The sequence below is a fragment of the Cyprinodon tularosa genome, unplaced genomic scaffold, assembly GCF_016077235.1.
Source record: "Cyprinodon tularosa strain WSP-4 unplaced genomic scaffold, ASM1607723v1 ctg316, whole genome shotgun sequence".
NCBI classification, from domain to species: Eukaryota; Metazoa; Chordata; class Actinopteri; order Cyprinodontiformes; family Cyprinodontidae; genus Cyprinodon; species Cyprinodon tularosa.
Genome location: NW_024039026.1, coordinates 1,501,225 through 1,645,403, shown reverse-complemented (window position 1 = coordinate 1,645,403; position 144,179 = coordinate 1,501,225). Strand labels below are relative to the sequence as shown.

At 38.0% G+C, this 144,179-nt stretch overlaps 2 protein-coding genes across 3 annotated transcripts; one reads left to right on the top strand and one right to left on the bottom strand.

Annotated features, from left to right (window-relative positions):
* Window positions 1-46,385: 46,385 nt before the first annotated feature.
* On the top strand, window positions 46,386-51,666 carry LOC119788396 (S100P-binding protein-like). The gene is made up of 4 exons (XM_038292711.1): window positions 46,386-46,482; window positions 46,575-46,831; window positions 48,378-48,468; window positions 51,213-51,666. The coding sequence occupies exons 2-4, from the start codon at window positions 46,804-46,806 to the stop codon at window positions 51,337-51,339; spliced, it is 246 nt and encodes an 81-aa protein (XP_038148639.1). The 5' UTR covers window positions 46,386-46,482; window positions 46,575-46,803; the 3' UTR covers window positions 51,340-51,666.
* Window positions 51,667-55,288: 3,622 nt separating this feature from the next.
* fndc5a (fibronectin type III domain containing 5a) lies at window positions 55,289-100,503 on the bottom strand. 2 transcript variants are annotated; one of them, XR_005281468.1, is made up of 6 exons: window positions 99,972-100,484; window positions 74,197-74,312; window positions 71,625-71,817; window positions 60,769-60,858; window positions 60,484-60,692; window positions 55,289-56,380 (listed from the first exon to the last, which is right to left on the bottom strand). XR_005281468.1 is itself a non-coding variant. In XM_038292761.1 (6 exons), the coding sequence occupies exons 1-6, from the start codon at window positions 100,030-100,032 to the stop codon at window positions 56,321-56,323; spliced, it is 654 nt and encodes a 217-aa protein (XP_038148689.1). In that variant the 5' UTR covers window positions 100,033-100,503; the 3' UTR covers window positions 55,289-56,320. The 2 variants fall into 2 exon arrangements, 1 of the variants encoding a protein (XP_038148689.1); XM_038292761.1 differs by having other exon boundaries at window positions 60,559-60,692; window positions 99,972-100,503.
* Window positions 100,504-144,179: the final 43,676 nt, after the last annotated feature.

Genomic DNA, 144,179 nt, shown 5'->3' with positions numbered 1-144,179 from the left:
AAGGAAACCTCCAGCAGATCCAGGCTTGATGTTAGCAGCCATCTGACGAGGCCGACTGGGGTTCAAGGAGACAGAAGCAGAGATAGAAAAAGCAGCTGTAAAAGGCGGCCCTGTCCAGGAAACACACAGCCAGGGAGACGAGCTCTGATCCAGCTCCCATGTCAGAGGATGAAGAAAGCACATCCAACCAGTCACAGTTAGAGAAACAGGACTACACTGGGAAAACAGGCTCATCTCCAACATCTATAAACAAAGGTGTTGATGGCAGCAGCACAGATGATATTTCTCTCCAGGATGGAGTCGCAGCCAAACAGGAACAGACCAGATGAAGCTACTATGAAAACAAGCAGAGAGGGCATAATGTTAGAGATTGAACCAACAGATTCTGCAGAGTGGGAGAATAGAGATAGAATGAAGCAGAATAATGAAATAGAGGTCTCTGTGTCCTCCAGCAGTCTAAGCCTATAGAAGCATAACTATAGAGATAGCTCAGGATAACCTGAGCCACTTTAACTATAAGCTTTATCAAAAAGGAAAGTTTTAAGCCTATCCCTATTTTTTATTTTTGCTTCAAGGGACAAATGACTACTGTAAAACAGCTAGTTATTGATGTGTGACATAACTGCATTTTTTTGTAAGATGTACTGGACTTACCATGGATTCTTTCACTACTTTCTCAGGGTTTTTATTCCGGAAGACCACCAGTGCCTTGAGGATGCACTCTCTTTTCCCATCAATGTTGTCAGCCGGAGTATGCGAGCCACACAAAGTATGTCAGGAAACCAAAGCATGAAGAAAACTATTTTAACAAACAGTGAAATAAAGAGTTATATGACCTTCACGTGCAGTGATTTATTTTTTTGAGGCGATGGATGGTAAATTATTTAACTTACCTTCCCCAAATTGTCGGTTTACCGTTTGTTGCTCTCCCTTCGTCTGCACATTCTGGAAGTAAAGTTTGTTAATGCACTCCCTGCTTGCACACTACTGCCACCTTGTGGTTTTTTCACAGTGTGCATTTTTGCAATGTCATTTAACACATTTGCTTAGTTGGAATTCAGGGGCTGCATCCTCCGAACACTGATCTCTGTCTATTCACTGGATTGCTGTAACCTCGAGAAAAGTGAAAACGTTTCACGGGTAATTATACAGTCAGTTGATCTACTAACCAAGAAGATCCATGTAAACGTGATGTATCCTATAGTATGTAGCGTAAAGTCGGGGTGCCGGAGGTGCTGCAGCACCCCCTTGTGGCAAGAGGGAGATTTAATTTTTTTATTACAAATATTATGTACAATGTATACATTTCTTAGGAATATTTTGGGAAATTATTTTCATTTCTTTCATTTTACTATTGCGTGTATTCGGATTTTAATTTCATTATTTTGATGCCTAATCAACTAAAGTTCATGGAAACGGCGTTGTCATGGCAATGTCAAGATAGCTAGTGGTCACCATAGAGGTATATGGCAGCAGGCTAGTAAATGTACATAGCCTAATGACGGAAAGGAGGAAATATAGCACAAAAACACATTTCAGATTCGTCCACTTATGAGAGACTTTACAACCCCAGAGCACACCTCAATATTTGGAAACCTGTAACCAGGGCACCCTGCCTGTAGCTCAAAGTAAGAGCATGGTGCTGCCATGCACTTTGATATCTATTTGTACAGTTTAACATAACTATATTTTAGAGTGTTTTACTTTGATCTTGTGCTCTTTATGTATTGGAAAACTGTTCAATAACATTTAAATAGTATGATAATATAATTATTTCCTTTTGTTTGCTTAAAAGGATTTTGGGGCTAATAGTGTGAGGTGTGACATAAACACAGTGGGCGTTTCTCAATTCACGAGAACGCGAGTACGTACTCGCGTTCTGCGGTTACCCTCGGAGGTCTGCTGGTCACTCTGGTCCGCTCAACGTCTGACTTTTTAAAAAAAAATTTGCACTAACTCTGTAAACAGGCCACACAGGGAGGCTTCAATGTATAATGTTATTGCCTCAAACAATTTCAAAACGTACTTTTGAAGAACAAGAGCAGCAGAAAAGGGAATGTTTAACTTACCACTGTGAGCGCTGTCTCGAATCAAGCTGAGGCCGCGGGGCATTCTGGGGAAGCGGTCAGTCTGAAGAACGCATAAGTCTGCTCTGATGCATGCTCGATAAAGAGGGCGGGGCGAGAACAACATCCGGGGATTTGATGCGTTCTGGATCTGGCGTTCTCGAGAATTGGAACGGTACTCGGGCTGAGGCTGATGACGTGTCACGAGTACACGAGCACACGAGAATGCTCAAGAACGCATATTGAGAAACGCCCAGTTACTCAGGTTCATGCCCGCTGACCAAATCTATGTTAGTGTTATTACCATAGTGTTATTGTGAAGTTTAATAGCGCATGTATTCACCTGAGAACTGATCATGTCTGTGTGTTACAGACCCTGGTTGCGTGCACTGAAGTGTATATAATAAAGTAGTGAATCTCAATCTATTATTTATTTTTATTTCTACAGGCTCATAAAAAAAAAAAAAAAAAATCACAACAACCCCTGTTAAAATATACAAAATGTAATATATGGCTTGATATTAACAAACTGTGATAACATTTGGATAAAACCAAGTTTATGTTGCCTGGAAACTGCGAAAGTAATACAAATTTACATATCCTGATAAACCTGAATGCAAAACAATTATTAATTAGAATAAAGAGGTAACTTAAAATCAATTTTTAGAAGTTCTACTTAAATAAAAATGTTAAGTGCCAATAGCTTGTTCCCTCTTTCTAAGTTATTTAAACTTGTAATTCTTGATGAACTTTTTGCAGGTTGATTAACTGCTACTTAAAATAATTAACACATAATTCCTTAAAACTATGTGGATTAAACATTAACTTATGGCTTTTTTACATGGCTTACCAACAGAAGCAGCTCTGCGGCTATGTGTCAGAAGCATAAATTGGTCTTAATTATGCTAAACGGTCGTCACGCACCTCAAAAAAAATCCTCACTACGCGTCAGACGGTCGCAAACCCGTGCAGACCTCAAGCGGAGACAAAAAGCAGCTGTGATTGGTCCTCGGTATGCCTTTCCGACTGTATGTGTGGTGGTCCTTCTCGAGTCGGTGCCAGAGCGCGCCAGTTTTAAAACCAAGGAACAACTACAATGGACAACCTATGCGTCCTCCTTTGTCTTTTTGCCAACTCCATTGACAGAACCTGTTCCTCTTTGATGTCTAGCAACCCTAGATCTGAAAGCTTCCAGAACTGGAAAGACTGCAGATGCTTTGGCTTACATTTTCAAAGACCGTGATGCACAGGTGATTATGCATTTCACAGGTCTACTGTTGGTAGTTTATTGATTCAGATAAGATTTTTCAATTCCATAATTGCATCAAATAAGTCAGAAGGCCATCATAGTTTTTTATTATGTGCAGATATTGGTAATTAATTAATTGGTAGTTAGTTGGGGAAGTTTGGTATTGGCTTTGATCCTTGAACTGTATTTTCTCAGGAAATACATGATGTCCTCACGAGATGGACCACTGTTCTCCATGCCCTTCCTGTTTATCTAAGTAAGGAAGGCTCTGAATATTTCAGATCATGTGTGGTAAGTCTAAGAAGAGAGATATCAGACCTGCCAAGTGGGGCGTTAGAAAAGACTGCTAAGAAAATCAAGTAGCCATCACTTGTCTAACATTGGTACACATAAAAGTCATCTCTCTTTCTCAGCAAATAGGAGCACAACGCAGCAGAATGAACAGGGGTCCATTTTACGAAGCAGGTTTAACAAACTCAGATTCAAATCCGCAACTCTAAATTGATCTAGCCTAAAGTCGGGGACTCTAGTTTTTGGTTTCACAACAGTTGCTGTGAACTAGTTCAATCAAATCCAAGTAGAACCACTCAGAATTTAGCACGTGCGCAACAAGTATGAAAAGCCATTTTTAATGGAGCAAAGTTTCGAAAAAGTCACCATGACAACAGGCAACAGGAAGTGCCTTTCACCCCACTGGAACTAGAGATTTGAATGCAGAAATGAAAAAAAAAAAGGAGGATGTGTTTAAAAGCTAGAGAAACAGCGCCACAGCTGTAAAGGAGAGGAAAGTGGAGTAAGAGAAGATTGCTGCACGAGTTAATGCGTAGGTTTATATGAATTGGACTTCCTGCTATCATGTGGCAGGCTGTTTTTACATTTATTAAAAGCACTCTCCTCTCTGTTGTTCCATTTGAAGATCACTAAAATAAGATTCTTCCTGATAAAAATCACACTCCTAGACTGAACTGTAATAATATATTTTCTAAATTACATTTTTGTAGCAGAAACTGAATTTTAGAAAGTAAAAAAAAAATAATTATTCTAGTAAGAATTAAGTTTAATACATCTAGAAATGTTTACACATTTTAAGTGTTCATTCAGACATTTATCAGCTTGACTATGTAAGTATTTATTTCTGTCATAGTTAAAGTAATGCAAATGCTGACCAGTAATATTAGGAATATGGAGATCTGAAATTCATGTTTTAAATGGTCATTTAGACAAAGAAGCAATGTTTTCAAAAAATGTTTCAATATCAGGAATACATTCATTAAAAGTAGTACATATCGAAATTGCTTGCCATAGTGTGTTGTGAACCCGATAATATTATTTCTTGAATGTTAGTAGATCAGTGTATCTATTTAGGTGAAATATTCTGGCACCAGGTAAATCCCTCCCAGGTTTCCTGCGGGTCCTTAAAAGGTCTTAAAAGGCACTGAATTCTTCAAAATAAAACTAAGGCCTTAATTGGTATTAAAATGTCTTAAATCAGTCTTTCGTAGGTCTTAATTTTTAAAACATCATAAATAGGATAATTTTTAGTATGATTTATTTTTGTAATCTAAATAAAACATTAAAATTGACCCTTTTTTTAAATAAATAAAAAAATAACGGCTCGCCATTATTGGTTCCGTCCCGATAGCGGAACCAATAAAAGCATTGTTGCGGCCGGGACATTTGGGAGATGCGCCATTTACTTTTTGTCTGGAAAATATGAGCAAGTGTAAATGTAACCAAAATTGGCTATCCAGCCAAGAGTTTTCTCCATGGCTAAAACCAGGGAACATACATGAGGCACAGTGTATTTTGTGCAAGAAGTCATTCAAGTTGGAACGATGGGAATTAAGGCAGTGGAGTCGCACATGTGAAGCGCGAAACACAAAGCTTCAAAATCGAGTTACCGAGAAACAGCTGGTATTTCTCAGTTTTGTTCCACCCTTGTGTCTGCAACGCCTCGACTTTTCACCAGATCAAACATACTAAGAAAACGATACAAAGAAAAATAGATGCAAAAAAGACTTTGCAGTGGTTTTGTTGTGGCTTTAAATCTGATTTGTTTTGTTCCCTTCTAAAACAAAGTTTGTGAATTCAGTTAAATGGTTGTTAAAATATATCTGTCATTTGTGTGTTTTTAGCTTTCTTCATGTATGGGAAGCTTTTCAAAATTTGAAACATTAGTACAATGGTTTATGTTATAATAAACCTTTGGGTTAAGTTGTCACAAGCAGGTTTTTCTTGTGTTTCTTGTGAATTTGGTCCTAAATTTATATTTCAAGTGGCATTAAAAAGTCTTAAAAAGTCTTGAATTTAACTTGCCTTATGCTGTAGGAACCCTCTCCTCCTCATGTTGATTAAGTCTTCTTTTCCACAGTAAATACTAAGTGGCTGTTTGCAGCCGAGCTTCAGATGTTATCAACCCAATAAATGGCCATTGTAAGCGGCTATCAGGTCATTAGAATTGCTTCAGATTGCGCCAGTAGTCTCATTAGGTTATCATTGAGTGAATCCTAATCCTAACCCTAAAGTAATTCCTTTTTTCTTTTTATTCCTGCAGAATTAATGAATCTATTAATGTGCAATCTGAAAATAATTTCAGCAGTTCTTCATGTACTGTAAATATAACTAAATAAAAACAAAATTATCTGTATCTCCCTCATTTAAAACAAACCAAAAACAAGTAATTGCATGCCCTGTCAACTGAGTTGTAGAATCATCTCCCTATAAATATTTAATTCTCTGTGAAAAACTGCAGATCATTCTTTAATAAGCTCCTCATCAAACGACATGCATTGTTTATTTTTAAAACTTAATGTGTGTAACGGACCTAGTGAGTGATATATATATATATTTTTTTATGCACAAAACTATAACAAAAATCAGACTAAATCAGGAAATAGAACAGCGTGATTGGCTTTAAGGAGAGCGGAGTCAGAGGACTCCGAGTTTACTGAGGAAAACCTGCTACTGACCAGGGTAGCTCTGTGGAGAATGTTACTACGGCAACTGACACAGAGGTTAAGGAAACTCTCTTTGTGAAATGGTAAAGTCAGAGTTTCCCTGTTTTTAGGTTTAGAAAACTACGAATTTTCGGTAAACCTGCTTCATGAAACGGACCCCAGGAGTCTTTTAGACTGGTGTATTTATTTTTAATCATAGGATAATCAACTGTTATCAAAACTGACTTAACCTTTTTCTTGAATTAAAGAGGTAAGTGAGACACTTTGCCAATGGAACAAGACAATTTACATTCAATATAAGAAATAACAATTATATTATCTTATTACAAGTGCATATTATCTAATTATCTTATTATCTTATTTTAAGATATAAAAAAAGACTAATTCCATTGGCAAATCCTCTTATTTACCTGCTGAAATTAAGGGTAAATACACTTAATTTATAACATTTTTACTCATTTTTAGATCCTTTTTGCAGTGTACAACTGTCAGTGACGATGACGCAAGTCCAGTTCACTACCACCCAGTGAGAGTCTCTTTCATCCTAGAGGGAGATGTGGTTTTCAACCTTCCCAGGCTTGCTGATGCCTTCTTGGTAATGTTTGGACTGATCTATGCTCTACTACTCAACTATGGACTCACCAACACTTTTTAGTTCACACAGATAATCTTGCTTGGTCTTGATGACTCTAAACTGTCACCCAAGCTGCAGACTCCTAAAAATCACCTGATGCTATATGTAGAACAGAATAGAATAGAAAATCCCTTTATTGTCCCACACTGGGGAAATTCTGGTGTCACAGCAGCAAAAAGATAAAAAAACCAAAACAATATAAAATACTATACTGTAAAGTGTTTTAACAATATAAATACAGTATAATGTTTAATTCAGTATCCAGAAAGCATTGGTGGATTCTGATAGCTCACTTTGTTAGAGCGAAACCCACATTCGCCAGGTCCATGTTGACTACTGTTCAATGTTAGTGTTAAAGTTGCTGTTCTACTCAACTAAACAATGTATGTCCTTCCATAACAGCTAGAAATCCAGCCAAAGAATATGTTTTTTATGTCAGAATATGTGACTGAATTATATTTTTAACAAACATTAAAATGTGCTCTTAAACGTGCTCTTCATATCATCTTTTCTTCTTTTTCAAGCTCTCTATATTCTCTCTCTCTCTCTCTCTCTCTCTCTCTCTCTCTCTCTCTCTCTCTCTCTCTCTCTCTCTCTCTCTCTCAAGTGTTGCTCTAAGGGTGAGTGTGGATGAGCATGTTGCAGCACACAGATTAAAATTACATTAAGGTTGTAGAGAAATCAAATTTAAATGTCAAATCATTCGGGCTTAAACATGTATATAAATGTACTTTTTATCAGACGATATTGTCCCAAAATGTAGAAAATCTGTATTTTTGAAAAAAAAATCCTGCCTTTCTCATTATCTTATAAAGACCAGTTATTTATAATATGTCAGCCTGTACTCCTAAATTCAGCCAATCATATATCAATCGGTCATCTGTCAATCAAATTTTTTTCGGTCATAGCATCTTGATTCATATTTCGCAGCTAATAAACGCAACGGTTGAAATAAGAATCATTTACTTTCCCATTGAGTTCCGTCCCAGTGTTCACGGGGACGCCTGTGCCAGTTCTGTAGAGCTAACAGAACTGGCAGCGTTGCGAGGCAAGGGCTCCAACATGTACGGCTGTAAGCCTTCTACACCAAACCAAGCTTCTGCCGCCCTGGCGTCCTCTTCCACAACAACTTCGTCCCCATTTTCCTCCTCTAAATAAAAAATGTATAATGGAGGAGAGTCATCCACGACCTTCGACACAAAACTCTCCTCCTCTTGCATGTTTCCACTGTTCATAGCGTTCCCAATGAAATTTCCCATTGGGAACCTACTAGCACTAACTTGCTAACTGGTTAGCAAGATGCTTCCGACAAACTGGCCACAACCAAACTTGCTTGGAAACCTTCCACCACAAAAATCCCGACCCCTTGATAAGCGACCAATCACATTCACTTTATTCACCCGTGTAAGGTCGGGCAACACTCGGGAGAATTCGGAAATACGACAGTTGGAACAGCCACCTCCCTACGACTTTAATAATTGAGGTATTAAAGGGCTCCCAGACCAAAAAATACTCAATTGCTATTTAGTAAGAACAGAGATAACCTCAGGGTTTAAAGAAAATCATTAAAAGTCATTCAATTATTAGTTTTAAAATTAAGGCCTTCATTAGCATTAAAATTCATTAAATGTGATTATCTGTGGCATTTAAAATACCTTTTCCAAAAATCGTAAAGAAGTGTGTTCAGAGAAGAAGCATGAGGCGGAGACAAAAGTTGAGATTGGGAAAGTGCAAATTTCAGCAAAATTGCCGGAAAATGATGAATTCAGGACAGCTGAATTAATCAGGATTTTGCCGTGATTTAAAACGGAAAAATTAAGCTTTGCACAATGGGTGTCAGTGCTTTATAATTTCTCATGAAGTTGAACAGCCACAGATCAGCTGGCAGTGGTAAACATCAGCTAACAATGTCTAGTTACTTCTCTGTAACCAACGCCGTCACGTCCGCAGTAACCGCAACCAGCACAAACTGTGAAGCAGAAGCTGGAGCAAGCTCTACCAAGCTCTGGTGTCTGAACACACCCATGCAACACCACACATGCGCTTCTAATGAAGCTGTATCCAATTTTGTTCCAGGCAATGTTTCTAGATTTGGAATTAGCCAAATCTTTCGCCTGTGGAAAGGACAAAACTGGCTACATTAAAGTTTGGACTCGCCCCACACTTAAAAAATTAACTGATTTCAGCTGTAAACAATGCAGGACCATTTGTGCTGATGTTTGATGAAAGCTTCAGCCAATCGACAAAAAATAAACAACTAGACGTGCATGTTCAATTTTGGGAGGCAGGTTTTGTTCATTCGATTTTTTTGGATCACAGTTCATGGGGCATTCAAAGGCACAAGATATACTGCATCCACAGGCGTAACTTTCTGAAGGCCTGGTGTGGACATGTCCCCACCAGCTTTGGCCTTGTGTGGACATGTCCCCGCCAGCTTTGACCTGGTGGGGACATGTCCACACCAATAGTTTTCCGCTTTTTTTCCCCTTTTCCGCTTATTTACTTTAGCCAAAGGTAGCAGAGTTGGGTGCAACTATCTGAGTCCGTGTATTTTTTTCCTCTCTCGAGCTGCTCCCGTCTCCCACCTCTCGGTGTAACATCATCAGATCTGTAACTGAGACATCTTGTCTTCGGTCGCAATTCAATGCATATAAAGTAGCTACATGGTTGGAGGAGAGACACACAGCAGCACTCAGTGAATATTAACCGGCAGCTACTTCGATGTTTAAGTTAAAGTTAAGAGATGGGTTGGTTAAAAAATTAGAGATCATACCACGTAAAAATCTGTTTGTTTGACAGACAGAGCTTTTTCAGCCAAAAATGGCAACAGATTGTAAGTTTAAAGTTGGTATTATAATGCAAGAAGCTTGAGAAAACAGTTTGTTCTTCTTTACTAGTTAAAAAAGCTTGGCTTCTCAGAGGACCATGACTCCCAGTTACAGGCTAAAATCAACATTATTTTTTATTGTATAGACAGAATCAGAGCTTCTACATATCTTGAAATTTTGTTTCTGGCATCATTATACTAGTAAAGAAGTGAATAAATCTTTTAAGCAGAGAAAGAAGTAGGGAGAGCTGCAGATTTAATGGGGAAACAGATTTACCAAGTTTACCAGAAAGTTTACAAGAAAAAATATGCTATGCTATATTAAAAATGAAGCATATCCATATTTTTCTGGATGGATGGAGTTGAAATTGTACTTATAGGAATGTATGATATATCGATTTTGGCTTTGGAATTGGCTGTTAGGCTATTTGTTATTTTTTTTTTATACATTCATGTTTTTGGGCCTTATATACGTAATGCACTAAAAGGCATCTCTCTAAGTATCGATAAATATAAATATTAGCTTATTATAGTTCTCAACAACAGGAAAGCATTCAATAAATATATGTTTGAGCAAATTTTTGGAAAATACAAAAACCTAACAGGACCCCAAGATACTTGAACTCCTCCAGTTGAGGCAGGGACTCTCCTTCACGCTCCCCATGACCGAAAGAACAAGATCCCGGATACAAGCGGCTGAAATGAGCTTTCTCCGCAGGGTGGCTGGGCTCTCCCTTAGAGATAGGGTGAGGAGCTCTGTCATTCGGGAGAGGCTCAGTGTTGAGCCGGTTCTCTTCCACATCGAGAGGAGTTAGTTGAGGTGGCTCGGACATCTTCTTCGGATGCCCCCTGGACGCCTCCCTCGGGAGGTGCTCCAGGCAAGTCCCACCGGGACGAGGCCCAGGGGACGACCCAGGACACGCTGGAGAGACTATGTCTCTCGGCTGGCCTGGGAGCGCCTAGGGCTTCCCCCAACAGAGCTGGAGGAGGTGTCTGTGGAGAGGGAAGTCTGGGAGTCTCTGCTTAGTCTGCTGCCCCCGCGACCCGGTTCCGGATACGAGACAAAAACCTAATAAAAGCTTTCGGATGGAGTAATAGTGGGTCCATCAGCCCCCACCTGAGTGTCCTCTCTAATTTTCATCACAAAGTTACACCCTTGACTGCACCACAGAGGTGTCAAGTAACGCAGTACAAACACTGTTACTTTTTAGGTATCTATACTTTACTACATTACTTATTTTTCCTCCTACTTCTGACTTCTACTCATTACATTTTTACACAAGTATCTCTACTTTCTATTCCTTACATTTTTAAAACAGACGTTACTCGTTACTTTTGGCTTCAGTTTAATGCAGAGGGCACGGATTAGTGGACTGCGGTCCGGTGTTATGCCGAAAAGTTCATGCCTGCCGAGAAATGCATCCCCAGTCGCGGGAACGCGCCTCGCCCTGTACAACTGCGATTATCAACGAGAAAAAACGGATTAAAATATGACCAATGGAGCTAGTTATTGTTATATAAATGATATAAAAACATTTAAATATACCTCTCGTGAGGGAAAAAATTTGGTTATTTGACAGATCCATTTACAAAAGTACGGGGGTTATGAACAAGATTAAATCCAAAGATTTTGTCCGAGGTACGGCTGATTTATTTTTTGTAGTCTCTTGTTATTCACACACAACAATAAACAGTGATAGCCGACGGGAGTTTGGAAACTGCAAAGCTTTGTCTTAAGCGGAAAATCAAACGCGCATCTACACAGCACAGCGTTCACAGACCAGTGTGATCCATTCACAAGCGTCAGGTAGCTATGGTGCATTCAGGAGCTTGGGACATTTCACACTTCCAAGGAAAGAGACAGAAACGGAACAGAACTTGGCCGTTTCTCAATTGACGAGAACGCGAGTACGTACTCGCATTCTCGTCAAGTCCGTTCTTGGCGAGAACGCAGGAAGATCGGACTTGACGAGAACGCGAGCATGCAAGCACATATGTGTATTGGAACAGAAGCGCACTCGTGACGTCATCACATGCAACGTTCTTTAGCATTTCTTTAACAGTCAAAACTATTTATTCCCTACACAAAACATTTTGAAAACAATATTTTTAATTTCTAAAGCTTAAAAAACATTTTAAAAAATTACCGAACCGTGGGTATAAAACCAGCAATGGCGGGAATTTCTTTGTTGGGAGTTGTACTGGTCGTAGTGGTTGAGCTGATTACATCTTTGAGAAAAATCATACGAGCAATATTGCTATTGCTCTGGTAGTTGGTGAGCTTTACCAGCAGGCTGAACAGGAGGTGGCGCAGTTGAGGAGGCAAATCAGAAAAAGGAGAAGGTTGATGCGGCAGAGGAGGTTAAGAAGGCAGGCTCTGCTCGCCCATCTTTGCCAACTGGTAGGATTTTAAGATTGAAAGCCTATTTCCTACTTTTATCTTTAAGAAAACCCATTGAGGATGCCATTAAACACATAATCACGTTAAAATTGTGACTATTCATCTATAATTAATTAGAACTAAAACACAATACTAACATTAGTAACAGTATGGCAGTAGGGTTGACCTTCAAAGCATTGAATATTAAGAAAGGACGAGTCATTTCTATGTCTGGCCACCTTTACAGTGATTATAAATTCTGTGCAGTAAATTCAGAGAAGATTAAATTGTAAAAATACAAGTGAAGGGGAGCCAGTTGTTAAATTTACGACTTCGACTAGTTCTACAACACTATTTTACTTTTTCTTTCTTGAGAATTATATGAATCTGAATGTTAACCAAGTATAGTTTTATGCTGTGAAAAGGTAAGAATATAAAAAACAATTATGGTAACATTTCGCATGTTTTATTTACAGGAACAAACGGCAACAAAATATGTGACGATTAACTCCTCGGTGCCAATCCTCCAAACATTTTTTAATGAAGGGGACCTGAAACCAGCCTTCAGGGCCACCATCGTCCTCCTCCTTCAGCTGCTGCCCATCCAGAAGGCCGATGGATGACCGCATGAGATAGAGGTGCTGGTGAGCCTCTACTGGCTGGCCTGCGGTGCATCATATGAGGCAACAGCTGACATCTTTGGGATGCTCCAGTCCACTGTGTGCCAGGTGGTGCACAGAATTGTCAATGCCCTAATGGGCATCATTCAAAAAATCATTGTTCTGCCCAAAGAACAAGATTTGGAGGAAGTGGGGGCTGGTTTTGCCCACCTTGCCGGGAACAAGGCCTTTAAGGCAGCAGTTGGTGCGATTGATGGGTGCCATGTGCGCATTGTTCCACCTGCAGAGCCACAAAAAAGGTGTTACATAAACAGAAAACTCTTCCCCTCAATAATACTGCAGGGTGTGTGTGACGCACAGGGAAAGTTTTTGGACGTTTACATCGGCAATGTCGGCTCTGTCCATGACTCACGGGTACTGCGGCGCTCGCCGTTGTATAAAAACGCTTTATACCCACCTGAGGGCTTTTTTCTACTCGGTGATGGTGGATACCCATGCCTCCGGTACCCGATCACCCTCCTGACGCCCTATCGCCAGCCAGTTGCCAGTAAGATCTCTTACCTTCTTGTCCATAAATAGAGCCAACAATGATACAAAATTAATACCAAGATTATGTTAATTGGATAAAACATTAAGACATATTAGCATATTACCTTAATTAAAAGTTAATTTTAAATTTGGTACAGGTCAAGTGGAGGCACGCTACAACAGGCACCAAGCCAAGGCAAGAAACATCATTGAGCGTGCCTTTGGTGGTCTGAAGACACGGTGGCATTCCATTTTCTTTAGGGCGCTGGAGGTCCGCAAGACGTTTGCCCCAAAGGTTATCGCCGCCTGCTGCATCCTCCACAATATTGGTATTGAGGCAGATGACCAGGTTGACATGGAGGAGGAGGAGGACCCAGAAGAGGAGGGCCATCCAGCGGCTGAAGACAGGGAGCTGTCTGGAAGCTGCCTCCGAGCCAGACTGGCAGCCCAGATTTCTGCTCCAGCACAGCTGGCTGCATGTTTAAGTGAACATGACTACATCTGACCTAACCTAGGTCAGATGTAGTCATGTTCACATGCTGGTTCATTTCTTTTTTTTTTTTACTACCTGTAGAAATATGTTAAATAATCAGAACAATTCCATTCCAACTATTTTTAATTGTATGTTTGTAGGTGTTGTCTAGTTGTGTAAGATGTTAATAGAAGTTATTTCTTTGTTGTAAACCATATCTTAGTAACTGTTAATAAATTGTTGAATATGTTAAACCTTGAATCTGTTCCAAAGTTGAATAAATGTCTTTTTTTAATATACTGTTACTAGTTTTCTTTCCCTCTCTTTCTCCTCTCAATTATTTGTGTCCTCACTCAGAAGAAACTCACTTAGAAAGGAAAAACATTTATATATTTTATTTATAACTTTTCAACAAGTTTTTTTCAAAAAGGGCCAAATATTTATTGGCCCTTTCAGAAGCCTCTCTGTCCCTGGCTTCCTCCCTAGCCAAGGCTGCCCTCTCTCTCTCCTCATCCCTCTCAGCCTGCTCCTTCAAGAAGTCAAGCAGGACCTCACTGCTTCTCTTCCTGGCCTGCCTCTCTGTCCTTTCTGGTGTTGAGGAAGGGGTAGAGGCTGAGGTCATGACCCCCCCCCCCCCCCCCCCCCCCCCCCCCCCCCCCCCCCCCCCCCCCCCCCCCCCCCACCGGCAGAGTCAGACGAGCTGCTGGCCACAACCAGGGGTGGACTGATATTGTGCTGCCTCTGGAGTGCAGCATCAAGCAGCTCATACCACTGCCAGGTGGCAGCAGTCACACCACCAGCCTCAACCCCCTGCCCAGTAGGTGGGTCTCGGAGCTCCTGAAAAATGGTTTATCATTTTTAGTCAATCTGTACAATTGTACAATCCCTCAACACTGGGTTTTCTGTGGTAATACCAGAAATGTGGTGTGAATAATACATAACGTGAGCTAATATTATGCAGGTAGTTTTGTTATTTTACCTTGCATTTTTGCACCAAATTGTGCCACTTCTTCTTGGCCTGCTTTGCTGGGACCTGCAGGCCAGAGGCTCTCACAAAATCACTAGTTGAATAACAAAAACAAGTTTAGCGTCACAAGAGCGGAAGATGGACATTTAGGCAGACATAAATTAAAATTACTCACTCCCATCCGGTTTTGGAGGAGTTCCTTTTGCCAGTAAATAAGCTTTCATTTGCAATGCGCCAATTTATAAGGGTCTGGATTTCTTCTGTGGTCCCTGTTTAAAATATAAATGTAAATTATGAATTACTTTACACAGACCAAACATATTTTGCAACCTATATAATAGCTGATAACTAACTGCTTCTTCTGCTTACAGTTATGCGTTTTTTCCACAAGTTCAGCCAGGAGACATTTACAATTTATTCCAGCAAGTATTGAGTTAATAAAGCAGCACAAGGCTGTCAGATAAACACAAAACAAATGGACGTTTGGCCGAATTAAAGCAAAAAACCGCCATCAGAACGAGCGGTAGTTCACACATAACTACACTCACCGGCCACTTTATTAGGTACCCCATGCTAGTAACAGGTTGGACCCCCTTTTGCCTTCAGAACTGCCTCAATTCTTCGTGGCATAGATTCAACAAGGTGCTGGAAGCATTCCTCAGGGAGTTTGGTCCATATTGACATGATGGCATCATACAGTTGCCGCAGATTTGTCGGCTGCACATCCATGATGCGAATCTCCCGTTCCACCACATCCCAAAGATGTTCTATTGGATTGAGATCTGGTGACTGTGGAGGCTATTTGAGTACAATGAACTCATTGTCATGTTCAAGAAACCAGTCTGAGATGATTCCAGCTTTATGACATGGCGCATTATCCTGCTGAAAGCAGCCATCAGAAGTTGGGTACATTGTGGTCATAAAGGGATGGACATGGTCAGCAACAATACTCAGGTAGCCTGTGGGATTGCAACGATGCTCAATTGGTACCAAGGGGCCCAAAGAGTGCCAAGAAAATATTCCCCACACCATGACACCACCACCACCAGCCTGAACCGTTGATACAAGGCAGGATGGATCCATGCTTTCATGTTGTAGACCCTACCATCCGAATGTCGCAGCAGAAATCGAGACTCATCAGACCAGGCAACGTTTTTCCAATCTTCTATTGTCCAATTTCGATGAGCTTGTGCAAATTGTAGCCTCTGCTGCTGTAGCCCATCTGCCTCAAAGTTCGACGTACTGTGCGTTCAGAGATTCTCTTCTGCCCACCTTGGTTATAACGGGTGGTTATTTGAGTCACTGTTGCCCTTCGATCAGCTCGAACCAGTCTGGCCATTCTCCTCTGACCTCGGGCATCAACAAGGCATTTCCGCCCACAGAACTGCGGCTCACTGGATGTTTTTTCTTTTTCGGACCATTCTCTGTAAACCCTAGAGATGGTTGTGCGTGAAAATCCCAGTAGATCAGCAGTTTCTGAAATACTCAGACCAGCTCTTCTGGCACCAACAATCATGCCACGTTCAAAGTCACTCAAATCACCTTTCTTCCCCATACTGATGCTCGGTTTGAACTGCAGGAGATTGTCTTGACCATGTCTACATGCCTAAATGCATGGAGTTGCCGCCATGTGATTGGCTGCTTAGAAATTAAGTGTTAACGAGCAGTTGGACAGGTGTACCTAATAAAGTGGCCGGTGAGTGTAGACCGAGAGAAGTGCATTACAGACGGGGTAACATTAGCCCTGGCTGCGGTTACCCTCGGAGGTCTGCTGGTCACTCTGGTCCGCTCAACGTCGGACTTTTTTTTTTTTTTTTTTCGCACTAACTCTGTTAACAGGCCACACAGGGAGGCTTAAATGTATAATGTTATCGCCTCAAACGAATGTGCATTTTAAGTCCAAGTAAGGTACAAGTATTAGATCGACAGCATTTGCAATAAAACAGGAAAATAAATATTTGAACAACCCACTATTTTGCAAGTTCCTCCAATTAGAAATCATGGAGGGGACTGAAATTGTCATAATAGCTGTATGTCCACTGTGAGAAAAAAATTTCAAAAATCCCAATATATGATTTTTAAAAACTATTTATTTGTTATGATACAGCTGTAAATAACTTTTTAAGCACCTGTCTATCAGCTAGGATTCTGACCCAGTACTTTTTGAACTGTGGGAGGAAGCCGGGCGCACCCGGAGAGAACCCACGCATGCACACAGAGAATATTCAAACTCCATGCGAAAAGACCGCGCAAAACATTCTTGCTGCAAGGCAGCAGTGCTAACCACTGCACTATTGGCAAACTAATCAATGAAGGATGATGGTAGGGGGGGCGGTGCCCACCTTTAGATAGATGTCCACCAAGTCCTTTGCAGAAACAGACAAAAACCGAAACAAACAATATGTACCACGCTTGTACAAGGACTTTTATTGGATAGCCGGAGAACCCGGAGGGAACCACAAAAGGAAACAATTTAAAGTGCTGTACAAAAATAAAAGAAAAGAAATAGAATAGGAAAAGTGCAAAATAATGTCGAGGGTAATAATTAAAGAAAATAATTAAAGAAAATAAAAAAGAAATGATTAAAATAATAATAAAAACAATTACACTAAGAGTTACTAATCCACACACATTTCATAACATTCTCTAAGTAGTGTGAATAAACTATCAGCATCAACAATCTTTCCATCCAGTACCTCCATCCAGCCACTGTCTAACACGCATATTCAAAGCCCGGTCACAATAGGGGTTGGTGCCTATTTCAAAATTGGTTTTTCCCAATATCCTTTTACGACGGGGTCTATGTGTCACATGTTTTTCCTCTAGTCTCTCAACTTCAAGTTGCCTTCTATTGAAATGTTGCTGCTCTTTCAAACCCCAATTTTTAGGTTTCTCTGTTTCCTGCTGCTTTGATTGTTTCATGTAATCCTGGGCTTTGGTTTCCGAAACGTCAGCTGCAGGAGCTTTCTCGTTTTTGTGCTTTCCAAATTTTCCCAGGGCATATCCTTGATGTTGCAATTTTTCAGGAACAGGTCGTTTAGTCGGTACTCTAAGCGGTGGTAATTGAAGAGGTTTACCTTTCAGCACAAAACTGGAATCCAGTGGTCTGTTGTCCCTAAGCTGCCCATCCAGTACATATTTCTGTGATTTAGAAGGATCAGGTTCAGGTAATGGGTCAACATTATCATCAGCCTTGCGCCCTTTAGTCGGTACTCTAAGCGGTGGTAATTGAAGAGGTTTACCTTTCAGCACAAAACTGGAATCCAGTGGTCTGTTGTCCCTAAGCTGCCCATCCAGTACATATTTCTGTGATTTAGAAGGATCAGGTTCAGGTAATGGGTCAACATTATCATCAGCCTTGCGCCCTTTAGTCGGTACTCTAAGCGGTGGTAATTGAAGAGGTTTACCTTTCAGCACAAAACTGGAATCCAGTGGTCTGTTGTCCCTACGCTGCCCATCCAGTACATATTTCTGTGATTCAGAAGGATCAGGTTCAGGTAATGGGTCAACATTCTCATTAGCTTTGCGGTTTTTCTTTGGTAGTCTAGGCGGTGGCAAGGGAATAGATTTAATGGGCAAGCAACTAATTGAATTATCCTTCTTCGTTTGTGCTGTAGCAGCTTCAAGAGTGGCCATGACTTCCTTATACTTTCCCTTTATCCGTTCATGATAGAGTCTATTGCTCTGAATTTTTTCATCTAGTATCTCCATTTCCCTTTGCTCCCTATAGAAGTGTCGCTGCTCTTTCAAACTCCTATTTTCAGGTTTCTCTGTCTCCTGCTGTTTGGATTGTTTCATGTAATCCCGGGCTTTGGTTTCCGTAACATCATCTGCAGGAGCTTTCTCATTTTTGTGCTTTCCAGATTTTCCTGGGGCATATCCTTGAATTTCAATTTTTTTAGAAATAGGTTGTTTTTCCTCCAGACGAGTCTCTGCAGCTCCTCCCGTCTTTGTAATCAGCCCTTTGGCTTGCCCCTTTATGTAAGATTTCTGGTGACGTTTGACCTGTTCAGGGGTGTCCGGCTGTAGAAAAGCTGCTTCAGTGTCAACACATCCACCAGGTCTAATTTTAAACTTCCTATGTTTCCTTTCATCCAATTCCCTCTCCAGCTGCTTTTTAGGTGGTATTTGACTTTCCACTGAATCACTATAAAGCGTTTCTGCTACAGATTCTTCCCGACACTTCTGTCTGGTACAGATGTCGTTAGGTAACTCCTGTGCTGCGATGTCTTTTTGTAGGTCTTTTTCTATTAGACTCTCATCAAGGGCTTCTTTCATCCACGCAGCATGCAGTTGGTCATACACAGTTTTTTTGCATTCCTCACGAAAGTTGATCCTTTCCAACTTGACTTCCTGCAGATAACTCTTCTTTTTAGCTCCTTCCTCCTTTGTAATTGACTTTCCCGTCGCAGTTTCTACCTTCTGCTGTTTGATATCCATTTCTACTAATCCCCGTTCTAAAGCCATGTCTATGGCTAGCAAATCCTCTTCCACTACTTTTCCTGTCTTTCTGTTCATTTCGATCATATCGGAGTGTTCTTTATTCCTTATATCTGCCAATTGTTTAAAGACAATTTCTTTACATTTCTGTTGATGTTTGGCCTTTTCAGCTCGCATCTCCCTCCACTTCAATATAGAACCACCACCATTTTGCTTACCATCACATGTTTCCCACTGCATGTTTATTGGAACATGCGGTTCTTCTAAGACACATTTCTGTACATCAGAACTCGGATCAGATCGTTTGTCCTGCTCCATCCTGGAAGGCCTTCCAACGCGATGCATCTCTGTCCTGTGTTTGGCTATACTGTTAGTTCTCTATGAAACTGGCCTATATTTATACTGTCTGGGAATGGGAGGGGCTTCATTCTTTGTGACATCATCACACAATGAATGAAAGCCCTCCCTGAAAGGTGTGGTCTATGACATCATTAGCTGGACTGAACCATTTAAATTTAAAATTCCAAAATACTTAATTAATTTCAAAAGGAAAAGAGTATAATGAATCACAATAAATGGTTCAATGCACAATGAATGGTTCAATCAGCAATGAATGGTTCAATCCACAATGAATGGTTCAATCCAGAAAGGATGGTTCAGTCCAGAATGAATGGTTCAGTCCATGGAGTTCCAACATATTTAGCTACTTCTGACCAAACCGTTGGGGGTTTTTCTGTCCCCTCGGGTCTCCCTCCTCTCTACTCCTGCTAATGTTGTGTTGTTAATGATTTTTTTAAACAAACTCATCATTTGTTTCACACCAATAAACTGAATCGACTCACTATTATGAAATGGTTTGTTCCTCCTTTAGCTCAGTGAAAGTGTTGGTGTGGAGCTGATCCTGGCATTCTTCCTGGCCAGGCTAAAACTTGATCATCAGGGAAACGTGTAGAGGCTCATATACAGTACCGTCACATTCCATTCATTGAAATTGAATTAATTATCATACACAGTGTGTCTGATTTTTGTTATGTTTTCGCCGTCCTGTGTGGCAAAAAACCAATTTTCTCTTACTCTTGTTAATGGTAATATGACCTAAATTACATGCCTCTCCTAATAATTTATTGCTTCTTTTTAAATTGTATTCATGACAAAATTAGCTTGGACCTTACTTGGACATTGACTCCAGTAGAATGCACATTTTCTGTTCTTTCTGTTTGTACTTACAGGTGCTGGTCATAAAATTAGAATATCATGAAAAAGTAGATTGATTTCAGTAATTCCATTTAAAAAGTGAAACTTGTATATTATATTCATACATTACATACAAACTCATATATTTCAGATGTTTATTTTGTTTAATTTTGATGATTACAAATGACAACAAATGAAAATCTCAAATTCATCATATCAGAAAATTAGAATATTGTGAAAAGGTTCAAAATTGATGGCCCCTGGTGCCACACTCTAATCAGCTAATTAACTCAAACCACCTGCAAAAGCCTTTAAATGGTCTTTCAGTCTAGTTCTATAGGCTACACAATCATGGGGAAGACTGCTGACTTGACAGTTGTCCAAAAGACGACCATCGACACCTTGCACAAGGAGGGCAAGACACAAAAGGTCATCGCTAAAGAGGCTGGCTGTTCACAGAGCTCAGTGTCCAAGCACATTAATAGAGAGGCGAAGGGAAGGAAAAGATGTGGTCGAAAAAAGTGTACAAGCAAGAGAGATAACCGCACCCTGGAGAGGATTGTGAAACAAAACCCATTCAAAAATGTGGGGGAGATTCACAAAGAGTGGACTGCAGCTGGAGTGAGTGCTTCAAGAACCACCACACACAGACGTATGAAAGACATGGGTTTCTGCTGTCGCATTCCTTGTGTCAAGCCACTCTTGAACCACAGACAGCGTCAGAAGCGTCTTGCCTGGGCTAAAGAGAAACAGGACTGGACTGCTGGTGAGTGGTCCAAAGTCATGTTCTCTGATGAAAGTAAATTTTGCATTTCCTTTGGAAATCAAGGTCCCAGAGTCTGGAGGAAAAGAAGAGAGGCACTTCATCCACGTTGCTTGAAGTCCAGTGTAAAGTTTCCACAGTCAGTGATGGTTTGGGGTGCCATGTCATCTGCTGGTGTTGGTCCATTGTGTTTTCTGAGGTCCAGGGTCAACGCAGCCACATACCAGGAAGTTTTAGAGCACTTCATGCTTCCTGCAGCTGACCAACTTTTTGGAGATGCAGATTTCATTTTCCAACAGGACTTGGCACCTGCACACAGTGCCAAAGCTACCAGTACCTGGTTGAAGGACCATGGTATCCCTGTTCTTAATTGGCCAGCAAGCTCTCCTGACCTTAACCCCATAGAAAATCTATGGGGTATTGTGAAGAAGAAGATGCAATACACCAGACCCAACAATTCAGAAGAGCTAAAAGCCACTATTAGAGCAACCTGGGCTATCATAACACCTGAGCAGTGCCACAGACTGATCGACTCCATGCCACGCCGCATTGCTGCAGTAATACAGGCCAAAGGAGGCCCAACTAAATACTGAGTGCTGTACATGCTCATACTTTTCATGTTCATACTTTTCAGTTGGCCAACATTTCTATAAATCCTTTGTTTTTATTGGTCTTCAGTAATATTCTAATTTTCTGATATGATGAATTTGAGATTTTCATTTGTTGTCATTTGTAATCATCAAAATTAAACAAAATAAACATCTGAAATATATGAGTTTGTATGTAATGTATGAATATAATATACAAGTTTCACTTTTTAAATGGAATTACTGAAATCAATCTACTTTTTCATGATATTCTAATTTTATGACCAGCACCTGTATCCTTCAGACAGTGATTGCAAACAGTGTTGATAAGAACAAAAGCAGAGAGGTGGGAAGACACGGTTTTGACTCTTTGGAGACATCTAAATGCCTGGCTAATATTTCTTGGAACTTTGAGTGCTGCTCTGAGGTATTTCCTTTATGATGTTGTGGTGGGGAAAAAAACAATCTCCCATTAAATCCCATTTACATATATTGATTTATGAGCGCTGATTTTACATTTACTTATAAAATAATTGATTCAGGCCTTAGAGCTGCAAAGCTACAATTTGTCTAAGGGAGTGGAGTTTTTTTTTTTATCCTATTAAGGACTGTTTGGGATAAAAAGTCCTTATTCATAACATTTTACTGTTTTTACCAACTGTCTGTAATTGTTTTGACTGACTGTGCTCCAACAACCTTTACAGCCTTTCTGCAGGGTTTAAGTTGGTTACAGGAAATTTTGTCTAACCAGAACAGGGAAGAACATTGACCTGGAAGGGCTGCTATGATTGTCTTGTTCTCTCTTCAAAGAAGGATAATAAAATGCCAACTGAGCGAATTACCATCAGCTTCCTTTAGTTAAATGATTGCATTTAATTGTCCACAAAAGATGTGGAGAATAAAATGTCAGTGCAGTCGACCTGTAAATCACTAAACTTTGACCTCTATCTCCAGTTCATCTTAATCTCCCTTTTTTTAAGACATCTCAGTCATCAAACTGTGTCAGAAAGTATCATTCGCCACCAGATGTTGCAAGTTTCTATTGCAAATGTCTACCAAGTGTTTTTTCTTCTTTCAGTGGTTCATTTCCTTTGATTGAATTGAGACAAATGTTTTAATTTTTTAGCAAAATGTCAACAAGAACCTCCTTCATGGAGACAACCCAGCCCCTGAGGACAATGGCAAATTTATTGCTCATCAGATGCTTGATGTTAGAACAATTTTTAAAATAAAAAACCTTTATAAGAAACTTTTTGAGATCCGGTTTAAAATAATTTAATCTTCATAATAATGTAAAACTATCTGTTGTTAGATGGGCAGTCGAACAAAAGCATTGATGTCTGGTCTGCTAGAATCCTGGTGGCACTGCTGGTATTGATCACGGTCCTGTACTGTGAAACGGGCTCCTCTTCTGTGGAACCAACTACCAGTTTTAGTCGGTGAGGCAGACACCCTGTCTACTTTTAAGGCTAGGCTTAAAACTTTCCTTTTTGATAAAGCTTATAGTTAGAGTGGCTCAGGTTATCCTGAACTATCTCTATAGTTCTGCTGCTATAGGCTTAGACTGCTGGAGGACATAGGGACCCCTATTTCATCTTTCTGCTTCATTCTATCTCTATTCTCCCACTCTGCAGAATCTGTTAGTTCAATCTCTAACGTTCTGCTCTCTCTGCTTTTGCTCATAGTAGCTTTGCCTCGTCTGTTCCTGTTTGGCTGTGACGTCATCCTGGAAAGAAACATCAGCTGTGCTGCTTCCATCAACACCCTTGTTTATAGATGTTGGAGATTGGCCTGTTTTTCAGTGTAGTCCTGTTTCTCTGACTGTAACTGGCTGGATGTGCTCTCTTCAGCCTCTGGCATGGGAGATGGCTCAGAGCTTGTCTGCCTGGCTATGTGTTCCCTGGACGTGGCCGCCTTTTACAGTTCACTGTCAGTCAAGAAAAAAAATTAAGTCAGTGTTGTAAAAATATGTGATATTGAATGCTTTGTCTTTACTTCAACTCATTTCAGTTTATATATATAGCGCCAATTCAAAACACATGTCATCCCAATGCACTTTACAATTCACCAGATCATACAGTCAAATTGATTCAGAGTTTTTTATCCAAGGAAAACCAATTGATTGCATCGACTCATTGACTCCAAGGCAATCCCTCACACCAAGCATGCTTGTAGCAACAGTGGAGAAGAAAAATACCCTTTTAACAGGAAGAAACCTCCAGCAGAACCAGGCTCAGTGTGAGCGGCCATCTGCCGAGGCCGACTGGGGTTCAAGGAGACAGAAGTCGAAATACAGAAATAAGCAGAGATACAAAAGGAAACTGTCAACCAGCTCCATAGGCGCTGGTTGACATAAACATTTAACAGAAAGGCTTAAAAACATCCATTTAAAATATCCATGTTTAATAAGGTGAATTAAGTTGCTGAAATAAAGTGTTCAATAATATTCTAATTCATTCTTTCCTTTCTACACGGAGACTAGTATATTCATACACTCATTAATACTGCACTTGGTTCACTCCTAGTTGGTAGCAGCGACAGTAAGTTAGATGTTCTTAGTTAACTGAAATCTTTGGCTGATACTGCTACATTTACCATAAATGGATAGAAGAAAAGAAATAACATGGGAGGTTATTTCTTTTCTTAATACAGACACAAAAAGGAAAACAAGCACTAAAGCAGGTAAAGCAGTGTGCTTTGCTTTAGATGCAAAATGTGATTTCAGTCATTATCAAAAACACTTTGTAGAATAGTAAGATATATGCTCTAAAAACTGCTTATTATTTTACCCACAGGGTGGTCAAATAGATCCTGTGAGGAAAACTAGACCACCCTGTTTGTTTTCATCGTGATCAGTGTAAGGTCTGGTACAAATAAAGCTACTATTGTTTTGTTAAAAGAACTCAGGAGTTTTTAGAGCTTACTATTCTACAGAGTTTTCTTGATAATGGGTGAAATTACTTGCATTTTAACATCAAAAGCAAAGGCGAACTGCTAGAACCTGTTCTAGCGCATGTTTTCCTTATTTGTCTGTATTAAATACATACCCAGATGAGTTAGTACTTTACTGCCAAACCATTGTTTTTGGTGACAAAGGTTGTCTATTTTTTTCCATGACCATACACACATGTACTGTTTATATTTAATCACTGTCTGAGTATAAGGGGCCATTTTCCTTTTACGATAAATATGGCAATGTATAAACTTGACCTGATCTCTTTGGAAAAAGGAAATACTTTGAATTCAGATGTTAGTAGTGTGCTTTGTTTGTTCAGGTTTCAGTAGCCACCCTTTTTGCCTCCGGGGGTTTTCACAGGTCCTCCTTAATTAAGTGGTTTTATCCACAGCATCAAGCTCCGACTATGTTTGAAACACATTTGTCCTTCATGCATTTCGTCTTTCACTTAATTACTTTTACAGTTAATTCTGTTTTTTTTCTCCTGTTATGTAGTTAAACAAACACTAGATGGCAGCAGTAGTACTGTTGCCATCTGGTGTAAAGTAAATTAAAAATGTATGTGATGTTTGAACATACCTTTGTATTTTCTTATGTTAGATCATATAAAAGAATAATAGTTTTTTTCTCAATTTTTCTGGTTTCTTTAGCTAAACTGTGCAGATTTTATACAGCTGCAACATCAATTCACAAAAGTAGCATCAGATATGTATTTTACTGAAACCAAACTGTTAACAAAAGGAGATCTATGATCAAAATCTATATCTGGAAGACCCTCAAACTGTGCATCAGTAAATTGAAGAATGATAAATCTCCAGGCATTGACTTTCTTTTTGGAGAATTATAAAGTACCACATCCCTGACTGTAGTTGAATGTCTTTAAGGAGGCCCTGGGAACATTGGAAAGCTCCCACCTACAATGTGTTTAAACCGAAAGTCATTCTCATGATTGCTCATTCAACATTTGAACAGTACGGTACAGTATGTGTTTCAAATTAATGTCATCGTTTTCTTGAATATGTTGTGTTTCTGAACATGTTGTTGTGATTTTTAATCAGTAGTTGTGTTTAAAGATTTGTAGATGTGGTTTGCACTTCATGGCCATCGTATAGGACTGACTTTCGTGGTCCAAAAGTACAAAGAAATTCTTTGCAGGTCTGTTTGTTTTTCTCTATAACCGCCATATACTATTTTTTACTGCGCAAAAACAATTTTCTGTTTTCATTGACCGGATGCAGAGATTTGCAATGCAGGTGTACACATGTGCATCAAAGGAAAAAGATTGCTTTTCTGTCATTTGAAATTATACTCTTATTGACAGATATGAACATTTGTAGTCACGTGGTTGAGGATGTATTGTTACAAGCTGCCCCCCCTTTCATCATATGAAGAGGGAGGTCTTTCATACATGCATACGCAGTCACATTTACATTTCTCTCCCACACAACTCTGTTGATGCGGTTTTGCTAAAACGACTTCTGCTGCTTTTGTTAATGCATTTTAAACATTTATCATTTTAAGCTGAATGTAGTTTCCAGAAAACTTTCGTGGCCTACTGATAGTCCTCCTTCATGGCTTCTCCAAACTCCTCCTAGACCTGAGTTTTTGCATCTGCTACCCTACGAGCAGCGTTACGTTTGGCCTGCCTGTACCTCTCAGCTGAGTCTGGAGTCCAACTAGCTAACAACGCCATATAGGCCTACTTCCTCTGCTTGACGGTATCCCTTACTTCTGGGCGCCACCACCGGGTTTCGGGATCGCCGCCGCAACAGGCAACAGACACCTTATGGTCACAGCTAAGAACGGCCACATCTACAATGGAGAAGGAGAACATGGACAACTCTTACTCCATGTCTCCAACCTCCTTTGGGATGAACTCATCCGGAGGAGGGAGTTAAAGATTGCACTGACAGAGGGATCACCCATACGTTCCCAACAGACCCTCAAAATGCGCTTAGGCCTTCCAGGTCTAACTGGCTTCCTTACCTGCCAGCGGATCAATCTCACCAACAGGTGGGGATCGGTTGACAGCTCAGCCCCTCTCTTCACCCGAGTGTCCAGGCATGCTACCGGAGATCAGATGACACAACTACAAAGTCGATCATCAACCTCCAGCCTAGGGTGTCCTGGTGCCACATGCACTTATGGACACCCTTGTGCTTGAACATGGTGTTCGTCATGGACAAACTGTGATTAGCACAGAAGTCCAATAACAGAACACCACTCAGGTTCAGATCGGGGAGGCCGTTATTCCCAATCAACCCTGTGCAGGTCTTACTGTCGATGCCCACGTGGGCGTTGAAAAGGGCAAACAGTAGTCAGAAAAATGCTACAAAGAAAATAACCTCAGTAATCAGCCAGATACATCTGGATTAATTGCTTTTCCAGTAATGAAACACAAGAAACAAAGGAGATGCTGAAGTTCAGGAAGTAGTGGACCTTTGCACGGAAAAAATAATGTGCCTCTTCGAGATGCACAGGCCCCTGATTCAGTCAGTCGTCAGAATGAGATTTTTAAACATATATCATCATTTACCTGCAGGCTTGAAGGCTATTGTTTTTTGTTCCATGTTTCCACAAGAAAAAACTGATTCTAGATGTGAACAGAATGAGTATTTGTCTTTCACACAGGCATAGGATAAATGGTAGAGAAATCTTTGCATATGCGTTTCTGTTTTTCCTTTTTCTCATGTCACTTCCCCCTCAGGGGTGGCAAAGTTTCGCATGCTGCGTTCACACCGGGGGCAGCTGGCGCGACAGAAGCAGCGAGTTTACATGCAAAGTCAATGGTTGACGCGCGTCAAGGCGCAGCAAAATGTCCCGCGGCGCGTTTCGAGCAGCAGGCGCAGCGCGTCTGAGCAGCCGAAGCAGCGCGTCGGGCGCGTTTTGGCATCTGACGCGCGCGACGCGCCGCAAACGCGTTGCTGCTCGAGATGGAAAAATTGAATTTTTGCTGCTCGACGCGCCGCGTCAACCAATCAGAGAAGCTGATCTGGGAGCTGGCTGGGAGAGAGACAGCGCTGATGACACAGACCGCTCTGATTACTCCTCTTAAACAGTTTATTAACGCATAATTAACTTAAAATATATACATCTGCCGGCAGAATATGTTCGCTTTTATTATTCTGGTGCCTGCAGATCGCATTATTTAGATGAAAAACACCTACCAGCCACCGCGGTAAACCGCGAGGAGGCAACCCGGCCAGAGGCTGCTGATGAATGGATTCCTTCTGTCGGCGCATTGCTGGTATGTGGGGGTCTGAGCGCCTCCGACAGAAATAACATTGGGAGGCAGGATTGTAATCTGGATGAACTGACTGCACTGATGAAGTTTTCAGGTGTATTTTCTCACTTAAAAACATATTAAAACTACTTTATTCCCACTGATCACAGCAAATATAGCTGCAAGGCAGAGAAAGGATAGTGAAGCTCCGCCCAACGCGCGTCAGACACACTTTTGGACCGCGCAGCGAGAGCAGCAAAGCTGCTTCAGACGCGCGTCAGAATTCACTGGTACAAGCAGCAAAAATGAAGCAGCAGACGCGATTTTGCTGCTTTTGCTGCCCCCGGTCTGAACGTAGCATTAGGCCCCACAACCTTGGAAAGTCCTGGTAACCACCCTTGACCGCTGCACTTCCACCCCCAACCCAGGGACACGGTTGTAGTTTTCCATTACTAACACAAATGATTTCTTTTATTCATCTTAGGATATACTAATAGTGTGGAGAGCCATCCGTTGTTTTTTTTTTGTTGCTAAAATATTAATAAATATGTAAAAGTAAATGAAACCATTACTGTCCCAGTTTCCTCATTTAATTTTGACAAAATGTATTTCTTTTTTATCTACAAGCTGGAAATGTCCCCAGATTTGACACAGTTCATCAGGATTATGATCTTACTTAAATATGCAGTGCTTGTTCAGAAAGCTAGACCTCCTGCCAGCCAGCAGCTCTGGTAATCCCCACTGAAAGCTACTAAGACCAGCCTGTGGGGGATTTCCTGCTGCCTTGGCTGGAATAACATTTGTGGTAAAAACTCAGTAAAGTTTGGGCTGTAAATGCTAACAATTCAAAGGTTTTGGTTATCTATAGATATCTTTAATATTTGAAATCTACCCTCTGGATCTATATATGTGTCTAATATGGTACTGTGAAATGTATATTTCTTTAATTATTAAGATAGTTACTGCTCCTTGCTTAGTGCTACAGCAGGCAGAGAACACATAAAGCGATTCGGGTGATTTGAGATCAGGCAGCTGCAGCTGATTGATCAGTAACTTGTAATAGCACAACGTCAACCTGTAATCTTGAAAGCTGGATACATATTTTTGATCCTTTTCTCTCTGGCGCCAACTCCATGCAGATTCAACCTGATGAACCTTAGTTTACCCATATTGAAGAGTAAGGGGATCATTATTGGCAGTTTTCCCCATATCGTATCGTTGTTACAACAGGTTATGGCAGGCCGTTTTAATATTAATTAGTTTGACTAAATATGTATTTTACATATATGCAAAAAACTGTCCCTGTCAAAATGACCATTTCCACCAAAATTACATTCTTCACTTCACATCAGACATTCTGGATGTCTAGAAATGAATTTCAGATCTTTTATTCCCATTGTTACTGGTTCAAAATGGCCACTTAAAATGTGCAAATATTTCTAGATATATAAGACTTCATTCTTATTGGTACAATTTTGTTTTTTTTCTTACCTTCGGAAATTCAGTTTTTGCTGTCAAAAATGTAATTTAGAAAATCTATCATTACTTTTCCAACTAGGACTGATTTTGACCAGGAAGAATCCTATTTTAGTGAACAATTGTAACAACATAAAAGAGCAGGCTTTTAATAAATATAAAAAAGGCCTGCCATACAGGACTACATAGTATAATTTTTCGCATTAACTTGAGCAGTAATCTTCTCCTTCGCCATCTTCCTCCCCTGTCCAGCTGTAGTGCTGGTTCTCTGTTGTTTAAAAACATTCTCCATTTATTTATTTCATTTCTGTATTAAAATCTCTAGTTTAAGTGGGGCGAAATTGGCTTTTCGCATTGCCTCTTGTCATGGTGACTCGTCGAATGTGGGCTCCACTGATATTTTGCTTTTCATAGTTGTTATGCATGTGCACAACTCTGAGTGAACCTACTCAGAGTTGATTTAGATCAATTCAGAGTTGGAATTTGAGGCTGAGTTGTCAAAACAGACCATTGAATCAGACCGTTTTGTTTACTACCACTCTAATCCCTTTTTACTCATGCACAAATCTCGCGAGATTTGTCAGCCCCTCATCCGGTTCTGTGCAGTCCCTTTGTGTCTTCATTACTTCAAGGACCAAGTGGATCAAAGATGAGGGAGTGGCAGCCTAGTGGTTAGGGCATCGTGCTTGGAAACCAGAGTTTCTGAGTTCCAGCCCCACTCCCACGGTCTGAGACTCTGGGTCTCTAAGCAAAGACCCTTAAAGTCGTAGGGAATTCATATTTAAATTTTAAATAATTCATGCATAAACATGTATATCAATGTACTCTTTGTCATACGATATTGTCCCAAAAGTTAGAAAATTTCTATTTAAAAAAAAATCTTTTCTAAAATCTTTCAGTTTTTTGTTATCTTATGCAGGCCAGTTAGTTATACATCATCTTGTACACCTAAATTCGGCCAATCATATAGCAACGGTGACCTGTCAATCTATTTTTTTCAGTCAGAGCATCTTGATTCATATGTTGCAGCTAACGCAACGGTTGAAATAAGAATAATTTACTTTACCATTGAGTTCCGTCCCAGTGTTCAAAGGGATGGACGTCTGTGTCTTCAGCAGGTGTAGAGCTAACAGAACTGGCAAGGGCTCAAACATGTACGGCTGTAAGCCTTCTACACCAAACCAAGCTTCTGCTGCCCTGCCGTCCTCTTCCACAATAACTTCGTTCCCGCTTTCCTCATCTAAATAAAACATGTATGACAGAGACTCATCCACGACCTCTCTACACAAAACTCTCCTCCTCTTGCATGTTTCCGCTGTCCTTAGCGTTCCTTGACAGTGTCGTTTCTAAGTCATCAATTTAGTGCTAGTTGATCCCAATGTAATTTCCCATTGGGAACCTACTAGCACTAAGTTGCTAACTGGTTAGCAAGATGCTTCCAATAAACCGGCTACAACCAAACTTGCTTACGAACCTTCCGCCACAACAACAACACCCCTTAAAAAAAACGACCAATCACATTCACTTTATTCACTCGTGTAAAGTCCGGCATCACTCGGGAGAATTCGGAAATGCAAATGTTGGAACAGCTCCTTCCCTACGACTTTCACCACTGATTGCTCCCTTGGTACCCCACGATGGGACCCCACTGCTCCCCAAGGGGATGGGTTAAACGCAGAGGTACATTTTTCCAATGTAAGATCAATAAAGTTCAATTAAAAGACATTCTCTTTTACCGATTTATCACTGTTTGGTTGTACATTGTTGTCTGAAGCAGAGTCTATTAATGCTTTTCATTACATTTTCAATGAAGTTGTCCATTTCAATTTCACTATGAAAAATAAAACTCATTTGCAAAACACAATTAGTAAAAGTTTATGAAAACAGGTTTTTATGGCTTCAGATTTTTTGCCAATTCTAGCAGCATTCAGAGTCACATCCCTAAATACTTTTTTTAGTGAGGCTGGAGAGTCAGAGTTTTACTCAATCATGATTGTGGTGGACTGGATTGGATCGGAACCATATGCTGCTTCCCGCTCCTCCCATCCAGAGTCAACAAACAGTAAAACCTCCTTCCATTTATTCCCATCTGATTAAGATGCTTAACTTGTGTAAGCGTAGTTAGTTAGGTTTTGCATGCCTTTTATTGAGATTCTTGATTTCTAAAGCTGATGATTCATATAAAAGATTTCTAAATGAATATTGGTTTCATGAAGTGTTGGTGTGTGAATGAAGGTCTGGCTGGCTGTGATTGGGTTTTCTTTAATTTGTCTTCTCTTTTTCCTTTAGTTAATGTGATTGAAGTGAACTGATAACATTGTGAGCCTTTTTGATACCTCATTGTGGTCGCGTAGTGTAGGGGTGGCCATTTAATGAATTTTGCAACCCATGAGGTGTGTTTGATTTCAGAGGCTGCATTCTCCAAGGACCCAGTCTACCTGGAAAAGTACCTTTAAAGTTTTTAATATACCTTTAAAATTGGGAGGTTTTACCACCAAATCTTCTGTGGTGGTAAAATGATTCCCTTCGATCTTGCAGAAACATCTGTTTGGGTGCAGTTTAGGTTGTGTTCTCTCTCTCTCTGATAGGTGTGGCTTGGGAGAAGCTGGCTGCACACACCTGAGACTGATCTTCATCTGGAGCAGTATTTAAAGCCTGGCCTCCTGTGTGCTCACTGCCTGATGGTCACCTTTATTTGATATATCTGCCAACTTCTTTCCCTTGTGGAAATAATCACTTCAGCTTTTGGGATTGTTTATATAGATCTTACCAGTGCTCTCTCAACCCAGGATCCAGCTCCAAACCAGTCTCCAACTACCAACCTCCATCATCTCCACCTGCTGCAAAGAGCTTGCCTTCCACCTCAAACTCTCCCTGCTTCCAGAGATGCCTTCCTTCCATGTCTGCCTGTGAACCAAAATAAACTGTCATTGCTCCTATCTCTTAGCTTCGCTGTCTGCATTTTGGACCAGCACCTAGCTCATCACAATCACTAGAAAATGGTTAAAGCCTGAAGCCCCTACAGTAGAGGACAGGGTCAATATTGTACAGGACATCTACATTCTGCAGAAGCTATCTTTTTCTGTTCAAGGTCGAAGGGAATCATTCTTCAGGATCTATCTAATTGGACAAACCATGTAAAATCAGTAATCCCTTACAACTAAATATGTTGTAGCCTCGAAAGATGGTCAGCACTTGACTGATGGTTTTCTTGTTTATTGGAATCTTGGCGTTGTTAACAATAATCCTTTAAACCAACCATTGAGGAGCTAAGCAGAGCACAGGAGATAAAATGTATTATGGTACTAGCCAATACTTCACAAAATTAGCACCTTATACGTAAGTTACGAATAATGAACAGAAAAAGTTCTTCATACGCATTTCAAAACACATGAACACACATTAAACATGTCTTATCACATAAGCACTAACCTTGTGCCACTTCAGAGGGTGCAAGTCCTTAAAATACAGCTTAAAATTTTAAACGATCTGTCCTTCTTTTACTTTGTTTCAATCTCAGCCTCTTCTTCTCTGTATCTCGCGGCAGCCACTCACTAAAACTCGGTCACATAGTTTCAAAATAAAGTCCCTTAAAACGAGTTAAAAAAAGTAAAGCAATATTAATTCACAAAAATAATAGCGTATAATAATTTCACATTGCAATACTGTATTTCTTGTAGCAAAATTAGAAATTGGGTCATTTACAGATGTCTTTCTCATGAAAATACTGTTGAGCTGTGCTATTGTGATTTTGCTTTTCCCCTTACATAAGAAAAATCAGACCTCATCCACCCACTAACCCCCCACTCATTATTTTGTTATTGATGTTCGGTTATTATACAAAAATCCTGGATTGACTTATGTTATTCCTGCTCATACTTCCATTGTGACGGAGGCTGGTCTGTACGAAGTAATTTTAACTTGCCTTTCCAAATGAAATAGTAGATAAAAAATAAAACATTTGGACGTTTTTTTTTTAACAAAAAGGCGTTATATTTTGAGAAGCTAGTTTTCACACATGATTTTTCTCAACACATTTTTATGTTAACAAGACACATCTGTTTAAATATGACTGATATGATATCAGTATTTTTTTTAAGATTTGGTACACTGGGATGAAATGCTGTGATCATATGAACCAGTAAAGAAATACAAAATAAAGGTTTGATGTACTAGTTATAACTCTATAAAGTCGTTGTCTAACTTTACTTAAACTCTTATAAAAAACTACAATTTTCTTCACATTCTTTCTATTATTGACTATTGATAATGTCTAACTATAGGACAGAAACTGCACTAACACACTGCTCTTATAGTTTTTTAGACCCAGGTTTACAATTTCAATACTTTTTTATTTAATTTCTATGTGTTTCATTTCCCACATCCTGTGGGAGACTTTTTGATTTAAGTTTTATTCTGGTCCATGGATCTTGTTCCTCTGAAATAGATACTTTTATTCTACAGTTCTCAGCATGTTTATATTTCCCGGTGTGGTACTTGCCTTCTCAAGATAATGCCATAACCAACTCGTTATCACGGTTAAACCATAAATTTTGATAATTATCTCGTTATCTCGAGAAAAAAGCAATTGATTTTGCCCTGAGTTCCCAGTCCGTCCATGCCTGCTGTGCCCATAGTTGTGCAGTCATAGTATCACATGTGCGCAAATAAATCAGTTTTTTTAGATTCCTATTTCTTTTCACTCATGAATTGAAAGTTCAATTTTTCAACTATTTCGTAAAATTCTTTGAGATAGGACCAAGGATGAGGGAGGTCTTGTTGGTCTCCGTCTCCCGATACGCTCTCGCCTGTGTCCGACCTTTCAGACATTTCAACATCTTTTTCGGAATCCTACATTGTAGCATGGCATAGACAATTCACGTTTGCAGTTTGAAGAACACCTGCTTGCTTCTGATGATTTCCTTTCGCTAACCAATGAGTGTTTGCGTTATATGACTCATCCAATGACACTAGTTTTCACTAGATGTGGATGGCACCAGTGATCTGCATTGGATGGCGCACATGACGTAAAATAAATATTTATAGACATTAAACCAGGGGTAACCAATAAAAAATCATCAGGGGTCTGAATAAAGAAAATCATCAACCAGTAAAGGTCCGGAGACATTTTTAATGATTTGTTACTTTAAACAGAATTTAACGCTGAAATAAAATGAGGTATTTATGCATCCATTTTATAAATTAAATTTATATTGAAAAAAATCTACAGAAAAAATAGAAATTTTTTCCATTTTTAAAATCTAAAGATTTTTTTATGTAGAGAACAACAATCGTTCAGTATATAGACAATTTCCTGATTCCCATATTTTATTAAACACCTGAACTCACCGTTTGTTATTTTCCTTTTTCTGTCTTAATGTTGGCAGTGGGCTTTAGGCTGCCCTGCAAGGCTTTAAACCTGGGTTTGAATGGAGACAAAGCCATTCTAAAGCACACATGAAGGTGCTCATTTTGAGCCTGGATCCATATTTGTATTTTTTATTCTGTTCATGGTGGAGAATCCTGCTTCACAGCAGCAAGTTGAGCCAAACATCCTCTAAATGTTCAGGCTCTGTTTCGGTCCGGCCAGGTCAAGAGCCGCTATTGCAATCGCACCAAACAGAAAAAAGAATGGCGAGAAGATCCGGGTTGTCAAATTAAAATATAGTAACAACAGATCGGTAACTTCAAATTACAGCTTAATTCTTATATATTTCAAAAAACTAACACAGTTTATTTAAAAGATTGGATGCAAACTGTTGGTACTTCAACAGACCAGGAAACAGATTTATCATCTCCATCAGAAACTGCACATCTGCTGGATTTTTTTCATCTGTCATATTAAATTAAGCGTTCATTTGTACATGTTTTGCTCCTACGAAATTAATGATAATATCGCGCATGCTCTCCTCGAGCCTCTGAGGATAAGTCGTAGTGCAGCAATACTGGAGGAACAGCGGAGGCTGTAGGCTTTGCTTTGCACAGGAGTTCTGGAGCGCTGCGGGGCGGAGGATGTGGCATTTTGGGGTAACAGGAGAAGCGGTGGGTCCGGATCCGGACCACAGTCCACTAATCCGTGACCTCTGCAGAAGCCAAGAGTAACGAGTAACGTTTGTTTTAAAAATGTAAGGAATACAAATTACAGATACTTGTGTGAAAATTTTACTTCGTTACTTGACACCTCTGGACACAGGTGAGAGCGTATCGGCAGATGGAGATGGAGACCAACCTCCCTCATCCTTGGCCCTATCTCAAAGAATGTTTTGAAATAGTCGTAAAATTAAGCTTTCAATTCATATCTGGCTGTTTTTTTAAAGATTACTTTATACTTTAAGTAGTTTTTGGAGCACATACTTTTTCACTTTTACTTAAGTAAAGAGGTCAAGTTTATACTTCAACTTTAACCAGAGTGTTTTTAAACTGCAGTATCTATTCTTTTACTTAAGTAACAAATGTATATACTTTTGACACCAGTGATAAAAACGCTGTGGAAAAAAAAGAAAGAAAAAAGTATCAAATAACGTCTCCAGTAAACCTTCCTTTACACTCTAAGCATTTTCTTTATTTAATCGACAATTCTGGACTCAAATATTTAGATATTATTCACTTTGAAATGTTTTTATAAGAGCCTCCCTCTGTACGAGTAAATGAAAAATTACCACTGAACTATTTATTATTTTCTGTTTAATATTATAAGTCAATGCATCTGTAATATAAATAAGAAAACTGCCATAATTTACCAAAACATTGATAAATCCTTGCTGTTTTTTTTATTTTCTCTCTCTCTCTTCTATGTTGACTCCTACCTGCAACTGAAATCTGACACCCATGTCACTTTTCTTAGAGAGAGCAGAAGGGGGCGAGGAGAGCAAACAATAAACTTCCTCTATTTCTTCAGTCTGAATGCGCCATGGATAGGTATCAGACTGCAGCGCTCATTTTCTGTGAGTAGATCTATTATCTTAAACTGTTAAAATAGAAATTATAGAATTATTCCTGATAAAGGGTCGATAATACATCTGAATCCCAAAGTGTTTCTGCAAGAGGTTGTGATGTTTTTATGACTCATTGCTGCTGCTGAGCTTTGGGAGCCTCTAAGCTTATGCGGTTAGACAGCGTTAATAACTTTCGCTCAGATTTGCAGCTTTTATCTCCTTTTATCTCCTCAGATTTCTAAACCATAGCGGGGAGCTTTAGCGATTAGCTTGACACGCGACCCGGCACGTTTAACCATAACAAACTGTTGTTTCCGCATGACGTGAACATTACGTCACGAAGTTTATTATTGCTGTCTTTCAGTTTGAAAATTCTGTAAAAATTCCGAAAAAACGCGTAACGGATGAGTTTAAAGTTACGGACAGATAAAAGAAAAACTTTCGCTCAGTTTTGGGGCTTTTTATTTCCTCGTGGATTACATCAGCCGTGGGGAATTCCGCTCTTGCATCACCACGTGCTTTCAGTTCATCAAAAGCAGACACAGGACACACCCTACCTACTCTGCACAGTTTATAGGGAACGCCCTGTCGTAACTTGTAACCTGACACATCTAAGGTTTGTCATGAAAGTCTTTCTGATGTTTTTTTTTTTAAAACAAAATATGCATCAATACAAACTCAAACAAGCAATCTGGGCCAGATTTATACCAAGTATTTGTTTATAATAGGTGTACCAGGCTTCATTTGTTGTGATGATTGTAACACATGGATGTTTCATAAATAACATGCAAAACAATCCAAAATTACTGCATATCAGCAATATTAGTTTATGTTCGGCCTTATTAATAGGCTAATAGCTCATTGTGGGCATAACAATGAATACATCAGATATGCTAAATTATTATTATTAATTATTTATCTCACATTGGAGCAATTTATATAGTTATATAAAATAAAGCCACTACACTAAAACAGCCAGTTAATACCAACCCGATACGATGTCACTGTAAATCAAACATACTTTTATAACTCATTTTTAGAGTGTGGGGTGTTAGAAAACGGCTTGATCAAGTGAGATTCTTCAAACAGGGGATAATAGTCATCAACAAGAACTGATCCTTTTATTCCAGCTTTTTTTTATAATTTTTTTTACTGTCATTACGCTGTCACAATGAAATTAACTCTCTGCATTTAACCCATCCCCTTGGGGAGCAGTGGGCTGCCATTGTGCAGCGCCTGGGGAGCAGTGTGGGGTTAAGGGTGGCAGTCTGTGGGAGTGGGGCTCAAACTCAGAACCTCAGGATTCCAAGCTCTATGCCCTAACCACTAGGCCGCCACTCTTTTATATTACCCAATGGGTTAAACTTGAAATTTAAACATAACGTGTTTTTAATCTGCATGCTAATATCAGAGACCTGAAATCCAACTTGATAAATGCCGATTGATTTCTGATACTTGCAACTTTCACAGAGCACAAGCGCACAGCTCTAATCACTAGGCCAGCACTCCCCAATAGGTTATTATATTTATCTATTTATAGAAATGCGAATTAAATATTTTATCTGCCTCAGCATGCATCCATTTCATTCAGTTGTAGAGGCTCTGTTCAGCTTCACAACATCGACATGCAGCCGTACCCATTTAATAGATCAGTCATAATAGATTATAAGATTAGGATTAGTCAGAAACGTGATGCCTTTAAACTTTAGTGGAGGTTTCTGCTGATTAATCCATGACTGAAACCTGAAGCCTTTGGTTTGTATGTGTGGAATCTGAAATCATTAGTAATTTAATCCATCAGTGTCAAGTTATAAGAGTTAGAGTAATGTTGCGTTGGTTGTCTGTTTTTAGAACAAGAGTTCCTTAATGGAGAATCCCTGCTTTCCATTGCTAATATTAGCACCTACTACTTTAAAAATAGTTAAACCATGAACTTTGAAGCCTCTTAAATACTGACTAATCATAAAGGAACAAAGTTTTAACAGATGTTTCCTTTACTTAATGTATTTCTTCCTAGGTGTGTTTTTCGCGGGAGGAAACGCCAACGCCGAGACGTTCAAATGCAAATTAACCCAGAATGGTGACGAAATGACTTACAGCATCTCTGATGACTCCCGTGCGTCAGAGATAAACAAGTCTGAATGTGACTATGCTTGGATTAATGGAAGTGTAAGTTTTTATCTGTTTTATTATTGTTCACATGACATGAATTTATTCCCTTTTTATGTTGCAGTATAAAGTAAATAAAAGCTCACATAAATATTACTGTATTATTATTATTATAAAAAAGTTGCAGTTTTTGCAAAAGCTTTGCAGTGAAAACCACCTCTTTAATTTTACTATCTGATGGTCTAATATCTTTTTTTTCACATTTTTTTTTTTAGGACATCACTATTGCTAACAATGAGAATCACATGTCACCAGTGAAATCAAAGAGCATCAACTCCCTGACCACGTCACAATGCGTACAAGGTCTTATCAGCAGACAGGAGTGCTTTTCAAAGGTAATCAATATTAATAAAGTTTAAATATATTGCTGCACACTTCATGCAAGAACTATAGTTTACGTTCAGATGAAGCAGAAATAAAAAAAAAAATTTACTGATCATGTTTATCTCTGTTGTGAATCTCCCTTAGACAACTGGATCACAGATTAATTACTTCGCCAACTGTACGGGTAGGTATTATTCTTCTCTCTGGAAAAAAAAGTAATTGTTTCCATTAATTGAGTAATTCTAATGAAAAAGATGCCTTATTTTCACAGAAGCCTGCACTGGAAAGGACTCCAGTCCTCAGAAAGAAGGTCAGGGCAAACATACAACAGAAAGCTGTGTTTGTGCTATTTAATGTAAAACATTTAGATCAATGCTGGAGAAATAAGGATAGACTTTTTTACAGATTAGAAATGTCACACTCCAGTATTGATACCAGATTAATCTAATATCGGCCAAAATACAAATATCTGAATTTATCAAGTTGGATGTTAAGTTTCTGATATTAGCATGCAGATAGAAACACTCCATTTTATGTTTAAAGTTGAAGTTTAACCCATTGGGTAATATGAAAGAGTGGCGGCCTAGTGGTTAGGGCATAGATCTTGGAATCATGAGGTTCTGAGTTTAATCCCCACTCCCACAGACTGCCACTCCGGGTCCCTGAGCAAAGACCCTGAACCCCACACTGCTCCCTGGGCGCCTCACAATGGCAGCCCACTGTTTAACCAAGGGCATGGGTTAAATGCAAATAGGTAATTTCTTTGTCTGTACTTGTGACAGCGTAATGACATTTAAAAAAACAACTTAAACATGAGTTATAAAAGTATGTATGATTTGCACTGACATTCTCCAGAGTCAGAATACCACCAACATTAGCATTGACTTTGTTTTTGTTTTTTTATGTATTTATTTATTTATTTTTTGTCCTGCATTTTCTTTTATTTCTAACTTTATAATGATATTTGTTGATAGATGGATTTTTAAACAACTGGATCGCAACCATCATAGCCATATGTGTCGTTGCTGTTGTTGTTGTCGTTGTTGTGGCAGTGTGTCTGTGCTACAGGTTCAAGGACAAAATCTGGAGGTATGCTCTTCTTTCTGTTTTTCATTATTTAACACATAAAAACAACTTTAACTCCCCTCATTTGAAGAGACTGAAAAAAGTATGTTTTTATCCTCAGATCTGGTGGCTTCAACCAGTGTGGAGGCCGCTACATAACCGTGAAAATGGCGAATGATGTCTAGATGGAGAAGAGGCAAACAAACAAGAATCATCTAAATGATCATCCATGCATTAATCTATTTCCTGGAACTGCTTGCCTGTGCTTGGGGCTGTGGGGTGCCTTATTATTGCTTTTAGGGGATTGCTTTTACAATATCAGAGGCTGCATCCTTCTGTTAAGTGAAGTTTCACTGTTATTTTATAGAATCTGTATGTGGTCGGCATTTGAGAATGGAAAGTTGTGGCATTTTAACTTTCATGTCTTCATGTTGGAAACACAAAATCCCAAGTTTTAACTTTGGTGATTTGTGTAGGTGCGCATGTGAATCTTTATGGAGGCTGTGGAAGCCTCTTTGCTGCACCAGAGCGTGCACTCTGAGACCCACACATACATACCCAATGCTAAAAATAATACATAAGGCTGTGGAAGCTACGTTATACGTTATATTTATCTGGAATAACATCAGTATCTCGATATACCAGATTAGCATCTATTATTATATATATCTGTTCATGTAATAACATAAATATATTATCATTAATATAAACTATTATAGTATAAACTATTATAAATACAGAGAGGTGGATGTATAAGCTGTACAGCAGCATTAGGGTTTAGTCTTAAACTATGTCTTTTATTCTAACATCAACTTCTCTGTTTATATTTTTGTGCCTAATGTAATTATGCTTATAAGCTCCTCTGTAGCTGCATGTGTACTTTGTGGGGAAAAAAAAATACAATAAAAACCTTCTTTAAAAAAAAAAAGGTGTTTAAATGTAAGAGTAACGGATGGGGGAGGGTTTAAATATCGGATGATCATTATAAGCCAGTGAGGGTGAGGGAGTTTGGGTGGCATGTCGCAAGTGCAGAAGGGAAATACCTTTCTTTTTTTTTCTTTTGTATTAAAGCTGCACACATCACTCTGCAAGCTGACACTCAGATTGCTACGGTTCTCCTGCTGACCATATTTGGCATATATCCTGACAGCCTAAATACCCTGATAAACTAGTATCTACACAATAAATGAAAGCAATAATTGAAGCTGGCTTAGGTTTATAACAGATAGATTCTGCTGCAGCATACCGTATAGTTCAAACTAAATATGCAGATGCGATTAAAAAGCTACAGTGACAGTGGGGTGATTTGTTTGGACCAATGACGAATAAGAATCAGATCGGAGGGGGTGGCGGTTCTGTCAGTGAAGCAAAGAAGAAAAATACAAGCAGGTTGTAACTCCTGCAAAAGGAAGCTGTTTTTGTTTTGTTTATATATTACACCATAGCAACAACATTCTAGGAAGATAATGGTAATGATTTATGGGAAATGGACCTGATTACTGGAAGAGAGGCATTTTGTTAAGGAAAACTCTGATCTTACTCGGTTTGGGAAGTTGCTTAGGGTTACAGAAAGTAGCACTTACATATGCCCCCAGTCACAGTTAAAGAAGCATTTTCTATAACTCCAGTCTGCCACATCATGGCATTATTACATCAATCACATTTGCAGATGAGGAGACATCCATGGCTCCAGCCTTATCAAAATATAGAATAGAATAAGATATCCCTTTATTGTCCCACAATGGGTAAATTCTGGTGTTTACAGCAGCAAAGAGATTATAGAAAAAAATGGTCACACAAATGTGGACGTTGGAAAAGTGTATCAGAATAACATAATAGGGAAGAGTTAAAAAATAAATAAGCAGATGAGGAGACACCCATAGCTCCAGGCTTATCAAAATATGACACTTTGTTCTTAGCTGAAGGACACCGCTCTCATTTCATTCCCAAATCTTTGCCACGTACAGAATGAAGATTATAACTGCTTGTATTCGAACAGGAACTGTCCTAATTAGATAATCTACACAGACTCAAACAGACTCAAACATCATCAATTATAATTATCATAATAGTATTATTTTTTAGTCATGTAAGCTTTTCTTTTTTTTATTTTACAGTAATTATTTTTTTAATCAGGCTGGTGGCACTAACAGCTGCTATATAGTGCCTATAAAATGTTCTAGATCACAACATGTACAAAACGGCTTCATATTTTATTCTTTCTATTGTAGCTTCTCACTACCAGAACTCCTGGCTTCAAGATAGCCCCGCACAGGAAATCAAGGCTGTCTGGACTGTTGCTTTGTGCACTAAAAATAAATAAAAAAAACATTGAAATTGTTACACACACAAACATAACCTAGAGATTACTATGTTTACATAACCTCTATATTACTCATAGCCCAGACTGGCATAGAGATGGAGGTATTTCAACTTGCCATTAAGCCATGTTGTTTTCACTCAGCTTTGTTTTGCCCTCAGACATAATTTCCTTATTTTTATGACAGTCAGGCTGAGAGATGTCTCTGAACAAGATGAACTTCAATGCAATTTTAGCCAAGTATAATCAGAACCTAAAATATATATATATATATATATATATATATATATATATATATATATATATATATATATATATATATATATATATATATATATATATATATATATATATATATATATATATACATATACACATATATACATATGTATATATACATATGTATATATGTATATATACATATGTATATATGTATATATATATATACATATACACATATATACATATGTATATATACATATGTATATATGTATATATACATATGTATATATGTATATATATATATACATATACACATATATACATATGTATATATACATATGTATATATGTATATATATATATATATATATATATATATATATATATATATATACATATACACATATATACATATGTATATATACATATGTATATATGTATATATATATATATACGTATATATATATATATATGTGTGTGTATATATATATATATATATATATATATATATATATATATATATATATATATATTTATGTATAATTAAATAAAAAAATATACAATATATTTCTAACTGTATATATTTTTTATGTATTATATTTATATTTGAATTTTTTTATTTTATATTCATATTAAAAATAATTTTAATTTTTATATATATGAATTAAAAAGAATTACAGACACAATATATATCTATAAATCTATATATTTTTTATGTATTTTATATATATATATGAATTAAAAAGAATTGAATATATAATACATTTATAAAAAAAATATATATATATATATGATATATATTATATATAATATATTATAAACATATTATATAAATATATCATATATATATATCATATATATATCTATGTATTTTTATATATAGATATTTATGTAATTTTTTCTGTCTATATATGTATATTTTTTATATGTATTATATATATATAAAAATTAAAAAGAAATTATATATATACTTCTATAAAACGTAAAAAAAAAAAAAATATATATATATATAAAATAAAGGAATACAAATAAAAGCATTAACCGACCCTTGACCGCTAAACTCTGCGTGCTCGTTCGCCCCTAAAGACCTGCGCGCGTGCCCGAGAGCTAACTGAAAGAATCAGAGTTGAGCAGATTACAGGTTACCATTGTGTTTAGCGCTTTTCTTCAAAGAAAATACAAAAAGGTACGTCTATTTTTTTTTTTAATGGTAGTCTTTTAGCTCAGTTTTTGGCGTTATTAAATCAGACGAAACCGTCCCTTTGCCATTGTAGGTTTTAACCCTTTTTAAAATATATTTAGAAGCTGGCTGCTGTGGATGTTTGATGCTAACACTGTTGCTAGCTTAGAGTACCCGCCAAGCAGCTTCTGGCGCCTGGGCGAGAGGAGCGGTTGAAAACGGTTACTTTTATTTGCATGAAATAAACCATTGAGGCGACTTTAAATGTTTGTATTTTTTCTAAATATGACTCTACAGCCTTTATTTCTGATTTTTTAAATTAAATTTTAAGCTAACGCTAGCCAAAAACTGTGTAACCTAAATTTTAGATGCCACATAAGACATTTTTTATTAAAAAAATTATTTTGCCTGTTGAGGTTTAAAGCATTCGGTTGGTTAAAATATCTTTGCGATTAGTGAAACTTTTAACTCTTTTTGTTTTGTTTAAATCCGTGGAGACAGTGACCCAAACCGTGACAGTAAGTTAGTGCTTCCATCTTTATTTTATTGTAAATCTTAAAATGTAAAATTTTCAACTACTAGGTTTTTAGTGTTTGTCGTTTTAGAGAAGTTTGTGAATAAAAAAACAAAGGAGAAAGTCAGCTACAATTGAAATGAAAGAAAATGTGATTCAGAATTAGCATAACAAGAATACATTTAAAGTTGCTTCAGGAGTTTAATGCTTTGATTAAATGCAGGCCATATTAGGTTTAAAACAGACTAGTAAGCCTGGCAACAGCGGATCATATTTATTGCTCTAAAATTTTATTGTACATCCTAATTTTTGTTGTCCTTTCCTTCTAAATTGCCAAATGTTATCATACATCAGGTTATTTTAATAGATTTCCAAGCTTTCTTCTTAGGCCTTTTTAAAAATCTGTTAACAAAATTCCTCTCCAGTTCCCAGTTATTCTAACTCAACATGGGGTGATGTCTGTTATGTGTTTTTAAACTATGGGAGAAGTGGAGAACAAAAATACTGTCAGTTTTGAAAAATTTTAATTGATGAATGGAGTAAAAAAGAATCATTACACTATCAATGATGCTGCATTGATACTGTCTTACAGAATACTGACACCTGCTGGACCTTTAAAGACACTACAGGCAGCTTATTTGACATAGTATGAATTGATTTGATAACCCAGTACAATGATATCATTTAAGTTATTGTAGGTTATATCATATTATTTCATATCTATGTTTAAACTGAAAATATAATTTTTATTTTTTGATGCAGAGTCTAAATAATGTAAATACATTATGTGGAATTTTAGGGGAAAATGTGAACGAGGACACTTGTGGACTAAATCATATTTTTAAAACAAAGAGCAGAGGAAAAACAGTAAATAAACTAAGAGTCAATTTGAAATGAACTTTTATTCAGATAAGTTGAGTGATAAGTGAGAGGAAAAGGATGACACAACGAGAAAATAAAATAAAAACGCAACGGCTGAAACGTTCCTATTCCTTTTAAGCAGCTACAAAATAATTGATAATTTTAATGATAAACCACAAAAAAACATATTTTTTTAGCAGGTGCATCATGCTGACAGATATGTTTTTAAACACAGTTTAGTGAGTCAGTCAGTTAGAAACTCCTGTATCGGTCACATGACTTTCTTGAAACGACACGCGCACCGAAAGTGTTTTGCTCTATAGGCTCCATACATGCACCGACGCATCGCTGTTGCTGGACCGACCACTGATATACAGTAACTTGATGTATTGTAAGGCAAGTTGTATTGCCTACAACATAATTAAGTTTAAACTATCTTTGAAAGATACAGTCTATAATAAAAATGTGTCATAATTTCATCAAAAAGTTTTCAAGGTGCGATGTTGCTTAGTGTTAAATTGTGTTTTTATCTGCTTTTCAAACCTCTCTGGACACAGTTTGTTACTCAGATACCAGGATTTAATGTGTTTTCCTTTTTTAACAGAGATGGATGAGAAAGGAAACTCAACCAAAATATTTAATCCTCCAACAAGGGAACACCTGGCGCCTCTGTCCGCCTACTCACGGATGGTCATGTGTGACCAAATAAGGGGTCCTCAATCCCAAAAAGAGTCTGCCGATCCTTTCGTAAACTTCAAAGTTGAGCTAATTAATGACAACTGGGGGAAAAAGAGACCGATTGATTGCGATGTGGATGATGACTTCAGCAGTCCATGTAAAAAGCAGTGCATTCCCAATGTTGTGTCCCCAGATCTTGGCTGTGTCATGGATTACTCCAGTTCTCTTACGAGAAACAATTCAATGTCTCCTTTTGTTCCCCCGTTTCCCAAGCCTAATCAAAAAACTGAAACTGATAGGAGCGAAATGAAAGAAACTGTGAGCTCTCGGCTGGAGTTGGAGCGTGTTGAACGTGGCTGCACCAAAAAGAAGGCAAAAACGGAAAATATACTTATAAATTCATCATCTGACTTTGACCAAGACGTTGAAGACATCTTATGCCTTAATCTGCTGAAGGAGGAGGAGGTTCAAGGACCGGCAGATGAGGAAAAACCTGCTACCAGAGCTGTAGAGGATGACAAGGTGTCTGTTTCTTCATTTCACCTCCATGAGAAGGAAGAATGCAAGACAGAAGGTCCACCAGTGCAACAGGGGAACGATGAAGCTCCAGCACTTTGTCAGCACTTCTCTTTTTTAACCAAAGACAGCAGAGAGAACATGAGCGGGTCACTGCTAGCACCTGGGAAATGGGATTTTTTAGAGGGAGATGATGAGGTTTTGAACATCGAGCAGCCAATGTTTGAATCCTCAATATGTCAGCCAGCTGCTGCGACTGAGCCCAACACTGAGAGGTCAGAAGCACCCAGAGAGACGTACAACTCAGAGGATTGTACAGGGGACAGTCTGAATGAAACCACATTGCCTATAAATGTTCAGGTAGGTTACCTCAGTTGCTTCTAGCATTCTAAGGAGGCCTAGTTCATCTCATTCTGCAGTAGTTACAGCAGTGATCTGTGCTCTTCTTTCAGGTGAGATCAAAAGTGGTAGCAGTGGGTCACACAGAGAGGATCAGCCAACCAGCATCCTCTACCCATTCACAACAGGCAGTTTGCAGGTACTGTAATAACTTATTTTACCTCTAGATGGAGCTGTAACCTTTCATATGCAGGTCTTTCTGTTTATAGACCCCAGATTTTGGACAGAACCATTGAATGGGAGCGTCAAAAAGAACATTATATCTTCTTCGTCAAAAGCCACATGAATGAGAATCCAAGTCGAGCTTCAGGTATGGAACTATTTCACATAGAAGAGGAGTGATTCCTTTAGAGATGTGTTTATTTTTTTACTCACTTTAGATCTTGTTGGATTTATTGGTGAATGACATATTGCTTTCTTTTATATTCATTGTAAAAGTAAGAAAAGTAATGATGAGAAGTATTTTAAAAAAAATTCTTTCTTTTTTTTTTCATGTTACTCAAGTCTTTTCAAGTGACAGAGACTCGTTTAAACTAAATTTACACATCAACCCATCAGAGCATGTGAACGGAGCGGAGCAGCATGCAGTTCCTGCTCAGAAGAATGTTAGCTTATTCGCTCCGCCACTTAAAGTTGCGCCAGGACGCTCCGCTCAAAATCCGCTCAGAGCTTAACTTTATAGAAGGCATTTTTGGACATTTTTCCTTCATGTAATCATGCCAGGGCCCTGGGACAGACGGCGTTTGATTTAGTGATGTCACCGATACATGTGAATTGTCTTATTTAACTGGCAAAATGGTGAAATAATGGCACTGTTTCCCAGCAGTGAACGTAACGCCTGGCTCCTTTCATGTTGCCCTGCGTTTCCTATTTAATTATTAATTTATTTTACCAGACTTGAATCAAATGAATGTTATTTTACAAATTTTATCATCCTACATTTTTAATTGACGTGTGAGGGCATCGTAGCGAAAGCCTCACTCCAGCCTCACTCCAGCCTTTGAATTAAGAAAAGCGCTCTGCTCTCCGCCATATTTCTTCCGCTCTGCTCCACCGTTGGCTCCACGCTCCGTTCACATGCTCTGCAACCCGTTCACACCATGATAGCGGCTTCACAACTTGCAGAAAAAACTCCTGAATCGTGCACCACTGTCGCTCAGTTTTCTATACATTAGAACTTTAATTCCAGCTAATACATTAACCCCACCAATAAAAAAAACAACATAAACTGATGTTTATATCGTTATATTTAAAGTTAAGGCTTTTCAGTTATTAATAGATTAGTTACTTATGCCATTTAGTGCAGATCACTTCTTTTGAAGGATTCTACACAGTCAAAGCCTTGAATCCAGGTTTTGTTGTCCTTTCCAGCCTGAAAAAAAATGTATGACTTTGTTTATTATATGTTTGAGAATTTCTTTACATCATGGTATGATGCCTCATATGTTTATCCTATAGCTCTGTCGGTAATCAGACCTGGTTATTGATTAGTCATAATAATCTACACTTTCCAAAAATGTTGGTTGATAAATATTAATTTATGACCACAGGAAGTGGATGTATTCTCACTTAAGGCCATACTAGACTAGATCTTTTTAATATTCTTATTTGAGTGATTAATATATAAAAGTCAGCTGTAACATCGGCTCTAGTAAACAACAGGACATGCATCAAAGAAGTCCCCTTGCCAACCTGTATTTTGTATTTACTCTATTTATCTTTATATGAAATAGGAATTTGTTTGATCTGCGAACATTTAGATGTGGCAAACAGGAAATGGAAGAAATCTGTATTAAGGAAGATATTGATTTAAAATCCTTAAATCGGGATTCACAAAAAGCATTTATGTTCTACAGGAGCAGTGAATGAACTTCAGGAATTGATGACTCATGTGGCTGGTCAATCTAGAGACTCTCAGTGGCAGCACCCGTCAGACCTCACCTGCAGGTATGCATGTCGTCAGCGTCAGTACTACTTTTATATAAAGAAATCAAGTCTTTTGATCTTTTTATAGACAGGGTTTCTGCGGGTCATTAAAAGTCATTCAATTATTATTTTTTAAATCAAGGTTAATTGGCATTAAAATTCCTTCAATGTGATTAGTGTTTATAGTGGCATTTAAAAAAAAAAAATTATAAAAACAATTTTGTCAGAAACTGGTTGCACGAAACTGGTTGCAGTTGATCGTAATGTATGTTTGGAAAAGACGCTCGAGGCGGGGAAACAAAAGTGGCTGAAAAATGAGGAATTTGGGACATGACAGCAGCCTGTCGACAGTAAAGATAAAGGATTTTGCCGTGTTTTTTATATATATATTTATATATATATATACACACACACAAGTGTCATGGTTACTTGTTGATAGCTTTAAAATTATTTCTAAGAGCATTAAAAAGCATTAAATTAGAGTTACTCGTTCCTGTATAAACCCTGTTGTAAGTTCTGCCACATTAGAAAATCATGGCCGATAGTTTCCACTGCAACGGTGGCTATGACAAGATCTGGGTTTGGGTAAATCTGTGAGGAAGCCAAAGTGGAAGTTGCCATGATAAGTGCTGTCTGAATACTCCTGGCAGCCAGGAGCTAGGTTGGAAAAGGCTTCCTATTGAGAGTTCATTTAACATGGTGTCCTCCCACTGGGCCTCAGGAGCTATATGGATTAAACAAAAATACATTATTTCTTTGTGTACATTGTGTGACACATGGAAATGTACCAAATTATATAATAAAATCCTTCATATAATTTGGTACATAGTGAGCTCAGTCCTTTGATAGATTTCTGCACATCTTGTTGTTTGTAGCTCTTTTTCAGAAGGCTATAGTCCTGGTTTCAACTTGCATCCAAAGGGCCTAAGGCTGTCCAGATTTGGCACAGCAGATCAGAGTTCCTACCCAGTGATATAGTGTTCTTATTGCTGTTCCCACAGATGCAGTAGGAGCTACAATTTACAAAATTCAAACAGGGAATTGTGGGATTCCCTAAAGCTCCTTTACATTAGGAGGTCTATGCTAAAGAAAACGGGAACCGGAGGCATGCAGGCTCCTCTTGCTACCTCCTTCCTTACAACCAACACTATTCAGACGGCGCTTATGTCTGACACATTTTAACATTGCCTAAAGGGTCCTTATCAATTTCTGTGATTGAGCCAGTGGTTTGTTTAACCTAATCAGGGGAAGGGTGTAGGGTTTCAGTTGTGTATTGTACATATGCTTTGAAAAAGGTCATTAAATTATTACTTTTTAAATTAAGGCCTTAATTGGCATTAAGAATGTACAGTTTGTAAGCATTTGTTTTAGCAGTTCAAGGATAAAATCTCTGCCTTAAAAAAGTGAAATTCAAACAGTTCCTGAACAAAACCAATGTGTTTATAGCTGATATTTCCAGGACAACATAGATTACAGCCACAGGCCACCTTCGCGTCTTCTTGGAAAGCTTTCTAATCATCTGATCTGACACATCCAGCCGACCTGTATGTGGTTATAGTCGACCAGGGGCTCTGGTTTGGCTTTTAGGCCTCTGAGTGTACTGGCTGATGTGTGGGCAGGGCTTGAACAAAAGTTTTACTATTGTCTGAGGGGTCACTGATACGTCTGTGTTTTCCCGGTGTTGGAGCTATTTATTCTTTATTTCTTTATTTTCATTTCCAAAATGTTCTTCAAGAAGATATTTGGAAATGAAAATAAAGAAATAAAGAATAAATAGCTCCAACACCCGGGTTTGAGTGATCATCCTCGGACTCGCTGTCAGAATCTGAGCCGCTTCCTACCCAGTCCTCCTCATCGGTCTCTCCCCCTCTGCCCGAATCTCTATCATCAATATTTTAAAGGATTTCTAAAGCCCGTTTCGCTGTTAGATTTCTTCTGAAAGCCATTTTTCCGTACTAGCCAAAGAGTTCAACGTAGAATGTTGGTTGCTAGGCAACGGTGCTAAATATCAATCAGCCCCGGGAAGAATTTACAATGCAATTAATAGAGCCGTCAAAATGATGGCTGTAGGAGATCGAGGTACAAATACCATATTTATGTTTTACCTTTTACATTTATTAAAGGGAAACGCCATTTTTTTTTTTTTTGTACTTTTGGACCTTGATTTGTGTCATTTGGAGCTGTTCTGCTATGGGCAACGACTTGAAGGCACAAACTAAACTGTTCATAATTTATTCTTTATGGTACGCCACACAATGGTTATAGTTTATATATATATATATATATATATATCTACATATTTTTTTTTTTTAAACAAGGCAGTGTGTATGACGTCATCCATGTGCCGGACTTGAGTTGTGACAGGCAGCCTGGGCCACAGGCGGCTACGCTCTAACCCTTCTATTCATTCTAGCTAATCTGAATCATTCAATTCCATTTAGAGAGTGAGATCATCTGTGGTTGTAGCACTAGACATCTTCCAGGCATTTGAGTAAAACTAGCAGCAGTTCAGCGAACAGGATGAATGAACGGTAGCCGGCGGGCGCGAATGATTTCATACACAATCCGCTTTAGGAGTAAGGCAGGAACTGTTGAAACTGGCAAAATGAGGAGCCAAATGGTCAGATTTGTAAGGTCCCTCCTTGCCCAACATGACTTCATAAAATCAGAACTCTTTCCCGGATATGATATCAAAGGGGTGTTTTTTTTTTTTTTTTTAACAATTCATCACTATGGGAAAACTATAAAATGTTTGTGTTTTTCAGGAATTATCAAAAGCGGTTTGGGAACAGAAGACGCACTATGACCCTCAGCGAGTGGCAGGACCTGAATAAACCCCACTACAAACGATTTCTCAACGTCCCCAGAATCTTCCACAGAAGTCACTTCTGAACGTGCATGTGTTGATAAATAATCAGGCTGCATTTGCCCGACCCCTGTTAAATCTTTTTTGTGACGTGTTTTATTTATATATACATATATATATATAGAGAGAGAGAGATGTAGAGATAGATATAGATATATATAGTGTGTGTGTTTGTACTTTTTGTCCTTTTTCTTTGTTTTGTTGCATGTATTCGTGTGTTTTGACTTAAAAAGTTGCATGTTTTTGTTTTTTTTTCTTACCATTTTGCATGTAAACTTTTATATAAAAAAATACATATTTAAAATGTTTAATAACAGCCAGTTAGGTGTTTCCAGAGATGTTCCTGTTTCTTTTTAAACACGCTAAACAAACGTCATTTTAATATTCTTCTCATCTGTTCCTGTTCATTTACATGATCCCAGCATTCTGGGGGGCTTTGGCTGTTTTGAAGGGCAGTATTAGTGTTCAGCGTTCGGCTGGGAACACAAGTAGAAAAAAAAAAAATATATATTTAATATTTTTCAAATGTTTTTTTTTTCTTCCATATTTTTCAGGTTGCTGACTTTCCTGCATGTCAAAAATCAGCTTTCTAGATGTTCTCAGAGATTTATCTGATCTTTGACAGTTGAATCAAAGTTTTAGATTTCTTGTTTGTTAACCTTTTTCCTTAAAAGAAATTTACAGCACTGACTTTGTAAACTAGAGAGCATTTGTGCACCCAATTAAAGACTGGCAAAACCTTGTTGATTGGAAAATATTTAATTTTTATTTCTTTTAAGCATTTACAAGTAAGCATACAGCATTGTCTGAAGTGTAAAGATTGTGCATAATAGTTCAACCATGCTAGCCCTCATGACCGCTGTACATGATCATTGATAGCACTAATAAAGCAGCTCAATCTTTTTCTAAAACATGCTTAAAATTCTCATTCCTGCATTTAAATAAAAACAATAGTGGGCCTGTGGGACAAAATCCAGTCATCTTTGACAAGATTTCTCATCACAGTCTTCATTTTTCAGCTGAGATTTTACATAAATGATACCAATAAAACTTTAAAGCAAAATCCTCTGTTGATAAAAGTGGTTTGATCCGATACCAAAGGGCTTAACTGGAATGTTTTCTTACATTCGTCTGCATCAAGTTTTTGAGGAACAAAACTGAAAGTTGACTACGAAAAATAGTTTAAAACAAAGTCGGCGCTTAATCTGCTTGATGGTTTAATCCACTGAAATTCATCTATTTGAATTAAAATGCATAAAAATCAAAATAAACTTATGAGTTGACTCTCTTTGGCTTTAAATCAGCCAGGTTAGTAAGATCAGTTGGTCAGGCCTGACATCCAAGTTTAGTTTCAGGTCAGAAGCCTGTCGATACACTATCAGGTTTTTAAATCGGCATGCCTGCAATGGTGAAAACTTATGGGAAAAGACCCATAAACCCTCATTGCTAAATTTATTATAAACCTGCAGACCTGGCAGTAGTTTGGATGATTCACTATGTTTTTATTCAGTTTCCTACTCGATCTGGAAAACTAAAATAATGGTTATTTTATTTTTTTAAGGTTTAAATGATAAAAGTGCTTATTTCCAAATTTTATTCCCTGTCAACTAATTTGAAAGTATAGTCTATATTCATCCATCTTGTATCTCAGATCATCTGTTATTCTTATTTAATTTTAGTTTTCCCCTGTTTTAGAGTTAAACCTTCCGCTCTATGAAAACGTCTTAAATATTTGTATATATACTTTGAAATTAGGATAAAAGTACAAAGATTTAAAAATGTTAACCTGTATTTTCCAGGCATTGAAAATAAAAGGAGGGAAATTATATAATAATATAAATTATAATTTGGTTTTGCATAAATTCATAGATAACAATTGTGATTCTTTACAAATTCACTTCATTTGAATTTTATTTGTAAAAGCTTACTTGATATAGGTAAAAAAAAAGGAAAGCATTTGTAATTTAAGACTTTATCCACTTAAAAATTGTATTTTTAGCTGTAATTTCCTTTTTATTTGCAGGTCCAGAATATATAGCCTGATGACTATAAATATTTCTAACTTTTGGTTTAAAATGGCAAATAATTCTGAAGTCTGGAATAAAACAAGATCTCAACAGTAACAGTATTGCAATCCTGCTTACTGATAATTACTTTTAACTTATTCCAAATACCTTTATATTTTTGGGATTTTTTAAATATTTTTTTTAGCTACACTCTGATTTGAGTTGTTACCCATAATTCACCCATCATACCGAGTCATGTTTGGTCTAAGATCTATTTAAAATCTATGTTTTTGGTGAAAAATCTGTCTTAAAAGAAAAACAACCCCAGAACGCTGAAAGGAAAGAAGTGCTACTAGTAGATGTCCTTAATATATTCATAAATCTATATATTAAATATGATCAATATTGGCAGGAAAGATTAAATATCTAAGTTTGTTTCAAGATGCTCTTAAAAAAAAGTCCTGTAGTAACTTATTTAAAAACTTAAAACCCAGGATTTTCCATAACAGTTATATCAGCAGATAAAAGGAGAGTATTTACAGTGGCAACAAGGATTAAGATATAAGATAAGACTGTATGAAGGTGACTAAAGGAAAAAAAGGGCTGTTAAAAAAAAAGGGGTTCCTTTAACACCTAAAGAGGACTCTGTGGATACAAGTGGTAAATTGGTCTATGCACTGCAAAAATGATCTAGAAATAAGTCAACTTTTCTTAAATTAAGTTTAATTACCCTTAATTTGAGCTGGTAAATAAGATGATTTGCCAATTGAATGAGTATTTCCACTCTTAAAATTAGACTTAGATAATATGCACTTGAAATAATGCAATTATTTTTTCTTATTTTAAATGTTAATTGTCTTTTTCCATTGGCTAAGTTTAAAACTTACCTCCTCAATTCAAGAAAAAACACACTTATTTTAAGAAAAAATAGCTTGTTGAGATTTCAAAATTTTTCCAGTGTGTAAATAATACAGGGAAACGTTCAAAAAAACGGCCTTAACCTTGAGTCATGTTAAGTTTTCTGTGAAGTGATTCACTGCTGAACATAGATAAGTTTACACACTATATTAATTATTTGGAAGGGCTTTCAATGTATTAAGTGTATTTACCCTTAATTTGAGCAGGTAAATAAGATGATTTGCCAATAAAATGAGTATTTTTACTTTTAAAATAAGACAATATAATTGTTTTTTCATATATTAAATGTAAATTGTCCAGGTGTCTCACTTACCTCAATTCAAGAAAAAATGCACTCATTTTAATAAAAATATCACTTGAGATTTAAATTTTTTGCAGTGCAGACTTCAAAATCAGTCTCTGGTCACTAGAGGGGCACAGTTTCAAACTTTTTGTACTTTTATTCAGAGCTCTGGTAAAGATGTAAGAGCTGCTCATAAAAGCCTGTCAATAAATTAGGGAACAAAGTCATAAAAATGCATTTAAAATAAAAAGCATTTCATAAAACGATATTTATATCCTAGCTTTCCTACATTTGGAGATAATTTCCCCAATAGCCTTATCCCACAAATTATCTCTAGAGAAACTTTACATGATAAATAATACAATTAAAGTGTATTTACATATCTGATACTTGCCTTTTCCTCTATTCCACAGACTCCTTTTAGTCGCCACAAACATTTAAATATTGAATGAAAGGTAAATATAATGCCACAGAAATGAGATACAGAGCCATACATTTTAGTCATGGAATACAATTATTGTTAAGGCAGTACTACTGAGTTTAAATCAGCCCTCAGATAAATCATGTATACACTTATCACGATACTTATCCTCATTAACATGGAATTCCAACATATGGTTATTTTAATAATTGAAAAAGTCTTGAAAGAAGCCCTTCTGGCTCGGCACCTGTTTAGAATGCCGTAAAGAAAACTCACAGTTCCCACCTTTGGGCCTGTTAAAAAATAGTTTTTCATGCTTGCCAAGAGAAATATATTTTTTTAACAGCGCTGAAAAAGGCTTTTTTTTTTTAAGGGGATCACTGAAAAATGATCCGCAAGCTTTACTCCAGCAAACCGAACGTCCAGTTAGTTCATCTTTTACTCGCTGACAGTCCTTTTTCCAGAGAAACCGACTTATTTAGCTTCTACTGAGAGACTGTTATTGCTGATTGAAGGAATCTCTCCTCAGACGTCCGTAGAGTCCAGCCCCATGTGTAGTTAATTAATTAGATGAATGAACTCCATAAGGAGGGGGGGGGGCTTCTGCTCCTCATGAGAACGATGTACAATCCATCACACCCAGAAAGAAAGACACCAGTAGGTAATAAAGGGCTCGTTCAGGGAGAGGAATGTTACGTTTCTGAAGTCTATAATAAAAAAAGATGAGGAGAATCACAGGCTAGTCCTAAACCAACTATGCTGTAAATATAAGTTAATGACTTCGAGTGATTTAGGTGACCGATCCCTCTAAAGCCGGCAGGCTGGACTGGAAATGGGTCTTTTTTTTAAACCCAGGTTGAGTCTGGATTCCCTGAGGGGGGGAAACAAACGTACCGCAGCAAAGAGTCTCTGCATGTTGGTTTACTAAAAAGGCCCAAACTGATACCAAAACATCAAAAGTAGTAGTTAATCCCATGAAGGAAATAAGGGGTTAAAGAAGCTCATAATACCACCCAGGAAAGTTAAATACTCATTTATCTGGTAATGGATCCTGGCTCTTTTGTGGATCAGCTTTGGTCCCTTGGGTTGGTTCTTCTGCAGGCTCCCCATAACCCTGACGATCAGGGGCCCATGTTCTATCAGCGAGCACAGACTCAGAGCTGAGCTCTTCCTGCAGTCTCTCTGCTCTCATAGAAAGCTTAGCTCAGCCTCTTTCCTCCACCTCCTCTGGAGTCCCTGCAGCTTCACCTCCTCACCAGAAGCGGTGTTGAAGAAGAACAGAGTCCCTCGGTCCCAGCGTCATTCTGACTACAGAAAGACTCATTAGGGGCTCGTTGTCTGCATGAAGTCTTTTGAGCAAAGAGAAGAGCTATTGGCAGTCACACCTCAATGATGTTAACAGATGGCAACCTGTTGTTGTTGTTGTTGTTTTTGGGGAACTGTGGGAGAAAAGAAGAAATGTGAAAACAGACAAGTAAACCACCACAAACTTTAATGAGCATGAGGATGCCTTTGAGAATTAGCTGTTTGCATCAGTTATTTTCTGCACAGATGGATATGATATGGAGCTCTGCATTGTTAAATGAACATACAAGTTTAATGCCACACCTAATATCAATATGCAGACCTGCTTAAAAAAAACTCTCTTCCAATCTTTGTACACTGGAAAAAATCGAAATCTAGATAAGTAATTTTTTCTTAAAGTTGTCATAGAATGATTCTATAGGGTATTTGGTGCTGGTCTTTAAGGTCGCTGAATAGGGTGTGTAACATTGGTTGGGCTGAAAATGGCATATTTGCTGTTTAATGAGCCCTAATGCAAGCCTGGTTAAAAGCCCTAGAATGAAATGACATTGTGCAGCTACAGTGCAGCATGTGAATTAGCTCCGGAGCTGGTCCGGGAACCCCGGCAAACTCTGACAGAGCAACTGAACCAGACCCAATGAGGGTAGCCTGGACACTGACAGCCCCATGCTTCTCCCCGCCTGCCGTACCAGCACCCAGCCCCCCTTCTCTGGCTTAGGATGGGCAACTCATGGCTCTCTGCTGAGGCCCGGTTTAGTTGGGGGCCCTGCAGTCGGCACGTGATACCCCCCTCCCTATGGCCAGTGAACCAGTGGGCTGGTCTGTATGTCAATTTCGGGGTGTGACAAAAGTACAGACCAGAACTAAATAAGGCAACATCCCCAAGTTTACGTCAACTTGGTGCTTCGTTTGGATTTGTCTGTTTTATGGTGGAAGTTTAGAATTGTGAGATTTGCAGAGAAAGGAGCTGTCGATGGGGTTCAACTTCTCTGTACGTTAATTTCACCCACTGAACTATCGTTATTTATCTATGACAATGGAAACTCTGTTTTGCATTCTATGACTGATTTAAAACAAGCGCGTTTGCTCTTGGATTAAGGAGGTAAAAGAGAATTTGTCAATTGAACAAGACAATTTACTCTTAAAATAAGAAAACACAATTATATTGTCTTATTTCAAGTGCATGTTATCTAATTATCCTAATTTAAGAGTAAAAGTACTTATTCCATTGGCAAACTATCTCATTTACCCACTCAAATTAAGGTTAAATACACTTAATTTAAGGAATTTTTACTTATTTCTAGATCGTTTTTCCAGTGTAGTAATAAGCAGGAGATCTGACCTTTTATGTAAATTTCCTGTCTTCTTCAAGTACCTTCCAAATATCCTTGACTGACCTGTTAGATTAGTCATAAAACCATCATATTGCACACCGTTTGTGTACTGAATCTTAAAACATGTTCTGCCCCAGGGATCTCAATTGAAATTCTTACAGTGTCTCAAAGTTGCTCTTGTTTGAATGATCTTATTTGCCAATTTAGAAATAATGAACATCTAAAATGGAAATTGTTAACTTATGTTAACTCTCATGATAAAATTATCTTTCTTTGAAGAATGTAATGAAAAAAACTAAACAGTTGAGTAAATTTTTCTTAGCTGTGTAGCACACAATGACTGGCTTCTGATTGGTTGAGCAGCACCTCATGATGACTCCGTCAGCCCAGAGGAAGCTGAGGTCTTAGACTCCATCAGGAAACACAACATATTCTTATCTTCAGGTTACACAGAGTACATGTCAGAGTAAATAATACTAGTTATACTTCAGCAAAAGTATCTAGGTGTTACTTTATTGTATGTCTCGTACCATGTCTGTTGGTTGTGCTTTTCTTTTTACATCTCTTTGCAGGTGATGAAGCAGACTGAAAATGTTTTATCATTATCTCCCTTTTATCTCCTCTTTCTTTCATCTTTTCTCCTTTTTTTCTGTTTTTCCTTTCCTGTTCTACTTAAATTGCAGTGTCCATATAATCTATAAAACTCACTGCATAAATATAATAAAGCAATTTATATGCATGAAACAAGCGGAACAATATGGAGATAGCCGTACTGCTCCACTTGTGAAAGTAAAATCTGTTGGGCTCTTTTTGGGATCAAGACAATTATTCTTATTGCCACATTGCCAGACAGGACACTGTAAAAAAAAAAGGAAACACAACATGAACTAAACCCAGAAAAAACAGTCTTGTGTAATTGAACCAGAAGTAGTCACCCTGCTCTGATATGCTCTATATTTTTTTGTGCTGCAGACTTTGCTACATTCCTCTTATGGTGGTCCATAATTTCGTTTTTTCTAATCATCTGATTCTAAATCAGTCAGTATAATTGAAATTGTGTATTTATTTTTACCTAATAAATCCTTGTTCTACCTCAGTGTGATAAATAAGATTGTTTCTTTATTTTATACCGTATTTTCTGGACAAATAGAGCACACTTCACTATACAGTAGCAGCCATTCCAAATGGTCCTTCCCAGTCAAACATGAGCCGAATGGCAGCCGACTCCCCTGCAACTACCAGAAAAAACCCTCCATGAGGCCGACATATTTTTTTACTCCGACTCCACCATTGCTTCTCTTTAGATCTTAATGTCTACAAATCCTGACAGAAAGAATATTTTAGTACAAAGATTGATGTTTAAAAAAGGAATTGTAGGGGACCAACCAGGGCTTGTAAGGGGCACCCAAAAATAAAAATAAATCTAATATCTACTGAACTGTCTCCAACAAAACCTGCAGGGAGTGCTCTATGTCACCCCCTAGAGGAGGGACAAAGAAGAATGCTAGCTCCCGTTACCTTGTTGGCCCACATCAGTTGGAACTAATGTCTCTTCATTGGTTCAACAGTTTTTATGCAGCAAATAAATAACAAAATGTGTTAAAATCGGGACGTTTGTTCTCCATCGTGCCTGCTGCTAGCATGTGCAAAATGAAAGTTCCCCCCTTCTTATTTGATTTCCAACTTAGACTTCTATCTGTGGTGCTAAATCCACAGAAAAGCTGCATCTTTGTATAAGCTGCATGTTTGAAAGCGTGGGGACAAAAGTTGCTTTTTAGTCCGGAATATACGGTACTTTTTAAAAAATGGTTTTATTTATATTTAAAGGGGTCATAGAATGATTCTATAGGCTATTTGGTGCTGGTCCTGAAGGTCTCTGAATAGGGTGTGCAACATTGGTTGGGCTGAAAATGACATATTTGCTGTTCTATGAGCCTTAATTCAAGCCTGGTAATAGCCCTAGAATGAAACGACAGGTTTTCTTCCTTTTAGGGGATGCTCATGAATATTTAGATGAGCTGTGCGCTGGTTGGTGCTGCTGAGTGCAGACAGATCATAGCAACAAGCACTCACTCACTGAAACATCAAATTGTTGATATGGTAGGGTGACCAGACGTCCTCTTTTTCCCGGACGTGTCCTACTTTTCATCCCTAAAAATATCGGCTGGGATTTCGGTCGACCACAGTGCAGTAGTTGAAACACAACGGGCATTTTAAACGAGCCGTCAGCTCCCGGCTGGTCCGGGAACCCCGGCAGAGCGGGGCTGGGAGCCAGCGGGGAATGGAGCATCCGAACCCGACCCGGTGACGGTAGCCTGGACACCGGCGGCCCCGTGCTTCTCCCTGCCTGCCCAGTTGTGTTCGGTTGCTCCGTCTCCTGCTGCCTCCCTGCTCCCGTCCGACGTTCGAATGCCCGGTTAAATCAGCAGAAGTTTAGAATTGTGAGATTTGCAGAGAAAGGAGGTGTCGATGGGGTTTAAACTTCTCTATACGTCAATTTCACCCACTGAACTATCGTTATTCATCTATGAAAATGGAAACTCGGTTCTTGCATTATGACCCCGATTTATACAGCATTTTTTTACTTAACTAAATAAAGAAAAGATTGTAAAAAAATTATTCCCCAAAAAGATTTTGTAAATCATGAAAAGTATTTACATTCATGATTACATTGAATGTTAATGACTAACAGTTCCCAATCCATCTTTAAAGATTTTAGTTTCCCTTTGGTATGTTTAATGCTAAATAAAGTTAAGAAAAAAATCTGACTTTGGAGAAAATGTTAAAGTATGAGAAATCATGACTTGATTCGTGTCAATGCAGAATGCTGCAGTCATGCACATAATATCACCATGTTGATGGACAATGGTGAAGGTAGTCTAGAAGTGGCCGGGACCATTCACCTGGCCAGCGTCGCTGAGAAGGGAGGCACCCGGGGAGAGGAGGAGGAGGACAAGGAGCAGAGGGGTGGGTTATACCTTACTGCGCAGCAGCCCCCCCGTCGGGTGTTCAGGAGTGCTGCACTCTGAGGAGTTTTTGGCTTTGTCCTTGTTGTTGTTGGGCTCGTTGTCTTTGATTATGTCATACTGGCGACAGAAAAGGGCAATCACACCTAGAGGGAGGAATCGGCAGAGCTTTTAATATGTTCCAACATTAATTGCGGGGATATTAAAGAAGGCTGTTCTCACCTGCCCACATGATGAGTACTACCACAATGATAATGAGCTCTCCAGCCCTCAGCTGGGTCGCCTGACCCACCTCCTCCATGGTCACTTCGTCTGAAAAAGTCAAGAGGGAAAAGCTGATCTGCTATATATATATACATATATATGTACACACAGTGATTTCTAATGAATAATTTTAATAACACAAAACATCTTTGATGAAACAGCTAATTTGACCCTGGAACTAAGAAGTCTAAACAGTTCTTTTATTATTTACATATAAATTAATATTTTTCCATATCTCCTTGATGTAAAGTTTGATCAAGCATACACACCATGACCTGCCTTCATTGCTTTCTCTACACATCTGGCTCCATCATAAAAAATCGAAACAAAAGTGATGCTGATAAAAAAAATGGTTATTTATTTACTGATCATCTGCATATGTTATGACCTCTGCTGGTCAGGTGTGTGTTAATGAAATACCAGGGACAAAAGACTTGTGTAATGATATTAGTAAAGCAACCACTGTGTTTTGATGCTGTTTAAAAAAAGGACCATTACGGAACCCCAGAACTGACATGGGAAAAATACACAGTTACAGCGTGCGCACGAAATACTAATTTGCTACCTAGAAATCTTAATATGTTCCCCCAAAATGCTAATTTGTTCCCCAAAAATATTAATTTTCCCACAAAATCCAAATTTATTCCCACAATATAATAATTTGTTCTCTCAAAATACTAGTTTGTTACCACAAAATAATAATTTGTTCCCACAAAACATTAATTTATTCCCAAAAAATAATTTTCTGTTTAGCTTCTTTATTTATTTATCTTTTTAATAATTACTTTATGTATATATAAAAACTTAAAAAAGTGATTAATATATGAAGTTGAGGATTATAACGGACAATAAATAACAAAGGTGAATAAATAAAGCTAATTAAAAGACATATATACATTTATGTCTCACTGTATAATTTAATTTCTACCTACATTTATTTGTTTATTGTATTTTTGGGGACAATTAATTGTATGCTTATTTATTTATTGAGCATTCATTTATTTCTGTATTTATTTTTAATTATGGTAGAGCTGGTCCTCCATATTCTCCAGGGTACCTGAATGAAATGACTGCATGACTGCCTCAGCCGCCACCAAGGACTGCAGAGGGCTGTTTATCACCCTTTTATATATGGCTGGTGTTTGTGGCGGCAAGGAAACACCTAAATATGCAGAAAAGTGGATCCGTCGTCAGAGGTGAAGATAACTTCTATGAAAAAGATGTTTTTGTTCACATTATTTCAACTTTATAGAGGAGGGATTTGATATAAATAAACTAAAACACAAAAGTTAGGTTTAGATTATTAGTGTAGAAAAGTTACAGCCACTTTCATTGAGCCTGCAGCTCCTCATAAACTATTCAAAGAGGTTATTTCTTGTCTGCAATCTCATGTTCTCTGCAGGAGAGTTTTCTTTCCACAGCTTCAGAAACTGCCAGCTGGGGTTTCAATTGCATGCTTTTTTCAGTTAGTATTCTTACTAAAGAGCAGTTTTGAAAATATTTGCATAATATGTTATCTTAATTTCTGACATTTGCATATCTTATTGCATAGACATTGTTTTGAATAAGGGATCCTTTGCTACATCTCCTAGTTTTTGCATTCAGATATTTATCTCTGATTCTCATCTCTATAGAGCTAGACGGTTGAAAGAGGCAGGTTTGAAACAAACAGGATTTTTTTACTAATATGCCACTCCCACATGAATGCATAGGGGAAAAAAAGACTGTTGCGATCAATTGTCTGCAGATATGAGTTAAAGTGTTGCTGTGTGACCTGATGTTTAGAGCAACAGAGAGAGCTTTCCATCCCTTTAAGCGACAGCAGTGGGTGACATTTGGAAAGCCCAGTGAGCAGGATCCCCACGCTCCACTGGCTTTTAGCAACAAGCAATTCTGCCAATTGATTGGACTCTGCTGCGTTCTATTAAAAAAAAAATCAAAGCACAGCAGCCCAGGGCGCATGATGTTTTCTGCTCGCCTGCCATACTGGGCTGACCCGTCACCTGGAACGCTTGACTGGTCTTTTTATTAAATCCTGAATGACAATAAACGTGTTTTTCAAAAAAAAAAGATAGCTTTGCAGTTGTAGAGACAAGTATTAGTTTTAAGGTCACATTATGCTTAAACTGTAACCAGTTAAAGGTTCTTTATTGTGCTTTTTTAATGCTTCCAAAGCCCACTATAGGTATACATACGATGAAATATTGTTTCAGGCATTACAGAGTCAAAATTTTTATATTAATTATTAGTTATTTTCTGGTGGTATTTTACGTTGCTGTATCACCCAGCTTCTGGTGATTAGGGTCCTTATTTTGGCCATTCATCTTCACTCTGAGCAGAAGTTATCTTTTTCATATTCCAACTTGTGATTGGACAAAGTGGACGTGCAGTCTAATGGACATACATGACAGGATTGAGGTGGGGCATTTAGAAGACAGTGGTTGATCTGTTTTAACTGGATGCACATCAATTAAAAAACGCCAGCATGGGCATGACTTTGATGAACAGTAAAAGTCATTCAAAATGTCCCCACTTTCCTTGATGGCCCTTGGTTGGTCCCCTACAATTCCTTTTTAAACATCAATCTTTGTACTAAAATATTCTTTCTGTCATGTTTACTGAACATTAATATCTAAAGTGAAGCATCATCTCCTGATCAGACCCTGTAATTGAGTGAAAGGGTGGAAACAATGAGGGGATTTTTGCTGGGAAGTGGGCTGCCATTCGGCTGGCGTTTGACTGGGGAGGGCCATTTTGAATGGCTGCCACTGTAGTTAGAAGCTTATAATAAAGGTTGATTTTGGATGATGTAGGCTCTTTTTTTGTGATAGTGAAACAAAGTAGTTTAATTTGCAGTGAATCTTCTCTGCCCTAAATATCAGTGTCTGTACCTGAACTTTGATGGATGTGAAATCTTAGTTTCATACTTGGCCATTAAATGAGTGTGATGCCTGGATTTACAGAGTGAAGTTGAGGAGAAACTGAGACTCTTGCAAGAGAATATTCAGATTTATTTAACATTCTCAGACGGAGAGATAGAGCTCTGACTGGGGCAAGCTCAGTACATACATTTATACAACAACTCAACGACACACACACTCCCTTGGAACTATCCCACCCCTACATAAAGAACTTTCTCACACACGAACATTTGGAGGAAAAACAACTTGAGTTCATCAAGGCCATTCCCTGTGAGGTTAATATATCTTTCACTGGCCAGATGGATCTCCTCAAAACAAGTCCCCCCCTTCATGCCATGGAGGAGGCTGTTTAACTCATTATTATCTCTCATGACCTTCGTCTGGAGCCTGTGAGGCTAAGAACAGACATATCTTAACATTTTTTACTCCACCTACAGCCACACAGATGATGTAACAAACACAATTTATGTCATTTAGTTTTTGTCAGTAACAGAGCAATCTCATTATTTAGAATTTATTCATCACTACTGATGTTATGAGGCTTTGAGGCGTATGTCGAGTAATGGAGGGGGCGTTTCCTCAAAGCGTGTGTCGAGACGTAATTCATTTAGGGGAGGGGCCAAAACGGATGACATACGAAGCCATCGCTACATTTGTTACCACGTGACCGCTTCGGGAAATGGTTCAGAAAGCAGAAGAACTTCGACAGGCATTTAAACAGCCTCACTGCTCAGTCAATATGTGGGAGTTTGTAGGAGAGTTGCTGTCAGTTGGATAGAGTTTGGATAAATTCTAAGAATAGATTGGTTGGAAAAACAAACAATCTAGTTGGTTAAACCATTTTGGTTAGATTAAATAATGTAATGATTAAAATCTGAGCAGGCTGCTGAGCACAGTTCATACTTTAGTATTAAGTACTATTGATTTCTATTGATAAATTTTAAATGTTGGTGGCATCAGCTGTAAGATGTTGACTTTTACTCCTGAGGTTGATGGTTCAAGACTCACTTTAAACTTTTGAAAGTTGCATATATATTTAATATTTTAAGAATTTTGGCTAATGTGACTAATTTGTATTGGTTTGCCCTATAAAAAATATAGATTCAGTAAAAACTTAGCCAAAAGATTGCTTGAACAAATAACTTCCAACCCAATTAAACCCAAAAACCGTGGAAATACTATAATGTTTCAATAGAAATGATTAACACCATTCATTTTAGTCCTCATTGCCCAATTTGCACAAACACTTTCACTGTCTGCTTGAGCTTATTTCACTAAAATGGCAGAAAAACTGTGAACCTTAAATGATTGCTCTCTCCTAAGATATTTTACACAAAAAAACTTACAAAATATTTTATTATACACACCAACCATTAACAATCTCAAAGGAACTTAAATGGGAAAAAAAGAAAAACAATTACAAAAAAAACACATATTTTATTACAAACTGTAGTTCTGCACTTCACCAGTAGGTGGTGACATGTTCACATGAAGCTTCATGAACTGTGGGGATTGTTGAAGCAATTTGGCCAAACGGTCCAATGCCTCATGAAGCTTCATCTCACCATCACTATTTATCACTATTACACTGTATTTGAAAAAATGAGTGCAAACTCTTTAGTTTACCCTGTTTTTTTTTTTTATGAATGTGTTTGGTGTTTTGTATGATTGTGGTGGTCACGGTGCTGAGTTGATTTGGACCGTACTATATCAATGCAATGGGGGGGGAAATGGTGTTTTACTTAGTTTAGTGAAGTTTTTGTATTTTTTGCCCTATGTGTTTCTTTTGTGGACTGATCAGCCACTATTTAAGTTTCCCTGTGTCTCATTAGTGGAGGTCAGTTTGTTTGAGTTCATCTTGTTCTGTTACAGATATTTTGAGTAGTTTGGCTTCCTTTAAACTCTTTTCTGGATCAATTTTTGTAATTATTATATTTTATGTTGTTTTAATAATAATAATAATAATAAATTATTTTATTATTATTCTAAATTAGTTCTCGTTATTTTAGATGAGAACTAATTTAGCATGAACATGTATAATACATTTTTATTATTCATAGAGCTGTGATGTGAAAGTTTGTTAAAGTAGGTGATTTATAAAATGAAAAAGACAAATGGTAACTCTGGCGGAGCTACAGAGATCCACAGTGGAAATTAACTGAAAGCACAATTAAGTTTGTATTTCACTAACATGGCCTTTGAATAACTGTGCCAAGATAAAAAAAAAAAAAACGTTTTATGTTTGCATTTTGTAGAAAAGACAACAGTTAAAGAAAGCCCAACCAAGCAGAAAAGATGTTAAACTGAGACGGACTTCAGGCTTAAAGATTGAAAACAGGTGTAATCATGCAGCCAGACCTACTGTGGAAAGACTAAGACCAAAGCATATCTATGTAAGTTACTTCTGTTTTTGTTTAGACCTCTCATAGCTTTGCTAATCTTTCTCAACAGCTGATGAATAGCAATAATACATTAAATTTGTAATGCACTTTACATTTAAGAAAAATCTCAACGCGCCACAGGTAAAATTATTATAGAAAGGTAAAAGCAAAAAATTAAAAACAAAATCATCATATAGTACATATGAATAAATAAGTTGGTGACATAATTATAAAAGGTTAAGAGTTGTAAATTGTGCTAAAAGAATATTTTTTAAATCCTTTTTTAAAAGTCTGGATAGTCTGTGTCATCATGGCTTTGTCAAGCTGCTGCCTACCTTTGTGAAGCAGGAGAAAGACTAATACAAAATTAATCCAGTAGAACTTTTTATTGCCTACCTGGAATGGGTGACAATAGTTGATTAAACTTTTGGCGCTCTAAATGGTATCAGTGCTCTATTTGTTGGTACTCGCCGATACCGATACCACCATTTTAGTGCTGGATCAGAGCCCCGCCCGATACTCGTATCGGGGCAACACTAGCCTTCACGCCTCAACATAATGAGAGAAGTCGTTTATGACAGAGGAAATATTCTGCTCTATCATGCCTTTTTTTTTTTTTACAGCGGGTCCACAGAGGATGTTTCACTTTTATTAGATCCAAGGAGACCAATCAGCCTTGTTTACAGTCTGTATGTTTGCCACATTTACGCATCTGGTTCAAGTAATATGCCCACAGAGAGGCCAGATGTATAAAAAAAAAGCTACCTTGTGTGTTTATGGTGGCAGAATTGATTGTCAGGTTTTGTTTTCCCCCTTTTATTTACACCTTATCCCCTGTTCCCATTTCCGTCAGTCACATCCAATTGCCTGGTCTGCCTTTCTCTTAACTCAGTGTCACGTCTGTCTGCTTTGAGTACACTTTCTGTGGAGCTCTTTTCATCTCAGGTAGTTTTCCTTTGATCTGCTGTATCTGAACCCCATAATGAAAGATCGAATGAGAAAAAAATGGGGAGTAATGTTGAATTTCAGGCTCATCCTTTGCTCCTTATTCTCAGATCATTATGTGATATGGGAGAACAGAAAAGCTGAGCAGCGAAAAGAGGAGCATGAAAACCTCTTTTATTCTCAGGACATTTGCTCAGCACTTCTAGACAACAGCTGCACTGAGGTCTGCTCCCATTTTCTAGACTTTTCTCCACTTGTCACATTTTGCTGCAGCTTTTAACTTTACCTTACTTTTAAACATTAGGAACTTTGATTGATCTGTAACAATGAATAATGCAGATTCACATTTTGGACATTAAGCAAGAAAATAAAGTTATTCTGAGATAATATTAGCCTCACATCTTTTATTAGAGTGACTATACAACCAACCTTCCCCTTCTTTAAAATGTCAGCTTTTTGGAGCTCAAACGAATGAAATAATGTATTTAAGAAGCTTTAAATAAAATAAAACATATATAGCTCAAATTTAATGTAGAAACAAATGTAAAATGATAAAAAAATGTCACAATAGCCTTATTGCAAATGTGTTGATAAACTGAGTTATTAGAGGATTTTTTTTTTATGCACTCAGAGCTGATATTCAGATTATATAGTGAGGGATTGCGATTCGGTGAGTTGATGCAATCAACTGGTTGTCCTTAGTAAACTTATAATCAATCTGGCTGTATGATCTGGTTGAACTGTAAAGTGCCTTGAGATAACATGTGTTGTAAATTGGTCCTTTATAAATAAATAAACTGAACTGAATTGAATAACAAACTTGACTAGAGTTTTCTTTAAGATTTGTTCATTGGCATCCTTTTTTTTACTGGTATGCAGAAAGGTATTAAAATTCACAGCATTCTTTATGCATTACACAAAAACTATTTAGAAAAGATATTAGGATCAGCCATTTCAGTAAACCTGGAAATCTCTTTGCAATTGGATAAAAACTGATGCGGTTGTCATGATCCTGGCGCTTGTGGCTGGCTTGATTGCTCATTCCATTCACCTGTTTAACTCTGCCTGGTTTCTCATTACGACTGCAAGCGGTGGACAATCTCCCTTTCTTCTGGGATCGCACTGGACTTTGAACCTGGACGAGGCCGTCTTTTACAGCTGCTTTTTTGTATCTATGCTTCTGTCTCCTTGAACCCCAGTCGACCTCAGCAGATGGCCGCTCACACTGAGCCTGGTTCTGCTGGAGGTTTCTTCCTGTTAAAAGGGAGTTTTTCCTCTCCACTGTCGCTACAAGCATGCTTAGTGTGCTATGTGCATGTTTTCATAGCCACCTTTTCTGAAGTATACTGTGATTTGTAGATTTGCTTTTGGGGAGGTTGTGGTTGATCTACGAGCAGCACTCGACCTGCTGAACTTTGGTGAACAGCGTCAACAGCTTAAACTTTGACTGAACCCTGAGTCTTAGAGGACATGTTTACTGGGACTGCAAGTCTGAGTACCTTGTCTTGTTTTCCCCCCTGTGTAGTCTCAGCTGGGACCACTGATTCCAATAAATAGCGATGGAGAACACTGGGACTGCAGAGTGGGTTGAGATTTGTAAACTCCGCAGTCTCTTCCAACTCTCCTCGCGAGTAAACTAAATTAATTGTCTCTGTGCCTTGTTTCTTTTCCTGCATGTATGTATGATGTTTTAGGTGCTTAGACCTGACACTTTGTGTGAGGGATTGCATTCGAGTCAATGAGTCGATGTAATCAACTGGTTTTCCTTTGATAGAAAACTTTGAATCAATTTGACTGTATGATCTGATGAACTGTAAAGCCCCTTGAGATGACATGTGTTGGGAATTGGCGCTATAGAAATAAACTGAATTGAATTGAACCTGGTCAGTGCCTTTTTGCTCCTGGTCATGATTAGCCCAACATTCCAGTCACTGGCCTGTGTTTTCTACCTCTGCAGTGAATTCAGTTATCTGCCCCGCCGACGATCAGCTGCTCACTGAGTTATTTGTTCAAAATAAAGCTTGTTGAAAACTGTCCTGAACTGTCTATCTGAATATTGGGTCCAAGTTTCTTAGGTCGTTACAACAGGAACTATCTGCAGAAGATGCCACAAGAGTGAAAGCAACACTGAAGGATCTGCAGAAATTTCTAGTTGGTACTTTTCAAATCCGGTCCAATGTTTGATGTCTATTCTAAGGAGAATAACTGAATGAAGAGCCTGTTCCTCCAATAAACATCTCCAAACTTATGTAAATTCTCCTAAGGTATGTTGAAAAACGTGTTTTACAATAATAAACCCCCTGAGAACAATATGCCAACAGGGAAATCATGTCATGGTTACTTACTTCCCTGATCAAACTTGACTTTCTGCACTTTTTTCACCACAAACCTTTAGGATTCCCCTACAAAGCTCAGGAAGTCTGATTTTATCTGTAAGCATTGCAGTCAGAGCATCAACAGAAGAATGGAATTTGCAAATGTTGGGAAAGGACTAATCCAATGTCGGGGTTACATTTTGGGGGGTTGGGGCGACAGTGGCGTTGGATGTAGGAGTTTGCCCTGAAATCGAAGGGTTGACAGTTCAAGCCCCGACTCCAACTTTCGGTGTCGTTGTGTCCTTGGGCAAGACACTTCACCTGCATTGTCTACTGATGGTGGTCAGAGGGCCCGGTGGTGCCAGTGTACGGCAGCCACGCTTCTGTCAGTGAGCCCCAGGGCAGCTGTGGCTACAATGTAGCTTGCCACCATCAGTGTGTGTGTGTGAATGGGTGAATTAATGTAGTGTAAAGCGCTTTGGTCAAGTCTCCTAACTTGAATAAAGGCGCTATATAAGTACATGCCATTTACCATTTTACAGAAATCACAAATTTGCAAAATAGAGTTTGGCATATATTGCCAAGTCAGTGTAGGATTTTGATGTGCTCCCACATAACAAAACTAAATTAGCAGCAGTGATAAAATGTGTTTTTGCATCTTTATGTCAATTACAAAATCTATTCCAATAGATTTCCTAGTTTTATTTGAACTGTGAAGAAAAAAATGTGACATTAAAAGTGTAAAGAGTTTTCAAGTCTTTATGGTCTCCTTTTTATATAAATAGAACTGGATCTGTCATATCAACTGCAAATGAGCAATGATTTAACCATCTTTAATTTAGAAATTTAGCTTTCTATATACATGCTCTTTTTCTTCCATTCACATTAGTTTTCATAAAGGAGTTCAGTTGGTGTGTCAGTCGTTTGTGAAATCAGCCTCGCTTTGAATGCTACTGTAAGAAGGATTTTCTGTAGATTAAATTAGATGATGTTTACTCAGAGTAAACCTGCTCATCTGCAACAGCAAAACATCCCTGCTTTCCAACCCAGTTAAGTTAATTCAACAGACGAGAGGAAGGATGACTGGTGCTGTGCCAAACCGTGAAGAGGAGGCCCTCTGTGGATGTTGAATCTTTGATGGTGGGAAGAAAGTGTGTGGAGGTTGGAAATCTCTTTAACATCCCAGTGAAGAGGGGCTGTCCGAGTGACCGTACTACTTCTTTTTTATTATTTATTTTCCTTTTTGGCCACAAATATCACTGTTACTTTACTTAAAAATGATTACCTTGGAGAAAGGCAGCTCTGTGGATGTTCACCTTAACAAACATATTCTGGGATCCCATCTTTCATTTGGTGAAAGTGTATAACTCTTTTATTATACTAGAAAAACTTTAAACTTTATTGGATGGATAAGTTTGCATAAAAAACATTTTCACTTTGTTTATAATGTTTTTAAGTACAGTAACTATTTTCCAATCCTAAATGTTTTTGTTTGTGTGTTTAATGAGATTTATGTGCATTCTGAAATTTTTAGGCTGTAAAAATGCTAATGTGATTAAACCAGGACAAACTGAAAGGTTTTTACGTTCCTTTGCAGGACCTGATCTTTCTTCCCTTCTTCATATTCTGTTAGTTAGGTCTCAGTGGCCGTTGGCGCGTCTCTTCAGGGTTTAGCACTAATTATTTAAATGTTCTACATGATTTCTGGCAGCCAACCTACAACCACAGCAGAAGTTCAGACTTCCTCTGGCTCGGAATGCCGTGGAGCATCGCAGCAGCTCATATGAGAGATGAGTGTAAATGAGAGGGGGGATAGATGGAGTAGTGCCTCAGCCAAAAGCACATCGATTCTCCACCCCTTACAGCTTCCTTACTACCTCCTCCTCCTCCTCCTTCTGTCTGATAAATGCCTTTCCTCATTTTGGTTTACAGTGGCGCTGTGGAGGGTGCATACAGAGTGGCGCTTGCAGAAAAACATCAATAAACAGTGAAGTATTCTTCCCCTGTTGGGCGTTTTGCTCCTTAGCTGTAGTCAGTAGGGGAGAGATGCAGGAGTTAGTTTAAAATTTCATTTCATGCCTTGTGTGACTATTGATTTCTTGTGGATTTTAGGCCAAACCTGTCATTATATTGTCAAATGGATAAGTGCTCTTTGTACTTATCTCGTAAAAAAAAGGAGCACAGGAGATTTCCCCGATTCTTATATGTGTAAATGAACAAACAGGTAAGTGTAGTTGCGTGTGGCTATTTACTCTTAGTGCCCTGGGTCTCGGCCTCCTTTGGGGTTCGGAAGCGCAGTGGTTCGCTCAGCGGGCTCGTCCCGAACATGCTGATGGACTGGACATGCACAATGTAATCTGTCTCCTCTTCCAAGTCCCATAATGCACAGGAGCGTGTGGTGGTGTTCACTTCCTGGATTAACCGCAGCATGCGCACGTCTTTCTTCTGTCGGCGTAGCAAAAACAAGGGGATGTTGATTAGACATGAAAACATAAAAGCAAAAAGACAGAAACCTTATAAACATGGAGAGACAGCAAGGACATTCTGCTAGCACCTGCTGAGTGCCAGGTGGGCTTTTGTATAGTGATTTTTCATCTCATCTTTTTATTGTGGAAAAAGCAGAGTTATCTCTTCAGATAATTAAAGTAGCACATCTGAGAATTCCAGAAAGCATGAATAAAAGTTATGCAGACATGAACAAAATATATACATATTTATGCTGTATAAATCAAAATATATTCAGATTTTAATGCATTGGCATAATCATACTTTCAATTTAAAAATATATATTCAGTGATGGAAAAAAAAATCTTTTATAAGAAGACTAAATTTTTTTTATATAATGTCTCAGGTTGGTTTGAATTAAAACTGAGGATAAATACTTTGCAAAACAGCTCATTTGGAGGACTATGCTGGACCATCGGTGATGCTGTGTTGGCTGCATATAGAGCAACAAAAATCTGATGGTCTAACAAATCAATGTTTTTTCATTCACAGCCTTGAATCCTACAGAAAGATAGGGGTGTTAATACTACTGAAAGAATGATCTATTTAAAGGCTTTTTACTCTCACTACAAGTGTAACAGGAGGACAGATAAAATATACATGGTTTGCAAGATTAACCAAACTACCTATGATACATAGGCAAATCCCTTCGCCTATGCATCACATTTAAACCCCAAGCTAAGTATGAGTTAAACCTCAGTCTAACTGAGTTAAACTGGTCAGGATACAGTTTAAAGAAAAGCTAGGATAAGAAAAAAATATCCAAAGCTAAAAAGAAAAGCATAAGACATCAGGCCAACACTTTGCAACCTCTCTGATCTGATGGGACTAATATATATATTTTTTTTTGGGGGCCAAAATCTGAAAAAACTATTTACTTCATATTTAACACACCAACAGCATGGTCAAACAGGGTGGTGGCAGCATAATGCTGAAAAATGTTTTAAGATATGTTATCCATTTGGTCTGGTTGAGTTTGAGTTGTTTCGCAAAAATAAATTTTTAAATAGCTGGAGTGCAGGAGGCGCTCCTTAAAGACCTTCTATAACTGTTGTGGCCTCAGCATCTTCTATGGAGCTGTCTGTTGGAGCAATAGCTTATCTGTTGCTGAGAGAAAGCGTCTGGATAAGCTGATCAGGAAGGTCAGCTCTGTGATTGGATGCCCTCTGGAATCAGTGCAGGAGGTGGGAAACAAAAGGATCCTAACTAAATTAACATCTCTGTTGGATGTTTCCCACGCCATGCATGAAGCTGCAGAACTGGAGAACTGTTTCCGTGACAGACTGCTGCAGCCTAAATGCACCAGGGAGCATTATCACAGATCCTTCCTCCCATCAGCCTTAAGACTCAATAACCACCACTGTTCCCAACAACCTCAATAAGTTCTTACATTCATGCTGATTTTGTACAGTTTCTTAGTCAGTTAAATAACATGCTATTCTCATTTTGCACATCTCTGATGTTGCTGCTATATATCATTACTGTAAAAATATCCAAAGCTGTATAATGGTTATTTATTCTCCAGGTGCACAGTTTTTATATTGTTAAAACACTAGGCAGTATTTTATTGTTTATTTTTAACTATTCACTGTTGTTTTATTCTTATACATTTTTCTAAGGTCAATACTTTTCTGACCATTTTTTTATATTTTTGCTGCTATAAACACCAGAAGATTTTCTATTCTATTCTATTCTATTCTATTCTATTCTATTCTATTCTATTCTATTCTATTCTATTCTATTCTATTCTATTCTATTCCAGAAATACATAGGTATAATCACAACTGAAAGGGGATTTATAAATGACTCTCTCACAAATGCACACCTCACTGCTGAAAAAAAGAGTTGTGTTCACCCACTTCACAATATTTGCCAGAGAGGCACATATTGCATCATAAGTTTCCAGTAAGATATGAAAATGTGTGTTTGTGCTGCAGTAAAATGTGCAAAGGCTTTTGGGGAGCACTGTAGCTTCGAGTCGACAATCATGCGAACATTTGCTCCAATAACCATCAGGCTGCAGCTTCATATTTAATAGAGCAAGTGAACAATGCAGCAGAACCTTTTCATTTCTAATCCTTTCAATAATTTATAGCACTTAGGCTTCCTCAAAGTCCCGAACTGTTCTTTGCAAAAATGCCCAAGCTTGTTAGTGAAAACAGTGTTATTCTGACTGATGGTGTCCTGACAGTTGGTGTTAAATTGTATGCTGGTTAGACTATCGATACACCTCGGCCTCTTTTTGAAAACCTCATCTTCTTATCTTTGTTGTGCTTTTTTCCACCAGTGTTGTTGTGTCGTACACATTCTGTTGCTCACCTGCTGTGTGATGGCAAAGCCAATGACGGGGTCTCCCTCTGGGATGTCCCATGACACCACAGCAGAGTTTGCTTTCACTTCCCTGATGGTCACATTGATGGGAGGCGACAGGCTATCTGCAAACAATGACATGGAAAGAAAAGCCTTTCATTTACTCCGTAATATAAAGTAATTTTGAGTTTCTATGGTCTGCTGTAAAAACATATATGGGAGATTGACGGGTTATAATCTATCATGTAAAAAACCCCACCAAACTTAGATTTGAACAGTTAAAGCAGGGGGGTTTAAATTATCTGTATTAAGTGGATAGGTTGTGCAAAGATTTTAATATTCACATCTTTCGTTTATGGTGGATTAAAACTGACCTTTGGCACATACTTTTATCTATTTTATTTTCTGTTCTCCTTGTGTTTTTACCAGCTTTATAAATGTAAGTAAAATACTTTTTTATTGAACTCAAACCTCAGTGAAATCATCCTGTGGTGAGGCTGGAGGTTTTGGACTGGGCAGGTCTGAAACAGGGCTGCTTACACAAGCGGAAGTTGGTTCAGAATATTTTTGAAAAGCTAAAGAGAAACACATCTAAAATCCTTCAACAGATTCACTGCAGCAAACAGAAGACTTGGGAAAAAAAACAAGAAGACCATTTCCTTACTAATAAAATGTAATAAAATAACACAGAAAGAGGGGATAGTGCTGAGATTAAGAGATCTATCAACATTTTCTGGGATTTGTAGAAAAGAATCAGTCACTGTAAACTTGAACGATCACTAAAACTTTAATCTAGTGGCTATGTGTAGGAAACGTATCATTTCTAGCCTTAAACTGTTGCTGCCGGGGCCAAAGTATCAGGGTTCTGCCCTCTGCTTAGATTTAGTTTTAGTTTCTGTTCTGTGTCTTTGTAGTTGATTTCTACCAGTGCTGAGTTATTTAATCACTCTCTGTAGCCACCTTTTGACTGTTTCCTTTCCCCTTGGCTTCCTCCTAGTTGCCCACAACTGCACCCAATCTGCTGATTAGCCTGTCTTGGTTTAGTCTCCCAATATATAAACCACCTCTGCAGTCACTCAGTGCTGGTTTGTTGTGTGTGTTCCCTCGTCTCTGGCTTCCCATGTGAGTTTTTCCCTGATGTAATCTCATTTTTGGTTCTCAATTTTGGTATTTCTGCCTCAGTTGCCAATTAAATCTGCCTCTGCCTCCCAATCTTTGCAATTGGGTCCTTAAAAACCTGCAGCCAACCTTGACACAAAGTGCTGTCAATGTACGAGGGCCATAAACCAAGAGAACAAATTATCCTGTTGACTGTTCCGATCTGTCCATGCGACATAATTCAATTCAGTTTATTTATATAGTGACAATTCACAACGCATGTAATCTCAAGGCACTTTACAGAGATAATTCAATCAGATCATACAGTCAATGGAAAACCAGTTGATTGCAAGATAAGGCAAATTTATTTGTATAGCACAATTCAGTACAAAGACAATGCAAAGTGCTTTAGATTTTGATTAAAATATAGGAAAATAAAACAGAATCAGAGCAAGTAGAAGAAAAATAAAAAATAAATAATAAAAAAATGCAGAAACAAGAAAGAACATTAAAAACAGTTGGACTAAAGAAAATAAAAAAATGAACTAATGATGTTTCAGTTGAACTTTTTAACTAGAACAGTCGAAAGCAATCCTAAAAAAATGTGTTTTTAGTCTTGATTTATAGGAGCTCAGGCTTTCCGCACTTTTACAGTTTTCTGGAATTTTGTTCCAGATAAGTGGAGCATAGGAACTAAACGGCGCTTCTCCATATTTAGTATGCATCGACTACTTGACTCTCAGCAATCCCTCACACCAAGCATGCTTGTAGCAACAGTGGAGAGGAAAAACTAAATTTTAACTGGAAGAAACCTCCAGCAGAATGTGGAGTTAGGAAGAGATAGGGCTCTGACTGAGGCATCCTCAGCTCATACATTTATACTTTACAATTTCCCAACACACACACTCTCCCCAGAGGAACCAACCCACTAACCTGACTCCATCAGATGAATTTGCTGGATTTGCTCCGCATATCCATCTGGAAACCTTCCGTTGAAGTAATTTTGGGAAGGGGCGAAAATACTGGTTAGCTGATTGGCCTATGTTGGTATTAGACGGGCCAAATAAACCAATCAGATCAACGAAGCATATGACGTACTAACAGAGCGACGACGAAAACACAACCACAAGCCAGGCTACTCTTAACCGGACTCCGCCAGATGGATTTGCTGAGCCTCCAGAGCAGCGTTTTGCTCTTCTTTCAGTGAAGAAATACTCTGTAATTCCGATAAAACTTGCTCGATAGCCACGCTAACGCTAGTTTCATCGGCTGAAGCCGCCATGTTCTTTAGACTGAACTGTCGTGCTTCTCGTTGCGTCACACCTCAACCCGCCTCAAAGTCAACGCTGATTGGACGTTCGTTTGGTGAAAGGCTCCAAATTTTCTTTAACGGAAAGTAGCCAGACTGATCTGCCAGTTAAACCTTGAAAGCTCGCAAAATCAGGATGGTCTCATGAGGCTACCAACCCACCCCCTGTATAAAGAACTTTCTCACACTTGAACAGTGAAGCCAAACGACTTGAATTCATCAGGGCCATTCCCTATCAGGTAAATATATCTTTCACTGGCCAGAATGATCTTCTCAAAACAGCAGTCCTCCACTTCATTCCATGAAGGAGGCTGTATAAATTATTCTTATCTCTAATGATCTTCGTTTGGAGCCTGTGAGGCTAAGAACAGACATATCTCAATAATTTTTACTCCACAAAAAAAGGCTCAGTGTGAGCGGCCATCTGCCGAATGCTATAAACGCTGTATTTAATACGTTTAAATTTATTTAAGAGTTTCTTTGCATATTTGGTTATTATCCTAACATGCTTGTCAATTTCTGAAATGTCCATTGTTTTTTTTTTTTATCACAAAATTTTTGAACATGACCTTAGAAGGTTATAGTGCCATTTATAAAAGACTTTTAACAGCTTCATCCTTATTAGTAACAGCCTTTTTTTAATTATGAAAATATATTTCTGAGCTAATCTTTACTGTCAGAAATGATAGGTATCATTGGTGTCTCAAGTGTGACTTCTGACTCATTATAAAAATACCTCCATTTGTGTTTCTCTACAGTGTTTTGAAACTTGGTGTCAACTTCCACACCTGCGCTTTAATTAGGGTCGCACTCTACAAGAGCTGCGAATAATAATTCTCCTTCATTACATAATTAGTTGTGAGATAATGTGTTACTCTGGGTGCACTTTGGTGGCCTTGGCTGCTGGAGACTTCGAGTCTGTAATTATGAAGCTCAAGGCTGCCCGCGTTTGATGGTAACAGAGTGTAGATCACATTATTAAAGGACCTGCAGCTAAGAGAAGGAACAAAGGATCTTTTAAAGGGTCTGCTATAAAGCAGGGGGCCAATAATGAACTTTTAGGCTTTCATTTTAATAGATCAGACTCTAAGAAGGAGAGAAAAGAAAGTCAAGATCAGTGTGGGCCATTTCACATTGAAGTTGATCCTTCCATCTCTGTTTAACGGTAGCTTGCCTCTATTCTTGTGAAACACGTGCTCCTTTCCTTTAAGCTTTGATTGATATTTGTTTTGTGGAGCTGAAAGGTGAATAAAGACGAGGACTTTTAAGCGAGGCCTTTGACGGCTCGTAAATCTTATCCAACCGATCAAATGGAATCAATGAGTCACTGAATAGGTTAACGCTCACTTGCCCTCAGACCCCCCCACCACCTTCAGTTTTGGTAATTACAGGACAATAGGCTGTTCCAGCACTCCTCCATGTACTGTACATGAAAAATAACAGGGAGCTCAATCCAAAGCAGCCTCTTTTCCTCTTCTTTTGATGCCTGTGGCTGACGTTTTGATGAATGACCTGACTAACGGCGGATGACAGGAAGGAGACTCGCTGCATCTCTTCATCTGTAAAAGGGAACGACTTCGATGTTTGTAGTGGAATTGCTTTTGTTTACTCTCTGCTGTTTACTTGGTTATCCTGGGGGACGGGCGTCCGCGGATCGGGAGCTAAATCATACAAATCATAAATGAAGCGAAGTCACATCCCTGTGCGGGTTCTCACTTGATTCTGTGTTTTTCTTCCTGCAACACATTTACTTCTCTGCCAATGACACCATTACTTAGTCCCTGCATGCTAAGCTGCTGTTTGAAAATAATAAATGTGGTTTGTTTTTGCACATGGAAGGAGCAGAAATATTTTTCACTTTCCATTACAATCCTAATATTTAAGATTTGAGGCAAATTGTTCAGTTTTAGCCACTCAAGCTTTTATCAGTAATGTTTAGCTTCTTAACTCTACCTATCCATAACAACGACATTAGTCTGAAACAGTTTACCAATTCAAGCTTCCTAGTGTAATATAATCAGTGATGGGACTACGTTACTAACGTCGTTACCTTGTTTTAGTGACGAGTAATCTAACTAATTACTTTGACTGTGACTATAACGCAGTTACCATTGCAGACACCCCGTTACTGCGCGTTACTCAGGTCGTACAATGAACCTTTTTTCATGATAGGACTCGTGCGCGACTTGTCATGAGAGAGGGGAGGATGAGATTGAATGATGTATAGTGAGATTCCGTCTGTCAGTTGGGTAGGTGGGTGTTTCCGCTGGTGGGTGTTAACGTACAGCACACACAGAGAGATGGAGAGTGAGGATGACTCCAGCAGCAAAACAGCGTTTTCCACATGGAAATACCAGTGTTACGTCGGGCTGCGTTTCCCCATCAGATACGGTTTCCCCTGCATCTCCACACAGTGCAGGCGGCACAATTCACCGCGCAAGCGACAGGAAATGCGTATGCTCGCTAAAAGCGCGCAACAGTCGCCCTGTGCTCGCACCACAGGAGAACTATGGAGAGCGTGAACGATCAAATGATAGCCTATATGGAGAAAGGGAGAAATCTGGATGGATGGATGGATGGATGGATGGATGGATGGATGGATGGATAGATACTCTGCCTTTTCAAGCTACTGTATTTTTTATTTTAAACATTATTTGATGGCCTTTGTGGCAGGGATGGAGATCCATATTTTATGTCACACACAGACTATACATCTAGATAGATAGATGATAGATAGATGTTGCAGGATCTATAACAACCCAAACACACAGGATTTCAGAATTAGACATCCCCAGTTATTAATTTCATATCTTCAGCAGATCTGAATGCCCTGTTAAAAAACTTCACATGGCGTTCCCCCCAGATGTCATTTACGTTGAGTTGCAATAAATGCAAAACTCTCTGCACGTTCTTGTCTTTGTCGTCCGCTCTATTCAGCTGGCTTTGGAAACACACGGCGAGAAGGTGGGGGCTGGGTGGTGAGGGTTACGGGGGCGAGAAACGCAAAAGTAACGCAAAAGTTACTTTTACTAGTAACTAGTTACTTTTATTGTGGAGTAACTCAGTTAGTAACTCAGTTACTTTTTGGGAGAAGTAACTAGTAGCCTAACTATAACTAATTACTTTTTCAAAGTAACGTGCCCAACACTGAATATAATTAAGTTTTACAATTAAAACTTGACTAATTTATATTCAATAATGAATATTTTTTATTTATTTATTTTTTATACAAAAATACAATATAATATTTTTAAATATATAGTTTTTTTTAATAATATATAAAAAAAGGGAAAAAAAGAGTATTAATTAGATTTTTTGTATATTTTATATTCGTCTTGTTTTTTTTTCTTCTGATTTGTAGGCTGGTTTTATATATACAGGCAGGAAAGTAAGACTGTTCAAGGCAGTGAAAAAAAAATGATCAAAAAAACAACAACAGCAGGCTAATGGTGTGGATCCGAGTTCCGTCACACTGAATATAAAGTCTTTGTTTGAGGTTATGTCTTAAAAAATTGACTTAAATGATAAATAGCAAAATAAACTATGAAAGGCAAACAAATAGAAATGTCCTTGTAATGAAATTTAAACCCTTCTCTCCAAGTGTCCTCATGTCCCTGAGCCTTTAGACACTTTTTCTTTTGTCTTTGCCCGTTTCCTCTTCACATGTGTTTCTCTTTGGGGACAGAGAGCGAGGATGCTGGGCCGTGACCGTGTTCCTTAAATATCCACATGACACAGGAGTCAGCCCTAATGAAACAGCAGACAGATGTCTTCATAAACCCTCTGCGGCACACAGCCCTCCTCGTTCTGTGAGAAGCGGGGGTGACTTTGAGCCATGACGGATATTTCTCTATTGCGTGTGCTTCTTTGTTATCCTGATGATGATCAGAGTGACAGCTAATTGTCAGTCCCACGCTGAGCAGTGTTAAGGATGACAGCTCCTTAATGCTCCCTAACGTTTAAAATCTCCTAGAGACGTTGAACATGTTGAAGTGTGGGCAGTTCGGGGGGGGGGGGGGGGGGGGGGGGGGGGGGGGGGGAGTGAGTGCACTCTGAGTGGTCTATCATTGTTTTATGATTGCTCTCCTCATTTCTTCATCGACCTGAGTTGTTACAAACTGAGTCGACCCAGAAGTGGGGGCTGAGAAGAAGGGATACTCTGCAGGAAGCCTGGGAATACATAATGTGGAGAGTGCTCTGTTGGGTGCTGTAAAGATCAAATGATTTTTCTTTTCCTGCTCCCAACTGTATAGCTCTACTTTCTTGAGTGGTCTCCATGGAGCTATTTCTCCCGCCTCAGATCATTTTGTGTGCACGCATTTAAACATGGTATAAACATGTATTCAGAACAGTTACTGGAACATTTTTGAGGTAAAAAAAAAAAGTCTTTAAATTCACAGTAGTATCTTTACATGGTGCAGATACTTCATTAAGGATAACCCTAACAGATTGTCTCTTTCTCTAATCTGACACATTTTCTTTTCTTTTTAAATCTCTTACAAAGGTTCAAAATACCACAACTTGGTGCTTCAGCCAGGAGATATAGCATGCTAATGATTGTTAAAAACAGAAAGGATGCATTATAATGAAACTAAACGCTGACATATTACTTTTATTCATCTTATGTTATATAAAATCAATGTCAGATTTTGATGCCAACGGCAGAACAACCAGTTATTGCAGGGATGTCAAACTGGTTCCAGAAAGGGCCGTGTGGCTGCAGGTTTTCTTTCCAACCAAGCAAGTCATCATGTTTAGACTGGACTTACTTGATGAGATGACTGGAGTCTGGTGTGCTATGTTTTGGTTAGAAAGAAAACCTGCAGCCAAGCGGCCCTTTCTGGAACCAGTTTGACATCCATGAGTTATTGGCTTTAGGGTGGAAATGACCAAAAATCATTTCAATCTCAAACTTCTAAGTGAGCAATTGGGAATCTATAAGGAGCACAGGTGTAATTTTCTGAAGGACTAGTTTGGACATGACCTCACCAACTTTTGCCTGGTGTGGACATGTACCCACCAATAATTTCAATAAGTAGACTTTGGCAATGTGTGGGACAAATTTCTAAATTTGATTTTGCATCTTTTGAAGGAGGATAGTCACTAATGTAGCTGTAAGGGAAAACATCCATCAATCCAAATTTTTTTGGATGGATTGATGGATGGATGAATAAAACTGAAATTATGTGCATTCTAGGGAGGCATATTGCTGTTGGCATCCGAATCAGCTGTTATTCATCCTTTTTTTTTAATATACATTAATGTCTGAGTACCTATAAATATAAATATCAGTGTATTTTGGTTCTTTTCTGTTCTCAACAATAGGAAAACATTCAATAAATAGATTTTTGAGCTTTTTGGAAAATACAAATCCTATTGAAAGTGTTTGTGTCGAATAACTGTGGGTCTATCAGCCCCCACCCTAAGAGTGTCACCAACTTTCATCACAAAGTTACACCCTTGATAAGGAGGCCATTGTACTGCATTCACAGTACAGACAAGTAAGGAAAATAGTCCCTTTATTATTTTTGAGCAGATATTTTAATGATATAATTGAAATTTATTGATCTCACATTGGAGAAATTTACCTCTGCATTTCACCCATCCTCTTCGGCAGAGATGGGAAGTAACGAAGTACAAATACTTCGTTACTATACTCAAGTAGATTTTTCTGATATTTTTACTTTACTTTACTACTTATTTTTATGGCGACTTTTTACTTCTACTCCTTACATTTTTACACAAATATCTGTACTTTCTACTCCTTACATTTTTAAAAATTGGCTCGTTACTTTAGTTTTGAATCATTTCAATTGAGTTACCGTTATTATTTTTCACGTCATCAATACCAAATTCAATCTAATTGGATGGGAATCTACGTTGCATTTGACGCACCACTACAAGATGAATCGACAGATTCGGCGGTATTCATTGGCGGCAAATCATTGCAGCTTGGTGGCGGTGGCGTTAGCATAGTAGCATGGACGACGAGATGATTGAAAATGAACACAACGGAGATCTAGTCCTATTGGCAGACATCCATTAAAAATGTAGGCAACGGCATGAAAAAAGTGGTTTCTACTTTTACTTTTATACTTTAAGTACATTTACAAGCCTGTACTTTGTTACTTTTACTTGAGTAAAGAAGTTTAATCAGTACTTCCACTTTTACCAGAGTATTTTTTAACACAAGTACCTGTACTTTTACTCAAGTACGGAAAGTGAGTACTTTTGCCATCTCTGCTCTTCGGGAGCAGTGGGCTGCCATCTTGGGGTGCCCGGGGAGCAATAGGGGGTTAAAGGGGAACACAGTTTTTTTTACATTAGCTCTGCGCGGATGAAGTCATACACACTCTGCTTTGTTTAAAAAAAATATAACCGCGGATGTCTGGGGGACAATGATTTGCCTACGTTATGAATGCTGACATACCATTAAGAATAAATTATGAACAGTTCAGTTTGTGCCTTCAAGTTGTTGCCCATAGGAAGACGTTACTTGGATATAACCTAATGGAATATCTTCAGAAAGGCTCCAAATGACAAAACTCATATGATGTATTAACATGAAATCAAGGGCTCAATGTAAAAAACGATGTTCCCCTTTCAGAGACCCAGAGTGGCAGTCTGTGGGAGTGGGTTTCAAACTTACAACCTCAAACTTCAAAGCTCTATGGCACAAACACTAGGCCGCTACTCCCCAGATTTTAGACAAAGCATATTATACAACAGACTTGTATTATCTAAAAATCTAACTGATGAACTATAGAGCAATAATACACTGCATCTGCTAAAAGCCTTTCATCCGATGGTTGAGTGCAAACTGCGTGAATGTACCCTTTAAAACTCAACAACGCCCTGTTGTGACGCTGTTGAATTAAAACCACAAGCATGCAGGATGGTTCTCCTGCTCCCATGCAGCCCAATAGGGAGACATGGATTTATACCACTTTATCACAGCAGCCAAGTCATTAGAAATGCCTCTTTCTTAGCGTCAGGCCCCTCGGCTGGTTCGGCTCCCCAGGTTGCTAATAAGCTGTGGGCTTGTGAGTCAAGGTAAAAACTGCCTGTAAGCTTCAGCACATTCGAGCTCTATCAGCCTCTTAAAATGAAGCAGAGGCCTCAGGTTTTTAGAATCAGTCAACAGAAGATTGTGCCACTAATTTAGATTCGGTAACTAATGATGAAATAATGATGAAATAAAGAAAACAAATGAGCTGTCACTATATGCAAGCTGCTATAACCAGCAGATGGCATAACTTATCAAAGCTGTGTTAATTTGAGGGAAACATTTTTAGTGAGATGAGATGAAACTTTACAAGAGCACATTAACCTGCAGGGGAAGCGCCTCCATAAATCAAACCAGAACGATGAGCATCTTCTAGGAAGACTGACTTCGGTGTGCTGAGTTTTCTTTTACCTTTTAAAGAAAAGGGTGGATCATTTCTTTTTTTTGTTTAAAGCCCGGTGACACAGAAATAAAACACAGAGTAGAAAAAAAAGCTTAAAAATGTCAACGCCTAATCCTGGTTCTATGTCAGCTGTTGACTAAGCTTTTCTTTTTCGGTTCTGCCTTGTAGAGTTTCACCGATCAGACTTACACAAGCTTATGCAGATTTTTGTTTTCCTTGGATGTTTGATGTTTTAATTCGAAAATGTTTTACTAAAGAGTATATATGTTCTGCATGTTTTTCTCTCACCAGAGTAGCACTTTATAAACCATTTAGAAATCATAGATTTAATATTATACCAATTTCCGCATCAAAGTAATCCATCACATTCAAAACAATAACAATATGTGTTTCAACGTTTATGTCAGAAAGTATTAGAGATGATTCAACTAAGTTTCTGTATTGTAAAATATTTTATTGGTTTATCTTTAAATGTCGTGTTTACAGTAGCGACAAGCAGAAAATCCTCAGCTTTAAAGCATTAGTCTGTTTGTATTTAGTCTATAAATGTGTTTTAGTCAGTGAATTGACTTACTAGGTGACTTATAGCTTTTCAATAATATTCTGTTATTGTGACTTCACATCATAAACCTTTTACCCGATTTTTAATTGTTGTTTATTATTGAGCAAAAAAACATACTTGACTTATAGTGTTCTAGATTTCAGATTCAAAGACACAGACGGACCCATTGTTTAATGTGAGACATTTTAAAGGCTCAGATGCAAACGGGCAGGAGAGAGAACAGAGACAAGACGTTGTACCAGGATTTCAGCAGAACTTTAAACTGGTCTCCTCCTAAGAGCCAGGCTTACAGGTATAAAACTGACCTTCTCCGTGTTCCAAGCCAAAACCCTGAGGACAAGACAAACACTAAAACCCTCTCACTCAACTGGCCACCAGGAAACAGGACATTTCCCATGGAATAAACTAAAAACTACCAAACAGACAAACAGAAAACAAATAATCATCTGGCCCCGATCACCCAGGCAAAAGCAAATATAAAGCACAGATGCAGGTGGAAAGGATGAGTGAAAATTAGGAACCGGGCAGAATTATGTAGGTGAGGGAAATTAACAATTAAAATGAAGCTATCAGGCCAGATCATGATTTTCACCTGTAGTTGAAAATCACCACCCTGATAAAGTTCCTTATCTGCCTAATAACGGAGCATAATTCATCTTTACAGGAGGAAAACTTTGTTTTAGCTTCTTTCTTATCTAAAGGAACATTTCTGTCATTAGAAAAAAAATTAGTAAATACATGTTCAGACATACATTTTGAAACTGAGGGGTCATTAGAGACAATCCTGATGGAATACCGCTGACTCCAGTATGCTCTAACAGGTTATCTGACTTAATCAGCATAGTATACAATGAAATACATAATGTTAGGAATCCAGTCTGTGTGGGTTGTGTTTTTGTGTTTTCCCCCTCCACCACCAGGTGGCGCCCTGTTCTCGTTGGTCCTCCCACACACCTGCGGCTGGTTGGCTCATTACTGAGGACTTTTTAAGCGGTGGACTGCCACTACTTCGATGCCAGAGTGTTTGCCAGTTTTGGGTACTCTAGCAAAGCTGAGTTTAGCTGAGTCTAACTGAGTCTTTGTTTCTCTGAGTCTAACGTGATTTTTGTCTGTTGCCTTTTGGTAGGAAGTCATCCTGCATACTGGATGTTTGGCCTTCTCCCCCTGGAAGAATTTGTTTGAGCTTCACACTGAGCAGGGGATTAATCTACACACGTCCCATTTAAGTTCTCCAGGAAATCTAAATGGCAGTCCGCTCCATTGCTCCTCAGGAACCAACCAAACCAAAAACCTGTCCGCCCTCCAACGAGCCCCTCTATCTCTGGGAAAACCCACACCGACTGGGTTCTGGGAAGAAACCTTTCTCTGCAATCGTGAGTCCCGTTTATCTCTGTTTTTGCAAGACGTCGTTCAAAGTTCCCATGAAGTTTTTAAGAGATCTGACCCACATGCAGAAAACCCCTCAATAAACCTGTTAAACTTCTACTCTGGTTTCTCTGAGTGGTTTTCTGCATGTGGGTCAGATCTCTTAAAAACTTCATGACACATAAATACCTTTGGCTACAGATGAGTTCATGAAACACTTTCTACTAAGAGTATATCTTCCTTCCAAGCTTATTAAACAGAAGAATTGCAGCTTGTTTTTTAAGCCCATTGAGTGAGCTATAAGGATTTTGGACTTAATAGGAAGTAGAAACATCTGGTAGCTAATTAAGAGGTGTTAACTAACACATGTATAATCACTTTGAAATGCTTTGTCATTTTTTATAGCCAATTGACCATAATATGTTCTTCATTAAAGGCAGACAGCTGGTCACAGCCATGCTTCTTAGTGTCGCACTTAAAATATAACATGAAGCCTACACTGAAAAAAGTGTGAAATGTAGCTGTTCATTAAAACTAATAACTGTCACTGTGAAGTAAAGACAAATGTGAAAATTAAAATTTTATTATATTTTAATAAATTAACTGGTATCAATACAAACATAAATTCGTGTTAATTTTGTTAAAAATAAGTGCATTAGGTTGGTTCAATTTCAATATACTGTATTAGTTTGGTTCATTAACTGAAATGTTCAGAAAATCATTTGGAACAGGACAAAGATTTTAAGTTGGGCCAAGTGCAGTAATATTGTTTATATCAACATAAAATAATCAGGTCATAACAAGTGATTAAATTCAGATTCTGTGAAGTCAAATATTTTAGATGTGATATCTGGCCATCACTGATTTTTTTTTTTAAGCAAGGTTATAGTTTTTCGATTTTAAATGAAGGTCCCACCCCGCCTTTATCATTATTTGTTTCAGTGTCTTGCCAGATCTTTAGGACATAGAGCTGCCAGGAGAAATTGCCTTTCTGCATTTATTGCATGTAATTGTTTTCAAAACCAATTTTTCTGACTGTAACGGACACTTGAAGAAAAAACCTCCCCCTCACAGACGCCTGCACTGTCTGTTTCATGTCTCTGCTTCTTCTCATCAGTGTCTGTCTCTCTTCTCGCTGTATTTCTGTGCTGTGCTTTGGATCTTCTGGCAACCTCTCTGCTTGTAATTGACACCTCAATTGATATCTGGCTACAGTGAGGACGCGGTGGGTGAAAGGGGGAGATGGTGACTCACTCATGCACTATTCTGCAATTGATTAATCTCCTTCCTTAGCTGCTTTATAGTGTAGGGAGAGGAGTAGCTGTAGCAAGAGGTGTTCCAGCTTAAGATATGAGATGCATTTACGGTCAGATCGCCCTATATTTGATAAGTACGCTTGTGTTAGTTTGGCTGCATTTTGATGTTTCTTTATTTATTCTCTGGGGTCTGCTCAGCAACCTAGCTCTGCAAAACAATCACACCTACAATTTCTTTAGTCCCTTTGAGGAGGAATGAGTTATTTACTTGTGGGAAATGAATTTTCCAACCCTGCCGGCCAAAAGGGCACTGAAGTGGAAAGGGTGCAGTTGCAAAACATCATATTTCTACTTGATGAAACCCACAAACACCAGCATTTCTCTAATTAAATGTCAAAGAGCTGAGTATGAAAATCAATGCAGCATTGTGTACCAACAGAAAGAAAGCCAGCTTATCTAAAAAAGCAAAGGAGAGTCATGAGGTTGACAATCCCACTGCTAATGAAATCCTTTCTTAAACTAGGAACTGCCCAGTGATATGAGATTGAGCTGATACCTCTGTATGAACACACAGCTTTGCAGAAGGTTATGAAGATGATTATCAGCACTATTAGTTACACAAAAGACATTTGTGTTCTCCAGCTCTCTATACTCAGCTTCTTGTCCATTTTTGATGCAACTAATGCAGAGTCATCCGAGTGTTTCTGCAGATGACAGGACTCTGTCTGGTACTGGAAGTCAGACGTGTAGAGAGTAAAAAAGAACGGTGAGAGTACAGTCCCCTGTGGTGCTCCTGACTACTTCATTAGACAGCTGACCCTTCAGTCTCCCAAACTGTTGTCTGTTTGTCAGGTAGTCTTTGATCCAGGTGATTGCTGATGTCTGTCAAAGTAATTCAGACTAATTTGTGTTAAATGCAATGGAAAAATAACAGAACATGATCTTCACAGTGCTGTCTGCCTGGCCTAGATGACTGTGTAGGTGCATGACGGCGACTAAAACTCAAACTCCACAGCAATAAGCAAACTTATAGAAAATCAGTATTGGTATAAATCTGGAAAAGTCAGATCAGTGCATCTCTTCCACATGTGAAAAACTGATATTTTTTTTATTAGTGCATTTTTTCTTGATTTGAGCAGGTAAGTAACACACTTTTAAAATGGAATAAACAATCTACATTAAAAATAAAATTGGTGGCCTTAGGATTGTGTCTCTGTAATTTGCAGATGATGGGGTTCTGATGGCTTCATCAGGGCGTGATCTACAGCTCTCATTGGAGCGGCTCGCAGCTGAGTGTAAAGCTGCCGGGATGAGGATCGGTGCCTCCAAATCCGAGACCATGGTCTTGAGCCGAAAAATGGTCTTGAGCCTTCTCCGGTTTTGAGAGGATGTACTGCCCCTAGTGGAGTGGTGGAGGAGTTTAGGTATTTTGGGGTTTTGTTCATGAATGAGTGGAAGATGGAACAGAAGATCAAGAGGTGGATTGGTGCGGCGTCTGCTGTGAAGCATGCCCTGTACCAGTCTGCTATGGTGTAAAGAGAGCTGAGCCAAAAAGCAAAACTCTCAATTTACCGGTTGATCTACGTTCCTACTCTCATCTAGGGTCATAAGATTTGGGTCATGACCAAAAGAACTAGATTCCGGATACAAGCGGCTGAAACAAGTTTTCTCCGTACTGTGTCTGAGTTCTCCCTTAGAGATAGGGTTAGGAGATCAGTCATCCGGGGAGGACTCAGAGTAGAGCCGCTGCTCCTCCACATCGAAAGGAGCCAGTTGAGGTGGCTCGAGCATCTGATAAGGATGCCTCCTGGACGCCTCCCTGGTGAGGTGTTCCAGGCAAGTCCCACTGGGAGGAGACCCAGGACACACTGGAGGGACTATGTTTCTCGACTGGCCTGGGAGCGCCTTGGGATTCCCCCGGAGGAGCCGGCCCAAGTGGCTGGGGAGAGGGACGTCTGGGCCTCCCTACTGAAGCTGCTACCCCCGTGACCCTGATCCTGGATAACCGGAAGAAGATGGATGGACGGATGGATGGATGGATGGATGGATGGATGGATGGATGGATATAAAAAATAAAACAAAAAACAACAGCTGTCTCTTAATTTGAGTGTATAATATCTGTTTTATTTTAAGGATAAAAATACTAATTCCATTGGCAGATCACCTTATTTAGCTACTCAAATTAAAGATATAACATGTTTAATATTTTAAGAAATATTTGCTCATTTTTAGATTGTTTGGGCTTTCCTAATAAATTCTGTAGCCTCTTTATTTTCATGCAGATTTTCTTACTGAAAATATGCGAAGAATGCCAAAAAGCAAAGACTTTAGCCAACAAATCTATTATTTGAACTTTGTAATATTTAAGTGATGCTTTTTGGTAAAACCAGCTTATCATCCTTTATTTTTTTTATCTAGAAGTATGTCCTTCTCAGCATGATGCAGTTTTAGTGATGAACTTTTTGTATCTGGGTTTTGAATTCTCCTCTGCAGCAAAAGTCTAAATAATGCTGTGGAAGTTCTGCCTGAAGCGGCTGAAGTTAACATCTTCTCCGATAAAAGAGTCAATGCAGCAGAACAACTGATACAATCTTCCATTAAACATCAACAGTAAAAGCATAAAGCGATGTAAGATGTCCTGTAAGATTTAAATCGAGCTTGTAATCTCCTCTTTGCTCATAATTAACCCAACCATGTGGATGCATGGCTCATATGTTTAGGACATCACTTTTAAAAAGATAAAGATCTCAAAGCTTAGAGCTCCTCACATGATTCCCATCAGATAAGTATTAGGAAGTTAAGCATAAAGTTCACTGAATATGTTACATGCTTTAGGACTTCTTATGATAATTTAAAGGCATTTCTGACTCACTGGGTCTCAGTGTTAAGGCAGAACTATTTCACTCAAGCTAAAGGAAACAACGCAATGCTGAACATGTTCTATGTGAGTATTTAATGAAGTCAATACACTGCAAAAAATAGATATTTAAATAAATATATTTTTTCTTAAAATAAGTCCATTCTTTCTTGAATTGAGTAGGTAAATGAGACTCTTTGCCAATGGAACAAGTCAATTTGGAGAGAAACATCAGCTGTGCTGCTACCATCAACACCCTTGTTTATAGATGCTGGAGATCGGCCTCTTTTCCAGTGTGGTCCTGTTTCTCTGACCGTGACTGAGTGGATGTGCTCTCTTCGTCCTCTGGCATGGGAGCTGGCTCGGAGCTCGTTTGCCTGGCTGTGTGTTTCCTGAACGGGGCCGCCTGTGGAGCTGGTTGACAGTTGCCTTTTGTATCTATGCTTCTTTTTCTATGTCTGCTTCTGTCTCCTTGAACCCCAGTCGGCCTCAGCAGATGGCCGCTTACACTGAGCCTGGTTCTGCTGGAGGTTTCTTCCTGTTAAAAGGGAGTTTTTCCTCTCCACTGTTGCTACAAGCATGCTTAGTGTGAGGGATTGCTGAAGAGTCAATGAGTCGGTGCAATCAACTGGTTTTCCTTAGATAGAAAACTTTGTATCAATTTGACTGTATGATCTGGTTGAACTGTAAAGTGCCTTGAGATGACATGTGTTGTGAATTTGGCGCTATATAAATAAACTGAATTGAATTTACATTTAAAATAAGAAAAAACAATTGCATTAATTTCAAATGAATATTATCTAATTATCTTATTTTGAGAGTAAAAATAATAATTTCATTGGCAAACCACCTTATTTATCTACTTAAATTAAGGGTAAATCAAAATTTTTTTTATTTGTATTTCTTTCTACATAATCTTTGCTTTGTAAGTCACTGAATTAAAAGTTGAATGACCTGAATCTACTTAAAGATCATTCAATAATGTATTTTAAAAGCATTTTAAGCCCAACATATGGTCATATTAATATTTCAGTCTGAAAAAATCACACGAAGAGAAAGGACAATTAGAAGAAATGCACTGATACAATTACTTGGTGTTTGGCGCTCAGACCTCAGCAGGAAACATAGAGCTGAATTTAGATAGATATGCATGAACAGGGGTAAAGAACAGGGCTGTTTCCCCCCAGGTCTGAAACTGGTGGTGGAGTGGAGATAGATGAAGTTGGTCAGTCTGTAGACTGCTGGTTAGGGAGACGGTCTGCTGAGCTTTATGGGGAGATCCAGTGGACTGCGTGAGCTGATACTAGAGCTTCACTCAGGAAACTGGAAGATGGAAGTCCAGTTGGATAACACAGGTTGAGAGAACCTGTCCATGATGAGCAAGCATGAAGCGACAGTGGAGAGGAAAAACTCCCTGTTGGGAAGAAACCTCTGGCAGATCCAGACTCAACATGGCAGTCTTCTGCCAGACCGGTTGAAATGTGATACAGAATGCAGTAAGAGTCTGGGAGGAATGAAAATCTGATGAAGTTTTAGCTACGATGGTGGAGGTGGGTTGAAACTGAGTCACTAAATGAAGTCACACAGCGCATCCGCCGCCTGCGCACAGGAGCAGACAAGTTGCAGATCGGAGGCCAAACTGTATGATTAATATTAATGAGATTAAGATTTGGATTATTATAATTTTAACTGTGTCCTTTTTTTCCTTTCTTCTAATTTTGAATGAGAAAAAGCACGACAACTGTGGCATGTGGTCAGTGAATAAAATTATCCTCGGCCTATTTTCATCAGACACGACTAGAACGTTTTTTTTTAAGGGGAAACATAAACAGGTAGTATGTCTGTGGGATGCTGACCACGAAAAAGACAACCCCCTCAGGGGTCCACCTGTTCCTGCAGACTGCTCAGTTATAGCACATACCATCTGGGCCAGCACACATTCCACCCAACAAACCCATCTTTTAATGCAGAAGGAACAACACAGTCTCATATTTAAGCTGTTATTTGGAGCAGCAGATTAAATTTTCTCATAGATCCAAACTTATTTATCCTGGTGGGCTTACAGGAAGATATTAGCCAACAAATGGTTTCATTTACTCCCAAACGCTGACAAAGAAAAACACTGTTATTGAAGGTGAAACAAGAACCCTGAGAGACACAAAGCCAGACAACTCAATGGCTTAAAGAAAACCAATCCATGAAGGACAAACATTAGAAATAAAAAAAAAGGTTGGAACAAACTGCTAAAAGAAAATAATATAATAGGAGGGCAACTAACAGGAGTCTGTGTGAAAACTGAGGAGCAATACACTAAAGTAGATAGATAGATAGATAGATAGATAGATAGATAGATAGATATACAGATAGATAGATAGATAGACAAATAGATAGATAGATAGATAGATAGATAGAATAGATAGATAGATAGATAGATAGATAGATAGATAGATAGATAGATAGACTATATGTGCAGCCTGTTTTGTTAATGAGTCACAGACGGTGAAATTAATCAATTAAATGTTAGGGAAAAACATTTACATTCTTGCTATGAACTCCTTCCAAGTGATAACTCAGACACTCCTACACCTGGGATACACGAGAGACGACAGCCTGCGTCAGAGCGCCGTCGCTGCCACGTCAGTCTGCTGGCATCATTGTCTCTGTCTCCCACAAGCTCAGTGTCACCATGAATGTACCACTCTGTCCCGACACGCCAAACGTCAAAAATCATTGACAAAGGAAAGGTGATATTAAAATCGATTTCTAATTAAGAGAAGGGAAATGTAAATGATTTTCTTTGTGTTTAAACCTCCAGCTGGTCCCTGTCCCTATCTTAGGGCCATATCTTAAAGCTTTTGTTAATATTAACCCATAATATTAACTAAAGGACAAATGATTGTTACATCTTGCTAAATATATGCTCTGTGTGTGCATCTTGAAGCTCTATGTCTCCAGTTCTTTTTCCTGAAAAGAGATCACTCGGGATAACTCTTTAAATAAAACTTCATAACTTAAATGTAATAAATAACCAGGAGACATGACAACAGATTTTAAAAGAAATTATAATCTTACTCAGATCAGAGAAGTTGCTTAGAGTTTACAGAAGGCAGCTGCTCACCTCTCAGGAAGTGGCCCTGATTAACAGTTAAAAAGGCATTTTATACATCTACAGTCTGCCACATCATCACATCATTACATCATACATGTTAGCAGATGATTAGACATCCATGGCTCCAGCCATCAAAATATTACAATTTGTTCTAAGCTGAAGGACAACCCTCTCATTCTATTCCCAAATATTTGCTACGTACAGAATGAAGATTATAACTGTATATCTGGACAGAGGAAACATCTTAACCAGAGAAACTATTGTGGAAAACATCAGTACTGACACACAACAGGAAGCTAATATTAAGGTGCAATAAACTCAAACATCATCAGTGATAATTCTCCTAACAATCTGCTTCTTGCAAAGTTAGATCTCTAAGAAAGCTGAAAGAGGCTTTATAAAATGAAGGAGAGAGTTACACAGCACTAGAGGAAAGAGCAGCTGCAGGTTTATACAGACACTACTTCAGTTCAGCTTATGATTAAAACATGAAAAGCAATGAAGGGGGGGAAAGTCAGCTATGCTTTGAAAATTATGGTATTCGCCTGTTTCAAAGCTTTTTCTACGCCTGCTTTTAGTAGCTGATGTCTCAATTTTCTGTGCAGCTTATGTAAGTTAACAATTAACTCCAAATAGGTAAAGTTTCCAGAATTCCTATCTGTCTACGAATTGATACATGTGAAACTGAACAGTGTGCGACTTTTTAGCAGTTTCCCATTTATTCACCAATATCTAATTTTCAACTCCTTGAATTAACGTTGAAGAATCGTTTTGTTGATTCTTTCTTTGGTTTAATTCAAGCTTTAAAAACTTTTCATCTGGTTGCAAAAATAATAAATACCTTTTTTGATTTATTTTGTCAGAAAATAATCTAAGGAGGATAACTGAACAATAATAAACATGTGATAAAGAGATAGCCAAGCTGGTTAACGCTCAATGTTTAGAAAGGGGAAAGCTAACAGATAAGCCAGTATATAATAAATAATATTCTTGATTAACCTCTTAAAACCTTCTAAGACCTTAAGGGGTAATAATTCAGAATGCATAAAATTCCACCGGTAAAATTTTTACCAGCAGGTGGAGCCATTGCACGCAGCTCCAAGCTGACACCAAAAGTTCCATACCCCACAGCTCTGGAACTGTTATAGCTAGAGGTCTGAGATTTTCAGCATTTCTGTTTGACATGATGTGGAACACATATAATACAATAAAACCTGCTTTTTCTCAAGAATGTCTTTATTGCTGCTTTTCAAAAAAGACCTATCATTTGAGTCATGTTTTAACTTATGGAGGTTGGTCTTTTTTCTAGTCACCCAATTTGAATTTATATATTAGGAAACCAGAGGGTGTTATCTTTCAAATAATGTATTGCACATATAATTTGTGCTTACAGTTCCTAAGTTATTTGCTTTTCGGTTTGGGTATGCAAAATAGGATTATCAAAAAAATCAGGTGGATGTTAAGAGGTTAAATCTGCGAGTCACAAACAGTAAGATGATTAAAAAGTGCTTAAAGTATTTAAAGATTTCTGATTTGTAGGGAATTAAGTATAGCAAAATTTCATTTATATCAATAAAAGCGAAACAAAACTGAATAGGATCCTGAAAGTTCCTCTTGCACTAATATCAAATGCCTTCCGTCGGCCAATGGCTCGTCTAAAATGAAGCTACAGTAAATGCCCAAACAGAGATGATAGCAGCTGAGCACAGGGAGGTAGCTTTTTCCTCATTCTTTAAAGGAACAATGCAGCATCGCCTGTCGGCCCAGAAGCTTAAAAGCATAACACAATAGAAGCATTTTGTCTTTTCTGAGATAAAATCTCTATTTCAGCCTTTTTTCTGACAGCACCTCTGCTCATAAGCGCTCCTAAAAATCACATGTGATGTGATCCCTTACTGTGGGAGATGGAAGATGTGTTAACATTCCTCTCTTTGATGCTGGAAGGGTTATTGCTCAACATTATTACCATTAACAGAGATTTTCCTTTCAGTTTTCTACCTCTAAGGCTGGAACCACAGAAAGCAACCTCTGGTAGGTATTGCTTTGTTTTTGTAAAAAATGAAGCCTATGAAGCAGCTGTAATGCTGGAGTCAGTGGTGCATTTATTCACTGATTCGTACATTTTGTTTCTCCAAATAAATAAAAAATACTATTAAGATAATATTAAGAGTCATATTCAATAATTAGGATATTCTTTTTTTTTTTTTTTGTAACTAAGGGCAGGAATATTGGATATAAATTATTTAAACATGTTGTTTTAAGCATTGATTTCTGTTAATTATAATGATTTCTCACAGCTAATAAATAAAAATATTGCATGTAAGATAAATAAATGAAATTAAAAAAACTTCAAATATTTGATATCTTAACACAGAAATAAGGTTTTTTATAAAAGTGTGGTAAATATCTGAAAAATAACTTTTTTTCAGCAGTACCATTTTATTTTAAGAGAAAAAAATATTCTTCCTGTTACAGAAACAGAGAAACTTTAAATATATTGCAGGGATGGGACTGTTAAGAAGTTAAAGGGAGAGCCCACTCATTCCTTCCCTGTTTAATGTGTCTGGATGTGGTTTTGGTCTAGTTTTCTAGGTTCTGGTTTAAAACTGCGGAAAAAGATAAAACTCGAATCTCATCAGAGGGGAAAGCCTCTAACTTGTTCAGAAGGCCATTGTTTTCTTCCCCTCTTGCTCTAAAGACTAATCTGGGAGTAAATGAAATAGATGATCCATAAAACTGTGATTTTTTTGGTAATTCTATTTTGTAAGGTTTTATGAAATTTGAAGTTTACCAGCAATTAAATTTGTATGTATTTTTAACAATTAAAGATCAACTAAAGGATATCTATTAAGTGATTCCTGAACTCCCTTAGGTCAGACACAATGCTTCTCTGGGGTAACATAAGAGGAATTCAAAAAAGCATCAATAAAAAAATCTGTGACCCTTCACAGCTCTGGTGCATCATTCTCAGATGTATGAAGGCACCATGTTTGCTCTATTCAATCAGTTTTATTCTTATAAGAACAAGGAATGTTTAACCACTGCACCAAAGGGGGTGGAAGGAGAGGAGGCTCGTTGCTGGATAGTGGACAGTTTTTATTGATCATCTATCAACAGTGATCAGCGGGTCAAACGATGGAAAAATTTACATTTTTTCTCATACTCAATAAATGCATTAAAACCAAAAGACCCTATTTTTAATTTAGGTAAAGCAATTAACGCTTTTTGCTTTTTAATCAACCACTTCTTGAGCTTGAAAAAAGACAGATCAGATTAGCGACTTAATTAAATTTAAGCCCTTCATTTTATTTTGTATTCAAAATGTCTGACTTTATAAGAAAACCTGTAGTTTCCCTTTGTGTTCATTTTTTTATGTCCCTAACTCTGATTTGATATAATCTTTTAACCGTTCTTTTCACTCTATGCTATTTTCATCACACCTCTCCTGTGCCATATCTTTCTCCCTCTTTAGCCAAGGTTTCTCACTAATTCTGGTTCAGTGAAGAGTTTTAAGTATTTTAAGTGTTTGCAACACGTTTCTGTAACACTTCTTTTATACAAACAGATGCTTGGCAACAACCCTTATAATGTCTGAAATATCACAACAGAGGCATCTAAACTAAAGGTGTCACAGATTTTCATCGAAAGCTACAGAGAAACAATTTCTGAAACATAGGGTTCAGACAGACATTATTCAAAATGTGCAGGGGTAAAATAACAGGAAAAGACAAGCAACATCCAGCACTCTGGTGTGAAAATGTAAGATTTAAAGCCTCAAGACTATTGAGATGTTAGAATTACTTCAATAACGCTAGATTTATGGGAACAGATTCTCTGTGTAATGGCCAAACCTCACCAAAGGATTAAATCAGCATCCCAGTGCAGCCAGGACCACTGATACACATGCTGCATATTGATCACTTATTTCACTCTGCTCTGAAAGGTTGACTCTTTTACATTTTACCAAACAAACATCTGACCAAAGAGCACCCTTAGTGGAAAGTCATTGAAGATTTAAACTAAATCTACGTGTTTATGGAAGCAGGACAGCAACAGGGCTCTGTTACCATACTGGTCATTTAGTCTGCCGGCAAGATAATATGGTATTTCTGTTTAGGTGAACAAATGCTCTTGTCTCTCACCTTATATCGGTGTAACAGAAAGTCTAGTTGAAAGTAAACCCATTAAGCCCGGCAGGCCCGGTACCGAGCCCAGCAAACACCAGCTGAGCACCAGCCAGGCCAAAACACAGTCACATTATGTTTCATCCACACGCCTTTTAAATGGGGCTTTAAAATTTCTAAAACATGTTTCCAAATATTTTTTTCACAAATTCTTTTTGTTTTATAGCTGTGTAAACATATAAAACATGTCTGACTGCAGAAACAATGCAACACCAGGTATTCATTTTTAGCCACACCCCCTAATGGCATCCTTGGAAACTAGAGACTCAAATCTTTCCAAGGAGGGGTCAGAGGTAATTGGCCAACCAATTCAGCTGATGTAACCGGCCAAGGTTACATAAGCTTGCTCTGTTCTTCTTATTTTCTATTTAGTTTGGTGATTTTATTGGTAAATTTCAACGAAACAACGACTAAATCCTAGGAGTCTCCAATAATGTAAATCAGCATATTAGTCTGAGCCGATTCCCTTTAATGAGTAGAAAAATGCATTTTTGCAAGTTTGGCCACTTTTGGCACTGTGCCAAAATCACACTTTAACTTATTCATTCCAAATTAGCTTGAGTTACAGTCAAGATGTGGATCTATAAAGTCTGAGTGTTCATACGGAGTTTCAAATGGGATTTCATGGTGTTTTGCAGTGTTTATTTGGAAAAAATTGGCCAGGCTAAATATTTTAAATTTTTTCTTTGTTTAATCATCTATAAATCAGACATGGTGACATTTAAAATTGTGGTTCCACCTGAAAAATATTCCCCAATGCCCTTCTGTCACACAAATCAAACAATTGTTTTTCCAATTTATAGTTTGGGAGCTGTTCTTGCTTTGATTCACATACGTAATTTCATACGGAATGTGCTCCTAAGACCCTCTGGCTTAAGGTGTTAAGATAACAACCAGATATTTTTCTTAATGTACTGCTGGTGCAATAAAATATTTTTTTTTTTCCTTTATGCACTTCTTTTCAGAGCTATTAATGTGTAAACAGCACCAATAAACAACAACTAAAAATTATTTAGAATAAAGTAAAAGAAAAAACAAAAAACATGCACTTAAAGAAAAGTAAATCGATGACAGTGTCCCTTCGTGGCAGGTAGACATGACCCCAGGAATGCAGGAGGGTAGGGTACAATTAAATTATTGGTTTCAATAAACTGTAGAGGTCTGTGTGTATCACCGAGCTGTAGCCTGGTGATCCATCATCAGCGGCGAGGATGTGGAAGTGGGAGGATGATGAGCGCACCAGAGGGGCATGTCGATGGCAGAAGCAAAGAGTGGCTCTCCACCTTCATGAGTGCTGGAGCCTCTGGTAGCTTTGGCTTTTAAAAAGATGTTTTATGTATGCATGTTTGAAAAAAAACCCCAAAAACATCCCACAAAGTGAAAAGGCATGCACCATTAGGGCTCTGTGCAGCAGCAATCCCTTCAAGTATTTCTAATGATCTGGAGTCACACAAAAATACCTGATATATGATTTTCACTTTATCAGCTCATATTGAAAAAGATATTTTGTTATTTATTAATTAGGGGAATCAAGGCTGAACATTTCCACTGCTTTTTGTCTGTAAATGCAGAAAACAACATATATTCTGGCACACATTTGTCTTCATCTATAACCGCTTTCCATGCAGGGTTAAAGTCTATTGCACCGGTTGAACTAACATGCATTGTTTTGAACTATAAATGATGGCCAAACCACCCAGAGAAATCCTGCTCACATTGGTGGAATTCAGACCCAGTATCTTCTTGCTGAAAGACAGCTGTGCTTAGAAATGTCCAAAACAGAAAACCTGTCAGGGATAATTGTAGTGATGCCTAAAAAAATGGCGCATTATATCATTCCTTTATTTTCTGTTGCATTTGAAAACTAATGACTCAATTTCAGACACTTTCCTTTTAATTCCTGATACATTGCTTCATAATATATAATGAAATCTCAAACTGCTCCACTTTAATGTGATGTTGTTCAAATAACTATCCAACCCTTGCATTTGTGTAACCTACAGTGCAATACATTATATATATATATATATATATATATATATATATATATATATATATATATATATATATATATATATATATATATATATATATATATATATATATATATATATATATATATATATATATATTTATTTATTTATTAATTTCTAAAAAAGCCTGGTCGATTGTCACAGTATGTTGTTAGATGACAAGACCTACTGAACAAATATTCAGAGATTGTAGTTTTTTTTTTATCATTAGTATGAACCAAATATTCAAGCTTGAGTTTTTGGGCAGGTTTATTGCATTTGCCTTGGTGACTTGTTATTTTATGAGCTTCACCTGTCAGTTTTCTTCTCATTAGCAAACAGAAGGCAGCAGCTGTGTGTCACAGGTCAGTTCTCCACATCACTCCACATGTTTCTGTCAGGCAGCTTCATGCAACCCTCCATGTTTCTCATGTTACAAACATCTCCATGCTTACACACAATAACCAACTGCAACACAACAGACACCAGCACCCCCCCTCCCCTCCCACCACATGCCGATGGAATACCCCCCCCCCCTCTAAATGCTGCGTTCAATTTCGCAGTAAATCATCCCCGCCGCTCCGACCCGCCTGTTAAAATCACTCCCTAGCCACAAAACTTACCCGCCGTGACTCGAGAGACACCGAGGCAGCCGCTGAGGACGAGCAGGAAAAATCTCTCCATGATCTCTCAAACACTCGGAGGGTGTGCGCTCCCATTTATTAACTCGGGCCGTGTTGCGCGGCTCGGCATCCACGTCAGTTCACGCGTTTAGTCTCGACTTTACCAGCGAGGGAGCGGTGGTTAAAACACCGCGGCTCTCCAGCACCTTGGACAGCTCCTCGCGGCTCATTCCGCAGCCGCGATAGTCTGCAGAGCTGCAGCCAGCATCATCATCATCTTCATCATCATGGACTGCACTGTTCACATGCGTCCAAATGTGCACCAGTCAGATCCCTCCTCCTGCTCAGCAGCGCTCGGCTGCAGCTGCAGACTAAAACGCGCTGCATGGTTTTGCGTGTGAGGCTTACATGCTACCCACTTAGACATCTCTAAACTTATAAACGTCCAAGTAAACACGTTAATTTCTTTAATTTCTGTAATTTCTAGGCCTCTGTAACCAAATTAAAGTTGCCACCAAACACCAGGACAGACCAGAAACAGAACAACCGCGTAGGATGAGCAGCTGATGAAGTGAAAACTTGTCACCAGCAGCTCACTTACGCCCCTGCGTTTACTTTTCCCACTATGTGAGCCAGAGCTCCAAATTATCGCTTCCCACTCATCTAATAAATATGCATACACAGTCCCACGCAAACAGTCGCCTGTGTGGGTACCCGTTTTTCCACTTCATAGGCAAACACGTGTCTCTTGACTTCACCACTGAGCTGTCACCCGCCTCTCCACCTCAGGTTTGTTTGTTAAGCGCCCGGAGCGCACGGTGAAGCTGGCGCAGAGGTGGATAAAGTCGATGTTACAGTACCTGACAGGTTCCCCGCAGCAAGCTCCAGGACTCGAAGCTCTCCGGGATGTTTGTGTGTTTGTTTCTGCCTGTGTGCGTGTCCCGAGTCAGGAGACAGCCCACTGTCCCTTGCAGTGTCCCCAAAGAAGTGCTGACTTCCCCTGCTGTGCGCCTCGATCTACAGCCCACTGACTCTGACGTGTAACAGGAGGAAAAGTCAGGTGGTGGAGGGGATTTATTGTTCTGTTTAAAAATATTTCATTCTCCTCTCCCCCTCTTCATTGTTTACGTGTAAAAAGAAGAAAGTAGGATATAAAATCTGCCAATTCACATTTGATATTTATAAATTTAATGTACTTCGGTGCATTTTATTACAATTTACAGCTGAGATGTGGTGTTGTTTTGTATTCTGAACAGCTCTAATACCCTTGCAGCCAGTTAATTTTAAAAGTTGTCTTATTGGTAAGGAAATATCTAATCTTCTGCGATTTTAACATAACAAATCCAGCTGTAGTGTGCAGGCGCGCTGGAAGCTGTTTCAAGCGAGGGGGGCTGAAGGCTGGGTTGGAAAACATATGACGTCATTATGTTGAGGGCTGTGGCTGACGATTTTAACATAATATTATAGGCCTACATTTGTCGCCAAAAACTGCCATTTAAAATGCGTCGGAACAAAGCATGAACATTTTAAACTTTATTTCTTCTCTTTTAATCATTCAAAACAAACAACAGCTCCCAATCAACAGGATCAGGAATAAAACATGGCCTAAATATAGCCTAAACTGAGCATTGAACATCTTGAAAGTCCATTCGACTATAGATATGGGGAATGATTTCATATCTGAAACAAAAAACACACACACACAAAAAATTAACTAATTTCATATTTTATCACTAAATAGCTTAATAAAGACATAATATTTAGTGATATGCAGCCTTATTCTAGCGTAGACTTCTTCAGCCACAGGACTAAGACGAATAGGCACGCTAAATGCGGCAGTATAGGGGAATTAAAACCATTTCTTACCTCGAAATAGTCAGAAATACGTTTCTGCTGCCTATTGCTAGCCATGCCTAAACGAATGTGAGGTGGCGGAAGCTTCCGGGGAAGTAGTCTAGTTTTTTATGAAATATTAGAATAATGAATCCTTAGTTTATATCTTATACACAGCCCATCATTTTAATCCCATATCAAATACAGTATCTTAAAAAATAAATACATAAATAATTTCATGTTTTTAAGTACAATATTATGTTACTCCACAGCCCCCCACCATGGGGGGCTGATGCTATGACGAGGGAGGCTGCAGCCCCCGCAGCACCCCCCTTCCCGTGCCACTGGTAGTGTGAAGGCTGTGAAGAAAAGTCTCTTTCAGTTAAGGCAATTGGCCAAAATAAAGCCCATTATCTCGTGAGATCTTTTAGAGACAGTAATCCATGCCTTTATCACTACCCGGCTGGATTACTTTAACGCATTTTATTTCTATGGAGGACCAGCTCTACCATATTTACAAATAAATACAGAAATAAATGAATGCTCAATAAATAAAAAAGCACACAATTAATTGCCCCCCAAAATACAATAAACAAATAAATGTAGGTAGAAACTAAATTATAGAGTGAGATATAAATATATCTCCTTATTAGCTTCTTTATTTATTTGCCTTTGTAATTTTATTTAATCTTTATTTAACCAGGAAAAAAAATCCCATTGAGAATAAAAACCTCTTTTTCAAGGGAGTCCTGGCCAAGAGGCACCAAAGTTACTTAATAAACAAAATAAATAGATATACATTAAATTAAATGACAGGTACATAAGAAAAACATATAAAGTCAAACAATTACAGATAATTGAGGCTGCTTCAAATTCTTTCACTTTCAACTTAAAAACATTTAAGGATAGAAACTCAGTCAACTTCCAGCTTCTTTGTAAAAAATTCTATGCACAAGGAGCTGCGTAGCTAAAGACTTTCTTCCCTAGTTCTGTGCGGGCAAAAAGAACCGTGAGCAACAGCTGATCGTTGGATCTCTGGGCATAAGAAGCCATGCTTATCTGTGTAAGTAAGGTACTAATGTAAGAGGGCAGTAATCCAAGAAGGGCCTTGTAAATAAAAGTGTACCAATGACACTGCCTTGTCGTAGAGAGGGAAGGCCACCCCACCTGAGAGTACAGGTCATGGTGATGTGTCTTGGCTCTACAGTTTGTGATTAACTTTAATGAAGCATGGGAAACAGGGTCCAACATTTAAAGCCATGAATAAGTATCATTCTTATAACAAAGGTTACCATAATCTAAGACAGATAAAAACGTGGCAAAGACAAGGCACTTTTTCACTCTAAAAGAAAAACATGTCATATTACGAAAGAAGAAGCTCGGTTTAACTTTTAATTTCTTCACAAGTTTAACAATAAAAGGTTTGCAGGTGAGGGAGTCTTAAATTACAATTCCAAGGTATTTATATTCCTGTAACACCTCAATGACATTCCCCTCCAGAGTGGATAACACTGGCAGGGTTTGAGGCACCTTCTTTTGATTTGAAAACAATAACTTTGTTTTGTCAGCATTAAGAAATAATTTAAGATTAATTAATGAATACTGTACAGCAACAAAGGCTTTCTGCAGGGTATAAATAGCCTGTTCAAGAGATGACCCAAAGCAATAAATAATAGTAGCATCAGCATAAAAATGCATATTAGTATCAGAGAAATGTTCCAGGGGGCCAGGAGGGGGCCAGTGTGTTTTCATGGGGGCAGAGAAAAGCATGAAATAAAAAACAGGGCAAGGGATTCCAATATGTTAAGATAGCTGCATGAAGTGAAATTTCTATTCAATTAGGTTTAATTAAAATTCTAGGTCTTATTAGGCCTAATATACATTCGTAATGTAGGAATTGTATATATTTTTGACTTAATTTCTGTTAAACTTCCTAAAATCTGAATGAGAACTTAAGAAAAACTGATAAATTCAGCTGTAAAAGTCTGAGTATTTTTTAAAAATTTTTGTAAAACTTTTAGCAGATGAAAACTGGGATCCTATCTTAATAGCACTGAAGCTATCACCTTATTGTTTTTAGAAAATTTGTAAAACAGAATATGTAAGGAACAAAAAAAAAAAAAATTGATGCAAATGACCTATCAGTAACCATGTCTGTTCCAGCACATATCATCATTATAATTTCTTTGAGGATCATGTCTTCAGTGCAGGGGCCATAACAGGGGCCAGAACTGCCCCTGCCTAGAACCACCCATGTTAGTGCATCTAACATTGCTTAACTCCAGAGAGTGCAAAACACTTCAGCATGTCTTTTATCCAGCATTTGTAAATATGAGCACATTACCCCAATTTTAGCCTCATTATACTGGCTCCCTGTACATTATAGGATTCATTTTAAAGTTCTTTTACTTGTTTTTAAGTCTCTGTGGTCTTGCTCCATCTTATCTTTCTGAGTTGCTGCACCTTCACGCACCCCCCCGTTCACTCAGGTCAGCCGATCAGCAGTTTCTTCAGGTGCCAAAAACTAAACGGAATCTTAGGGGCGATCCTGCTTTCTCTGGGGCAGCTCCAAAAATGTGGAACAACCTTCCATTGCAAATTGAATTGTCTACTTCTTTGTCTGATTTTCAATCACTCTTAAATGCTCATATCTTTGCCTTGGCTTTCTAAACTGTGTGAGATGTTGACTTTAGTCTGTGATACATTATTTTAAATTACTTTTATTTTTATTCTATTATAGATTTTATAGTTCTAATTTTAATCTAATCTTTCATGCTTGTATGGTTTTTTGAGTCTGTGTAATGGTGTTAGTTGTTTCACTGTACAGCACTTTGGTCCTCTGATAAAGTGCTTTATAAATAGAGTTGGATTGGATTGGATTGGAAGGCTCCAGCGGAAAAAAAAAACATAAAGAAGAAAAGGATAAAAACAGAAAGATTGGAGGGGAGATATACATCAAGTTCTTCTAAAGTTTGAACAAATTCCTATCTGTTTTTAATAATCAAAATGTTTTTACCTGCAATTTATTGACGTTTCTTTGACTTTTTTCAATGACATGATGTAATGTTTTAATCTGAAGTGTGCTTTGTGTTGTATTCTCCATGTGTTTAATTTTTTGGGTTTGTGTTGTGTCTGATCTCTTAATTCATGAACTGTTTCTGATTTATAAATTCATTGTTTAGTTTCTTAATGTTTTCTGGTGTTCTGTTCTTCGTACATTTCTATATATTTCTGTTGGTTGTTTTGATTTTTTCCACTTGTGTCTAAGTTCAAAAGTGAACCAGTTCTATTCCTGTGTATTATTGTTCTTCGTCATCTTCCCTGCTTTTATTGTGCCCTAGCTGATCCACATTTCCTTTGATAAGCTCATATTTTTTCTTGCATATATTATACCTTGCAAGAGTATTTAGGCTCTAATTTTGAAAATCTTAATATATATATTTTTTTGTGTCTGAAAAAATGTTTCTTTTTTCCCCCAGCAGTTTTATTGTCATTAAACTGTTTATAAGTACAGCACAACGAAACTCACTGTCTGCATTTAAGTTGATTGGGGGGAGTTGATTGGGATACTTTGTGGTGAAACAAGGAAATCCAGGAGTGCATTTAGAGACAGATATTGGCTAAGAAGTGGGACAATGGGAGTAGAGAGAGCACCAGGAGTACAGATATGCAGCTTTAAGTGAAGGTGGGATAGGTAGTGCCCATCAATGAGCATACAGTGCATAATAGTTTGGACAGTAAGAAAAGAAAGGGTTTTACATAGGTTTCTGAGGATGTGATAAACTGATAAAGGGATGTTCAGCTAGTTAGAGGGAATAAGGATCTGGATAAAAATGTACTGCACATCCAATAGGCCCATTCAGCAAGCACCAACAGCACCTCCTGCACCGTTTGGGGAAAGCTCCAGGAGCGCAGAGTCTGAGGCCATGCAGTCACTGTGCAGGAAGAACAGGAGTCTATCTACATCGTCAGCATTAAGTTTGATCCATTCTTGGTGCATGTTGGAAGATGGCATGGGTCGTCTTCTGTCCATAACCTTTATGGACAGGATTTATAGGCACAGCTAAAGGCTAGAGGGGTCTAGATTGGGGACAAGGGGATGTTGTCCCTTCTTTTGCAGATGACATGCCGCTGCAGGCTTTCGTCTTCCAAGACCTACAGCAGGTGCCAGAGCAGTTGGCAGCTGACTGTGTAACAGTTGGGATAAAGACCAGCTTCTCCAAGTCCAAGTCCAAGTTCATGGTTTCCACATGGAAAAAGTGTCTTTCCCTCTAAAAATTAAAGGAGAGTGGAGGAAATTTAGTCTCTCGGGTTCCTAATTAGGAGTATGCCACATTAATGCATTATTATATCAGAATAAACTCCCTGTTATAATCTCATGACTTACTTGAAAAACAAAGCCTTTTTCAGATGTCCTTAACTGTAAAGCTCAGACACATACGGACTTAAATGACAACAATTTCCTTACAAAGGGGGAATGAGAGTATCTCTCAGTGTCCTGGACCAATAGAATGCTAATGGTCTTTAAATTCAGCACTCAGTAAACACATAAAGGACTCAACCCAAGCGGATAATTTGCTCATGAAAACTGTCCTCAGATGCTTTTTATTCGCCACTGTTAAATACAGATTAAAAGGAAAGTCAGCTGTAAATCTTATGTCTTTGTTTACATTCAGGTTCATGTTTGCTGCTGTGAGCTTTTTCCGGGCAAGTAGAGGGGATTGTTTATCTAAGAGTATAAAGTATATGTTTGTTCTTTGCTCAGGGAGAGGAATCTCAAATTTTTTTGTAATAAAGACGGGACCAGGATGTAATGAAGTGAAGCTGTAATGTAGAAGCAGAGCTAGCTAATGCCCTGCAAGTCTTTAAACAATGCTTTCACTTAGGCTGATCCCAGTTTCTTCCTATGGGCACAAGACAGAATCTCTATGCAAACATTTGTACCTTTGGCAATGAAAAAGAACAACAAGGAGTTGGATTTTTTTAAGCCAGTCGACATGAGGAACATTTTTCTCTATAGAATGCATATTTCTAAAAAACTTTCTGTAAATGCCGACTTTATGTTATTTTATGTTGATATTGAAATGCTGAACAAAGTAATTTTCTTTTACCTTTGATATTTACAACACTAATAAAGCACTTTAAGGTACAAAAGGAACAATGCAATTGCAGGGAGGAAAGAAAGGAGGCCTCTGATTGGTCAATTCTACATCCGCTCTAAACATGAGAAAGGTACTTACAGTTTTTTATTAATCAGAAGTTGTGCTTGCTATTTTCATACATATTGCTGTGTTGCCTGTCTGACGGACAGTGGTACCGACTTTGATCTTAGCTGCAACTTCACACGTCTAATAGTTTGATAAGTTTGATTAATTTAATATTCAGTTAGAAAAAGGCTGCTTCATTAAAAAAAATTATAATAAAAAAATGACTTGAATCAAGGAAAAAGGTATTTGAATCCAAAAATATAGCTGAGACTAAAACAAATCAATTTAAACGCTGCATTTCTTTAATTGAAGATATTTTGTCTGATAGAAGTGAAGGTTTTTTTTGTTTGATGAAAGTTTTTTCTTTTTGTTGTTGTTATGTTTGGACCATATAATGGGAGAGACATTTGTGTCTTTAGAATTTAATAAAAAAGAAGTTGCTTTGACACTTCAATGAAAAGACAATGTTTTTCAATCATAGAAAAACATGCTTTTTTTTGCCTTTTCTGTGATGAAAACTTTTTTCCCCGATGAAGTGATTTTTATTTGTTTGTCTGAAGGAACTTCTTTTTTCATGATTTATAAACATACAAATGTTCTACCCATTATATGGTCAATATATGGTCCCAAACACAAAGCAACATTACTTAGTAATTATAAGTGATGCTTAACAGACAGAAAAGCTTGACTTCTCTCAAAGAAAATATTTTAAATAAAGAAAAACAGGTGTCAGATATATTTTTGAGTCTCAACTATATTGTTTTGCATTCAAATCAAACCTTTTCTTTAATTTAAGTATTGTTTTTAATTAAAAATATATTTGTGATTGAAGTAAAATTTATTTTATTGAATAATAAAACAAACCTACCTTCATATAATAGGCCCTGAATGTAGGTGAGCTCTATTTTCCACTTCTCTGTGGACAAGATTGTTGAATTAAAAGCAGCTTCTGAGACCGGACCAAATTGTTAACGCCACATGTTAAATTGCGGATCAGTCATTCTGGGATTTTGGTGATGATAAAGATCAGTGCAGAATACTTATGTTCTTTTTAGCTTGTGAGGAAAATTTTCCTGGGATAACAGCGCCACATCGGAAAAAACTGGAGCACAATCGCAGTGACTTCTTCAATATTGCACTTAAGTTTAAAGCCACTTGGTCAGGCTCTTCTGTAACAAGAAGTGGTTCAAATCAAGATTAGGAGTTTTCTCCACTCTGGTCTCCTCTCTTCCTCTTCTTATTAAGGAAAGCTTTAATGCATAATTGGAATTGTAAATTTAATGTTCAGCTAATTCTTTATTTGTTAATGTATTTTTTTGTATAACAAATAAATAAAGGAAATGTTCACAGGGGTGGCCAGGCCCAACCCATATTTGTTTTACTACATAGAAACCCTCTGAATAACCACAACAAATATGCACCACAACATATTTTTGAAAAATATTGTTGTTTTATAAAACATGTGAGTCAGGAAATTCACTATATACCAAACTGAACGATTGTTGTTCTCTACTTAAAAAAACACTTTAGATTTTAAAATGAAAAATGAAATCTTTTTATATATATATATATATATATATGCATATATATATATATTTTTTTTAATTTATGTTATATACACTCACCGGCCACTTTATTAGGTACCCCATGCTAGTAACGGGTTGGACCCCCTTTTGCCTTCAGAACTGCCTCAATTCTTCGTGGCATAGATTCAACAAGGTGCTGGAAGCATTCCTCAGGGAGTTTGGTCCATATTTACATGATGGCATCACACAGTTGCCGCAGATTTGTCGGCTGCACATCCATGATGCGAATCTCCCGTTCCACCACATCCCAAAGATGCTCTATTGTATTGAGATCTGGTGACTGTGGAGGCCATTTGAGTACAGTGAACTCATTGTCATGTTCAAGAAACCAGTCTGAGATGATTCCAGCTTTATGACATGGCGCATTATCCTGCTGAAAGTAGCCATCAGAAGTTGGGTACATTGTGGTCATAAAGGGATGGACATGGTCAGCAACAATACTCAGGTAGGCTGTGGCGCTGCAACGATGCTCAATTGGTACCAAGGGGCCCAAAGAGTGCCAAGAAAATATTCACCACACCATGACACCACCACCACCAGCCTGAACCATTGATACAAGTCAGGATGGATCCATGCTTTCATGTTGTAGACGCCAAATTCTGACCCTACCATCCGAATGTTGCAGCAGAAATCGAGACTCATCAGGCCAGGCAACGTTTTTCCAATCTTCTATTGTCCAATTTCGATGAGCTTGTGCAAATTGTAGCCTCAGTTTCCTGTTCTTTGCTGAAAGGAGTGGCACTCGGTGTGGTCTTCTGCTGCTGTAGCCCATCTGCCTCAAAGTTCGACATACTGTGCGTTCAGAGATGCTCTTCTGTCCACCTTGGTTGTAACGGATGGTTATTTGAGTCACTGTTGCCCTTCTGTCAGCTCGAACCAGTCTGGCCATTCTCCTCTGACCTCTGGTATCAACAAGGCATTTCCGCCCACAGAACTGCCGCTCACTGGATGTTTTTTCTTTTTCGGACCATTCTCTGTAAACCCTAGAGATGGTTGTGCGTGAAAATCCCAGTAGATCAGCAGTTTCTGAAATACTCAGACCAGCCCTTCTGGCACCAACAATCATGCCACGTTCAAAGTCACTCAAATCACCTTTCTTCCCCATACTGATGCTCGGTTTGAACTGCAGGAGATTGTCTTGACCATGTCTACATGCCTAAATGCACTGAGTTGCCGCCATGTGATTGGCTGCTTAGAAATTAAGTGTTAATGAGCAGTTGGACAGGTGTACCTAATAAAGTGGCCGGTGAGTGTATGTTATCCATGTATAACATGGATGCATAAACATCTCATTTTATTTCTGTGTTAAATGCTGTTTAAAGTAACAGATTATACCGTCATTAAAAATGTCTCCATACCTTTGCTGGTTGTTGATTTTCTTTATTCGGACCACGCTGATTTTTAATTGTTTACCCCTGGCCTAGTGGCTACAGCAGTACGTTTGTGCTCTGAGAAGGTTGCGATTACCCAAGCTTCCACTTTGGGTTTCTGAGCAAGACCGTTAACCCCACAATGCTCCCCGAAGGCAACACAATGGCAGCCCAATGCGCCCCAAGGGGATGGGTAAAAATGCAGAGTGAATATCCCCATTGCTGGACAATAAAGGGATTTAAATTTAAATTTATGCGGTTCTGTTTGTACCTATAAATACTGGATTAAAGTCCTTAAAGGTATAGTGTAGGATTGTTACCTGCCCGCGCCACTTTAAAGAAAAATAATGTGCATGCGCAACCCTGTACCTGCTCCCGTGAAGGAACGCCTATTAAACATGTGTTAAGAACTTTTTTATTTACCTTCACTGCCTGCAAATGATTCTAGTGGTCATGTTGCTCTTCATCTGCTTGCCTTACAGCTGCTTTTTTAAACCAAATATTTTATTAGATAATTTACAGCACCAAGTGATTCTTTGTGGCAATGCATAAATTTTTTATTTTTATTTAACCAGCAGATCCATATGTGTTAGAATAGCAGATTCTTAAAGGTATAGTGGAGGATTTTGATGAACTTTTGAAACACCTGTTTTCTTCACATTTCTCCTTGTGCACGCTCTGTTTAAAAGTTGCTGGTTGCATTGTCACACAAGCTTACTTTCCAAAAGAAGATTTAAAATTTTTCCACTATGTCAGACTCACCACCGGTAAGTGAAAATGGCGATGAGCACGTAGGACGGCCTTACATAAACACATCACCAGATTGATTGACAATTAGGAGGAACACTTATTTTAATGATTCACCCAGAAAAAGAACATCCTCCACTATACCTTTAAGATACCGCTTGTTGTAATCCATGTATGCCAAAGTTAAATGTGCTTTAAATGTGCTTTAATTTTGACATTTACAGCTGGTGCTCTCTATCTCCAAAAGTGGCTCTTGCCAATTAGCTACAAATGGAGCTCTTTGGTACAATCTCCTGACTGAATATTATAGAAACAGCACTAAAACATGGAGGAGAAAACAGCATATGCAGATCTTCCAATTACATTTAAAGCTTAGACACTTAAGGACTAAAATGGTAACCCTTACTGTACGTTTGGAGGATGAGAGTTACAGAGATTTTGCAGCGTCCTGGGCCAACCGTGTGTTTATGCTCTTTAAATTCAGCACTCAGCAAACACATAAAGGACTCAACCCAAGCAAGTAATTTTCTCCTGTAAATTGGCCTCCGCTTCTTTACATCCTTCACCGTTATATGCAGTTGAAGTAGAAGGTTGGCTGTAAATCTAAAGTGTCTTTGTGGTCATTTCGGTTACTGTTTGTTGCTGTGAGCTTATTCCCAGCAATAGGAATGAACTGTTTAACTAAGAATGTCTGTTTGGTATTTAAGGAAGATGAATGTACTTCGTTCTAATAAAAGTGGATCCAGGATGATATTATTGGAGCTAAAACATTGCTTTAGTTGATGCTGATGTTAGTTTCTGCCTGAGGACACAAGTCAGGGTATTGCTTTGGGTAGCGTTGGCCAAGTGGTTAGAGCAGTGCCCTCGTGCCCTGAGAAGGTTGCAAGTGCCCGGTTCAATCCCCACAGCCTGCACTCTGGCTCTCTGAGCAAGACCTTTAACCTGTAAATTTATTGCTCCCTGGGTGCTGCAAATGGCAGCCCACTGTTCCCCAAAGGAATGGGTTAAATGCAGAATGTGAATTTCATTGCTTTGCAATGTAATGAAGATAAGGTTGAATTCTATTCTACTTTAAACATTTGCACCTTTGACAATGAAAAAGATTTAAAAAGGTGCTTGAAGATGATTTTTTTTTTCATACCTAGATTTTAATTTTCAAGCATTCAGCAAGTCATTTGACTTTGGAAATATTTTTATCTCATATAGAGTGTGCAATGATATAAGCTTGATATTAAAGCTAATTTTGTCACGGTTTTAGTTCTATCAAAGTTTTCTTTTTGAGTTTTCATTGGTTTTATTTCCATTTTGTGTTATCCTTGTTGTTTTTTGTTGTGTTTGAGTTCTTATGTATTTCTTGTTTACTCTCTGTTGCCCCCTTGTGTCAGTTCCTTTATCCGAGCTCCCTTCTAGTTTCTTCTCTCCACACCTGTCCCAATCAGCTGATTAGCATATTCTTTGTTCAGTCAGACATTTATACTCCTCCTCTTTAGTTACTGTTTGCTGGTTCCTCGTCATTTCTTTGTCCCTAATGTGTGTTTTCCTTGACGTCTCCTGGATTTCTCCTGAGCGATTGCATTCCAGTCAATGAGTCGATGCAAAACTAGTTTTCCTTAGATAGAAAACTTTGAATCAGTTTGACTGTATGATCTGGTGAACTGAAAAGTGCCCTGAGATGACATGTGTTGTGAGTTGGCGCTATATGAATAAACTGAATTGAATTGATTTTGGTTTTCTGTATTTTGTTTGTGGAATTTTGCTTCTGTTGCCTTAAATCCTGCATTAAATCGGCAAGAAACCACCTCAGCTTCAGTCTCTGCATTTGGATCCTCTTCAAACCACCACTCAACCTGACAAATTTTAGGTTCTTTTATGTAGATATATGGGCGTAAAGTTCAATGTGGTGTTTGATATTAATGACTCTGATTTTTGCAAGTTTCAAAAGGCTCCAGGCTCACAAGTGGGCGTATGGTTGTTGAATTGAGGGAGACATGCAGTGTTATTATTAACTGACTCATCATTCTTTGTTTGGTCAACAGGTTTTTATTATTAGCCTATATTATGAATCCCATTGTCTCTTTAGCTATAAAATGTAAAATCCAATGCATTTGAAAGGTTGGGAGTCATCCAATAGCTGTCAAAGTTAATAAATGTTTAATTGGATTTGATTTAAAATTGCTGAGGCATCCAGTGATGATCAATTTGACTCACAAAGTAGGAGTTACATTCGACCAAACATTATAGCCAGAGTGGATTAATTAAAGCAGTTGGTAAAATCCCCATCTTGAATTGGAATGACTTATTTAAAAAACTGAACAAATCAGCAAGTTGGACACTTCTTTGTGAATATTTTACATGCATCAATATTTCCCGAGCTTACAGGGATTTTTCTGCCTTTCACAAGGATTTTGGATTACGAGCTCTGGCAGGATGCTAAGAGGTGGCAACCCAGACCAGGATGCAGAGAGGGCAGAACAGCAGCTTTGTTCCTGCATCTGCCTGATAAGATTGGGACTACAGCCCAGAGTAAGGAGATTCAATAAATACAGAGCTCTTCCAACAGGAGGTGCATGGAAGAAGGGCAGTACTGAGAAAAATATAATTCATACATAAAGTTTTGAAAACACTGACTTTTCAGCTTCTTTTTAGTCTCAGTTTGAAAAGTTTGATTGGCACCCAGCATTGACACATTAAGAAGCTCCAATCCATTAATTCTGCTGACATGTGGAGCTGCTGCAGCTGCAGATGATTGAGTTCTTGTTCGTAATCCCATTACAGCGCAGCAGATTCAGAGTTCATTTGCAGCTTTGTATGAAGACATGCTTCCATCTGAAAATGGGACAAATCAGAATTGGCAGCAGCTTGCCAACTCAAAGCTTCTTATGGCAGCGCATCAAAGAGGAAAGTCTTAACTTTAAAAAATAACAAATATAAAACTTATTTTAGCGGTCAAAAAAAAAAAAAACAAGTTGGTTTTAGAATAAAGGGATATCACTCTCCTGAGTCTCTCCTGTCTATGAGGATTAAGGTGTCATCATGTGATGTCAACATTAGATTTTGAGGTGAAGCCTCCAACAATCTGGATGTATTGTAAAAAAAAAAAGGTAATTTTAAGATTAATAAGATAGAAATCCTTAAGATAACTTAAGTTATTTTAAGTATTATTAATGGGAGAAGGGGTATGTCAAATAAGTTTTACGTCTTCATACCCCTTTTCAGGCAATTTACATGAATTAATCTGCTGATAAAGATTCTCAGTCATCCAGGTCACAGTCATTCCAAAAAAAGAAAATTAAAAACAATCCACTGGACTTTGAGGATTTATAAAGTAGCCCATCCAAAACAAAAACAAATTTTTGATGGGCTACTGTATAAAACCTGGAACTCAATGCAATCCCTGACATTTTGAATTGAAAAAGCTTCCTGGATGGGAAGTGAAACGTCTTCAAACTTGGAAAAAAAGGCCAGTGGATTATTTTTTAACCTTTTTTGGAATACATGAATCAATAATCAAAAAACAATAACCGATAATCAATGTCAGACTCCAGGCTATATATACTGACAAGTTTAATAAGCGGAATTTCTTATTATTAATATTATAATTTATTAGCTTCTATTTATGTTAAAATAAGTTACATTTATTTTGAACTGAAAATTTAATTTAGTGGTTTTTTTCAACTTGTAACAAATCGCTCTTTATCTGTGGTACATGGTTGTTTAGACTTAGATTTATTTTGCCATTTCGTATATATGAAAGTAAACAAAAAGAAATTTCATTTAAAACAGCTCAAGACAATTTCATTTTTTAAAGTGCAACCTTGAAAAACATTTATACATAAAAAAATAGTAATATAAATATATCACTGTATATTTACAGTTCTAACATTAATTATTATTATTTTTTCTATAAATAAAAGAACGCATTTTACACAACATTCAGCAGTCTAATGGCAAAGAATGGAAGAGAAAATATAATAGAATCTGCTGGATTGGATGCTTTGAAGTCTATGTAAGTTTGTTTGAAATATTTCTGAAATTGACTGATCTATAATTGTTATTTTTATTATCTGTCTGAAATGAATTCCTTTCATTCATTCATTCATTCATTCATTCATTCATTCATTCATTCATTCATTCATTCATTCATTCATTCATTCATTCATGCATTCATTCATTCATTCATCCATTCATTCATTCTACTTAACACTCATGATAGAAAAAGATAGGTCTTTCAAGCTGCAGTGTTTATAGTCGTATTGAAGTAAACCTAAAACATCTGCAGACTGAATATGTTTCTCTCCAAAACTACAATTCATTAAAAGACACTCAGGAATATTTTGTATACAGAATTAAAGCAGACATGAAATTTGACATTAGTCATTTAACCAACAACTAGTTTAACTGTATAATAAACACTCTCAGAAAAATTCAAATCCCTACCAGTATTAACCTGCATACTGAAGATTAAAAATCAAATATGACAAACACTCATAATACATCCATCCATCCATCCATTTGCCAGCTATCAACTGCTGAGTGGCTCTGCAATATACTGGCGGTGTGCCAGTATATTGCAGCAGAACACAGAGACAAACAATCATTCACACACACAATCACACCAAAGGAGAATTTAGAGAAGCTAATTAACAAGCGGGAGTTTGCGCGTCTGCAGGTTGTGCAAAATTCTGCAGCACGCCTGCTCACTCGCACTCGCAGGGGGGAACACATTACACCCATTCTCAAAAGTTTGCACTGGCTGCCTGTATTTTACAGGATGCACTACAAAATCCTGGTACTGACTTTTAGAGCTCTTCATGGACAGGCACCAGACTACATTAAAAACCTCATCCAGCCTTATGTTTCCATTAGGAGCCTTCGGTCGTCCAATTTGAACTTGCTGACGGTTCCTCGGACCCATTTTAAGACCAGAGGAGACAGATCTTTTAAAGCTGTAGCGCCTCGCCTCTGGAATGAGCTACCTTTTACCATTCGTTCTCTTGTTTGTATAGACACTTTTAAGAAACAACTAAAGACCCACTTTTTTAAACTCGTTTTTTAGTTTAATACTGTGTTTACTGTTTTTGTATGTTGTTTTAATTTATAGAAACCTTTTATAAATTTGTGCAGCACTTTGTGACCCTGGTCTGTGAAAAGTGCTATAGAAATAAAGTTTACTTACTTACCTATCAGTCATGTTTTTGGACCATGGGAGGACGCCGGAGTACCCGGAGAGAACCTACGCATGTACAGGGAGAATATGCAAACTTCACGCAGAAAGACCCGGGCTGGGAATCGAACCAGGGACCTTTTTTCTGCAAGGTGGCGGTGCTACCCACTGCGTAACTGTGCGACCCAAACATCCATAATACATTTACAAAAAAAACAACATAAAAACCTACAAGGCTAAAAAAAACAACTACTGATTTCTGTGGACATGGACGATCGATTGGTCTGTATGTACTGTCTGTCCCCTCATGCTCATCTAGGAGGGGCGAGTCCTGCAAGGTCAATGACTGGATACAATCTGCCGTGTTTCCTTGGATAGAAAACATTTCACTAATCTGTCTGTATAGTTTGAATGAATTGCCTCTCTAAAGTGCCTTGAGATGACATGTGTTGTGAATTGGTACAATATAAATGAATAACCTGAATCATTCATCTCTGTCAGTCCGTCTGACCATAGATTTACTTTCTAAGATGAGTCCTACAGTTAGGTAAATGAAAATAAACAATGAAAACGTAACACATAGAGGAATTAACTGTCTTTTTTTATACCTTTGATGGTTTGTATCTCATTTTTATTGTTTCTATCTTTTTTGTTGTTGGCGTCTGAAGTATAGCCAACACAACATTTGAAGATAAAACAGAGGACAATTCAGTTTGGCTTAGAAAGATCGTGATCTCATGATCTGGAGATTTAAGAGTCTGAGTCAACTGTTTTGAAGTGAGGCATTGTGAATCATCAAGAGATACTGTTGCCAGAAAGGAGTGCCAGCTGCACCAACATTTGTTAAATGTGGAAAAGCAGCAACACGATAGAAACACCATCTTACATCCAGACTTCTCATCCTCCTGCAACCAAAACAAATACTTACGGGTCCCTTTAGTGTCTGCATATGGTAAAAAAAAGGGTCTTCATCATCTTTTTTTTTTTTTTTTTTTTTTTTATCTTTGCCTTGTTTTTCTGCTGTAAAAACACCAAATTTGAGAACCAGCCCCTGATGTTTTAGATAATGAATTCCAACCCCTGACAGCTCCCTTTGTGATGAGATAATCAATGCTATTCACTTCTCCTGTCAGTGGTTTTGACGGCGCTGCTGAGTGGCAGGCATGCTTTTCCTGATGAGCTGAATTTTGTCAGAGAAAATCTGCCTGACAATGTAATTATGAAGCTCTCATTCTTGTTCAAAATGTACATTTATACGCCTACATTTACAGTGAGATTTTAAAGTAAATGAACATATCAGTGAACAGTCTTACCAGCTGATAAAGGGTGGAGGTCAGAGGACTGTAATTAACTAAAAGCAGGAGTAAAGAGAGGCTATCAGAACCAAATATATGTAACAGGAAAGGAAAATACAAGTAAGGTTAGAGGTAGAAATATATTTTCTTCACTCCTCTACTCCTTCTCCTTCTTAGCTCGTTAGGCTCTTTAACCACATTTCATTAAACACTGTCTCATCTTTTGCCCCTTATACTGGCTTATTTCTCTGGCTTGTTTCCCTTGTATTCTTTTTTATCACCCTAATATCTCACAAACTCTAATTTGGCCTATTCCCAGCCTATCATGCTGTTCTAGTTCAGAGATTTGTCTGAAAATAAGTTTCCAATATCATCTCTTTTTGCTTTTTAAGATACCCCTATTTGAGATCTGAGAGTTTGGGTCAGTGCTGTTTAGAAATAAAAACCATCATGAATGAAGGAAGAAACAGCAGGATTAATGCTTGTAAAGCAGGGGTTACCAATTAAAAATCAGCAGAGTCTGAATAAAGAAAATCAACAACCAGTAAAGTTTCCGGAGACATTTTTAAATATAATCTGTTACTTTAAACAGAATTTCCCACTGAAATAAAATGAGGTTTTTATGCATCATTGACATTTTAAATAAAAAAACTAAATAAATCCATTTTAAAATCTATAGTGTTTTTTTGGTAGAGAACAACAATCTTTGTCAGTTTAGTATATAAAAGATTTCCTGACTCAAATATTTTATAAAACACCGTTTGTTATATTTTATTTTTTATGGCTTAGTTAGAGCAGTGGGCATTAGGCTGCCCTGTAAGGCTTTAAACCTGGGTTTGAATGGAGACAAAGTCATTTTAAAGCACATATCAAGGTGCTCCTTTTGAGCCTGGATCCATATTTATTTCTGATTATGTTCATGGTGGAGAATTCTGCTTCACAGCAGCAGGTTAAGCCAAACATACTCAAAATGTTCAGGGTCACTTTTGAGCACGCCATTTCACTTTTCTTAAACTATTCCGTAAAAGTTTAAAAAACAAATCCACTTGACTTGGTTTCCAGGATTTGAAGACGTTTCACTTCCCCTCCAGGAAGCTTTCTCAATAGAAATGTCTGGCATTTGAATTAAAAAAGCTTGTTTTTCAAACTTTTACGGAATGACTATTACCTGGATGACTGAGAATCTTCATCAGCATTTTCTAAAACTAGTTCACCACAGTTCTTCCAGCAGTCCACACTTTCTCGGCTTTCTTTTTCTCATTATCTTTGCCTTCTTTCCCATCGCCCGGCTTGCCACAGGTTTACCTGCTGTGTTTAAAAGTAGCTAGATGCAGCAGCCCAGACTGACAGTAGCTTATTGGCTAATTTATATCACATGTAGCCTGGTGCCGGACGCTTCGGAGAGTTTTACCGTATTGACAGGAGAAGAGGAGCAAGTGAATTTAGACACTGTCATCGGACAACATGCAGTAATTTATAAATGCTTTAAATCAGATTGGATCCGGATTAGCCAGCAGGTGTGTCCAGATCCGGACTCCAGTTAGCATCAGTGACCTCTGTTGCAGGGTGTGCACCGACACTCTAGTTGACATTTTTATGATGAACTAAGAGTCACAGGTTATTTTAACATGGATGATTCATTTCCATAAATCATTACACAGCAGTCTTTTTTTTCTTTGTCTCTCAGTGAAGATTGTTTAATTGGGCAGAACCGCAGTGCACTTTTTTTAAAGCGATCTAATTAGAATAAAAGTTTCTGACTCAGCTGCTTTACATACAATTGTAATCTTTATTCAAACAGGACAGATTTAATGCCTACTTGGTGAAAAGAATATAACAAGGTTTCATTTGGTGTGTTATTATAGATTCTAAGCTGCACTGAGAATATTTTACTGTCCAGATAATTTAACCAGGGACAGGATTTAGCTAAACAATGAAACCAGAAACATACACTTTGAGTTCCTCTACTACTTTAAATGCAGACAGACACCTTAGATGTGGCCTTTAACCTACAAGAGCTGTTATTCCTCCTGGTTTCTTGAAAAATCCTTATCAGATCATTACATGAATGCTGAAAAGATGACAGTCACAGAACTGGGTAAGTTGTTACATTCCAAAATGTTTGTTTTAGTGCCTGTTGTACACTTGGATATCAATTAGCTTTTCTAGCAAATTGAACATAATTCATGGCTACCTGTTCAGTTTGAAAATGATTGATGTTCAAGATTTTGTCTGGGAATCTACCGTTCTTTTAAACTACCAGACATTTTATATCGCATGTGTTAAATTTTGAATGAGAGACCAGTTTTATGTCTTGGCCAGACATTCATTGATATTTCTGCTCTTTCTCAGTCTAAAAATTAAGAGAATCGTAAAAGAATCTATAATTTTTACTTGTCAGCTTCATATTGGTTAATAAGTCCTTTGTGATATCACCTTAACAAGACACTAAGTCCGGAGACTTAGCTATGAGTCTCTAGCCTGACGTAGTCCTACTCAATTCTAGTCAGAATATGAGTCTGATACTGCTCCATAGAGCTGTGATTATGAATAATAAGAGCAATAAGAGCAACGGAGTGCGTGACGTATGTTAAGCGACGCATAGTTGTTGTCCACAAAAATCAAAGCGTGCAGTTGCATGCCTAGAATAAGAAGATGAGCCTTGATCGCGTTTCTCTGTTCCTCTTTTAAAATTAATTTGCTGTCGATATCTTCTAGAACAGACCTAATAGCAGAATCTACTCACCTAAACTCTCCAGCCGCAGCCATTGTTTTTGTCACCCAAGCGCGCTTTGGTCACGTGGTTGATTACGTTACTGTTGATCATCTGTCCATCATCGTATAAAGCCCACCCTGACAATTTGATTGGATCGCCAGAGAGTGGGCGATCATACTCGCGCTACTATGGAGCAATGCCAGACCGAACTTCCCGACCTCAAACGTTGTGGGCGGGACTAAGTTCGGAATGGCACCCAGGCTAATGAGTCTCCCCTTTTGGGACTCAGTTATTCATACCGTAAACTTTTAAAAAATAATCCACTGGACTCGGTTTCCAAGGTTTGAAGACGTTTCGCTTCCCCTCCAGGGAGCTTTCTCAATTCAAAATGTCTGGATTTGCATTGAGTTTGAGGTTTTATATAGACAAGGTCTTGTATTGCTTGGAAACATGCAAACTGAAACTGACCAGCGGGTCGTTTGGTTCTATTGTTAGCCTGTAATATCTGAAACCTGTCTATGATTGTGTTATTCTTTAAGGGTGTTTTTCTCCTTTATATCAACGTTCTGTAACGGACCAAAAAGAGTAAAATTTACCTTTGATGGTTAAACTAAACTGCTAAATTTGTTGCAATTTTCCAGACAATCTCCAAGGATTGCAGACTGAACCTCACATCTGACACATTAAACCACTCCTCTCATTTGGCAGCTCTGGTCTTCTGTTGTCTCAGATTAACAACAATGTTAAAGTTAAAAAAAAGCAGAAAATGTACTTTCTTTTTGGCTCCTGACCTTTCAGAAATATCAGCTCTTTAATCTGTTCTGAACATATTTTGATTCTTCGATTTTGGGGTAGTTAAACTTCAAACCTTTAGCTTTAACTTTACTATTTAATATTCTTTGTTGTTTCCTTAGCACATTAATTATTGGTGAATGAGAACTGAATTCTTGATTACAGTGATTCTAAGCTTCAAACTACAATAAAACTGTGATTGATGTGTTTTTATCTCTGATTGGTACAAAAGCATACAATTATCTCCTTTTACTTTTTCAACTGTGTAAAAATTGCTCAGTAAAAGATTAAAAAAATTCTTATGATGGATTTTTTTTTTAAATAGATTGTGAATATGCTTTTTATTTGATTTTTTTTTTTTTTACTCTGATTGTATTGTCTAACCTGTTTTACTGATCGTACAAAACAGAACATTTTGAATCATTCCCATTGGGATGACCAAAGCAAAAAGAAAAAAAAAAGAAGCCATTTGCAACTTCCTTACCTAAGTTTTGTTCAAACATGCCTCTTATTCCACATGAGAGCTGTTATGTGCTCACATAAATGGACAGGAAACAAAAAAAATTGATGGAGAAAACCCCTCTAAGCGATTTCTGCATCTGTCTCCTGATTTCCAAATCTATTGAAGATCCAGCTCTCTAAGAAAGCATACAGGGAAAAGATGTAGGGGAACATAATCTTTATCTGTTTAATGAATATTCATAAACTAGCTGCAGGGTGAGTAATTTATTCTTGTTCACCGCTAAGAGATACAAGACCCTTTTGTTATTTTAGGAGTAAACATGTTCCCTTTACTTCTGTCTGTCTCAGCGGTGTGTTTCTGCAGAGAGGTCATCGTGTCCTGCTCGGCACTGATGGAGCTGTCACATCTACTGTTATCACTGATGCTCCCACTGAGACGCGCTCACACAGTCACCGCCTTTAAAAGATGTGTGTCATGAATAAAAACGCATAATTTCTTTAAAGGTTTCTCGGTACAAGACTCGTCATTTTATCCGACGATAAATCAGCCGTTGAGGTGGTGACATTGGCAACATTGGGCATGTAAGGTCAAGGAAAATGGAATGGATTTTATCTAAAAACAAAGCAGTGCCCAAATTAAGTGGAAGGATTTTTTTTTCCTTCCAAAGGTCTGAAAAGTGTGGCATGTACATGTGTTCAGCTCCCTTCATTTTGGCACTGCTAAATAAATTCAAAGGTGGTTCCTGAAGGAGTTATATGTTTCAGGTTATTAACCGCATGTTAAATCAGAGAAAGATAACCTCAGTGAGTAGGTTTGAAGTTTCAAAGTGAAGCAAATGAAAGATTTTTACATATTACACATCGTTTTTTTCCTTTTTTGTGTATTTAAGCATAATTGTTAGTTACTTAGTTACTATGCTCGATTCATTAGTGAAAAAACACAATAATTCAACATAAATCCCAGAGTATCTCTAGAGGTTTGTGAACTCTAGGTTGAAGACCTCTTTTCTATAGACAAAAGTCAACCATTGAGGCTTCTGCACGCTATAATGTCTGATTCGATCTATAGCAGCTATTCTACAGTCACTTGTTCCAGTTTGCTTCCTCAAACACTTGGTTAAAAAGAATTGAGTTTAAAACCCTAACTTTGGTAGCCATGCTTGTTCAAGGTGCGAGAAAATTTCTAGATAAAAGATGAACTGAGAACTTTGAAAATCTTTATGCATCTTTATAACATGGAGAGGCTATAGCTGCTGCATAAGTCCACAGTGAGGCAGTGGGTAGCAGTGCTGCTTTGCAGCAACAAGTTCTGGGTTCGACTCCCGGCCCAGAGTCTTTCCGCATGGAGTTTGCATGTTCTTCCTGTGCATGCGTGGGTTCTCTCTGGGTACTCTGACTTCCTCCCACAGTCCCAAAACATGACTCTTAGGTTAACTGGTTTCTTTACATTCTCCTTAGGTGTAAGGGTGTACGTAAATGGTTGTTTGTCTCTGTTGCTTTGCAATGAACTGGCGACCTGTACAGGGTGTGCCTATCCCGCCTCTCGTCCATAGACAGCTGGAGGTAGGCACCAGCACCCCTCGCGAACCCAGCAGGGATGGATGGGCTATAGTTGCATTTTGGGATGTGGTAAACAAGGTTGCTTCTTTAGTTTTAAAGTACCAATAGTTTGCTTACACAATAACTTATTTACCCTGTTACTGATACAGTATTTAGCATGTCTTAACCAACCATATGTACATTTTATTGAGATTGCACTGAATACGTAATGTGGTCTTCTAATTTTCTCCATTCGGACTTTGTCTTAATACACAAATTAGTCATGAACAACAAATTATGTTGCAATGGGACACCGATTATTGTGCCAGAATATGAATACGGGCAGAGATTTTTTATTTGATTGATCTCAAACTTTCCGTCATCCTTCTTGCCTCTTCTTGAATGTCTTCCTCTCTTTGACTAAGCACTCTATTTGATCAAATCTATGGAAAAGGAGTATAGCGTCTTAACGTGTAGGGTTCCTTCTCATATCTCTCTTCCCTGCAGATGTTCATGTGCACACCTACTCCTACACAACATGTGAACCTATTAGGAGCAGAATATTAGCTAAATAGATGGCTGGGGCTCATGCAGAAAGAATAAAGTTAAATTATAGCAACAGGGGGACAGCTCTGAGCTCCCTGTGTTGCAGCACTGTGCAGTCCTGCTGAGCTCGGTGGGGTGGAATCAGTGGAATGAAGGAATGCAATTACTGACACAACACTGCTCTCATGGTCCCTTAGATACAGCGCATTGGTTGCTCTGTTCATGTGGTCTACCATTAAAAATCAGATTTTGTCTTCCTGGTGAGCAAATCTACTGCCCAGAAACTACATGGGTCATGCTGCAGTTGTGCTCTGATTGGAACCTTTTGCAGCAAAACTCTAAAAACACTGACATTTCTTTTTTATTTAGCCTCCTACACGTGGCAATCAGTTTAAACATATTTAAAACGCAGCCCTAGAATCTTACTACGTTACATCTACATTAGGAGGCATCCCAAAAAAAAAAACTAAGGGTTGGTATGAGAATTTTCAGAATAAAAATTACATGATTTTTCTCTGCTTTGAAACAAAAGGTTAAACTTTATTTTACATACTTAGCCAAGAGTCTGGAACAGTAGGATTCTAAAGGGTTTATTAGATTAAATTTGTACATTTTGAATATGTACAAACCAGTTTTTTCTTCCAATTCTGAGATGGCTTACAAATAGTGTCGTAGAACATATAGCCTTTCCTCTGCACTTGAGCAATTTTCCTCCATTTATGAATGCTTCTAGAGGCAGTCTACCCCGCTTTCTATACGTGTATTTATACCTTATAGATTTTACACAGAGCAAGCTACGGAAGCGTATTGCATTCACCAAAGAAAAAATATGTGAGAGTTTCCTGATCTCAATATAATGAGATCTTATTTCGTAATTATGAGATAAGATCTGATAATTATAAGATAATATGTAATATATTTAGGCAATCAGGAAGGACATTTATCAATGAGTGGGTTTTTGGGTTTAATATGCTTTTATTTTCTTTTAGGTTTGCAACACTGGGAAAAAATGAGTTTCCTCAATGTGGATGGAATTAGTTTTAGTTTGTCAGCATTCATTGCGCAGTAAGTCCTTAGAATTGTTCAGGCAAAAAAGCCCGCTCTACCCTGACTTGTTGGAAGCTGCATTGTTCCTGAAGGAGCAATTAAACCAGCATGAATGCATCTGAAATGCATTCTAGCTGGCTTGGTGGTGTCCCAAAGAACTGCCCGCCGATACCTTCTCAAAATCCTAGATCCTCAAGAAATACAGCTGAGGATTCAGAAACTTTATGTGGCATGTCGATTCATATGAAAAGCTAAAACCAATATGTATTAATGGAGCTGTTGACAGATTTGTTATATGCATTGGCGTAACAACACAACAATAGGCCCGTAAGCAACATTATCTGAGTGGGCCCCATATGAAATAAAGCAGCTCATCTTTCCTTTTTCTTTTCTGGAATCCTCTTAAGTACCTGTTTTTGGTATCTGTTAGGGTTGTTAAGTTTCCCTAACTTTAACCTATAAAAAATGAACGAAGACAGTGTAATTTTTTTCCTGTAATGCTTTGCAAAGCGGAAGATAGACAGAGCTTTAGGATCACTCTGTGCATCTTCGTTTGGCTCGGCACTAGCAGGGCTTTTTATTGAACAGTCAACACATTACAACAGCAGGCGTTAGACAAAGCATTAACTTTTAAGATAGATAACTTGTCTGGTTTCAGTATATGCTTTTAAAAAAGGTGTCGGGGTCATAAACTTTAACTTCTGTGTTTCTCAAATGAAAAACAGGAAAGCATTCTTGCAAAACATTTGACCGTCTTATGACCTGCACACACTATTTCCACTGATGAGAATAACATAGCAATATAAAACATATAAATGAATAAAATGATAAAATCAACAGAAGTCATAATAACTCCAACAGTATCCATCGTCGCTAACACATTGTACGTAACGGTAATGGTTTTAATCTACGCTCTGGGTTACCCATAATTCCAAGCCATATTCTAAAAAATAAAATACTGAAATACATTGTTCTTTTAAGATCTTTATTGCAGTTTAAAATATATTATTTGAGTGTACTTTTTTTACCAACTGTGTAATGAACTATACACAGTTATTAACATAGTAATTAAAAATACAACTGTCTGCTTTGCTATTGGTGTCGTGTTTAAACGGCTCACCATCATGTTGAAATCTGGCATGTGTTGGGGTATAAATAAGGTCCGGTGAGTCAATCAGGTGAGTTTAAGAGCAATTTTTTGCACCATCACTTCTGCAAAGAGCCGTCCTAGTCCACAATTGCGTAGGGGGCCAACCAGGTGTGTCAGTGATGGGGCCCCTAAGAGTCGGAGGCTCCTAAGCAACTGCATTCTCTGCTTACCGCCATTGGTTATATGGCTGCAAGCTTACTCCACAAGTAGTAATCCCAGGGTTATAGCTAGGTACTTTGCTGATGAAGTGGAAAACAGGAGCAGAACTCCAACGCGTATCAGGTCAGACCTTGGTACAGAAAACTGTTCAGTGGAAAAGATGCAGATATTTTTAAGAAGTAATCATGAAGACCAGTTTTCTGAGAGTTGCTTCATGACTGGCTTAAGTTATCATAACCAAACATATAGAAAAGAACTCATAATTACCTCGAGATCAGTATCTCGTAATTATAAGATAAGATGTCTGATTGTTTTTTGTTTGGTGATGGCAATACCTGTCATGATCGGTTTAGAGATAAAACCCACATGCAGAATACCACTGGAGACTTGGTAAAAGATTTAACAGAGTTTATTAAAGGTTTCACACAATGACATGAACTAGAGAAGGTGGAGAATCTCCAGATCCCAACAATACCCTTCCATAGCAAGCAAATATTGTAGGGTGAAATGACATCTACAATAACTATCTAAAAAAAAACTATCTAAAAAAAAATGTCCCTGAATGGCTTCTGGCAAACTAAAAAAACATGAATTCCTATTGCATTTTTTTCAAGAACAATCAGTTTTCAATGAACACTAGATTTGTGGAGCACATCACTAATAATATGGGATTCAGTTAGAGCCAAAACAATGTTTATGCATATGTTTGTGTCTATGTGCATCTGTATTTGTCTCCGTAAGCTGTATATGCTTGACATTGTGAAGCCTCATTTCCACTCATATCATTTCCAATTTCAGATGATGGATAGATCAGTGAGATGTTCAAATCTAAACTCTCTTAACCCTGGGTTAAATTTGTCCACAACTGTTTTCCTCACCTTACTGCTGTGATTCTTGGACTCCATGGTTCTGGTTGTTAGTTAAGGTTCTTGAACAAACATTTTCTTTATATATATATATATATAAATCTGTTAATTTAAACAAAATTTAACACTGAAATAAAATTAGGTTTTTATGCATCCATGTTATACATTGAAATAATATATATATATATATATATATATATATTTTATTTCAATGTATAACAAGGATGCATAAAAACCTAATTTTATTTCAGTGTTAAATTTTGTTTAAAATAACAGATTATATTTAAAAGTATCTCCGGACCTTAACTGGTTGATGATTTTCTTTATTCGGACCCCAATGATTGTTTATTGGTTACCCCTGGTTTAGACCGTTCTACCAATTTAATGCATCTCTCTTTGGTTACATCCTCTCCATCACCTTATTTTCCACTCTCTGAGTGCTGCTCCTAAAATTAAAGGTTTCCTGATCAGGAAACATTTGTTACAAATGTAAATAAATGTAACTTTTTACTATCTAATCGGTATTCAAATTGGACTTTAGTGGTGCTGATGACCAAACAGCTGCTCTGTGAAAAAGTCACATGTTTGCTTAATTAATGGCTTTTTTGGGCAAAGATGAATAAAAATAACTTGTGCCAATGTCATTACCGTTTGGATGATGAGCTTGAAATCATCTGGACAACTGATCTGAGGTGCGGCATTGATGTGGAATGAGGATTGTGTGAGATAACATGCCATGGATTGCTTCCTCACAAGGCCTGAACACGAGTTGTCTCATGAAATCAGCCCCTGCGTCAGTCAAGATTTTTTCTTGTCCTCATACACTTGTTCTGCTGCTTTTTCTTGCATTGCTCGGTCAGCATGTATCTGCAGGTTATGAAATATGGACAGGAGGAAAGTAAGCTACATGGAAGCTGTGATGCTTCCTGCTGCAGCAGGGATATTAGCACAGCTCCTGAATCTAGAACATTTCATCTACCAAAATGTTTCAAATGTTTCTTTCACATACCCTCCCCATTTAACATTCTTTTGTTTATCTGAAAATGAATATGCATTGAGCAGAGCTGCTATAGAGTGCTGACAGTAGAAGCTTATTTTTAAAATGCGGAAGAGTGACATAATATCCTAAATATTTTGGGAACAATTATTTTAATTTGACAATGTTGTTTTATATCTAAATTTAATGTTTAAAAAAAAAAAAAAAAAAAACTACGAAAAAAAAAAGAAAACATTAAAAGTGGGTACAATACAAAAGTATTTAAAAAAAAGACATATTTCCATAAACCTTCATTTTATTAGGAGCGTGTTTGATGCTTCATGAAATGTTATTCTGTTTTAATGTTTTGGGAACTGGTGGATTTTATTTGACAGCAAGATGACAGGAAATGGGGTTAAGAAAGAGAATTACACATAAGTCACATTTACTGGAGTGCTTCATTGAATGGGAACTTAACATTACAATTTTCCCATTGTACTTTATTACACACACAAAAAGTGTCCTTTATTGTGTGAGAAAATTAAAATCTTTGAACCTTTGAACCAGCTTTAAACATCTTTCTCTCTTACCTGCCTAGTCTTCATTATACTTTTTGTTCACTTGTGTTTCCTAACAACCTTTAAGGCCTTCACAGAACAACAACATCCATACTTAACTTGAATTAAAAAACAAGAACACCCTTTTTACTAATTAACTTATTTTGAATGCTGGTATTGAACTGACTTTCATCAGCGCTATTAGAGCAAATGAAGCAGAATATCTATTTCACTCATGTTCAATTTTACCTTAAAGATTAACTCAGATATGGTTTCCTTAAAGTCATAGGGAAGTCAAGTAAAATAATTCTGGCTTAAAGATGTATATAAATGTACTCTTTATTAGACTATATTGTTCAAAAAAATAAAAAATAAAAATCCTGTCTTAAAATGTGTGTTGTTTTTCGTTATCTTATGCAGGCCAGTTAGTTAAACGTCAGCCTGTACATCTAAATTCAGCCAATCATATATCAACGGTCATCTGTCAATCAAATTCTTTCGGTCATAGAATCTTGACTCATATGTTGCAGCTAATATATGCAAAGGTTGAAATAAGAATAATTTCCTTTCCCATTGAGTTCCGTCCCAGTGCTCACGGGGATGGACGTCTGTGCCAGTTCTATAGAGCTAACAGAACAGGCAGCGTTGCGAGGCAAGGCCTCAAACATGTACGGCTGTAAGCCTTCTACACCAAACATCTTCGTCCCCGCTTTCCTCCTCTAAATAAAAAATGTATGATGGAGGAGATTCATCCACGACCTCCGACACAAAACTCTCCTCCTCTTGCATGTTTCCTCTGTCCATAGTGTTCCTTGACAGTGACGTTTCTAAGTCACCAATGTAGGGCTACTTGGCTACTGTTGGGCTACTAGCACTAAGTTAGTTGCTAACTGGTTAGCAAGATGCTTCCGAGAAACCGGCCAAACCCAAACATGCTTGCGAATCTTCCGCCACATTCACTTTATTCACTTGTGTAAAGTCTTGCACCACTAGGGAGAATTCAGAAATGCAACGGTTGGAACAGCCGCTTCCCTACGACTTTAATAATCAGAATTCTAATTTGAACAATGCTTGTTTGACTTTTTAGAATCACAGATTTGGATTTCTTTTAGAATCTAAATGTGTAATTGTCAAAGAAAAGCAGAACAAAAGAAGTCAGGCGGTTGTACAAACCTTATTTTTTCTGGCAATAAATAATCTCGGCACTCGGCAGACATGTTAAATTAGAGATTAGAAGTTTTTCAAAGCTTTAGAGTTTACATGTGGAAGCTCAGAATTCAGGTTTTTTTTTTACTGTATTTTTTTTATCCTGCTTCAAACTTTGAAAGTCTGACTCTCAATATAACCAGGAAGCAGTCTGCAGGGAGCAGTTTAGATATGAGTTATTTTACCGTTTAAGATTTATCATGATGTGTCATATGTTAACAGATGTAATTGATTTGTCTCTTTGCAGAATCTATAGGAAAACCTTTTCAGTATTCAGAAGTAAACACTTGCAATTCATGCCTAACAAGAGAGTCAAATAAATAAGCAATGTCCTCCACCTATTAGTTAACTCTAATTATTGTCTTTTTTGTGCATCCTTTGTCGCCCCCCACAATGGTCTCTGTGTCCTGCTGATTATTCCTGTTAGACATTATTCAAACTGACAATAAAATGCCTGCTGCGAGCTGATACAACCACAGAGCACAGCTCCATCCTCTCCTCTCTGATCTGAAGCCCAACACAAACACAGGGAATACTCTTTACATTTAATACACTGGAAGCTGTGTGTTCATACATTCGGTCAAGCCAGGAAGAATAGAAACATTAACATTTAAATAATTTCCTCTTTGTTATGATCTGAAATTTTTGGACATTTTGGTTCATTATGGGTTCTCAGTTATGCTTTATTTTATGTTATTCTGTGTTGTTATCAAGATTTTAATATTTTGAATTCGTAGTTTTACACTTCCTTATATTTTTCTGTTATCTCTTTCAGCATTTTTTATATTATTTATTCCTTGGTCTAGTTTTAGTTGTAGTTATTCTTTCTCTTATCTCTAGGTTATGCTTTCCATGGCTTCATACAGTAGTTATCTTAAGTTATTTCCAATTGCTTCCTTTGTCTTCAGGTTTTCCGCTTGATCTTTATTTTTAATCATTATCTTTATTTCCCTTTACCTTCATTTTAATTATTTTCTAGTTACATTTAGGCAAGGCAAGGCAAGGCAAGTTTATTTGTATAGCACATTTCTGTCATGGTCTTGGTCCTGCTGTTCTTTACTTTGCTCCTTGTTTTCTAGATTTATTGGTTTAATTCCAGTTTTGTTGTATTTCTAGATTTATATTAGTTCTCATGTTTTTCTGTTGTCCTCTTTTGCCCTCTTGTGTGTGTATGTTCCTTTCCCCTTGGCTCCCTCATTGTCTCCTCTCACACCTGCTCCTTGTCTGCTCGTTAGCCCTCCCTTTGTCTCTCTCTGCTATATATGCTCTCCCTCTGCTCTCACTCTTTGTTGGTTCCTTGTCTTTCCTGTCCTCCTGTGCTGTTGTCCACGTTCCTCGTCTCTCCCTGGCTCCTCGTGTTTGGTTTCCCCCAGATGTCTCCATAGTTCTGGTTTGCTTTGATTATTAGTTGGATTTTTGCATTCCTGCCTTTGTTACTGTTTTTGCCCCATTAAACTCCCAAGAAATCTTCTCAGCCTCTCTGCCTCTGCATTTGGGTCCTCTACCACAACCAAACCCTGACATTTTCATGTACAGAACAATTCAAAGTGCTTTACATAAAACATTATAAGCAAAAGGGAAAGAAAACAATTAAAAACAATTAAAAGCGTGATTCAAAATTAAAAACATTTAAAATTAAAAAGAGAGAATACAGAGACGGGCGAATTTTAACTTTTGAATAAAATCTACGTAAATGCAGCTGAGAACAGGTGGGTCTTCAGCCTGGATTTAAATAAACTAAGTGTTTCAGCTAATCTAAGATTTTCTGGGAGTTTGTTCCAGACATGTGGAGCATAGAAGCTGAACGCTGCCTCTCCATGTCTGGTTCTGACTCTGCGAACTGATAAAAGGACAGATCCGGATGACCTGAGGGGTCTAGTAGGTTCATACTGGGTCAAGAGGTCACTGATGTATTTTGGGCCTAAACCATGCAGAGCTTTATAGACCAGCAACAGAACTTTAAAGTCTATTCTCTGATGGACCGGCAGCCAGTGTAAAGACCTGAGAACTGGACTAATGTGGTCCACTTTTCTGGTCTTTGTGAGAACTCGAGCAGCAGAGTTATGAATGAGCTGCAGCTGTTTAACTGATTTTTTAGGTAGACCAGAAAAGATGCTGTTACAGTAGTCAAGCCGACTGAAGATGAATGCATGGACTAGTTTTTCCAGATTTTCCTGAGACATCAGATCTTTTATCCTTGAGATGTTCTTCAGGTGATAGTAGGCTGATTTAGTGATCGCTTTGATGTGTTTTTCAAAGTTTAAGTCTGAGTCCATCACTACACCCAGATTTCTGGCCTGATTGGTGGTTTTTAGGTGTATGGACTGAAGTTCTGTAACAACCTGCTGTCGTTTCTCTTTAGCTCCAAAAACAATCACCTCAGTTTTGTTTTTGTTCAGCTGAAGAAAGTTGAGGCACATCCCTGTTGTTTTCCTCCAGTGCCCCTTTCCTCCCCCCTTACTTCTTTCTAGCAGCTTCTGTCCACACATGCTCCCAATTAGCTAATTACACCATTAATTTTTACTTCAGTGCTGGATTCTGTTCATTTTTATGTTTGTTTCTCCGAATCATCTCGTAGATTTAGTTCCTTAATTTCCTTGCCCCTAATTTCTGGATTGATGCTTCTCTTACCTTATACCTCTTCATTAAATTAGCAAGAAGCCATCTGAGCCTTCCATCTCTGCATTTGGGTCCTCTACAAACATCCATTAACCGTGAAACTGTTGGCCTGAGAAGAAAAAAGAGCCTTTATTCCTCAAAATAGAACAGATTTTTGCCTGGTCATAATGAGATGCATTGAGAAAATGATGAAAATTAGAGTGATGGATGCAGAGAGGCAATAGGTGACAGTGATAAATAGAAGGATATCAATTGTTCCCGCAGTGACACAAAACTGATGAGGGTGTCTGCAAAGCAAAGAATACTCAAAAAGATGCATGACGTAGCAGGTTGAACCTGAGCTGCCTCAGTGGAAGTTAGCCCCATATGCAGTCTGCTGAACACCATTTCCTCTCTTAAGTAGCAACAGACAAAAGTTGAAGGTACAAATTTGGAAAAATGTAAGTAGATAAAGCAAGTGACCTTATCTGCACTTAGAAGGGGGAAGTAGAGGTCATGTTGAACTGTTCAGGTTGATTTGGTGACCAATATGTTAAAAGACAAGGAATAAATAGTACATTCTTTTTTCATTTTGACCAAATACTGCTGTTAAGAGTTCAGTGGTAAATAAGACAACTATTATTTTTCGAGAAACTTTGAGTTACCAATCAATTTAAAGCTTAGTTGATGTCTGTTTAACTGAAGAATATGATACTAACAACTCAAGCTTTGCAAAAAAAAAAAAAGTCAGGGAAACTCAGTTTAGGTTTAAAAAGCAATTTTTATATATATCTATAGTTATGCTGCTATAAGCTTAGACTTTGGTTCTGGTTTCACAAATAAGGAAATCTTTTAGCAAACCAGCATCAAATTGGGCAGTAGGTCAAAGTGGACTCAGGTTGCTGTTTGGTGGAGCTGGATGGCCGTCACATGCGGGTCAGAGCTCAAAGCTTTCTTTCTGAAACGGGTTGTGGTATGTAGACTTCATTCTCATGCTCATTTCATTCTAGTAATATTACAACTTTATTCTTGTAATGTTACGACTTTATTCTCAAAATATTTTTTTTTTCTTTTAAATCTCTAGCCTGGCCTATATAGTCCGCCGTAGAATCTGCATCTAAATGAAAATATGCAGTAAATTGAGTCATTTTGCATAACAAAAATACACAAAATTACAGTCTCCAAATGTGCAAAGCTGCAAAAGGCAAACCACATAAAAACTGTTGCAATTACAGTTGTTGCTGCTGTAATTGCAATTCCAAGTTGTCAACCTAAGGTGTCAAAAAAGCACTCTGTAGTTTTCAGATGTTTTATGAGGCTTGTGTATGTAATATGGCACAACGTGAGACAGACATTAGAAGGTAACAAATTCTGCTCTGTTGGTACAGAGCTAATCAGATAAACTGAAAGCAGTTTGAGTTCCTAACAAACAGAATCTGTTTGTTATGCATCAGAATCAAAATTCAGCTTGAGTTTTATGTTTTATATCAACCACCTGATTAAACTTTCCTACATCTCACTGAGGTGGACTAAAAGGCTCGCTGCTGAAGCAGCGCACTGCTTGCTGTCACACGTAATATACTGTGGTTCCTCTCTGACTGCTGCGTGAGTGATGAGAGACACAACTGCAGAGTGGAATTTGGCAGCTGAATGAGGTTAGCGCTGAGTGACCTTCATTTGCTGAAAGAGCAGAGAGGAACTCCAATGTAAGCAAAGCAAGTGCAGACCACATCTCGTGGTCCCTCTGGGCTGGTGATCATGAAAACAGGCTATCACTTTAAATGCGTCCTCCATCGCTGTTGACCTTAGAGAGTTAGAGAGCTGAAGATCAACAGAGCGGTGGTGTAAAGTGACTGAATAAGTCTGAGTTTAAAAAGGTTAGCTGAGAAAGCAAAGAATGTTTTGTTGTGCCACCCTTTGGCATTGACATAAGAGATTTGTCTAGGATTAATATCCTTATTTCTCTTTAATTGCATATAAATAACATTCTTCTCCAGAAATAAAGCTAAAAACTGAACATTCCTTAGTGTAAAATTGACTAATTTATATTGTTTACAAATTATTCTTATTTTCTGGACATACAGGTTACAGAGTATAACAAATGTAACTCACATTTCACCCAGAAATGCCCCAGTAAAAGCAGGAGGGAGAAAAAAAAAGGAACATAAGTCTTTTCAAAATGACTATAAGGATCACAGATTGCAACTATCATGAGTCATCAAAGAGTTGAAGCATATGTTTTTGATGCAGCTAACTGAAGGTCACCTGAGACTAAATATATATGAAGCATCAACCATTTTTATAAAAGTAAAGGAATTAGGCAAACAGAAAAATGCTTATTGTTAACCATATATGGACTTGATAGGCTGGTCTCTTATAGATTATTCTCATAGAAAACTGTTCAGAATGAAAAAATAATTATATTACTAGGTCACTCTGAGGGCATCTGAAGCTAAATGTGAGGAATGGTTTTCTTCCTATCTGAAAGTTAGCAGATGCAGCGTTCCTTGGTCACATGTTGATATAAGAATGAATGTGAATAAGGCTATTGTACAATGCCCTTTAAGTGGCCGGTTTTATTAGAAAAGGTTAATATCAAATTAGATCATTTAAACCAAATGATATTCTTGCAAAATTCTCTTTACGCTGCAGGTGATGTGTTTTTTATGGACATTTCATTACTGCACTAATCTTCATACTAAAATAAAAACTTAGGTTGCTTTTTTAATAAACAGAAAAATAAATCCTTTAATCATAAAAAGATAACCTATTGATAGAGTTTGGGTTTCAGTTTTGTTTGGTATCGCTGTTTCTCACTGACCTGCCAGTTGCTGTGCTGCCATCTGCTTCAAGCCATCTAGTGAAGCTTTATTCTTTTCTGGCATCCTGAGAGACAGCTTCTCCCCATTGGCCTAATCAGCCTTCAGAGGCATCAGCCCCTACGGCAGCATCTGTTTCAAGTTGTGCCCAGATTGGTCATTTCATAAACACTCAGCCTGATGGCAGAGAGAAAGGCTGAGTTACTAGGAACTCCTCTGAAAAACATTTATCTCTAGTTCTATATCTGGTGCACTCAGAGGGCAGCCTGCATGGTCAAGGTTGATTTGAACATTTTAACATTCAGTTATGAGATAAATGCTTTTATGGTGATTCATTGCTCTCTCTATGAAAAGGGAATAGGCAATAACAGTGTATGAAGCTTAGTTTGAACTGACGTGGTGTCTTGGTTCTGCAGTCTGTCATTCTACATGACGTAATGTACAATAAGAAAAGTAATACACATATATATATATATATATATATATATATATATATATATATATATATATATATATTTTTTTTTTTTAACAGTGTCCTGTCTGGGAATGTAGCAATAAGAATAATTGTCTTGATGCCAAAAAGAGCCCAACAGTATTTACTTTCAAAAGTGGAGCAGTACGGCTATCGCCATAGTGTTCCACTTGATTTATGAATACAAATAGCTTTATTATGATTCATGCAGCGAGTATTACAGATTATATGGACACTGCAATGTAAGTAGAACAGGAAAGGAAAAACAGGAAAAAGGAGAAAAGATGAAAGAAAGAGGAGATAAAGGGGAGAAAATGATCAAACTTCTTCAGTGTGCTTCATCACCTGCAAAGAGAGAGATGTAAAAAGAACTTCACAACCAATGGATATATTATAAAAGATACAATAAAGTAGCACCTTGATACTATCCCTGAAGTATGAGTAGTATAATTTAATCTGACATGTATACTGTGGGAGCTGAAAATATCAGCTTTTTGTATGGAAGTGAATCTCTAAGTACCTGGAGCCAAACACCTGTAGTTGTTTGTGAGAGTGCACTTGTGCATGCAAAGTTTATCCAAAGGAAAAATGCTCAATAGGAAAGTAATACACAGAAATATATTTTTTAAGTTTAACTCTATTCACAACCGCCCAACTTTAAATAACACTTTAACAGTTAAAGCACAAAACGCAGAAATATTGAGGGCAACTGGTTGCAACCCTGCGTGTCATCATACAAGCAGAAGACACCTTCCCATTCTCGAGCATATTCATGAGAAGCACTCCTTTATGTTGGCCCACATTTATAACAATCCCTAAACTTCCCTGTGCTCCTAAAATCTTAGACAAAGTTTTTTTTTTTACCTTTATTCAACCAGGAAGTCCCATTGAGATTCAGAATCGCTTTTTCAAGAGAGACCTGGCCAAGGTAGCAGCCAAACCACAGGAAGTTCATACATATTTACAACATATTACATTTTGCAAAATAAAAAATAAAGAATAAAAAAATAAAAATAAAAAAATAATTAAAAAAAAAATAAAAAAAATAAAATCAGAGCAGTATGTTAAAACACATTGAGGATCTCAAGAAAAACAAGCACATATCTCCATCACTACATTCTTCATGGTTGCTTTAAATTTATTAATGGACATGAGTTTCTAATTTGAGCTCTTTCTGGAGGTTATTCCATCCCCAAGGTGCAGAGTAGGAGAAGGAAGTTTTTCCCAACTCAGTTGAAGCTCGGGGTACATTGAAAAGTAACCACTGAGAGGAGCGCAACTGATAACTACCAGAACTCACAGAGAGGAGGTTACAGAGGTACAGTGGGAGTTTACCAAGTATTGCTTTATAGATAAAGATATACCAGTGCTGTTTTCTACGAATTGTTAATGATGTCCAACCAACTAGATCATAAAGAATGCAGTGATGAGTAAGGGACTTAGAATGTGCAATGAATCGTAATGATGCATGGTACACTGAGTCAATATGACGCGAGATGGAGGATGCAGCATGCATGTACAATATATCTCCATAATCAATCACAGACAAAAAAGTAGCTTCTACAAGTTTCTTCTTAGCACTGAAGGTAAAACAAGATTTATTTCTGAAGTAAAAACCAAGCTTTACTTTAATCTTCTTCACTAATATGTACTTTAAAAGAAAGCTTATCATCTATCCATATTCCCAAGTACTTGTATGAAGACACTCTCTAAATGGATTTCCCATCTAAGGACACGATACTACAATTATCAAGTAGCTGTGATCGAGCTTTTGAGAAAACCATAAACTTTGTTTTAAGTTCTCCTCACTTGTGTTACGGCTCTTTTAGATGACTATAATATTTTGATGATTTTTTTCAGTGTGGTTTTAAAACTCCCCAGAGTGCAAAATCTGCTTTGGTAAGACCTTTTTTATTTACACCTTCACTGCCTGCAAATGACTCTTGCGGTCATGTTGCTCTTCTTCTGCTTAGCCCACCAGCTGCTTTTTAAACTGTTAAAATATTTTATTAGATCATTTACAGCACCAAGTGAGTATTTGTAGCAATGCATAAAACTGGTTTAGGTTTTATTTAACCAGCAGATCCATGTGTGTTAGAAGAGCAGATCTTAATTAAACCTTTGTCTCCTTATATCTTAGCTTTTTCCCTTTTATCTGCTCCCATTAGGGTCAACACTCCGACAGTATTGGACCTTTTTTTTTTTGCTATGCTTATGACAGTTTGATATATATGTCACTAAAAAGGAGCCCTCTCTGTCAAATCTGCCTATATTGTATCTTAAAGAAAACAAAAGCTGAATGACCTTAAAATTGCTCTTAAATCTCTTTTGAATGTGTATTTCTCGAATATCTTTCTGAAATGTTGGAATATCCAAAAAACCAGGCATTGGTCTGGTTCGTTAGGTTTCCATTCCTTTTAAATTATGTTTTAGTTCTCAAAATCTAAGATCTTAAATCTAAAACAAAAATGTATTACATGCGTTAGACGACAAAACTAATGCAGAAAACCATTACCTTCTGTGTGCTAATACAGATCAATTTATTTGTTAAATTGTTATTACCGGTACTATAGGTCATTATTTTTTGGTAAGACTATTAAATATTCAGAGCACACATTCAGTAAGTAATCAAACATCCAGTCGACAGTCCAAGGGCAATCATCCTGAGAAAGGATCTGATCAGTCGCAGCTTTTCAAATATTTAGATATGCTGAACATATTTTTTGACTTGTATAGACCAATGATTGCCCAACACAGCTAGATTTCCTCTATGCACCCCAAGTCCATACAAACATACAGAGGAATGGAGCTGTACAAAAGATGAAATCAGGTGTAAGATGTGAGCGTATGCTATTCTCGAGTCCAAACTCACTTAGTTAGTCAGGAAAAAGGTGGGTCACAGACAGGACACCATTGTCATCAGTCCGCCACCAGTTTTCTAATGAACGTTATTGATACAATTACATCTTTGGCGCTCAGACCTCGGCAGGAAACATTAGCTCTGAATTTTGCTTTGATATGCATAAGCAGGAGTATAAGAACATGGATGTTGCCCCCGAACCTGAAACTGGTGGTGGACTGGAGCTGAATGAAGTTGGTTCAGTCTATAGACTGCTGGTAGTACTGGTGAGATCCAGTGGACTGCGTGAGCTGATACTAGTGCTTCCTTTAGTGACCTGGAAAATGGAAGTCCAGCTTGGATAAAAACAGGTTTTATGAACCTGTCCATCATGAGCAAGAATAAAGCGACAGTGGGGAGAACTCCCCATTATGAAGAAACCTCTGGCAGAACCAGGCTCAAATGCCGGACCGGTTGAGATGAGACAGGGAACACAGTAAGAGTCTGGGAGGAATTACTCTCTGCTAGGGAACGAAGTAGAAGAAACACCATTGAAAAGTTAGATAGAGCTTTAGCTACGATGGTGGAGAAGGGGATGGAGGTGGATTGAATCGGGGTCACCTGAATGAAGTCAGACATAGCGCAACCACTGCCTGTGCTTTGGGTAGCAGACTGAGTTGTGCATATGGAGATCATTCCAAGATGCAATCTGGATGCTGATTGGGCTTCATGGAGGTTTGGTTCAAAGCTAATTCGCTTGTCAGTGGCAGATGAGGGTAGGCAATTTAGTTTCATTAGTTGAACTTCCGCCTAGGCTTCTTTTAAATTTAACACCATCAAGCATACAAAAACATTCAGCAAACACTGCAAAAAAATTGAAATCTAAATAAGTCATTTTTTCTTAAAATAAGTGCATTTTTTCTTGAATTGAGGCGGTAAGTGAGACACTGAAACAAGGCAATTTACATTTAATGTAACATACAGGAAATGACCCAAGATACTAGAAAGAAAGGTCAGTGGAATGCAACTGACTTTATTAATGAGAATGGGCTAAGTCTGGCGCTGGGAGCGTGCAGACAGCTCTCGGACTGGAAATCCCCTGTGGCAGAGACAACAGGTTAGTGATCAGCAAGAGGGAAAATTAGCAAAGGGATGAGGCTGGATTACTAACCTGTTAGTTGGTCGCAGAGTAGGTGGTTGCCTTTGTGACGGGTCCGGGGCGGAGTTCAGTTAGAGGACGGGGCTTGTGGGAGGCCCGTCCTCTAAGCCGTTGAGTGCCGGATCGTTTGCAGAGGTCTTAGACCAATGAGCTCTAGAGAGTCTGGGTAGGGCTTCAAGAGATAGGGTCAAGGAAGGTCCAGGTCCGATCCAGGGTCAGATAACTGACAGGTTCAGAGAAGCAAAAGGGTTAGGCACACTTGGTAATTCACAGACAGAGTGGGGGTCAGGCTCACAGGCAGGCATTCCTAGGCAGAACTGATGCAGGGGTTCAGAGGAGGGTCAGGTCGGGTTTCTAGGCAGGCAGACAGAACCAGATAAGGGATCAGGCAGGCTCGGTGAAAGAAGACAGAACCAGGTCAGGCAACAGATAGACAGGCAAAAAGTTGAAACGCTGGAATGTACTCAGGGGCTATTATGAGACGATCTGGCACTGGGAACATATCCAAACAGGGTATATATGGAGGTGGAGACAGGTGGAACCACTTAGTGTTAATAGCAGGCAGGGTGGAGTTCAGCAGGTGTGCCAAGTTGTCGATTAAACAAGCACAAGTGCCGAGATTATCACATTTATAATAAGAAAAAGCAACTGTATTATCTTATTACAAGTGCATATTATCAAATTATCTTATTGTAAGAGTAAAAATACTCATCCTATTGACAAATCATCCCATTAACCTACTAAAATTAAAGGTAAATGCACTTCATTTAAAACATTTCTACCTATTTCTAGATCATTTTTGCAGTGTGTTTTGAAGAAAATTGTGTACTTTAAAATAAGTGGGATTTCATCAGCAATAACCAGTAGGATGCAAATAATACTGCCAATAAGTCTGGATTCTAAGGACTTCAGAGTTAAGTACGGAAGGGAACAATTTATTCATACCTGCTTTGACCTAGTCTTGTTTAATTTATAATCATTGCCGTATGTTCTGTGTCTCTGTCACTTCTGCACTCTTCTGCACTATTCACAAAGTACACATCAGTTGTTGATGCAGAGTAAAATTCAATAAACATAAATCAGCTGACTGTTTTATTGCAGTCCAACTACTGCAGAATAAATCAAATATATTCAACAAAAATCTCTCCCCTTTGAATCCCTATTTCTCTTGGGAACATGGACGTAAAAGCCATCTACGTGTATTGAGAAAATAAGCATATAAATGCAACAATCTATATCTACAATATCACAAAAATACAATTTCCCAGAGACGTTTGAGAGCAATAACTTACATTACAAACTGCTGAACATTAATAGAAAACACTGGGTGGCTTGGTACATACAAATACCAAAAGTATGCCATTTCAATAGAATCTGGACATTTGTCTCAACTGGGGTTGGTGTGCAGAAACCGTATTTTCCTACGACACCCTAGGCTCAGGCTGCTTCAGTTTTCTTTTGAAATATGTAAACAGCTTAATACCTATTCACGAGGTGGGACTCTACTTGAGAGTGTCTTTGCTGAGGAATTGACATGGAGCATTGATTATTTGTGCAAGGTGTCCAAATGCAGTGCAAATGTTTCCTGTAAGAGTCGCTAGTGTCTTTGCCAGCTCTTCAAAAAAGAGCAGGCAAAGACAGATTTTGTAAAGCCAGATTGTGTGAGGGCTTGGTTGAGGTTTTGAGGACCCAAATGCAGAGGTGAGGAGACAGAGGTTAGTTTTTGAAGATTTAAAGAAATTACTCTCAGGCAGCTGAGGCAGGAATCCAAAAATTAGTGATGGGTTCAGCAACATGAATCCGTTGGTGCATGCTTCGAGCCCACAGAGCAAAACACTGTATCGGTGAGAGTGTCGTTTCAAGACAGTCATGTGACCGATACAGGAGTTGTTTCTAACTGACTGACTCACTAGAATGTGTTTAAAAACTTATCTGTCAACATGATGCATCTGCTTTAAAAAATTTCTTATCTTTGCAATTTATTATTAAAATTATCAATCAATTATTGGAGCAGCCTAAAAGGAAAAGGAACGTTTCAGCCGTTTTTATTTAAATTTTCTCATTGAGTCATCCTGTTCGTCTCAGTTATCACTCAACTTATCTGAATTAAAGTTAATTTAAAATCTACTCTTAGTTTATTTACTTGTTTTTTTACTGTACTTATTGTTTTAAAAATATGATTTAGAATCCTAGTCGACAAGCATCCTCATTCACATTTCCCCCAAAATTTTCACGTTATGATATATATTTAAATTATTTATTGGCTGCATCTAAAATTATCAAACATATTTTCAATTTAATCTTAGATATGAAATAATACAATATAACCTACAATAACTGTAATTATATACTCACAGGTATTAATTATACACCACAAAATAGGAATTAAACCAACAAAACTACGAAACAAAGAAAAACATGGATCAACATGAAACTGTAACTCAAAGAAAACTTAACAGAACCAAGACCGTGACAGATTGGCTAATTTGTATAAATTATTTGTGCCACTATAGCAATACGGCTTCTTGATAGAAGTATTGTAATGTTACACCAATCTCTAGGGTTTAAAATGTCTCAGCTTCCTTCACTTTCAGTGTTGCGTATAGTAATACACAGATAACTTTTTGCAGCTAGGTTATTTAATCCAGCCCACCACAAAGGCTCTCTATGTCATCTTGCATTGTCCCTCTAATATACTGTAGCTCTGTGTTGATAATTTAGTTTTTTATCGACATACGCTTAAGAGAACCAAGTCCAGTCAGACTATGAAAAGACGTTGATTTATGGCTGCAGGTTAGTTTCTTTTTTTGAACATCAGGCTGCAGAATTTTCAAGCAGCTTTTGACTTTCTGTTTTCAAGCAAACCTAATTTATTCCTTATTCTTTTGAAGTAAATCTCAGCAACAATGGTGGTAAATTTCCATTTAGAAAAGTTTTATTGAGGCTGAAGAAATGATAAAGCAAATGATTTATTATTCTGTTCAATCTAATCCCCTTCCAGGAGGGGAGGAGGAATGTGTGTATGATGGTGGGAGTGGGGGGCAATTTCTCTCTGAAGCGATGAAGAGGCCAGTACAGTACATTGCAGATGGTGTATGGAGATGAGAGCAGAGTATGTGATGCAAACAGATACAGGATTCATGTGCTGAATACTAACACTTTAACATGACAAGAGTGATGCATCACAGATCACAATCTTCACCATCTGATCCTTCTGCCAGCTGCATCAACTCCCCCCACAATAAATGTTATCAATCTGACAAACCTCTGCTGTTCCCATTAGATCCCATCTATCAGTGTGAGAATGTGACTCAAAGCATGAAGGTTAAATCAACTTGAAGGCAAATATATTTTTCCCCTCAGACTTGCCAGTGTCTTCTGGCTACTCTGCATTAATTCGCGGGGTCTGATATAGGATGTCTTTCATCTGGTGGCCTCAAGCTGAACACAATGTACTTTATTTAGAACAGAATCAGAAGAGCAGAGAATCAGAGAAGCGAATCAATGCAGAACATGGAGTTCAACATAAGAGCCATCTTCAAACACTTCACATTTGGTACCAAAAAGCACACCTTTTCTTCGGATTGTTCTTAATCAGCAGAATCACTGGACGTCTCATGATGATTCGGTTTTCTTGTACTTTGTTTTTTTTTTTTTTTTTTACATATTTACATCCTATGTTTCAAATATGTGGTTATGGCAGTAGGTTGTGCTGTGTGTGTCTCTAAAAAATAAGCCTATTTCTTTAAAGGTATTGTGGAGGATTTTCACAAATTTTTTAAAAAGACCCAACCTCTCCACTTTAAAAAAAATGCACATGCAAAACCCGTAACCACTCCCGAGAGGGAACGCCTATTAAACACATGCAAGAGCACGCACGAGCCCATTTCTCCTCGTGCACGCTCTGTTTAAAATTTTCTGTTCTCACAGCTCATACAAGCTTACCCGAATGTCCGCCCTAATCCCTTGATATCTCAATCACTGTATAGATTGGGCACAATATAGTGGACTTTGAAGCAAACTCAGGTAACTGACCATTTGGACAGATGATCACTACTTTTTGATCCCCGTTGGTCACGTAACCCCTCCTCCACCGCGCAGTGCCTGGGCCATCTCTTATTAGTTGGCGCTGTCAGGTAACAACATACTATGGTGAAAGCAAGCCGCTGTGACAGCAAATCCCATAATGCTTTGCGAGGAGAGTTCTCCGCAAAAGCATTCCGGGATATATCTGACTCTTCTGAGGCCTTTCTTTTCTTCCACACCTTTTCTCTTACGGCCATTTTCACAGAACTGCGGTGAGCTTAATGACTGTCTGAAACCGTAGCTCACCACAGATATCGACCTGAAAGTGTTCATGGCCAGAAAAAGATAGCTCATGGGACAAGCACCTTGAACAGCATTATGTAAACCAGAATAAACCAGAATCACCAGAATGGTTGATGATCAGGAGGACCACTTATTTAGATGATTCAACCGCGAATAAAAGATCATCCTCTATACCTTTAAATCACAACAAAAAGGGGAAAACATGATCCAAAACCTCACCAGAGAAATCAATCATGCTTGTACCGATGATAAGTTGCTGTGAGAATCTAGCCCCTCCCACTTCTTACTTCGTCTTGGGCTTCGACTCCGAAATCAACCTGGTCTTGCAGACATTGAACCTTCCCAAAGCCACGTCCTATCGCAACAAGTGAGTCAGATAGCCTAGCAGCCAGGTACTTTCTGCTTTCACCTGTCGCTTTGAGTTATCGCCAATTTTCTGCCTTTGCAATAGTTGTTTCATTTACTTCATTATTTGTTAGTGACTAGCCTAGTCCCTAGGAAGTTATTTTAAAAGGTTTAGCTACAGGCAATGCTAAGACCTCCAGGTATACTTAAGAAACATGCGCATATATGTATTTTACACCGCTGAAGAACTTACCCTTAGAAAGGTCACTCAAAAATCTAATTTCCACACCTATATAAATTTGAAATATGCTTTATTTGTAGGCTTTGGCAGTACCATTATTACACCATTTTAGAACTATATATGCTGACTGAGAGGCGCTCTAACCGAAATAGAGGAAAAAAATATATGTTTGTTGTGACTAAAATGAA

What these genes read in the sequence shown, in the direction of transcription:
- fndc5a (XM_038292761.1), bottom strand. Translation starts at nt 100,032, where the DNA reads ATGGAGAGATTTTTCCTGCTCGTCCTCAGCGGCTGCCTCGGTGTCTCT. An exon ending in TGTCTCTCGAGTCACGGCGG is followed by an intron (nt 74,313 to 99,971) that starts GTAAGTTTTGTG and finishes CATTGTTTGCAG; the next exon opens with ATAGCCTGTCGCCTCCCATC. An exon ending in GCTTTGCCATCACACAGCAG is followed by an intron (nt 71,818 to 74,196) that starts GTGAGCAACAGA and finishes CTACGCCGACAG; the next exon opens with AAGAAAGACGTGCGCATGCT.
- LOC119788396 (XM_038292711.1), top strand. Translation starts at nt 46,804, where the DNA reads ATGAATGAGAATCCAAGTCGAGCTTCAG. An exon ending in GAATCCAAGTCGAGCTTCAG is followed by an intron (nt 46,832 to 48,377) that starts GTATGGAACTAT and finishes TATGTTCTACAG; the next exon opens with GAGCAGTGAATGAACTTCAG. An exon ending in CCGTCAGACCTCACCTGCAG is followed by an intron (nt 48,469 to 51,212) that starts GTATGCATGTCG and finishes TGTGTTTTTCAG; the next exon opens with GAATTATCAAAAGCGGTTTG.